Below are 144,179 nucleotides of genomic sequence, written 5' to 3' on the forward strand. Positions count from 1 at the left end.
CGGGGGGGAGGGGATAGGGGAAAGTCAAGGGTCCACACCGGGGGAGGGTCATAAGGCCCTGCACAGCTGCGCTGGGGCGGGATGGGGGACTTGGGGGCCAGGAGCAGGGCGGGGCGTGCCCTAGAGTGGGGGGTGGGCTGCTGGGGGTGTGCCAGGGACAGGCCTGAGTGTTGGGCACCCCGGAGCTGGGGCTGCGAGGGGGACGCGCCCAGGAGCTGGATGGGGCCTTCCTAGGGGGGGCACAGGGTGGAGGGCGGTGCAGGGGCGTGTCCTAAAGTGCGCAATGGACTGCAGGGGGCGGGGCAAGGGGCGTGTCCTAGAGGGGGATGTGCTGGGGGTGGAGCAAGGGGCGTGACTCAGTGTGAGCGGGCAACGCCTAGATGAGGCTGGGAGGGGACGCGCCCAGGAGGCCACCAGGGCCTGTCTAGGGGGAGACTAGGCCTTAAGGTGGGGTGGCGCATGGGGCGTGCCCTAGGATGGGGGGACTGGACATGCTGGGGGCGGGACAGGGGCGGGCCTTAGTGTTGGGCACCGCGGAGCTGCCCCAGGGTGGACACTTGGTCCCAGGAGCAAAGTGGGGAGTGACTTAGGAGGGGAAGGGGCGGCGCAGGGGTCCAGGGGCGGCCCTAGTGTTGGAGGCACCGTCAGTGCTGGGGGGAGGGGAGAGAGGCCCGGGAGCGGGACAGCAATGGCTTAGACTGTTCCTGGGGACTCCCCAGCAGCAGCAGGGAGGGGACATGGGGTTTGTAGTGGGGACTCAAGCCGAGCCCCAAGTCGGGACCAGGTGGTATTCGGGAAGTGATCGGGCCAGACGGCCACATGGGGAGGGGACCCGACAGGAGTCTCAGCCAAGGTCAAGACTGTGTTGGGGGAGGGACAGGATTGTGTCAGATTGTGTGACAGGCCATGGCTGGGGGTGGGGACCAGGACGGGACACAGAAGACTACGAATTTATTGGGGAGACACGGGCATCGGGCTGCGTGTCTTAAAAAATGTGTGTGTGGAGGGTGTCCCAGCCGAGTCAGGGTGGGGCAGGGGACATGCCTTATAGAGATGGTGGGACTTGGCCCTGGGGAGGGGTCCCGGCTCCGAATGGGAGGGGCAAGCGGGTCTTAGTGGGGGGACACTGCAGCGCATCTGTGCCGACCTGGTGTGGGGGACACAGGCCATGAGGGGGCAGGGAGCGGGTCTTGGAGGGGTTCGGAGGCCCGAGAGTCTCAGCGTGGAGAGGCGTGTCACCCCCCTTGACCCGAGAGTGGCCCCGCCTTAGTCGCGGGCGCAGTTTCCAGGGGCTCAACCCGGCCTCCCCCTCCTCCTGCTCGGCCTGCGCCCCCTCCTCCTGCTCGGCCCCCCACCTCCCTCTGCGCCCCACCCCAGCGCTGCTCTCTGGGCCGCGCAGAGAATGCGCCTGGGGCTGGGTTTTGGTGACTCGCCATTTCCGAGCACCTCCCTTCCTTCCCAGGGTCTCGCGCTCGTCCCCTCCCCAGGCCTGAGTGGCTCAGTCCCCGGGTCCCGCGCACCTGGCGGTGGCCGGTGGCCGAGGTGCATCCCCTGGGCCAGGGAGCGCACCTCTGCGTGGATCCCATGGCTGTGCGCTGGCACCGGGGAAGGACCTTGACCCCAGATCTGGGCGCGATCCTGCCTGGGCTGGCGACTCCGCCCACCGGGCTGCTGGGCGCGCTCCGGGACCCCGGTGGCTCACTTCCTGCGATTAACCTCCCAACTCTGGGCCTGGGGAGTGGCGCCTGGAAACAGGTTCTCCCGGGTCCCCACCTCCTGGTGAAGCTGGGGCTTCTGGAGCTGCTTATTCTGGATGGGGCACAAGCAGGGTGACTCCCCAGGCAGCCAGGGCAGCTTAGGGAACCCCCTCCCTTTTTTAATTCCTTCCAAGGGTCTTGGGACAGCCCCACCCTCCTCATAGAATTGGTGGGAATCCAGCTCCACCAGGCTCCGAATTGGGAACCTCTAGGGGGCTGGACTCTGCTCCTTTGTGCACGCACGGCCTGGGGAGAAGCCAGAATTAAACCAGTCAGTCTAGACAGGGAAAAGGGGCGAGGCCAATTTTGATGAGTCTGGCCAGTTGGAGACTGTTCCCTGAGGGATTGAAATGTCAATTCCTTCAGTGCCCTTCCTCCACCCTTATCCAGAACCTGCCCTTGAGCCAATCTGCTGTGAAGATAGCTTGTCCCCAGAATCGCCCCTTTCTACTGGGAGCTACAAGGTTTTTGATTAATGTGTCCTGGGCTGCTCCATCCTGTCCTTCCCCCTTCAGCTCTTCTGGTTCCCAACTTTTGACCAGCTCAGGAGCATCTGGTCCTTAGGAGCTTTTAATGCTTAAGTGCTTCCCGGCCTAGGCAGCTCCCAATCACCTGTTCAGTACAGGGCAGGCATGTTGGGTTCTGCTGAAGCTACTTCCCAGTTCTTCTTTTTTTTTTTAAATTAAATTTCTCTTTTTTTCCTGTGGTTTTTTCACAATCAGGAGTTGGTGAAGGGGTTCCTGTCATCCGCTGTCTGACAGGGTCACAGTGTGGAGGATGCTGTGGCAGGGCCACACCATCTGGAAACCCAAGCCATGGGGAATGTTAAGTGTTTGGTTTATGATCCTCCTGATATGGAGAACAGGGCCTCCGTCAATCAATAATAAAAGTACGTGTTCCCTGAGAATGCACGAAAATTCCCAGAATGAGACCAAGGACACAATTGAGCCAGGCCCCAAGGTGTGTTTCAATCACTCTCAGGATGCAAACAATAGTGTTATTCCCTAAGAAACTCACAGGGAAAAGATGACCAATCAAAGTTCCCGAGAAAAGCCTAATCCACAAGAAATGTTTATCCCAGGGTTAACAATGTCCACTAATGTCCCCTCCCTTCCAAAGTCACAACCTCTACAATAGACTAGTTACAGAAAAACAATCGCTGTGCCAACAAGGACCACCCTATGTAACTGGCTTAATTAAAGGAAGATTATAGTATTCCCCTGGAGGACAAGAGGCTAATAAAAATACATTCCCCCCATTAACACCCCCTCCTCTGCCTCACACAGGAATTCATGACGAAAGTGGAAAACACAGAGTTCATATTAATGGCAAATGGGTTGAGGTGCAGAACCTGCCCTTTAGTTCAAAGATTAAAAAGACACGAGATGTGGTGGGCTTTGACCAAGGATCAAGGGAACTTTAAGAAAAGAGTTAAATAGATCATATATTAAAAAAGGAAATTACTTTGGAAATGAAAAATAGAATAATGTAAAACCAATATAGATATATTTTAGAGTCACTTTGGAAGAATAGGCTTTTACTATTTTAAGTGTGTTTCAGTATTTGAAGTGTGTTTTACTGGGACTTTAGATTAAAAGTAAGAAAGCTTACAGTGTGCACCTAGTGATTAAGGTGAAAATGTAAAAGTTTAATCCGGATTGGCAAAGGTTACAGGAAAATATTCTAAACCATGTCCTCCATATATCTTAGACAATCAATATGTCAGAAAAGATTGTGACTCTTGAAAAGTATGGATTCCTTATAAAGGCTGCTCAGAACTTGCATCCTGCTGTCCTTCAGCACCACATAAAAATGAATCAAAATTAAATAAAGGTATTGTGGCCAACTACACGTAAAAAAATTTAAAAAATTTAAAAATAGGGACAGAGTAATAGACTGGGACAATCTCAGTGAGTATGTTTGTTTCTCTGTGCACCATGTCGCCCCTTGACATGTCTTGAAAACATTTCAATATCTTGCTGAACCTCACTCCTCAACCTGGGCCCAGGGCTGTTTTGTGTCACGGATGAGACCCCTTTGGTCCAGGTCCCAGAGACACCCTTCATGAATACAAGCAAATCATTGTCCTCAGCCCACAGGTGAAGGGAGACTGTCCCAAGTCTCCAGGGAGTTTCCTACAGTGTGAGGATGAAGAGGAGCAAGGAAGAGGCACATGTGCTTGAAAAAGAGTCAAGAAGTTTTAAAAAACCCAGAAAGTGACTTGTTCATGGGACACGGGTTAGCAAGGCAGTGAGAATTGAGGGTGGGGGTAATCAAACCTATTTAAGCCATTGAAATGTGTATATCATTCTTCATGTGGGAGGAGAAACGTTTTCTTCAGAAGTAGATCTGAAGTGGAATTTGAGGACAAGTGGTCAAATGTTTAGTCACAGCATTCAGCAGAAATCCTGGGGCAGGAAACACAGAAAATAGGAAGAGTCTGCAGCCCATTCACAAATGCACCCTGTGGCTGGGCGGAGAGACGCAGCGCTTTGACGGACAGCTGCACTCCCAGAGTCCAAGTCCACATTCAGGATGTGACTCCCATTTCCTCCTTGGATTCTGAATTCTTTTCTTTCTGTTATTATGGTTTTTCTACATTTAATTTGCTAGGAGTGATGATTGATTCAAGACTCCCATTCTAATCTTAACTGCTTTCTGCTTGCTCAGTGACCGTCTATGAATCTTCATGATTTCATTTAAATACTTGGGAATTATTTCCCAAGTACTCGATACTGTTTTTATACAAAAATGTACGATGAACTTTTGAAAAGATTTTTTTTTATTGATTCTAATTAGTTACACAGGACAGCAGAATGCATTTGGTCATCACATTCTACATAGGTGGATTATACCTCCTCATTTTTCTGGTTGCACAGGATATAGAGTTACCCTGGTCATGAAGTCATATATGTACAGAGGGTAATGACGTCTGATTTATTTTACTTTCAATCTACCTCCATAGCCCCTCCCCCTTTTTCACTTCCCTCTGTCTAATCCAAAGTTCCTCTATTCTTCCCAAGAACCTCACCCTTATTGTGAATTAGATCTGCATATCTCAGAAGACATCTGGCCTCTGATTTCTTGGGACTGGCTTATTTCCCTTAGCATAATATTCTCCATTTCCATCTATTTGCTGGTAAATGACATCATTTCGTTCTTTTTTTGGGCTGCATAGTATTCCATTCTGTATATATTCCAAAATTTCTTTATCCATTCATCTGTTGAAGGGCACAGAGATCAGAGATCCCCCAACCTTTGTTACAAAAATGCCATTGAGTCTGAAACACCAGCCTCTACCTCAGAGCAAAGCCTGTCCAAGGAAGGGGCATGACCCTTGTCCTTGAAAAGACCCACAGAGCACTCCTAGGCACATTCCCACCCTGCTAAGTTGTTTATCTACAAATAACAGGAGAGATATGCTGTGCCAGGTGTCCCTGACTCAGTCAGGCTAGGTGGGGATCCATAGCAACCCCCTAGCAGCCACCAATCAGCATGAGACAGGGAAAATACCTGGGAGGCCAGATGACCCTCCCTATAGTTTATGGTGGTTGATAACATGTTGGAAAACCATGTAGTTCAGCACATACTCCCCTCGTGGCCTAAACCAACCAATTTAAATGAATCCCCCTCTTGTACTAACCAATCACCCCTACCCAACTTGTTCCCACCAGTGAATGTGCTAATCATGTTTTAGAGTTGTTTTATGATTTTCCCGCGGTGCGTGATGATTTGCCAAGAGACGCTATGACGTATGTGGGGATCCCTGCCTTCCCCAAAGAGTGTATAAAACTGCTGCAAACCCTGGGCTCGGGGCCTCTCAGCATCCCCAGTTGCTGGATGCACATGGAGGACGGAGCTAGCTCCCAATAAACACCTCTTTGCTGCTTACAAGGAGCTTGGTCTCTGGTGGTCTTTTGGGGGTCCCGGATTCGAGCCTAAGTCTAGGAAGGATTATTGTAATAAACTTCAATTGGGCTTGAATTTTGTTAAATCTTTGTGAATTCTATAATTGTTTTGTAAAAGTCAAATACATTTTTATAAATATATTTTTAAAATTTCCCCGAAAGTAAAAGAAAACAGTACACCCCAAATTGACATAAGGATTCAGTGCATTCTCCACACTTGGAGAGAAATTGACAAGTTCCCTAAAACCCACATCAACTTGGGAAGAAAACCAAAACTAAGACCCACTCTTTCAAATACATGACAAAACTCTGTGGTTCAGCACAGTGACATCAATTCTTACTGAAAAACTACAGTGAACAAACCACAAAGTTCTAGCCTGAGATTGGATTCTTATAAACCTCTGGGAGTATTTGGAGATGGAATGATGCATACAACGGTGAACGATTCATTATAGTAAATGGACCAAGAACTTCAATGAGGATAGAAGTGTTGCTAAAATGATTCTAGAAAATTCAAAAGTTGTCCTGCAAAATGATGAAGCTGCAGGCCCAGCACCAGTCACACACTAAACATACAGTCATCCATGCTTAACAAATATATGAAAAGAAAAAGTTCAATATCTCTAGCAATTAGAGAAATGCAAGTAGGAGGGCCATTCTGAGGGATACAATGTCATTAAATATTGGCGAGTAGGTGGGGAAAAGGTTCACCCACCCATTGTTGGTGGGACTGCAGATTGGTGCAACCACTCTGGAAAGCAGTATGGAGATTCCTTAGAAAACTTGAAATGGAACCACCATTTGACCCAGCTTTGCCACTTCTCGATTTATATCCAAAGGACTTAAAATATCAGCACACTACAGCGACTCAGCCACAAAAATGTTTCTAGCAACTCAATTCACAATAGCTCAACTATGCAATCAGCCTAGTTGCCCTTCAACAGATGAATGGAAAAAGAAAATGTCACACACACACACACACACACACACACACACACACACACACACTCGAAGGTTGAGGAGGGAAAAAATAAGTCTATTGGATTAGATAAGGGGAAATTATGGGAAGTGAGGGGGATGGTATAGGAAAGAGTAAACTGAATGGGACACATTTTTTATGTTCATATATAACTACAGACCAGGGTAACTCCACATCGTGCACAACTAAAAGACTGGGATCCTAATCAGAATAAGTTACACTCCATGTATGTATAATGTGTCCAAATATACTCTAGTGTCATGGAACACACAGAAATGCAAATACTGAGATTACTCGAATTATCAGGGCGAAAAACAAGAGGGAATTTTGGGGATCTTGAGAGAGGAAAGATGTCTTAGAATCATACTGAAGGTACACTCAGAAACCACTTTTAAAATTTTTTTTATTTTTTATTTGATTTTCTTGGTATGGAGGATTGAACCTATGGGCACTTAACCCCTGATCCACATGCCCAGCTCTTCTTTATATTTTATTTAGAGACAGGGTCTCACACTGAGTTGCTTCAGGCCTCACTAAGTTGCCAAGGCTGGTTTGAAACTCCCCGTCCTCCTGTGCCAGCCTCCTGAGCTGCTGGGATGACAGGCATGAACCACCACACCAGCAAGAACAGAAAATCTGATAAAGAGCACCTCATCAAATTGATAAGAATTTTCTCTTCAAACACCATAAAGAATGTGAAAACAGTCTCTAGACTGAAGCATTCCAAAATCTATGCATACATCAATATAACGTTATTTTACTAATGAATGTTTTCCAAAGGTTATTGATATGCAAATACCCCCATCGCTGAAATCTGGGGGATCTTAGAGTGTGTCTCCACTTGCTGCTCAGGTGACACAATCTGAGGCTAACAGGGACCCTAAGGACTCTGCAGCCGTGTGTTCCTGCAAGAGCCCGGCAGGGGGCGCCCTTCCCTCACACTCCACCCTTCTCCTGCAGGATTTTTTTCATTGGAGGAGGAAGGATGGGAATATGATTTTTTACACAATAGCTCCCCCTTGGCCTTGGGCAATATGGTTAGGTAGAATGAACTTGCACCAGTGAGCAGGATGTGAAAGACTTCACAAAGCCCAACTTAAGAGTAGAGAAAAAAATTGCACTTAATTTCCAAGAGGGGGATAGACATGACAGGCAGTGTTGGCCCCCAGTGGCAATTTTTTATGGTTTTTATGCAGGGTTAATGGGACTCAGCTGAGCAGGGTTTTGGTTTCTTTCTGGTTGGACTATCGGTTCAAACCCAGGATGCTGAGAGTGCTGGGTCAGCTCCTGGGGGTATATTCTTCCTAGTGCTTGTGGCTTTTCTTGAAAACCTTGACATGGAAAGAATACACTGGAGGGGGACTTTCTCCTGACAAAGTGAGGTCAGTCTTCGCAATAGAGTGACATGCGTCCAGGGGGCAAGTGAGTGTGAGCTCACAGAGAAGTTATAAGACCACAGATGCCTGAAGCTTAAATCCTACAGATAATACTAAATCCTAGATGCAATCTCCCCTCTCCATACATGCCTATGATTACCCTTTCTACAAAATCTCAAAGTCCTTGTCAGCATCTGAAGACAGGGTGAGGACAGGGTTTCCTTGTCTTCCTGGTGTAGCTGCACTGGTCTAAGTTTCTTTCCTGCTTTGCATCATAACCTTATCTGTTTGGTTGTGGGTGAACACCTGACCAGACCTGTGGGGTCACCAGAGTCACATCTCTGCAGGAGACTTGCTAACATTCGAAGTAGAACATCGACACTAAGCACAAAGCACCCATTTTATTTCCACAGCACATTGCTGCCCCAGAGGATCGCCCTCCTTCCTCCCTCACCCTTTCTGCTGGGGATGGAACCTTGAGCATCAGAGCAAACCCCAATTGCTTCCTTTCATAGATCAGGAGCCTCCTCAAAGAAACAGAGGCCAGGAGGTGAGGAGAATTACTAAATAGTTTTCAAATTGTTTTCATTTTTAGATATTATATATGGGTCATATATATGATATCTTTAAAAAGTGTTTCAAAAATTTGGAGACCGTGTCTTTCTAAGTCACTTGAGGTCGCATCAGCTGGGGGAAAAATATATATATATTTTATATATATATTATATATATAATATATTATAGATAATATTCTGATTAGATGTACTGGGTGTGAGAAATATATATATAATATATATTTTATACATAAAAATATATATTTTATATATAAAAAATATATATATATTATATAAAATATCCATTTTATATATAGAATATATAAAATACATATTTTATATATAAAATACATATAATATATAGAGAATATATTATATAAAATACATATTTTACATATAAAAATATATAATATATTCTATATGTTTTATAAAAATATATGATATATACTTTATATATACAAAAAACATATAAAATATATATTATATATGTAATGTATAATATAATATCGTTCTTTCTTTTTTAAGGTACTGGGGAATAAACCCAAAGGGGCTTGACCCCGTCCTCTGAGCTCCATCCCCACCTTTTCATTTTATTTGTAGACAGGGTCTCACTGTTTGCAGATGCTGACCTGACCTTAGGCTCCTCCAGCCTCATCCTCCTGGAGAAGCTGTGCTTTGCTTTTGTGTGGAGGTTAAACCCAGGGCCTCGCCATGCTCGCAAAGCACTCTATGGCTGAAGCCCAGCTCAGCGCCAGGTGCCACCTCTGTCCCAGAGGCTAAGCCAAGGCTTCCCACCTGGATTAGCTCCCAGCACAGGCGGGAAGCTCCTCCTGCAAAGGGCTGGGGCCAAGGATCTGTCACTCTACCCAATTTCAGCCAGTGATTGGATGCTGTTAGCTGTCAGTCACAATCCAGAGGCGTGCCTGGAGGCCATCCATCCGGGTCGCTGGGGGGAACTGTCCAATCAGTGCGCAGAGGGAGGGGAAGGGCGGGCTTCCGCAAGCTCGCGGGCTTTTCTTCCTCACCGACTGGGCTACTCCTGCTCCAGGCCCCGTGTTCTCTGCTCCAGGGACCCAGTGACTGCGCTGCCGTGTTCTCGGGGATCTCGGGTGCGCGGAGGTTCCTCCAGAGGACGCCAGGTCACCAGAGAAGCAGAAAATGGTGAGTTCGCTGAAGGTAGGCGGTCAGCACCTGCCTTGGGGCCCGGCGGGCGGGCGAGCTGCCGAGTGGCGCGGAGTCGCCGCTGTCGGGTGGCCCTGGGCCCCGTCCCCTGGTTCCCTGGGTTTGGAAGGGAGGCTCAGGTCCCAGGTGTCCCCTTTGCTCCCTACCTGTGGCCCGCACTCACTTTTCCCAACGTGTAGGAAGCAGGGCCACAAATGCAGCTTCCTTCTCCCAGTGGAGCTCCACCCAGTGGACGTCCTCCAAATTGCAGGCGCCTCCTGCCTTCTAAAAGGCCACCTCCCTCCACCTCACAGCTCGGCCAGACATTCTTCTTCCCACTCGTTTCAAATAGACACCGTCTGCTAATTGTCATTATCGCTTAGTGAAATAGTGGAAAGAATCAATCAATCTTCCTTCCCCTCCTCCCCCTCCCTTCCCCCCTCCCTTCCTCCCTTCCCCTTGTGTTGGAAGTCTGGGCTGGCCTCCAATTTGTGATCCTCCTGCTTCAGCCTCCCGCTTAACTGGGGTTACAGGCCTGTGCCAATGTCCCTGGCAAGAAGAACACTTTTGAAAGCATTTGTTTTCTATTTGTGAATATTATCCTTGAGGGGAAAGAATGAGCACTTAACACTGCCTTGTGTTTGGTCAGAATAACTGCTTTAAAGGGAATAAGGGGGTTGTTTGTAGATCCCAGGGATATGGAATTCTGGGCTACATCAATAGAGTATAAGTGCTCCTTTTTCTGATCCTCCATGATGTAGAGTCACACCAGTCCTGTAGTTAGGTAAGCACACGGGGTAATAACGATGTAGGGACAAAGGAGGCAAGGCACTGAAGGTAGCTGGAAACAGTTTTATCTGTCTGCAGCCAGTCTCAGAGGGCACTGTTTTTGCTGTAATCAATCCATCCATCCCCTGAACCCCGAGTTCAGGTGGTTTCAGAATTTTATACCCAGCATGTAAGGGGAGGGGTTCAGAAGTTCACATTGTAATAGCGGGACCCCCAAATAACTCTCAGACCACACAGTCTCATTCCAGTTAAGCCTTTATTGCTGGCCAGTGGCAGACACTGTGCTCTCGAAAGAATGAGATGGTCAGAGTGGTGCCCCTGCCTTCAGTTGGCTCCATATTTAAGCACAAAAACTACAAAAGGGAAGTTTGGGGGTTCAGTCAACGTAAGCAAGCCTGAACGTTGTGGTCAGTTAGTCTCCAGTAGGCCCCATAGATCACTCTGTGTTCTTGGGGGAATTTTCATGAACAAAAGAATCCAAACGGCCCCAGTCATGAGCTTTTTGAGTGTCATGGCTGAGTTCACAAAGTGGAGTCACCATAGTCAAGTTGTCACATCACACACATAAAAGTAGGTTTTTCTTTCTCTATTCTGACCAAGTTAACCCTTCAAGGACAGCACCTGAGGAGGGAAGAGCTTCTTCTCCCCTTTCTTTCCTCCCCCACCAGCTGTTACCATGGAGCCCAGTTGGTGACTTGTCTGTGAAGCCCAGCTCAAGGCCAGAGGCCTTGTTTGCACATTTCTACAAACTACTGTACTGGATACAAGTGTGTAAAAAACTAGTAACGGGGAGTCCAGCACCTGGAGTGCTGATTTCTTTCTTTTTTTTTTTTTTTTTTAAATTTTTGGTTTAGAGAGAGAATTTTTTTAATATTTACTATTTAATTCTCGGCAGAATTTATATTAAATATAAATATACAACATCTTTGTTTGTATGTGGTGCTGAGGATCGAACCCGGGCTGCACGCATGCCAGGCGAGCTACCGCTTGAGCCACATCCCCAGCCCAGGAGTGCTGATTTCTTCCAGACTAGCAGCCCACTAAAATAGGGCAACACAAAATAGGAAGTTTATCTACACTGAACTTTTTTGTGGATACTCTTTTGTTGATAGTCCTCAAATTAGCCATGGTGAAGATTTCTGGAGAAACCCAGTTAATTTTTTTTTTTTTGTGAAAAAATTGGATGCCACTACAATAATGTCTGATTCCTTGACTGTCCTTCATCCCCAGCTCTTTTCAGTATGATTTTCAGAAAGGATCTGGCTATGGTGCCCAGCCCTGGCTGAAAGTTGTGATCCTCCTGCCTCAGCTTCCCAATCTGTTGGGATTAAAGGCATCGACAACCCCAGCTACAGAAAATAGTTCATTTTAACCCAAATATTAATTATCATACTAAGGAACATGGATTCAAGTTACCATGAATGATGTGTGTGTCCTTTCTGGAAGATATTACATCACTTCTCTCTCTCTTTCTTTCTTCTTTATTTTCTTTCTTTCTTTCATTTTTTTTCTTTCTTTTTTTCCCCTTTTTAATATACCAGGGATTGAACCCAGGGGCACTTAAACACTGAGCCACATTCCAAGCCCTTTTTATATTGTATTTTCTGACATGATCTCACTAAGTTCCTGATGGTCTCACTAAGTTGCTGAGTCTGGCTTTGAATTTAGCAATCCTCTTATCTTAGCCTCTCAAGCTGTTGAGATTACAGTTGTGTGCCACTTTGCCTGGCCTCCATGAACTTTTATAAAAGAAACTGTGTATCACTGCATTAACCAATTGCATTGGTAGGAACATCAGATTGGTGGGGTACAGAAAAAAAGTAAAGAAAATTTCTTCTGTATGTCTGTTATTGCATTCTGAGCTTTGATAGATTTTAGAGACGTCTGGTCAGGTTAGTGAATATATTTTGAGAAGTTTTGAGATTGTGGTCTGATACAGAAATTAAGATGATTGGCTATTAAAGGGCTTAAGATAGCCCGAGATAATGTTACTCTCCATACAGAACCCTGCCTTTCCACCCTCATGGTGGTCTAGTTAGCTAAAGTCAAGTACTCTGAAGGTTTTTTGATGTAGATGCAACTGTATAGAGAACTTGAGTTCACAGCTGTAAAAATCTTGTGGTTTGGGGCTGGGGATGTGGCTCAAGCGGTAGCGCGCTCACTCGCCTGGCATGCGTGCGGCCCGGGTTCGATCCTCAGCACCACATACCAACAAAGATGTTGTGTCCGCCGAGAACTAAAAAATAAATATTAAAAATTCTCTCTCTCTCTCTCTCCTCTCTCACTCTCTCTTTAAAAAAAAAAAAAATATCTTGTGCTTTTTCTTTTATCTTCCTTAGGTGTAGGCACCATGTCAGATTTCTTGGGCAGAGGTTCCCTTTGGACACCTCCCAGAGTCCCATGTCCTCAGCCACTGTTCTCTCCTGGAGCTGTCACAGAGTGCCCACAGCTGCCCTGTGCCTTGCAGGGTGAACAGAATTTCAGGCCCTGGGTCAGCTGCTCCCAGAGGGCAGCCTGAGGTGTGGGGTGCAGCCTCTCAGGGAAGCTGCTGGGGGCCCTGGGCTGAGGAATCTCCTGGAAAAGGCCTCATCTAAACAGCTAATTCCTTGGGACCTTGTTTTCCCCAAACTCTGTTCCCATTCCCTGGAGACAGGCGAACACTCAGCCTGTTGATGCTGGTGCTGAGGGGCCAGGTGAGCAGTGACTCCTGCCCTTTTAGTCTCTCATGGTGTGAAGGAGCAAAACCTGTCCTTTAGCATAAGGACCACCCACCCCAGTGCAGAGCTGTGCAGACCTGAAAAGCCTCATAGACTGGAGTCATGGTCCAGGTGCCTGGGAGGGTGATCCTGGATGCTTTCCATGAGCAAGACCAGGAGGAAGCAGGTCCCCGCTGTCAGGGACCTTCCCTGCCCCTTGAGCCTGACACATCTGTGCTCCCTCAGCACCAAAGCTTTCTGTGTATCACTTTGAAATGATGCACTCACTTATCTGAGGCCCAGGTTTATGTATTCAGAGCCAAATGGGATGGACTATTATTAAAGAGGCAAGAGAGAGGCGGATTAAAATCCACCTTTTTTTTTTGTTGTTGTTAAAAATCCCAGCTTACAGCCAGATACAGTGGTGCACACCTGTGATCCTTCCTGCTCCAGAGGCTGAGACAGGAGTGTTGCAAATTTGAGGACAGCCTTAGCAACTTAGCAAGGCCTTATGCAACCTGGTGAGACGGCGTCTCAAAATAAAATATAAAAATGACTGGGGATGTGGCTCAGTAGTAAAATATCTCTGGGTTTAATCTCGGGGGCATCAAACAAGAAAGAAAAAAAGAAAAAGAAAACATCTAATTGCCTAATTTACCTTTTGCTACCCCTGAGTATGTGTAGAAAGTTTGTAAGATTCAGATTTGTCTTTTCAGTGGTTTCAAATTGAAATCCAACCCTGGATTCCTAAATACCACGTAAGATACAGAGAAACTCTGTCTTGCATTATTGCTGCAGAATTTGAGTCCAATTCTACAAAAATAGTGGTGGACAAAGTTATGAATGTGATTTCATGAAAACTAGTATTTGTTCTTCACAAGGTGATGAATTTGACGAAGGACGACAGTTTTTCACCGTTGTTGTCTGACCTTGGCAGGTTCATGTTAACTGTGTGGTTTTTTGTTATCAGAAATGGAACCCAGAGGTGCTTAACCACCAGCCCCTTTTAGATTCTTTGTTTTGAGACAGAGTCTTGCTACATCATCTAGGGCCGCTGGGGTTACAGGTGTGCACCATCACACCCGTCTTCATTGTAATTTTTAAGGACAATTTTGGCAATGCCTTGAATACCCAACTGTAATCATTTAATCACTGAGTATCAGTGAAAGAGTAAATGACACCTGTTTTCTGCAAAGGAGAGACCCATGTGTCTAAATAAGGGTGTTGATCCCCTCATCATGTCACCTAATTCCTGTTTCCTTCCAAATGCCTCCTCATAGGGCCACCCCTTTGGGAGCTGGCCTTTTAGCTTATGAAACTTGGGAGTAACATAAATGCTCTCTCTATTCTCTCTGTCCTGTACAACATTTTCCTTGGTCTTAGACACAGTTTACTGTTTCCAATTTTTTGAAAAGTGTTTTTTGTTGTTGCTTTAGTTGGACACAATACCTATTTATTTATTTTTATGTGGTGCTGAGGATCAAACCTAGGGCCTCTCATGTGCTAGGCAAGCACTCTACTGCTGAGCCAGAATCCCAACCCTCCTATTTCCATTTTTAGATGTAGTTTTTCTTAAGTTTACCTCCAAACTACAGTAGACCGTGCCCTAAATTTCACAGAATTTACTGAAACACTCAGTGTTTTTTCAGAGAGTTTAGATCATGGGAACGTTCAGTCTTCTTTGTGAGAAAGTGTGGTGTCTTTCCACTGATTTTGTTGTGTTTTTATGCCTCTAATTGTGTACCTTTTGTATTATAATCATTTTTATCTCTCACTACATGTAGTTTACCAAGCTACTCTCCCGCTCAAGAGAATTCGTATTGTAGACTGTTGTTTATTTATTTGCTTCCTCGTTGAGTGCTGGGAATTGATGCCATGGACTTGCTCATGCTTAGTGATCTCCCAGAAATGAATTTCAATTTCTGAGCAGCGTTCTGGAGGTGGGCAGGTGTTTTGCTGGAGAAAAAACCTACAGGCACTCGTCCACTGAGCACATCCTCAGCCCTTATTTCTTTCTTTTTTATTTTTTTATATTTTGTATAGTTGTAGATGGATAGAATACCTTTATTTTATTTATTTTTCTGTGGTGCTGAGGATCATACCCAGTGCCTCACACATGTTAGCAAGTGGTCTGCCACTCAGCTACAGTCCCAGACCCCGTTTTTATTTTTGATAAAGACCAGTCTCACTAAATTTCTGAGTGTCTTGCTCTGTTGCTGAGACAGGCCTCAAACTTTTGCCATTTCCCTGCCTTGACCTCCCTAGTGGCTGATATTACAGGTGCACACCACTACACCAGTAGTTGGAGTGAGTTTTGAAGACTTATCATCCAATTTCTTTCCAGATGCAAATAGTATTGAAAATCAGTTTTCTTGCTTTTGTTCATACTTTTGAAATTTGTAACTATGACTCTTCCTCTTTGCTTTATTTTTGCATTATCATGAAAAAGGTATTTAGCATATAATATTGTTTCTTATGTATACATTTTTAAAACTTCATGGCTTGATAGTTTATTTACTTCTTTATTAGATAAACTTTGTTTTCATGAGCAATTTTAGGCTTACATAGTTTTAGTCAGTGTTCTCTAGAGGAAAAGTATCAAGAGGAAGTGTGATTATCAAAGGGGAGTCATTAGATTGGCCTACTTGACCCGAAGGTGGATGTCCACATTGGCCATCTGCAGGCTGGAGAGCTTGAGAAGTACTAGCTGCAGAGTCCCAGAGGCCGAAGCCTCAGAACAAGGGGGATCAATGGTGCTGCCCTAGACCAGACCAGAGATTCTGGAAACTCACTAGAGAATCACTGGCAGAGTCCACTTTGGGAGAGTGAAGAATTTTGTTCCACCCAAGACACCGTCCTATTGGATGGTCCTGCCTAGCTTAAGGACGTTCTCCAGTTTGGCTCACTTTCCCATATACACACCCTCATGGACACACCCAGAAACTCATTAATTATTGGCATCCTTTAACCCAATCAATGTAACAATTAAATGTGCCATTACACATAGTATCAAATACCCCTTCTCTCCAGCTGATAGTCTCCACTGTTTTCAACATATTGCATTGGTGTAGGGTGTTTGTTAGTTACTAAACCAGTGTTGAACATTGGATAAAGAGAATGGATGAAGCAACATCTTATGATAAGCCAAAGTTCATCCTTTACCTTAGGGCTCCTCGTGTGTGTGATGTGATTGTGTGTTTCACGTCTTATACAAGGTAATGTCATACAGAAGAGTTTCACTGCTCTGGGAATCCAGTGTTCCACCCATTCATCACTCCTCCTCATTCCTTCCTCCCTCTCTGCCCCCTAAGTCCCTGTCACCCATCAGTTCTGCTAGTGCATCTATAATGTTGTCTTTTTCAGAATGTTCTTGACTTGGGATCTTACTGCACTTGGCCATTTCAAACTGGCTTCTCTCACTTACCAGTCTGCCTTTAAGGGTGCTGTATCTTTTCAGGCTGCAGAGCTCATTTTCTGGGTGATGCTCTTCAGCTTGTCCATTCAGTATTGAATGGTGCATCTTCCTTGCATGTAGCTTTGGGCAGTTGTGGATATGGCTGCTGTAGTCACTGCAGTGAGGGTTCCTGTGCCCATAATTTTCACATCATTTGCATAGACACCTGGAGTGTGATGACTTAATTGTACATTTTTTTTGCATTTATGATTAAATTTTGCATTTATGATTATGAGCATCATTCATTGTTTTCTATTTAATACTTTTCATCATCTATTTAATTTGGATAATATGGTAACTTATGCCTCAGGAAGACTTAGGAGGTGTTAACTCAGCTTTTATTTTCTGGAAAAAAAGTAGAAAACTGGTGGTAGATCTTATGTGTCTCATGGAAGCCTGTTTAAGATGTCAGAGCCTTGCCTTGCCTTTTTGGGAAGTAATTATTTATTGAGTCTGTTTTTCTCAGCAGCCATGGGCTCATCTGTTTTATGTATTTCCCCTTGTGTGTAAGTTGTAGGAGATTGTCTCTCTCAAAGAAATGGTCCAGTTTCTGTAAGTTGTCTAATTTGTGTCAAGCACATTTATGATAATCTGAAGTCCCAATGAATTGTTGATGATGACACTTTTAAATGTGTTAGAAGGTTTTCAGTCCTTGTTGTTTTTTTCTTTAATATTATTGTATATTTTACACTTTTTCTTTCTTTCTATTTATGTGGCAGTGAGGATTGAACCCAGTTTCTCCCAAGCACTAGGCAAGCACTCTTCCACTGAGCCACAACCCCAGTCCCTGTCCTGTGTATTCTTAGCCTTTTGTTAGTTAATCAGTGATGCTGATGTTCATGAAGAACTTGATTTTGCAGACTGCGAATTTCCTGATTGTGGTTTCATCAACACTTTCTCTGTTACCTACTGTTGAGAGCCACAGTCGAAGGGGCCCCAGCAAACTTCCAGCTGCCGGCTGATGATTGGCTCACAGCGGCCCCAGCAACTTCTAGCTGATTGGCTCCTCTGCGGTGATGCTCATTGGGCTGTTTCCCCGTGCTTTCAGACCACGGAGCTGCTCATTGCGGGACTTTTTTGGCTCCACCCATGTGACCCAGCCAATCGCCCTAAGAGCAGGAGGAGTGGGGGAGGTTGAGAGGCTTGTGGAAGCCGGTGGTGGCAGTTGGGCTCTGAAGGTTTTTCCTGAAGAGCTTTTTTGTTTGGCGTGTGTGGTTCTAAAAATAAAGTTTGTTTCTTTTGACAAGTGGCTCCTGAATTGTGCCCAGCCAGACTGTGGCATTTTGTGGGCTGCACGGGGAACGACTGAGGGTAAGTGATAAGGTAAATTGCTTGCCCCTGTGGGCAGGGTGAGAGGATGGGTAGCCATTTTAAGATTCTTCTTTTGTTTTGCTTCACTTTTGTTTGAAGTTGCCTGTCCTTGGAGATGAGTGAGACGGATGAAAAACCGCTCACATGTGAGGAAAAACTATTTACGTCTGAGGAACAGATAGGGAGAAAGGACAGATGCACATTTCAGGAGGATAGAAAGGCTATAATGATTTTTTGTTGTTCTATTTTTATTTCATTCTATCTCGGTTTTGTTTGGCGTTATCTTGTTGGGTTGTAGTATAGTAGAAATATGGGATCAGAAACTAGTAAAAAACAAACCGAAAGAGTGTTAAGTAAATTGTTAGAGGAAGGAGGCATCCCAGTAAAATGAAGAGCAGTCAGGGCATACGTTGATACAATACAAAAATGTAGCCCATGGCTTTTTAAGGAGGAGTTGTTGAATATATCACAATGGAACCATCATGGTGAAGATTTAAAAAGAATAGAAAAGAAAAGCCCAGGGACTCGGCCAGTTGGCATATTGCCATTGTGGATGTTTGTAGGTGGTTTGCTTAGTCCAAAGGCCTCTTAAGCTAGTCAGAGAAAGAAAGTGTAAAGCAGAAAAAGCCGTCAGGGGGAAAGTTACAACAGGAGACTGCTACTAACACTTTTCTATCACCAGAGGACGTAAGTGTCTAACCAACAAGGCCACCTCCATATGCTGGGAGGCCCCCAACCTCCGCAGTAGATAGTTGGGATCCTGAGACAGATTCTCAAATATGCTCTGTATTTGTGGCAGGAGGGCAGCGAATTCACCATGTTTTAAATTTCAAAAAAGTGAAGCAGTTAAAAGAGGCTGTAACAACCTATGGTCCTCAAGCACCCTTCACTGTAAGCTTGGTCGAATCCATTACCAACTTGAACATGACGCCAGCAGATTGGGCTAATATCTGTGAAGCTGTGCTAAATAGAGGACAATACTTGTTACGGAAGGTTGCCAATGAGGAATTTGGCAAGGAGACGGCTAGGCGAAATGCAGCAGCTGGTTATCCTCAGAGAAATCTAGATATGTTGTTAGGAAAGGGACCTTATAAGGATCAGCAGCAACAAATTGCATATGATCCTGGTGTATATGCACAAATTGCTGCAGATGCGGTTAGGGCATGGAAGACATTACAAGGGCATGGAGGTTTACAAGGTCAATTATCTAAAGTAATACAAGGAGCTAATGAATCTTATGCTGAATTTGTAGATAGGCTTATTCAAACAGCTACCAGAGTTTTTGGGAATACAGAACAATTCATTTTATTGATGAATAAAACAACTGGCTTATGAGCAAGCGAATCATTGGTGCAGAGAAGTCATTAGACCATGGAAACATGAAGATTTAAACACATATATTAAATTATGTAGAGACATTAATGAACAAGGGCAAGTCATGGCAGCTGCAGTGAAACAGGCTTTAGATGCCAGGCCAAGAACATGCTACAATTGTGAACAAACAGGACATTTTAAAAGGAATTGCCCCATAGGAGGAGGGTTTAACAAAACTAGGTATCAAAGGAGTAGAATACCGGGTATTTGCCCATGATGCCGTAGAGGGAAACATTGGGCTAACGAATGCCGTTCTCAAACCACCATAGAGGGTACTCGATTATCAAAAAAGAACAAGGACCAGGTGTTTATCCACGATATCATGGAGAAAGGCATTGGGCTCCATTGCCAAAAAATGGACAGGGGGGCCCAATGCTCCGGGGCCCAAGACCACAAATATACGGAGCACTGGAGGAACCCAGCAACCCCATCAGGGTAGTGCCCAAGACACATTGTCCATCAGATCCCTCATCAGACAAACCAGAGGGAGCGCAGGGTTGGACATCTGCGCCTCCGCCAGATCAGTACTAACAGGGGTGAAAGGACCTCTTCCCCAAGGAACAGTAGGCTTATTATTGGGACACAGCTCTTCTACTCTAAAAGGATTTATGGTAAGTCTTGGGGTAATTGATCCCGATTATGAAGGTGAAATAAAAATTATAGCTAGTTCTCCAAAGGGTATATCAGTAATTTCACCAGGAGATAGAATAGCACAGTTACTAATAATACCCAGCCTACATGATAAATTTTCCAGTCATGTTGTAGAAAGAGGTTTCAAGGGATTAGGCTCCACAGGTGTAGATTGGGCTATGCTGTCTTTAAATTTAGATTCTCGCCCAATGCTAAAACTAAATATTCAAGGACATGAATTTAATGGGCTACTGGATACAGGTGCAGACCTTAGCATTATCTCTCATCAAGAATGGCCAAAACATTGGCCATTACAACAAGCCACTGAAACGCTTCGAGGCCTGGGAGTGGCGACTAATCCCCATAGAAGTGCAATGGTATTAGATTGGAAGGATCCTGAAGGATGTGAAGGAACTTTACAGCCATATGTATTGGATCATCTTCCCGTAAATTTATGGGGACGAGATGTCCTAGATCAATTAGGTTTGACATTAGCAAATAACATCAACCAAAATGCACCCACTATTATGACTACACAAGGTTTTAGGAAAGGAAAAAGATTAGAAAAACAAGAACAAGGTATAGCAGCACCAATACAAAAAGATCAAGGAACGGACAGACATGGGTTGGATTTTCAGAAAGGGCCACTGAGACAATAAAAATTACTTGGAAATCAGAAAGACCATTATGGGTTCCTCAGAGGCCCCTGACTAAAGAAAAGATACAAGCAGCCCATGATCTGGTCAAACAACAATTAGCGGAAGGACATGTACCAACTTCTGTATCTCCCCATAATACTTCCATTTTTGTCAATAAAAAGAAATCTGGTAAATGGAGATTATTGCAAGATTTAAGAGCCATGAATAATGAGACGGTTATTATGGAACCTGCTCAATCGGGGATTCCTCAAATGTCTGCTTTGCCAAAAACTTGGTATGTTTTAGTTATAGATATTAAAGATTGTTTTTTTTTCAATTTCAATTCATCCTGAGGATAGTCCACGTTTTGCATTTACTATCCCTGCACTGAATCATGAAGGTCCTGATCAGAGATATGAATGAAAAGTACTCCCTCAAGGGATGGCTAACAGCCCAACTATGTGTCAAATTTATGTTAACAAAGTAATCCAGCCACTTAGAAATCAAAATCCTGAACTACAAATATTTCACTATATGGATGATGTATTAATAGCACACAAAGCTAAAAACACATTGCTAGAATGTTATGCCACACTCACAAACTTATTAAAATATTATAATCTAGAGATAGCAATAGATAAAGTACAATTAAATTTTCAAATTAATTATTTAGGAGTTCTGTTATCCTCAACCATGGTCCGTCCACCAAAAATTCAAATACGAGTAGATCAACTCAAATCACTTAATGACTTTCAAAAGTTATTAAGAGACATAAATTAGATAAGGACTTATCTAGGTATTCCAACAGGAGAGTTGGGACCTTTATTTGATATCCTAAAAGGTCCACCAGATCCAAATTCACTCCAAATGTTAACGCCTGAAGCAAGAAAGGCATTAAAAATCATTGAAACATATATGGAAAATATGCATTTGGATAGAATTGATATGTTTGCCTTTATTATTTATTGTACTACCAACAAAAAATATTCCTACAGGAGTATTTTGGCAAGAAGGTCCATTATTATGGATACATTTATCTTATTCTCCTAACACTATTCTTACTAGGTATCCTGAGGCTGTAGGACAATTAATACTCAAGGGAATAAAAGCAGCAAAGGGAGTGTTTGGAATTTCTTCCAATAAAATTATTACTCCATATACTATGAATCAAATTGATGAGTTAGCTAATGAGCTAAATACTTGGGCAATAATCATGTGCAAATCTAATGTTTCATTTGATAACCACTTACCATCTAATCTTTTATTGTCTTTTTGGTCATCGCATCCTGTAATTTTTCGAAAAATGACAAGAAAAACACCTATCATGAATGCTCCAAATATATTCACTGATGGGTCAAATAATGGTACAGCAGCAATAGTTACACCTGATCAAACTTTTCATTTTTAGTTCCCAAACAATCAGCTGAAAAGGTAGAGCTTAATGCAGTATTACAAGCTTTTGTGATGTTTAAAGGTTCTGTATTTAATTTATTTTCCGATAGTCAGTATATAGTTAATGCTATAGTATCCCTTGAAGACGCTGGTAGGATTTCCCCTTCCTCTACTGTTTTCTCGTTGCTTTCCAGTATACAAAGTCTAATCTGGGACAGAAAAGATCCATTCTTTATAGGACATATCAGGGCACATACAGGATTGCCTGGAGCCCTTAGTTTGGGCAATGATTTAGCAGATAAAACTACACATGACATACATATTTTCCCTACACTAGAAGAAGCTACAAATTTTCATAAAAAGTTCCATGTCAATGCTAATATTTTACAAAAGCGTTTTAAAATAACTAAGGAATAAGCTAGACAAATAATAAAACAGTGTCAAAATGGTGTGACCTTTTCACCACAAGTTAATCTTGGAGTCAATCCTAGAGGACTGATACCTAACCATATTTGGCAGATGGATGTCACACACTTGCCAGAATTTGGAAAATTAAAATATTTGCATGTTACAGTTGATACTTCTTCCGGATTTTTGATGGGCTCCCTTCATGCCGGAGAAAAAACTAAAGATGTTATAGCTCATTGCTTACAAAATATTACCACTGTGGGTGTTCCTAAACAGTTAAAAACAGATAATGCCCCTGGTTATACTTCTACCCCTTTTAAACAATTTTGCTCATCATTTGGCATTACTCATATAACAGGAATCCCATATAATCCACAGGGACAAGGCATAGTTGAAAGAGCTCATCAAACTATTAAAATGTACTTATTAAAGCAAAAAGAAGGAATTGGGAAGGGGTATATATTCCCCAAAGTTAAACTTAAAATAACCCTTTTTACTCTAAACTTTTAAAATTTGGATTCATTAGGGCTTAGTGCTGCAGAAAGACATATGTGTCCAAAAAAATGTACATAAGCCCAAGGGACCTTGGAAGGATATTCTAACAGGACAATGGAAAGGTCCTGACCCAGTAATTGTCTGGAGTCCGGGGGTCTGTTTATGTGTTTCCACAGGGAGAACAGCAGACGATTTGGATTCCAGAGAGATTAACTAAAGTGATTTCTTTTTTTTTTTAGAGAGAGAGTGAGAGAGAATTTTTTAATATTTATTTTTTAGTTCTCGGCGGACATAACATCTTTCGTTTTTGTATGTGGTGCTGAGGATCGAACCCGGGCTGCACACATGCCAGGCGAGCGCGCTACCACTTGAGCCACATCCCCAGCCCTAAGTAAAGCGATTTCTAAAGACCAAAAAGAAGATGATTTGGCTCAAATTCATAACAGCTGATATCCAGAACTCCAATTTGGCTACCCTTACATCTTTGACAGAACCAGGATGCTTTTTTCAATATCTATTTTATTATTGCCCTCCCTCATCATGAAGTTCTATTTTGTTTTTTGAGCTCATACAGACCTAGGTTAATGTTTTGCTGATCAGTTCTATTTTTTGACTATAGAGTTTTTAAACATTGCAATGGAGATTTCACCTGTAAAAAGTTATAAGGCCTTTACTTGTTATGTGTTGTGTGCACACTTGTGTTTTATGTTGTATGTTTGTATGTACGTATGTCCATATATCATATATGATGAGCGCTCCTGAAAAAATGGATCCAAATATTTTTTTTTCACGTGATTTAAATGGTTTATTTTAAATTGGGTAAACAACTGTTGAGGATTGTTTTAATATGTGAACAAAAAAGGAGCTTAACAGATTTGTTTGTTTACTTTCACCTTTTTTTTTCCATGATATTTAATAATTCTCTTCAAGATAATGTAAATTGTTAAGAAAATTGTTTTCTTTTAGTGCCTTCTGGAAAGTTACATAATGTTTTCTTTAGCCATTATTGCCAGAATTCCTATCTTCATCCCAGTGCCGGTGAAGACAAAGATAAAACCAATCTACAGCTTCTGCAATAGCCATCACTGAACTGCTTGCAGAACTTGCCTGGACTATGTATCACTTGTATGCATTGTGAACTCACCTGTATGGATTGTGAACTATCTGTTGGTGCAGGGACTTGTGGTAGCATTGGGGTATTTTTGCTGATGATGTCATTGGTGGTACAATTTTTCCAAAAGGAGCCGTCAATTGGCTTGGTGTATCTTCCTCCCTTCTGCTTGTCATGATCATTCAGCTAAAATTTGGGGGCCAACAAAGGTGAGGCAAAGAACCTCACCCCCCCCCACTGGTACAAAGACCTATCCACAGGTGTGGCTGTATATTGGACCAGTAGTCAGTGACGTGTAAGATCCAATTGCAATGGTACCAACCTAAGATAACGGGTAAGGACCATATGTCCTATTGGACAACCTAAGGCAGGCACGGTCCCTAAGCCACATGCTTGTTGTTTAAACAGAGGGGGGGGGATGTTGAGAGCCACAGCCGAAGGGGCCCCAGCAAACTTCCAGCTGCCAGCTGATGATTGGCTCACAGCAGCCCCAGCAACTTCTAGCTGATTGGCTCCTCTGCGGTGATGCTCATTGGGCTGTTTCCCTGCCCTTTCAGACTATGGAGCTGCTCATTGGGGAACTTTTTTGGCTCCACCCACGTGACCCAGCCAATTGGCCTCAAGAGCAGGAGGAGTGGGGGAGGTGGAGAGGCTTGTGGGAAGGTGGTGGTGGCAGTTGGGCTCTGAAGGTTTTTCCTGAGGAGCTTTTTTGTTTGGCCTGTGTGGTTCTAAAAATGAAGTTTGTTTCCTTTGACAAGTGGCTCCTGAATTGTGCCCAGCCAGACTGCAGCAACCTACCTGTGGTCAATTTAGGTTTACCTTGCTCTTCTTTCTCTGGTTTTCTGAAGCGGCAGTTTCATTGGTTGCTTTTAGCTGTTCTTTTCTGAAATGTGTGTTGGATGACTTAGACACCACTACATGGCCACCTCTGGTGTTCTCTATGAATTTCCTATGATGGACTTTTACATTTTTTTCTTTCAAAATGGTCACCTTTTCTCTTGAGTCACCTCTTTGTCCTGTGTCTGTTCAGAGCCCTGTGTTTCATGTCCCCTTCCCTGGAGGCTTTTCAGCTTCTTCTCATCTGATTTCTGCTTTAGCTCTCATGTTCTTTGAGCATGCATGGGATTTCACTGGAGGTGCACTTGTAGGGGTGTGGTTTGTGTCCTGTGGAGTGTTGCTGTGACCCTGAAACCTCAGTGTGCTTCCCGTTTGGTTGAAGGTCCATGAAGCCCTCCTGTCTGCATCATTGTCCTGACAGAGTTGGGCTGATGTCTCTGAGGGTAATTGTGGGTTCTTCATTGTTTGGGGTGGTTCTGTATGGTTTCAGTTCTTGAGTATGCTTCTGTGTAAGTGGCAGGGACATTTTCTTTTTGTCTGTTCCTTCACTGTGCAGACATCATAGCATGCTTACAGATGTGAATGGTGGCCTCTTTCACACAGAGACAGTGTGGGATAGTTCAGAATTCTGGGCTACAAACTTGTTGTTTACCACACTGTGGAAGAGCTTCTGCCTTAGGTTTGTTTGCACCACCATTGCTACAGGCACGATGAATCTCTTTCACAAGAGACAACCCTTGCAAATGTGGCCCACCCTTGATCAAAATGTCCTTGAGCAGAACATTGGTATGTGTCTCATGAATGTATATTATGGTAGTGAATTGGCTGCTGTTAAGAAGAGTTTGACAATCATTGGATATTCATTGTTGCTGTGAGACTTAGAAAAGTAGTGCCTGCTGTTTATTAAGATGATTGTTTTGAGAGTTATAAAACTTTGTAAGGCTGTTGTTTGGACAAGGTGACTTTTTTTTTTTTTTTTAAAGAGAGAGAGAGAAGAGAATTTTTTAAATATTTATTTTTCAGTATTTGGCAGACACAAAATCTTTGTTTGTATGTGGTGCTGAGGATCGAACAGGGGCCACATGCCTGCCAGGTGAGCGCCCCACCGCTTGAGCCACATCTCCAGGCCATGGTGACATTTTTATGTCATTGAGTTCTTTCTTTGTTTTTTTTTCTCATTTTTTTTATTGGTTGTTCAAAACATTACAAAACTCTTGACATACGTATTATATAAATTAGATTCAAGTGGGTTATGAACTCCCATTTTTATCCCAATTACAGACTGCAGAATCACATCGGTTACACATCCACGTTTTAACTTGATGCCATATTAGTGACTGCTGTATTCTGCTACCTTTCCTATCCTCTTCTATCCCCCCTCCCATCCCCTCCCGTCTTCTCTCTCTACCCCATCTACTACAATTCATTTCTCTCCTTGTTTTTTTTCCCATTCCCCTCACAACCTCTTATATGTAATTTTGTATAACAATGAGGGTCTCCTTCCATTTCCATGCAATTTCCCTTTTCTCTCCCTTCCCTCCCACCTCATGTCTCTGTTTAATGTTAGTCTTTTCCTCCTGCTCTTCCTCCCTGCTCTGTTCTTAGTTGCTCTCTTTATAGCTCTTTATATCAAAGAATACATTTGGCATTTGTTTTTTAGGGATTGGCTAGCTTCACTTAGCATAATCTGCTCTAATGCCATCCATTTCCCCTCAAATTCCATGATTTTGTCATTTTTTAGTGCTGTGAAATACTCCATTTTGTATAAATGCCCCATTTTTTAAAAAATCCATTCATCTATTGAAGGGCAACTGGGTTGGTTCCAAAGTCTAGCCATTGTGAATTGTGCTGCTATGAACATCGATGTGGTAGTATCCCTGTAGTATGCACTTTTAAGGTCTTCAGGGAATAGTCCGAGAAGGGCAATAGCTGGGTCAAATGGTGGTTCCATTTCCAGCTTTCCCGGAATCTTCATACAGCTTTCCAAATTGGCTGCACCAATTTGCAGTCCCACCAGCAATGTACAAGTGTACCCTTTCCCCACATCCTCACCAGCACTTGTTGTTGCTTGACTTCATAATGGCTGCCAATCTTACTGGAGTGAGATGGTATCTTAGGGTGGTTTTCATTTGCATTTCTCTGACTGCTAGAGATGGTGAGCAGTTTTTCATGTACTTGTTGATTGATTGTATGTCCTCCTCTGAGAAGTGTCTGTTCAGGTCTTTGGCCCATTTGTTGATTGGGTTATTTTTTGTTGTTGTTGTTGTGTTTTTTTTTTTTTTTTTGAGAGAGAGAGAGAGAGAGAGAGAGAGAGAGAGAAAGAGAGAGAGGATTTTTAATATGTATTTATTTTAGTTCTCGGCGGACACAACATTTTTGTTTTGTATGTGGTGCTGAGGGTGGAATCCGGGCCGCATGCACTCCAGGCCAGCGCAATACCACTTGAGCCACATCCCCAGCCCTTATTTGTTTTCTTATTGTTAATTTTTTTGAGTTTCCCAGCACCATTTGTTGAAGATGCTATCCTTCCTCCATTGCATGCTTTTAGCCCCTTTATCAAATATAAGATAGTTGTAATTTTGTGGATTGGTCTCTGTGTCCTCTGTTCTGTACCATTCGTCCACCCGCCTGTTTTGGTACTAGTACCATGCTGTTTTTGTTACTATTGCTCTGTAGTATAGTTCGATCTCTGGTATCGCTATACCGCCTGACTCACACTTCCTGCTTAGAATTGCTTTTGCTATTCTGGGTCTTTTGTTTTTCCATATGAATTTCATAATTGCTTTATCTATTTCTACAAGAAATGCCCTTGGGATTTTGATTGGCATTGCATTGAACCTATAGAGAACTTTGGGTAATATTTCCATTTTGATGATGTTAGTTCTTCATATCCATGAACAGGGTATATTTTTCCATCTTCTAAGGTCTTCTTTGATTTCTGTCTTTAGGGTTCTGTAGTTTTCATTGTATAAATCTTTCACCTCTTTTGTTAGGTTGATTCCCAAGTGTTTTTTTTTTTAAGGATATTGTGAATGGGGTGGTTGTCTGCATTTCCATTTCAGAAGATTTGGCGCTGATATACAGGAATGCCTTTGATTTATGCGTGTTGATTTTATATTTGCTGAATTCATTTATTAACTCTAGTAGTTTCTTTGTAGACCCTGTTGGGTCTGTTAGATATATTATCATATCATCCACAAATAGTGATAATTTAAGTTCTTCTTTTCCTATTTTTATGCCTTTAATTTCTTTCGTCTGTCTAATTGCTTTGGCCAGTGTTTTGAGAACTATATTGAATAGAAGTGGTGAGAGAGGGCATCCCTTTCTTGTTCCAGATTTTAGAGGGAATGCCTTCAGGTTTTCTCCATTCAGAATAATACTAGCCTGAGGTTTAGCATATATAGCTTTTACGATGTTGAGGTAAGATCCTGTTATCCCTAGTTTTTCTAGTATTTTGAACATAAAGGGATGTTGTACTTTGTCGAATGCTTTTTCTGCATCTATCGAGATGATCATGTGGTTCTTTAAGTCTATTGATGTGGTGAATAACATTTATTGATTTCCGTATATTGAACCAGCCTTGCATCCCAGGGATGAATCCTACTTGATCATGGTGCACAATTTTTTTGATATGCTTTTGTATTCGATTTGCCAGGATTTTATTGAGGATTTTTGCATCTAGGTTCATTAGAGATATAGGTCTGTAGTTTTCTTTCTTTGAAGTATCTTTGTCTGATTTCAGTATCAGGGTGATGTTGGTCTCATACAATGAATTTGGAAGATCTTCTTTTTCTGTTTCTTGAAATAACTTGAAAAGTATTGGTATTAATTCTTCTTTGAAGGTTTTGTAAAACTCCGCTGTATATCCATCTGTTCCAGGGCTTTTCTTGGTTGGTAGTCTTTTGATGGCTTCTTCTATTTCCTCCTTTGTCATTGGTCTGTTTCAATTGTGTGTATCTTCCTGACTCTATCTGGGCAAGTCATATGACTTAAGAAATTTATCGATATCTTCACTATCTTCTATTTTATTGGAATATAGGTTTTCAAAATAATTTCTAATTATCTTCTATATTTCTGTAGTATCTGTTTTGATATTGCCTTTTTCATCCCATATGTTGGTAATTTGAGTTCTCTCTCTTCTTCTCTTCGTTAGCATGGCAAATGGTCTGTCGATCTTATTTATTTTTTCAAAGAACCAACTTTTAGTTTTATCAATTTTTTCAATGTTTTTTTTGTTTCAATTTCGTTGATTTCCTTTCTGATTTTAATTATTTCTTGCCTTGTGCTATATTTGCTGTATGTTTTGCTCTTCCTTTTCTAGGGTTTTGAGATGAATTGTGAGTTCATTTATTTGTTGGTTTTTTCTTTTTTTTAGGAATGAACTCCAGGCAATGAATTTCCCCCTTAGAACTACTTTCATTGTGTCCGATAGATTCCGATATGTTGTGTCTGTATTTTCATTTATTTCTAAGAATTTTTTGATTTCCTCCTTTACGTCTTCTGTAACCCATTGATCATTCAGTAACATATTGTTCATTTTCCATGTGATGCAGGATTTTTCCTTCCTTCTTTTATCATTGATTTCCAGTTTCATTTCATTATGATCAGATAAGATGCATGGTATTATCTCCAGCCCTTTATATTTACTAAGAGTTGCCCTATGGCATAATATATGGTCTATCTTTGAGAAGGATCCATGTGCCGCTGAGAAGAACGTGTATCCACTTGATGATGGTTGATATATTCTATATATTTCGGTTAAGTCTAGGTTATTAATTGTGTTATTGAGTTCTACAGTTTCTTTATTCAGCTTTTGTCTGGTGGATCTGATTAAAGGAGAGAGTGGTGTGTCGAAGTCACTGATAATTATTGTGTTGTGGTCCATTTGACTCTTGAACTCGAGGAGAGTTTGTTTTACGAACGTTGCTGCACCATTGTTTGGTGCATACATATTGATAATTGTTATGTCTTGTTGGTGGATGGTTTCTTTTAACAGTATATAGTGGCCTTCTTTATCTCTTTTGATTAACTTAGGTTTGAAGTTGATTTTATTCGATATGAGTATGGCCACTCCTGCTTGCTTCCGAGGACCATGTGAGTGGTATGATTTTTCCCAACCTTTCGCCCTCAGCCTGTGTATGTCTTTTCCTATCATATGAGTCTCCTGAAGGCAGCATATTGTTGGATTCTTTTTTTTAATCCAGGTTACTAGCCTTTGTCTCTTGATTTGTGAATTTAAGCCGTTAACGTTTAAGGTTACTATTGATATATTGTTTGTACTTCCAGACATGCTTATTTATGTATTTATTTTAATATGGCTCGTTTTTCGTTTTTGGTTTTATTTTTTGTTCTTCTTTTTACTGGGTTACCTCCCAATGTTAGTTTTGGGTGTTGTTTTCAATTTCTCTTCTTGTAGTGTTTTGCTCAGAATGCCTTGCAGTGCTTGTTTTCTGGCTGCGAATTCTTTTAACTTTTGTTTATCATGAAATATTTTAATTTCATTGTCAAATCTGAAGCTTAAATTTGTTGGATACAGTATTTTTAGTTGAAATCCATTATTTTTCAGCATTTGAAATACATTGTTTCATGATCTTGTTGCTTTCAACGTCTGTGATGAGAAATCAGCTGTTAACCTAATTGATTTACCCCTGAATGTAATCTACCTTCTTTCTCTCGTAGCTTTTAATATTCTCTCCTTGTTCTGTGTTGGCTATCTTCATAATTATGTGTCTTGGAGTTGATCTATTAGGGTTTTGTATGCTTGGGGTCCTGTAGGCTTCCAGGATTTGGCAATCCATTCCATCTTTCATATCTGGGAAGTTTTCTAGGATTCTTTCATTTAATAAGTTGTTCATTCCTTTGGTTTGAATCTGAATACCTTCTTCTATCCCGATGACTCTCAAGTTTGTTTCTTTTTTATAACATCCCATATTTCTTGGATAGATTGCTGGTGATTTTTTAGCATCCTTTCTGTGTTGACTATATTCTTCTGAAGTTGATACACTTTGTCTTCAGTGTCTGATGTTCTGACTTCTATTTGCTCTAGTCTATTTGTAATATTCTCGTTTGAGTTTTTAATTTGGTTTATGGTTTCCTGCATTTCTAGGATTACTGTTTGATTTTTAAAAAAAATCTCTATCTCCTAGTATAGGTCATTCTTTGCCATTTGAATTTGCCTATTTAATTCATTTTCAAAGTATACTTTCATTGTTTGGACTTGCTGTCTAAAGTCTTCTCTAAGATTCTGTTCCATCTGAGTTAGGTATGCCTTGAGTTCTTTCTCTGTCCATTTTTCTGAAGCCTCTAGGTTCTCCTGTGAATTTAAACTTTCCTGCATTGTTTGTAGTCCTTTTTTCCCTTATTTTTTCATGGTGCTCACGTTGCTTTCCAACTCTGTTTGACTGCTGTGTTTCTGTTTTCTTCTTTAAATTTGTTTTGGTTTTCATAGTTCCAATATCTCTCCTTTGTGTTGGGAGACAATGTTCAGAGATGTTGGGTTTAATTGTGCTTAAGGTAAATTCATTAGTTTCATTAGAGGACTACAGAATTTGATGGCATGTATAGAATTGAGGTTTGAACGTAGGACTTTATGATGAGGTCGGGTGCTTTGATGGTATGGAGGTTAGTATATGTTAGCTTCTTTGGGGGGTTGCTCAAATGCAGGCGGATATTAACAAGAGAATAGACAGGAGTACATGGGGGTAGTTAAGGGCTTAGTCAGACTATGGACTGTTTCGTAGGATTCATCTATTTTCATTTAGTAAGTTGTACATAATCTGCGTGGTCATGCTTATGAGGAAAGATGGGGAAAAAGTAAGGAAGCAAACCAAGAAAGACAGAGGGAAAGAGGAAAGAAAGAGAAAAGAATAGAAAAGAAAAGGATATGATAATAAAAAATAATAAAATGCAGTAAAATAGAAATTACATTTAAAAAAATAATAGTATAATTGTAGAAAAGAAAAAAAAGAAAATTAAAAAAAAATTTAAAAAAATTAAAAGAAAAAGTGACACTGTTAGGCTTCTATTTTCTTCACTTCTAATAGGTGGTGCTGTGCTTTTGGGGCCAAGATTTTGTCCTCTGGCTATAGGAAACAGTCTGTGTGAGACCTCTCCCTCCTCCCCCCACTGGTGTCTCTCAAAACCTGTTAGCTTAGGTTAATTCCTGGTTTCTAGTCACCTGGCTTCTCCTGTCAGCCAGGTCTATCCCCGTGTGGTACCTCTCGGCAGTGCAAACTACACTCTGTGCCTGCAGTTTCCTGGACATGGAGTGCGGCTGTTGGGAACCGGCACCTTATTGTTTTGATTTCCTCCAATAGCCCCTCCTCCTAGAGCTGGCGAAACAGGTTTTGTTTTCGCCGCTGGTGGGAGGGAGAAGTTGGAGGTCAGGTGCCTTTGCCTTTCCCCCACACGCTACTCAGATTCACTCTGTTAATCACGCCCCCAGAAAGCCGGGGAGAGATTTTATGTGATTTCTCTGCTGTATGAAATATGGAAAATGGTTTTAATGTCACAGACCTGTTCTATCACAAAATGAGATGCGATCAGTCGAAAATTGGCAATGGTGACGTCAGCTCTCCAAGATGGTGGCCGCTGGCTTCCTCGGTGGTCTGACCAGTGTGGAGGACAGGACTGGACTGCTTCCTTCCCCTGTCTCAAACCCAGAATTCAGCACTGAGCACAGTGAGGGCACTGAGCACAGTGAGGGCACAGCCAGAAGAAGCCCGCAGAATCAGCAGCGCCTTATCTCTGTGCGTTGCTAGCTCGCTGTTTCCCGGTGAGCGCCGCAGTCTCTAGCAGCGCTGCAAGTCGCTGAATAAGCAGCTTGAGTCTCTGTGTGAACAAATTGCCTGCGGTTGAGCCCCAGTAACCGATCCTCGGGCGATGGAAATCCTTCCTCTAGGTTTTGGTGCACCCCAATTTTGCTGGAAATTCCTAACAAGATAGCTTTTGGCCGTTCTAACTCGTCATTCACCCGCACAGTGTCGCGGTACACGGGGGTGATGCACTCCATCCGTTGCCATCTTCCAAGTCCTCATTGAGTTATTTCTAAGACACGTGCCATCTTTCCACTTACCCCATTCTGCTTTGACACTAACCACAAGAAACTATCAAATTGTTGTGTTTATTAATAAATAAATTAAATTAGTCAGATAGAGAACTCATGTTTGTGTTGGTCATTTAATAGTAACCTAGTTGACTAAATTTGTTTTGGAGTAAAGCACCTGCAAACTTCTAGTTGTTCTTAGTGTAATCACACAGAATGAGCTCAATCTCCAGTTAACACATTGTGACCACCTGTGTGAAATGTTGTGTAAATGTTGTTTATGAAGGAATCTCCTTAGTGACCCCATGCCCAGAGGGTGGGAGTGGGCGCTGGTTCTAGGCATTTCTTTAAGTATGGAACAATAGACTTTCAGAGGAAACAAGACATCAGTAAATACCATGTTTCCTATATAAACCATGTAGGTACAGGGAGCCACTGTCGTTGACAGGATCTCTCTCAAATGCTTAGTTTCATGATTCCTGCATTTTTCTACTCATCACCTTTCTTTTCTAAAGATAAGTACTATCAGAAGTGCTTATATTAGCTCTGTACCACACAGGACGTTTCTAGGACATGTAATAGAGGTGCAACCATTAAAGAAGTTAGGAGTGATCTGGGAGCCTGTCTTAGTTCCTGTGAACTCCCCAAAGGAAGGGTATAAATCACTATGATGTTTGCCTTCTGAGTAGCCAATTTCTAGTGTTGGAATGGGTGTAAGAAATTGAGTGCAGTAAAGATTTGATGGACCAAATCATGGAATTAATCAGGAGGCCAGGGAATCATGTGAACATCATGCATGTTGAGTGCAGATTTCTCATGCTGTCAATCTTTCCTGGCCTGCACTATGCATTTGTGGGATATTTCAGATCTCAGTGACCTTTGAGGATGTGGCTGTGAACTTCACCAAGGAGGAGTGGGCTTTTCTGGATGCTTCCCAGAAGAACCTTTACAGAGATGTGATGCTGGAAGTCCTCAGAAACCTGGCTTCTATAGGTAATAATGATGGTTTTAGAATTAATCAAATTGAGAACTCATGTTTATTTTGGTCATTTATGTAGAAGTTGAAAAGGAAATCAGTTGGTGAATTATTGAAGCATAAATGGCACCTACAATTTGGCAAAGCATTTCTAACTCCTAAATATTCATAAAGATTGTTATGTTGTCTCATTTTAGGAAACAAGTGGGAAGACAAGACCACTGAAGATCAGATTGAAAACTGTGGAAGCAACCTAAGGTAACTGTACTCACAAGAGGAATTCGTGAGGGAATCTGAGAACTCTCATAGAATTTTTAAAGCAAACCACCCGAAGAAGTATGCATAATTTGAAATGTATTTATTCTTATAATATTTTTACCAGAAATATGTACTTATTTGTAACAGGTATTCAGTCTTTTCAAAGTATTTGACATGCAAAAAGTAGTATGAAATTGCACATGTGAATATGACTATGTGAATAATAGCCATAGAGAAGCTGTGTTGCAAAGGATTGTTTCCTTTCAATCTCTTTTATTTTCAGGCAACTTTAACAAGTCAGAAAATCTAGCCTTTACGTGATGTTGGTAGAAATGTAAAGACCTATAAATAAATAGAAAACTGTGAATGAGTTAGGTATCAATTATGTGCTGGTCACTTCTTCTTCAAAGAAGTCCTATGGTAAACTTCAAACTTTCCCCACAGAATAGTGTGGGGAAACCTTCCAATCGATTCCAATTCTTAATCAAACAAAGAAAAGTTTTAATAGAGTAAATCCATGTGACTTCATTATGTGTGCAAAAGATTTCATATGTCCTTCTTTCCTTCATAGGCACATCACATCTCACTCTCGACACAAATACTATAAGCGTGAAGAATATGAAGAGAAGCCATGTGAATTTAAACAATATAGGAAATCTCTGGTTTCTCTCGAAAGTGTTGACACACAAATGTTGTTACAAACTGGAAACAGACCACATGAAAGTACAGTATGTGGGAAAGTCATCAGTTATTCCAGTGACATTCAAAGACATGAAGAAACTCATACTGGGGGACAACCCTATGAATGCCAACAATGTGGTGAAGCCTCTTCTTCTCTCCCAGGTGTTCAAGGACACATGATAATACACAGTGGAGATAAACCTTTTCAATGTGAGGTATGTGGGAAAGGCTTTCATTTCTCCTCTTTATTTAGAAGATATGAAAGAACTGATTCTGGAGAGAAACTCTATGAATGTAAACAAGATGGTCGAACCTTTATTTCACAGACAAGTCTTCAAAAGCACAGGATCACACACACAGGGAATGCACATTTCAAATGTAAGGTATGTGGGAAAGACTTTGCTTATCCCAGATTACTTAGAATACATCAGAAAACACATACTGGAGAGAAGCCCTATGAATGTAAGCAGTGTGGCAACGCCTTTGCCAGATCTGGTGACCTTCACATACATGAAAGAACTCACACTGGAGAGAAGCCCTATGTATGTACGCAGTGTGGCAAAGCCTTTGCTACATCCCGTCAGCTTTATAAACATGGAAGAATGCATACCGGAGAAAAGCCCTATGAATGTGAACAATGTGGGAAAGCCTTTACTTGGTCCTCTCACCTTCACTCACATGGAAGAACACATACTGGAGAAAAGCCCTATGAATGCAAACAATGTGGAAAAGCCTTTGCTACATCCTCTGAGCTTAAAAGACATGGAAGAACACACACTGGAGAGAAGCCCTATGAATGTAAGCAGTGTGGCAAAGCCTTTGCCAGATCTGGTGACCTTCACATACATAAAAGAACTCATAGTGGAGAGAAGCCCTATGTATGTACGCAGTGTGGCAAAGCCTTTGCTACATCCCGTCAGCTTCATAAACATGGAAGAATGCATACCGGAGAAAAGCCCTATGAATGTGAACAATGTGGGAAAGCCTTTACTTGGTCCTCTCACCTTCACTCACATGGAAGAACACATACTGGAGAAAAGCCCTATGAATGCAAACAATGTGGAAAAGCCTTTGCTACATCCTCTGAGCTTAAAAGACATGGAAGAACTCATACTGGAGAGAAGCCCTATGAATGCAAACAATATGGAAAAGCATTTGCTGCATCCCATATGCTTCATGCACATGGAAGAACACACACTGGAGAGAAGCCCTATGAATGTCAGCAGTGTGGAAAAGCCTTTGCTAGTTCTAGTCACCTTCAGATTCATGGAAGAACACATACTAGAAAGAAACCCTTTGGATGTCAACAATGTGGAAAAACATTTGCTTCATCCCTTTATCTTCGCATACATGGAAGAATGCATACCGGAGAAAAGCCCTATGAATGTGAACAATGTGGGAAAGCCTTTACTCAGTCCTCTCACCTTCACTCACATGAACGAACTCATACTGGAGAGAAGCCCTATGAATGTAAGCGGTGTGGGAAAGCCTTTTCTAGATCCAGTGAACTTCAAATACATGGAAGAGTGCATACTGGAGAGAAGCCCTATGAATGTAAGCAGTGTGGCAAAGCCTTTGCCAGATCTGGTGACCTTCACATACATAAAAGAATTCATACTGGAGAGAAGCCCTATGTATGTAAGCAGTGTGGCAAAGCCTTTACTACATCCCCTCAGCTTCATAAACATGGAAGAACACATACTGGAGAGAAGCCCTATGAATGCAAACAATGTGGAAAAGCCTTTGCTACATCCTATCAGCTTAACAGACATGGAAGAACACACACTGGAGAGAAGCCCTATGAATGTCAACAATGTGGAAAAGCCTACACTACTGCCTCTTACCTTCGGATGCATAAACACACTCATACTGGAGAGAAGCCCTAAGAATGTAGGCAGTGTGACAAAGCCTTTGCTACATCCCGTCAGCTTCATAAACATGGAAGAACACACACTGGAGAGAAGCCCTCTGAATGTCAAGAATGTGGAAAAGCCTACACTACTGCCTCTTACCTTCGGATGCATAAACACACTCATACTGGAGAGAAGCCCTATGAATGTAAGCGGTGTGGGAAAGCCTTTGCTAGATCCAGTGACCTTCATAGACATGGAAGAATGTATACTGGAGAGAAGCCCAATGAATGTCAACAACGTGGAGAAGCCTTTGCCACATCTTGTCGGCTTCACACATGTGAAAGAACACATGCTGCATAGAAATCGTATGCATGAAAACAATTGGTAAACTCTTCTGTTATTACTGTTTCACTCATATACATGTAGGAAGTTTACTGGAGAGAAATCCTTTGAATGTGAAATATGGTAAATCAATATTTCATGTCATCCTCAAAGACAAGAGAGGCTCACACTGCTGAAAATGTGTGTGTGTGTGTGTGTGTGTGTGTGTGTGTGTGTGTGTGTGTGTGAGATAGAGAGAGATCAATCAATCCATCCACTGGGGATTTAGTCTGGGGGTGCTCTACCACTGAGCTACATTCCAGTTCCTTTTTACTTTTTATTTTGAGACAGGGACTTGCTGAGTTTCTTAGGGTCTTCCTAAGGTGCCGAGCCTAGCCTCCAACATTGATTCTTCAGAATCAGCCTCTCGAGTCTCATGAATTAAAGGCATACACCACCACATCCAACTGAATAACTCCTTAAATGTGAAAAATATCACAAAATCATTCCATTTTCCCTGTTGCCTTCAAAGCCATTTCACTCACATTGAAAAACAAACCCTCTGAATTTGGGGGATATGCTACATTCTGTCAGCTTCATTTCCTTTCTTATATATGAAAACACTCATGCAGAGAAGCCCTGTGAATGTGAGAAATGTGGGAAATCTTCTAGTTTTCTCATTTTTTCCCTAAGGTCTGGGAATATTGTTTTGGAATAAAAAGAATAAATCCTATGCAAGTAAGAAATATAAAGGGTTCAGCTGTTCTAGTTTTGTTCAGTTGTATGAAAGGAGTCATACTGTAGAAAATGCTGAGGTTAAGCCATGTGGGGCAGTGTTCAGCTTTGAGAGTTTTCTCCAAAGGCATAAAAGAATTCACATCTGTGAAAATCCTTTTTCTATCTTGAAAAATTACAGTAACACTTTCAACTGTCCTGGTCCCTTTGAACAGCATTTAAGAAATCACACTGGAGAAAAGCCCTGTATGTAGAAATGTGGTGAGAACTTTGCTTGTTTCAGACCCCTTTGAATTTGTTCAGACTTGAGGAAAATTTTATTTCATTTATTTATTTATTTGGAGATAACCACTGTAGCTGTGTGAAAATGGTGTGTGCCTTCATTTCGTTTCTTTTTTTCTTTTTTTTTTTTTAATGTATTCAGAGGTAACAAAACTGCACCCTGGGTTGGAGGGGAGCATTGCACGAGTATGAAAATTTGAACGCAACATGTTTTTCTGGGTTAAGTCTCTCTTATTGTTAGATTCCATTTTCCTATATTTTAAGTCTTTTGTGTCTAATATTTCATTACATATTGTGTATGTTAGTTTAGGCCTCTCCACTCCAGCCTTTGGTACAGATTGGTGAAATGGCTCTTCTGAACTTCTTTCCTCTCTTTCTTGTTCATATTTCACCCAGGAGTGCTCTACCACTGAGTTTCTCCACAGTCCTTTTAATTGTTATTTTTTGAGATGGGAAGAGGCTGGCTGCTGGGACCATAGGGATGTGTCTGTGTACCCTGCAGCTGGCCTCTTCCTTTTCCTTGATTGCTTATTGATCTGTTGATGACTCTGGGACCACCACTCTTGTCACTTGTGCTTGTTCTAAGGCTCATGTAATGTGCTGTATGTAGGCACATTAAAGAGAATTATAAAACAATGTCATTTGTGTATATTGTTTAGAGAGGCACTTTCTCAAAATATATTTTGCTCTATTCTTGAGTTGCTTTCTCTTTTCTTTTCCAAGTTCTGGGGACCGAATCCTGCCTTGTGCATGCTAGTCTGGCATTCTAGCACTGAACGCTTTGTAGCTCAGGTGGTGAGTTTGCTGCAGCTGTGAGTGTGGACCCCACAAATAACCACATCAGCAGATGTAGCTCTGCAGGTGTTTCCTCCACAATTGCAGCTGATCTCTTCCTTTTTAAAGGTCTTTTATACCAGTGAATTATTTTTTAAAAAACTACATCCAATTTAGGTTTTCTCCCCATGAATAATACTTAGGTGGAATATGCCAGAAAACCGAGGCTTGATTTCTCTCTGTGTTTTAGAGTACCTCAGTAGCCCTGGAAAAAATTGTGTGATGGTTTTCTTAACACACACTACATGACCAAAGGCTTGGTAAGGAGCATCCCATTCTGATGTCCTAATATAGCGGCTCTCCCTTCTCCACCAAATAATCTTAAATAAACTTCTCAAGAGACCTTCACCATAATTTTCTTTCAACAGAATGTCAAGAAAAGATTTTGCAAAGATCTCAATGTGGGTTGTAACACAGACTTCTGCTTTTGTGGCAAAGCTTGGAAGACCTCTGACCAATCTCACAATTGGTACACAAAGCACTTTCTGTGAACTAATCAAAACAACAACAACAACAAAACCTTTATGTATACCCCTACAAAAAATATAAACCTCCATCCGTGTCCCAATGGATGTAAGTAAGATGAATGAAATTCCAAGCAGTGAACCAAAAAATATTAAGTGATACCCCTCAGAACCTAATCAATGTGCTCCTGGAACATTCCTTGGGTGTCTAGCCTCATGTGCCCTACATCACTAATAAAGCTACAGCCTCCAATCAGGTGATATTGTGCAGTACTTGCTGTGGAGTGGGCTGTTTCTGCTCAGGCTAAAGGATTCAGTTACTTGACCCAAGGATTCAAAGCCTCCTGAGCAAAACCTCACCCACAACCTATTCAGGTGTCATGGATCATGTGTGATCATTGGTAAGAGTTCCTTACATACTTGTGTCCAAATGTTGAAGTTTGCCAACATGCCAAAGATGGGTTGATTGTCACTGCTATCTCTGTTCCAGCCTTTTGCTGTGTCTCAATGCTCATTTGGAAAGGAAGGCCAAAAGAGTGTGCTGTGGCCCTTCTGTTTTTGATAAATACGGCCTAAGCCATCCTGTAAAACTTCTTCTTTAAAAGATAGTTTTGAACACTTCCCAGGATTTCCAAAAACTTTCTTTGCAGCTAATGAGTCAGTGTGGCAATTTCCTAGTTTTACAACTTTGATTTAGAAGAAATATTGCATAGAGGTGTGTGAGCACTTGACGCAGTCTGGACTTCTTTGTAATAAATCCATTTGCCAAAGGCAGTAGTTGCAGGCTTGCTCCTGGGCAGTGTGAGGGACTGGAGTGAAGCAGCTGTCCTGGGGTGTGGGCATTTTTTGTAGGAGTTCAGTCTTGGTGAGTACCTCAGTGTAGGAATCAGACTCCTAGGAGGGCTACAGAATCTCCTGACAGGACCTGCCTGTCCCTTTTGGACAGTAGTGGTGTCATGTGAGCTGGCAGGTGGATGGCTACCTTCTGGTGGATTTGGGTTTGTAGCTGAGCAAATAGTGAGAATGTACAATGATTAAATGAGAATTAAAATATTCTTTGTCATACCAAAGACATAATTTGGGGGCCAAACATAATAACAAGTAACCTCTTGGACCTTGAATCACATATTTTCCTTCATGTATGCATTTTCTCACAAACTTTTGTAGTGTGATGCTTATGTGGAACAAACTGCGATAAACATGGAGAGGTTTATTTAATGGTACAGTGTACTAGAAGTTTTAAAGATTTGCAGCAGGCTTAGATTCCACTATTGTTCAAATTTTATGAAACACTCTGAAATTCTCAAAATTCTTGAGAATCCCCAGGTGCTGTGGCATACACCTGAAATACCAGTGCCTAAGATTCTGAGGCAGGAGGATTGTGATTTTTTTTTTTAACTTTTTTAAAGAGAGAAAGAATTTTTTAATATTCATTTTTTAGTTTTCAGTGGACACAACATCTTTATTTTATTTTTATGTGGTGCTGAGGATTGAACCTAGCACCCCACGCATGCCAGGTGAGCACGCTAACATTTGAGCCACATCCCCAGCCCATCTTTTCATTTTTCTTAAAAAGTTATATATATCAATTTTTTTTCTTAAGAATCAAACCCAGTGCCTCCCACATGGTAGGCACATTGTCAACCTCTGAGCCACAACCTTAGCCCAAGGGTTGTGATTTGTAAGGTGGCCTCCCTGGATAACAAGGAGTAAAGAACTCAGTGAGACCCTGTCTCTAAGAAGGAACTCAAATAATAAATAAAAAAGAAGGCTGGGAGGTGGCTGAGTGGTTGAGTGCCACTGAGTTTGATTCACAGTACTCCAAAGAAAAATGCATTAGGAACCAAGTTTTAATAAACCGTATGATGGGTGGACGGGCTTGTCCATTATATTGTTTTCTTCTTTGGATTCTTAGGCATGGTTTACTACTTCAGGAACTCTGTAAAATTCACCAATTCAATATAAAGCAAGTGTATGGTTTTAAAAAATAATAATATAGCGAGGTCCATGAGGGGCAGCTTGCTGCTCTGGGAACCTCAGTAATTGGTAGTCATCACAAGTGGCCATAATGTCCTTATCATACAGAGTTTGTGAAAGCTTCTATTGTGCAGGAGTCTCTGAAGGTGCTAAAAGTGCCTGTCTTTTCAGAGCCTTTTGGTGGAGGAATTCCACATGGAGGTTTCTGATTTATAGATGATGTCATTGGGGAGCTCAAGTGAAACTGATAAGTGAAGAACACATTGCCACATGGTGTAGAGCAGCCTAAAAGGTGTCAGATTTTCTTGTCTTCAAGGAGTGTGTCAAGCAACCTTGGAGGAGGATGTCAGCAATTTACGATGTGCTCCTGCAAAAACGTCTCTGCTCAGGTCATTTGTTAAAAGCTGATGAGTAGTCTGAAAATTTATTTGGTCCTGTTAGTGATAAGGACAATTTGCATTAGAATGCTATTGAAACAGAGAAAACAGAAAATGTTAGCCATTTCTGAGGCCAAAATATATACCAGTTGTTGATTAGATAGGATTAGTAATTTTCATTATATTTGGTATTGGGTATGGATACTTACAGACGGGACCAGATCATCAAAGTAGCAGTAATCTACCCAAGGCTAATGTTGAGATAGAGAATATCTGTATTTCTGTAGTTGGTATTTTATTTTTTCCTCTGTAATTATCAGTGACTGTGTTTAAACATTTCAGGATGCCCAGATAGAACTCTAATTTTTCCATATTTAATGAATTAGAAAATGTTAGACTATTAAATATTCTGAGAAGTACATCAGATTTTATAGGAATTTTTAGTTTGCATATACCTTATTTTAACATATCAAAAAACATATGAAGTGATTTAATTAGAGATTGATGGTTTTTATTTATTTATTTTTTGCTACTGGGGATTGCTGCGGCAAGTGTGGCCAAACTAGCAGGTTCTGCCAAGGTTTGATGGGACAGTGGAAGAAATAAAGAGTCACACACGCAGAAGATGCAACATCTGGGATCGGGTGGAGCACTGCTCTATGATGGAGCAGCAGGTCTAAAGAATTATACCAGGGGGACTGGGGATGTGGCTCAAGTGGTAGTGCGTTCACCTGGCATGTGTGGGGCACTAGGTTTGATCCTTAGCACTACATATAAATGAAATACAAGATGTTGTGTCCACCAAAAACTAAAAATATAAATGAACAAATATTAAAAATTATCTCTCTTTAAAAAAAAAAAAGAATTACACCAGCAATCTTTATTGTATATCTTTCACTGATCATATGAAAGACTGTGCAAGCATTATTCTTTGTATTTATGAAAGTTACACAGTTAGCAACAGTATGCAGCTATTTCCTCCGTTACATTCTATAGTTGGAATGTGCAATGTTAAGAGCACCCTGCAGCTCTCAAGAAAGTCCATCCTTTAAAGTTACTTTAAAGCATCCTTTAAATCAGCGGAACTGGTGTAACATTGTGGTGGACTTAGCAAGGAACTTTGTGCCTGAGAATAAGGTCAAAGCTGAAAAGTCTCCCACAACAGAGTCTTCCCCATGGAGAGCATTGCCATAGCAACCAGGCATCCAATAATTTTGCATAGAAACTTTTCCAGTCACCAAGCATGCCACTGCCATTACGTCATTAGAGACCTCCATCTCAGACACTTGTCTCCCAATCACTGTCTTGGTCTCCACAGGGGATTGAACCCAAGGCTGCTTTACCACTGAGCTACACCCTCACCAAGGCTCCCCCTCTTTTTTTTTCTTTCTTGAGATAGTGGTGGACTCTGTTGCCCAGGCTGACCTCACACTCATCGAAAACTAGAGCAATGTGGTCTCTGAACCTTCACCCTAATGGCAGTCACATTTGCTGGGAACTCAGCTGAAGTGGTTCAATTAAAGTAATGACTTTGGAATTCTATGGGATGTGACTACTGTTTCCAATCCATTCTACCAGGCCTGGTAAAAATTTGCAAGTCCATTTTTATGTCTCCAGATCATAAGAAAAAATATTTTTTTTCAAATTTTCACAGATGTACCAATATCAACAGACCCTAAGTACTTGGTAACGAGGGCAGGAGTTATGGGAAACTTGTTGGAATTGTGTGGATCCATCCTGCCTTCTGATTTGTCTTCCTATTTTCTCTCTCACTCCTTTTAGTACAAGGGGTTCTTAACCACTAAGCCACATCCCCAGACCCTCTTTCATCCCCATGACAGTAGAATGCACATATATATATATATATATATATATACACACACACACACACACACACACACACACACTTTGGTATATCATACTTGGATGGGATATCATTTCTCATCTTTCTGAGTGTACATGTTGCAGAATCATATTAGTCATGTAGTCAAATATATATATACATCCAGTAATAATGTCTGTTTCAATCTACTACTATCTTTCCTATTCCCATATCCCTCTCCCCTCCCTCCCATCACTTCCCTCAACCTAATGTGAGATAAAGCGATTCTGCCCCAATGCCCCCTCCCTCCTGAATTAGCATCAGCATAATAGAGAAAACATTTGTCTTTGATTTTGCGAGACTGGCTTATTTCACTTAGCATGATATTCTCCAACTCCAACCATTTACTAGAAAATGCCATAATTTTAGCCTACTTTCAACCTGACTAATATTCCATTGATTATATATACCACATTTTCTTTATCCATTCATCTTTCGAGAACCACCTAGGCTGGTCCATAGTCTAGCTATTGCAAGTTGAACTGCTATAAACATTCATGTGGCTGCTGAGGAGGTCATACATGTGAAAATATTTTTTAAACCAAGTTGCTGAGAAAATATTTTACTTTACATATTTAATTATTTCATAGTATTCAGACTATAAAAGGAACTCTAGTGACTCCTTAATAAAATGATCAACAAATTAAAAAATGAATTCCGAGTTCTGAACCCCTCAGATATTTCTGCTACTCTTTATGGTGTTTTCTGAGAATGATCCTTCAAAATGCTGATTGTTACTTTTTGCTTCCAGTCATCTGGAAGTTTCTAGAGAAATTTTCTAGTCATCTGCACTAGGCCTAAGTTCCAGTGGTTTTGCTAACTTCTGTTGCTGGAAGAATTGCTTCTCTCTCAACTCAATTATAGGTACCAAAGGGGAAAATTAAACAAACTACCGATAGACTCAATAATATTTGAGCACTTTCTGAGCCCTGACCTACCCTTGTTCATCCCAGTAATAATTCCAGGCCTTCCAGTTGTTTTCAGAAGTAGTTTCTTCATGTACTCAGCATCTAAAATTAGTGACTTCTCTTCCAGGGAGTATATCCTAAACATCCAATTTCTATAAGCAACAGAGACTGAGTATGTGCAAATATTCATACATTACAAATAGTTGGATTTGCATTGTTTGTAATTACTTCCAAAAACTAAAATTTGCAGCAGTAGTGTTAAAAATGTGTTAGCAATCATAGATTCCTGTTTCACCACAGAGAATACAGTACACTCTTCTTCTAGCTACTTGACAGCCTGGAATATAACACACTTGCCTCAGAAATTTAATGCATCAGTCAAATGAAAACTTTCCTTCACCCTAAGCAGTCTTGTCAGAATGTGTATGATAAAAATCTGAAAGGTAGGGGCTGGGGTTCTGGCTCAGTTATAGAGTGCTTCCCTAGCACATGGGAGGCACTGTGTTCAAGCATCAGAACCACATAAAAACAAATAAATAAAATAAAAGTTATTTGTCTATATGACTAGTAAATAAATAAGTAAAATATTTAGAAGTAAAAAACTAAAATCTGAAAGTTAGTAGGTAATCCAGAGCGTATGAGCATGGATATAAAGATTCACTTGTAGAAATGCTGGTGAGAATGTAAATTGAGTAAAGCTATTTTTGAAAATTGTATTAAGGTTCTTCAATAAGTTAAAATAAAAATGTCATATGATTCAGTAGTAGTAATTCTGGGTATGTATCTAAAAAAAAATGGAGTCATTAGATCATAGAAAACACTATATTTTCATTGTAGTATTTTTCAGAGCCTGGTAAAAGAACTGAAGTACCTTTAAGGTAAATGGTAGGTTGGGCATGGTGCCACATACCCGTATTCCCAGCAGCTTGGGAGGGTGAGACAGGAGAATCATGAATTTAGAGCCAGTCTCAGCAACGTATCAGCCAGGCACTAAGCAAATCAATGAGATCTTGTCTGTAAATAAAATATAAAAAAGGAGCTGGTGATGTAGCTCAGTGGTCGACTAGCTCTGGTTTCAACACACAAAACAATAAATAAATAGGCTCAACACATTGACCCTATGCTTTATCTTCCAAGAAGCAATTTACTTGCACCCTTTCTGGATTAACTGGACACGATGTGTTACATTCTTTAACAAACTATTTATTACCTGCAGGAGAAATACAGTTTCAAAATAATGTTTGTAAGAGGAACGCAAGTTACACTAAAGGGGAGACTTTTGTGATCTTGTTAAAGACCAGATTCTGGAACTCAGGGAAATAAAGATAAGAATTCCTACTAACCATCAAATCTGCAAGAGTTTATGATTAAGAATTCAATTATAAATCATGAACCTAAGGCTAATTAACCCAAAATTTTCATGGCAGTGGATACTTGAGAGTTTGATATTAACCTGCTGTGTAAAGTCAAGAAGTGTACCTGGGCAGGATTCTTTAGAATCTTTTTTTAGATCTCTAATAAAAATAGAGAGAAAGAGAGACATGCTCTTTACAGAGTGGACACATTCTCTCTCTTTAAAGTGTCACATTTTTCTTCCTTCACATCACTTCTAATAAACTCATTGTGTCTGCTTTTTTCTCATGTGAAATGCTCACAAAGAGAAAGCAAAATCTATAAACTGTCATCCAGTTCTTGGAGGAAAAATTAGAAATACTGCATCCTTTGAAATATAGCATAAAATAGTTGATAAGGCAAAGAGGGAATGCTGGCATTAAAATTGTGAACAGAGCTGAGTGCAATGGTGCACTCCTGTAATCCCAGGGTCCTGGAAGACTGAAGCAGAAGTATCATGAGTTTCAAGCCAGCTTCAGCAAGGGAGAAGTGCTAAGCAAATCAGTGAAACCTCTTTCTTTAAAGGAAATACAAAATACTGCTGGGGATTTGGCTCAGGGGTTGAGTGAGCTAATAAGTTCTAGAATGACTTGTTATCCAGTGACAATTAATTGACCCACTATAGGCTGGAACTCAAGATTCAATCACAAGTTCCACAGAAGTCATACGGAAAAGAGCTGGTGTATTATAGATAATGTAGTTAAGTTGTTCCTGCACCCTCTGTCTGATAGGGTCACAGCATGGGGGATGCTGTGGCAGAGCTACACCATCTGGAAACTGAAACTATGGGGAAGGTTAAATGTATTGTTTATGATACTCATGATATGGATAATAGGGTTTACATCAACCAATAATAAAAGTACATGTTGATGGAAATGGCAGGAAAATTCCCAAAATGAGACTAAAGATACACTTAAGACATGCCTGGAGATGTGTTTTGATATCTCTCAGGATACAAACAATAGTGTTATTCCTCAAAAATGTATGAGGAAAATATTACAAATCTCAAGGTTCTTGAGAAAAACTTAACAATTTGCACTAAGCCCCACATTCTAAATCTACAATCTGTGCAACATACATTTCCAACCACTAACAGGCCCTCCTTTGCCTTACACAGGAATTCATGATGAAAATGGGAAACACATTGTTAATATTAATGGTAAATGGGCTGTGTTGAAGAGCCTGCTTTTTTGTTAAAGATTACAAAAACATAAGAATAGTTGTATTTTGGAAAAGTATCAAAGAAACTCTTAAAGCAGTTAAATAGGTCATATGAAAAAGTAAATTACCTTTGGAATTAAAAATAGAATAATATAAAATTAATATACATTTTAGAAGCACTTCAGAAAAGTGCTTTTAAGTAATAGGCTTTAACTACTTTAAGTGTTTTATTGGTACTTTAGAAGTAAGAAAGCTTACCAATAATCATAGGTATGCTTTAAAGTTAAAGGTTAATGATATATTTATACGTATGCTTTAAAGTTAAAAGTTAATAATAGTTCAAGATACATGTCGTCGAGTTGTGTGGTCTAGCACCTATTGATTGAGGTGAAAATGTCAAAGCTTAATCGTGATTGGCAAAGGTTACAGGAAAATATTTTAAACAATGTACTCAATATCTTAGGTAATTAATATATTCTGAAAATAGTGTAACTCTTAAAAATTATGTAAATCAAAGAAATTTTGAGCTTTGAAGCTATCCATTAACTACATGAAAAAACACTTGTAAAAAATGTATAAAAATAAAGGCCCCTCTAGGGGCAGCAGGTACTTCTGAAGGCTGCTCATAACTTGCAACTATAGTCCTGTCTCCTCTTCTTCCACCTAAGCCACTCATCCTTCAGGATCTCTGGATCTCTGGTAGCTAGGGCTTGACCCCAGCAATAGAGATTTAATTGTTTTTCTTTTAAATTTAATGTTGACTTTGTTGATGGGCTGTATTGAAATATATATAAAATCTGTGATTTGTGCTTATATTCTCATAGTACCCTATACCAATGAGGGAGGGGGGTAGACATCATAATCCTACCACTATGCTCAAGGTAAAATTGCAAATAAGTCTGTTTTTAATTGCTTATACTCCAGAGTCTAGAGATGTGGCACCCTCCATCTCTTTTTCATTTTTATCGTTAATAATAGAAACTTTAAATTTTATTTGTACTTTTCAAGTACAGCATAAGGTGTGTAGAAGTGGTGGGTATATTTTGGACTGGTCTCCTAAAATTGACAAAAGGAAGTTATGCAAGGGTAATGCCATGAATCCTGGAGGATTTGTTAGTAGCATCCTGACCTTCAGGGAAGGTGGCATTGAGAAAGATGTTTGGCACTTAATTGCTGCCTCAGAATTCTCGCATTTTACTGACAAAGCTTTACCAGACTTTGTAGGCAAGAACTGTAACAGGAAGGTTCTTGCTACAGCTTATGGGCCTGTGTTCAATCTCCTTATGTTTTAATTACAGGAAATGTAAAAGTTAAAAGGGAAGATGATAGGTATCTTGTAACATATAGTAAATGTAATTTAACTAATTGTATCACCAGAAATAATAGAGGAAAAGGAACGATGATGCTCCATCAGCCCTCCTTGTCTTAGTACCAGGAAATATTTCAGAGCCATGGTAGGCTGATGCTGCTTTTCAAGTCTTACAACAAATACACGCCCAGCTCGCGAGACCTAAGTGTGCTATTGGACTCATAATAGTGGGAGTTGTTCCCTTGGTTTCTTTTATTGCTTCCATGGTGACAGCTTTGGTGGCCATATCTCAAATATTCAACATGCACATTTTCTTAATTATTTGCCTCAGAATACTTCCAAGGCTCTTCACAATCAAATAAATGTTGATGAAAGGATTGAGACCAAGCTAAATGCCTTAGAGACTGCTGTCATGAATATAGATAATACACTTTCCACTTTGAAATTCAAGGAAAGACCTAAATGTCCTGCTAGCTATAAGTATGTGTGTGTCACTGCTGCCAAGTGCAATGCTTCTTAGTGGTATTGGAAGAAGGTTCAAAACCATTTGTTGGATATTTGGCAGAAGAATGCTTGGATATTTTGGAGCTGCATCATCAGATTCAAGATACAAAAATGTAAGATTGATTTTTCAGATCCTAATTTTTAGTTGATCAAATACTTAGAGTTAAACAGCTTTAACCCTGGAAACATTCTTAAACACTCTGCATGGTCTATCCTTCTATTGTTCTCATTGCTACTTATTCTCTCTTGTGTTGTAATTGTAGGATGTTGTGCCCCTAGAAGAAGAATTCAGGGACTCAAAATAATGACCCATCACCTGCTTTTTCAAAGAAAGAAGAACAGATATGTGGAGTGACTCATGCCTTCCAGTCCCGAAGCAGGAGGCTCTGACCAGTCACTACATTTGTGGTGACTTGGGCATTGTCCCAGCTCAGATAGAGAGGCGGGTCTTCAGATGTGGGCATTACCCATGAGGGTTGACTCACCCTCATGGTCCTTGTAACCCTGCTCCTCTGGCCTTTTTTGAATAGAACTTTCTAAGAACAAGAGTCTTCCAATGAAAGCTCTCTTCTGAATGTGGTCACTTTCTCACCAGCCTCTCGTGACTTTCTCTTGCCCTCCCTTTTGGGGATCCTGAGGCCAAGAGCAGAGAAGAAGTCCTGAAGCTTGTGTGAAGGTAAAGTGTGTCTGTGTTTTATTTGGTGTCCCTGGAAATTCACACGAGTGCCCTTAAGTTCAGCTGACTTTGCAGGTCGGGGGTGGAAATTTGTAACTGCGTGGGCAGCAATTTGCCTGACCTGCATGGGCAGCAATTTGTAACGGTGTTCAGAGGGATTACACACACACACACACACACACACACACACACACACACACACAGCTTATATTTTTTCAAGAGTAAAAGCTAAAGCAAAAATGCCCCTGAGATGACTAGATATCCACAAGAAGAAAAATGTATTTGGATACGTCCCTCACATCATGTACAAAAATAAAATTAAAAAAGCATCAAAGTTCTTTGTGTCATAGCTAGAAGCATAAAAGTCATAAAAACAGTTGAGAAAATTTTCATTACTTTGGATGTGTTTATGGCTATATAATATTTGTATTTATTTTAATCACGCCACTCAGAATAATCCCCATTTAAAAGTGGTATGATTTCATGTCAAAATAAACATTATTATTATGTGTAACTGAAATTCAAAAATAAAAAATAAAATTTAAAAATGTAGCTCAGAGGTAAAGCACCCCAGAGTTCAATTTCCAGTACCAACAAATAATTATTAAAGGAACAAAGACATTTCTCAATGTAATAGGCTTCATCTTGACTCTGTTGACACTTCTGTGAGTTCGGTGAAAATGAGAACCTTTTTCATGATAATTCATAATTTGTTAAAAAATATGCCCACAAAATTATAAGATTTCTCTTTTTTGTTGACTCAACAATACATTCATGACTACATGAAGAAGCGACAAGTATACAGATGTTATTTGGGGTCAGAAGGTAATTAGTTAATATTATTTCTTTTACAGCCCTTCAGCTAATATGATTCCACACAATGCTAGGGATCATTTGGCTCCAGAGGAATAATCTGTACTCTTGAGAAATTTCAATTTTATTTAAGTCTATAGGTTAAGAAAAATGGATGTCCAGGTTTGACTTCTACAAGGTAAATGTGGTTGGAGTTTTTCAGATAGAAGTCCCCACTGGGGACAGTGAAATTTCAAATAGTACATATGGAAGCCTAGATGAAGTCTATAGTTAAAAAAACATATTGGCTAAATTATAAATATATTTTTCTTTACCCTTCACAAAATTTATTATGCCACATCATAAACCTCATATCTAAAATCCTGTAGATACTTTCTAAATATATGGCATTATAAGAAGTATCTTTTGGCACCTGCCTCTAATCCCAGCAGTTTGGGAGGCTGAGGCAGGAGGATCACATGTTCCAAGCCAGACTTAGCAATTGGGCTCTAAGTAAAATTTTTAAAAGGGCTGGGAATGTTGCTCAGTAGTTAAGCTCCCCTGGGTTCAATCCCTGTTACCAAAAAGAAACAAAGAAAATTTGTCTTTTCTAAGAATCCATTGTTCAATGCAGGATCATGAGATTTTTTACATGTTTTCTGCCAAGAATCTTGTAGTCCCAATTCTCATATTTACACTTCCATTTAAAATTAATTGTGTAAAGTGTGAGATAGTGTTTGAGATCATGTTCCAAGTTTTATATCGGTAGTTGTTCCAGATGATTTGAAAGCATTTTTCCTATAATGTCTTGGAATTCTCCTTGAAAGATAATCGACCATAAATATAAGGATCTATTTCTAAATTATATTCCATTTACTTATTTCTTTTTGCAGTAATGAATTTGAATCTAGAAACACTCTACCACTGAGATTTATCCCCAGTTCATTATTTCTTTGGTTTTGAGACAATATCTTGCTATGTTCCCAAGGGTGACCTCAAATTGTCAATTCTCCTTCCTCAGTCACCTGAGTTGCAGGTACTATAGGCATCCACAACCATGCCTGGCAATATTATTCCATTGAATCATTTTGTGTGTGTGTCTCAGTACTGATTACAGTAACATTTTCAAAATAGCTTTGATGAAAATGTACTATATATACACAATAAAGGGTCTCTGCATGGTATTTTAACACATACGCCACATCCACTGATGAAATCCCTTTCTCATTTCCCACTTCCACTCTTTAACCTTTAAAAATCACCAACCTAAATTCAGGCTTAGCCTCCCCCACATGAGGGACAGCATGCAGTGTTTGTATTTCTGTGTCTGGTTTTGTTTCATTTTGCCACTCTACCCTCCAATTTCACCCAATTGGTTGCAGGTGGCAGGATTTGATTTTTATGGATGTATGCATACATATATGCCATATTTTCTTTATCCATCTGCCCCAGAATTCCTAGGTGATTTTACATCTTTTCAATTGGGATATGCCTCAATAAACATGGGCATCCAGGTATCAGATGAAGGTTTCATTCTTGTTCATTACATACTCCCAAGTGGGATACCTGAATCACAAGGTAATTCTATTTTAGTATTATTTAGTTGAGATACAAAAGACTTAACCAAAGCCTCATGTGCTTGGCAAACATTTGACCATTAGACTACATCACAGTGCCTTATTTATTATTATTATTATTATTATTATTATTATTATTATTAATTTATTTTGAGAGAGTATTACATTAAGTTTCTTTAACCTCACAGCAGATTCAGGAACCTCCTACTGTAGTCTCCCAAGTTGCCTACTTTACAGGCATTTATCACCATTTCTGGCTTCCAGCATATTTCTTTTTTATTGGAATCAGGATTTTGCCCTCTTTGACCTTGAACTTGCACAAGTTGGCACTTGCACTTGTAACCCTCTCCTTTAGCTTCTTAAATATATGGGATTAGTCGTGTGCCATGATCCAAGCTATTGTTAGTTTTTTGAGTAATATGTACAGTTTTTCATATCAGCTACCCAATTTACTTGCACACACCCATGCCTAAGTTTTGATTTTTTTCTACATCCACATCGTGTTTGTCACTTTTCTAATTTATCCAATCTTACTGGGATGTGATGATACCTCATGTATTTTTCTTTCTTGTGGTGCTGGGGACTGAACCCAGGGCCTTGCACATGCAAGGCAAGCACTCTACCTACTGAGTTATTTCCCCAGTCTTCCTCATTGTATTTTTTATTTGCATTTTCCTGAAGGCTACTTATATTGAATATTTTTCTTCATGTTTGCTGGAACTTTTTGTTTCTTTTGAAAAACTGTCTACTTCGTTTGCCCACTTGAATGGCATTATTTAGTTTTTGATTGGTTGTTTGGTGTTATGATTATTTTTTTTTCTTTACATATTCTAAATATGAAGATTGTATCAAACACATACTGGGCAAAGATTTTCTCCCATTTTATAAGGATTCCCTCCCCCCTTTTTTTCTTTGCTGCTCGTCAACTTTTTAGTTTAATGGAATTTTTAATTTTTACTTTTTTTGTGATTTCAAAGTTCTGTCCAAAACATTTGTTGTCCTTACAAGAGTCTTAAATTGCTTTCCCTTGTTTATTTTGTAGTTTCACAGTCAGGTCTTTTACCACTTTTGAATTGATTTTGAACAGGGTGAGGAATAGGGATCCAGTTTCTTTGAGTACTGAAAATTTATAATGAGCTTTAAAATTGGGATGTATGAGTCTCCCAATTTTGTTCTTTATATTTTTATTGAAAACAAACAAACAAACAAACTAACTGTATTTGGTATTTGAGGTTGACTGAACTTCCATATTAACTTTAGGCTTATTATTACATCTTTTTCAAAATTGGATGTGGGAATTTTGGTAAGGTTTACATTGATATGTAAATCTATTTGCATTTTACCATTTCAGCAACATTGATCTTATCAATAAATAGTCAATGCCTATTTATTCTTTTAAACATTTTCTATAGTATTTTCTGCTTACAAGACATATTTGTTTGTTATTTTTTTGCTATGTATTTAATAGTTGATACTACCATAAATGGAATTTTTTAAAGTAATTTTGCTTTTAATATTTATTGTTCAGCTACAAAAATTGTATTAATTGGTGCTATGTCCTGCACAAATGCTGAACTTTTTTATTTAAATCATTCTTTTGTGAGACCTTAGGATTTAATTCACACAAAGCTATCTATCTGTTTTTAGAGTTAGATATAGTTTGATAGTTTCACTTCACATTTCTAATATGGAATTTTGTTGTTGTTGGGTACCAGGGATTGAAATCCAGGGCCCTTGACTCCCAAGCCACATCCCCAGCCCTATTTTGTATTTTATTTTGAGACAGGATCTCACTGAGTTGCTCAGCACCTTGCTTTTGCTGAGGCTGGCTTTGATCTTCCTGCCTCAGCCTCCCAAGTCACTGGGATACAGGTGTACACCAACCATGTTCAGCTCTGATATGGATGTTACTATTGTGTTTTTTTACTGATTCATTCTCTTATTAAGTCTTTTGAGATTTTCTATGTCTAAGTCAGTTTTGATGGATGTTATGTAAAAATTTGTTCACATTCAGTTTTCATATTTTGCCCTTAAATTTTTCTCATTTTTTTTGTGGAGTCTGTTTTTATGGTCTCACTTTTTTTTATATTTATTAACTTGAGTACTCTCTCTCTCTCTCTCTTTGCTTGGTTAATTGAACAATCAATTTTGTAAATCTTTTGAACAATCAAGTTTGTTTTCTTAATTCTTTTGTCTATTTGTTTTATGCTTGCTCTGTTCTTTATTAAAATTTATCCTCTGTGAAATTTGATTACAGCTTGCTTCTCTTTGTCTAGTACTGTGTAAATTTAGGTTTTTGTTTGGGCAGTTTTTCTTTTATAATGTAGCCTTTGTGGTTATGAATTTTCTTCTGAGGGCTACTTTAGCTGCACCTCATCAGTTTTGGCATGGTTGCTTTCATTTTCATGTTTGATTTTCATTTTTATCTATTTAAACTAGTTTCTATTTTTTTCTTTTTCTTCTTCCTAAAGAGTTCACTGTCTAATTGCTACATGTTTGTAAATTTTTAAATTTTCTGTTTTATTAACTTTAGTTCATTGTAGTTACAAAAGATACTTGTCCTAATTTCAGTGCTTTTAAATTTATTGACATTTTTATGGATTTAAAATGGGAAGTCCTGCACAATGTTTCCTACACACTGGAGTAAAATGTGTACTCTATTCTTTCAGGCAGAATATTCTATGTAGTCCTGGAGATTTAGATTTAAACTTGGGAAGTATTGCAGCTCCCCAAGGTGCATTAAATTGCCCAAGGCACATGACCTCTAAAAGTCACTAGGTGATATTCATTGGATGTGACCTAGTTTAAAACTAGCCACTGCAGATTTGTGTTCTTTGTTTCAGATTGCACAGGGAGATCCTTCTCTACCTTCTCACCAACTTTGGCAGAAGAAAGGATTGCCATAACAAAAGTTGAATCTGCAAGGATTACTGCACATCTTACTAGATTTAATCCACAAGAGCCTATATATTGATTAACATTTCCCACTGTTCATACTCCTACAGGAGCAATATGGCAATAATTGGGAATTATTGAGTGGCCTTGCCTACCTTATTCTCCTCAAAAGTCATCGACTCCATGCCATGGCTTTATTGCTCAGGTAGTTACTAAAGGAAGAACACGAGTTTTGCAGAGAGTTGGGTCATAGCCTAATATTAAATGTTGGCCCTTTTTCTACTCAAGAGCATGATTGGCTTTGGCAATCTTCTAGTACTTGGCAGATAGCTTTTGCTAATTTCCCTGGCCAAATGGAAAGCCATTACCTTCATGAGAAAATTATTCAGTTTACTCTTGTGACTACATTTATTTTCCCCAAAATTGTATGTGCTTAACCAATAGTTGGAGCACTAACAGTATTTGCTGATGGATTGAGTTCAGGAAAAGCAGGTTTCTATAGCCATGTTTATACAGAGATAATACAGACAGCATATACTTCTGCAGAATGAGCAGAAATTTAAGCTCTCATTTGGGCTTTAATTCGTTTTGCAAATTAGTCAATCCATATTTATTCTGATAGTTTATATTGCAGTTGGAGTCACAAAAAATACTGAAACATCAACTACTGGGAACACACCATTGCAAGAGTGTTTCAGACCTTATAAAAGACAATTCAAATGTGTCACCATCCATGTTTCATTAGCCATAGAAGGGCACATTCTAATATTCCAGGTCCTTTAGAATCAGGTAATAATAAGATTGATAAACTTATTGCCATTTGTGAATAAATGTCTTTATATGATTGTGCAAAAGCCTCACATTCTTTACATCATCAGAATGCTTCTAGTTTACATGAAAAATTAATATTCCTGGGGAAAAACTTGTCAAATTCTACATCAAATCTCACAATATTTTATACATATTTTATCTTCACCAACTAGGGTTAATCCCATGGTTTATGACCAAATCAGTTGTAGCAAATGGATGTAACTCACATCCCTCAATTTGGCAAACAGTAAGTTCATGTTATTGTTGATACTTACTCTAGATTTATTTTTGCCACTGCCTGTGAAAGAGAAAATACTCAGCATGTTATTTCTCACTGTCCAGCTACTTTTGCAGCATTAGGATGTCCTTTACAGATTGAAATTGATAATACTCCAGCTTATACTAATTTTTCTTTTCAGCAGTTTTGCCATCAATTTTGTATTGATCATAAAACAGGTATTCCCCATAAGCCTCAGGGTCCAGCCATTGTAGAATGAGCTCATTTATCTATTAAGCTACAATTACAAGGCCCCACAAAATAACCTTAATCATGCTTTGTTCTATTTTTTTTTAATTGTGACCCTGAAAGTCACACTGCAGCCAAAGGACTCATTTCTTCCACTGCAGCTGGTCCCTTGAGCCAAGGTTTGTGGAAAGATTTACAAACATAATAACAGAAAATATCAGATCTAGTGATAATGTGGGGCAGAGGTCATGCTTGTGTTTTCCCAGAAGGTGCCTCTCATCCTATTGTGGTACCTGAATGTGCAATCGAATATGGAGGACCTAGAACCGAGGTTCAGATACTGAAGATTGATCCAGAGATGTCAGCCCTGACCCCCAGCAGGAAGTGAGAGCTACAAAGGAGGAAGAGGATGAAGAAGGCCCTGAGAGACCGAATGTTGAAACTACCATCATGGAGGCAACTGTAGAATCTAACAATGTTTGTGGCCATGTTAGCTCTGTTGAGTGTCCAGTAAATGGGGTCCAGGGAGAAACCAATTGGACATATTTCCAGACCCACCTTTGGTACACCCAGTGGTGTGAACTGGAGAATCCATCCCAGAATTTACCAGTGATCCTCATGGACTGTGTGGTTTACAGATACTCGGATCACACCCAACACTGTGAGTGGATTTAGTTATCCTGGTTACAGTGGACAACTACGGATATATTGGTCCCATGGTAAGCAGCTGGCTATCTAGGGGTATCTTCTGAAAAAACACAGCATATCTGGGGTCTAGGCAAGCCAATCGTACTGGACCCTGGGACTGTAAGCAATATGTCTAAACAGTTATTAAAATGGGACTTTCTCATAAAAAGCTAATCATTGCCACAGAATGTCTGCCAATACCTTCTGTCCTAATCATTCTGCAATAGAATTTGGCACCTTTCCTAAATGGATAGACTGTGCAGATGTCTTGCCAGTGCAACAAAAAGGTTCTAGAAAGAGTGGATATATTTTAGGCTGGTCTCCAAGAATTGACAAAATCAAGCACATAAGGATGCATGATCCCTGGAGGTTTTGTTGGTAATATCCTAACCTTCAGTGAAGTCGGTATCCAAAAAGATGTTTGGTGCTTAATTGCAGCCTCAGATTTCCTATATCACACTGACAGCCCTGTGCCTGACTTTGTAGGCAGGGGGTGTAAAGAGGGTTCCTGGTATGGCCTGCCGGCTGTGTTCAATCTCCTTATGTTTTAATTACTGGAAATGTGAGAGTTAAGAGAAAGGATGATAAATATCTTGTAGCCTGTAAAACTGCAATTTACCTAATTGCATCTCTAGATATAACAGAGGGAAAGGAACATTAATCCTTCACCAGTCTTCCTTCGTCTTACTACCAGCCCACATTTCAGAGCCACAGCATGCTGATGCTGGTGTTGAGGTTTCACAACAGACACATGCTCAGGGGACCAGACTTAAGCGAGCTCTTGGACTCATAATTCTTGGTTATATTTTTTATAATTTCATTTAATTTAATTCATCATTTCTATGGTTACAGCCTCAGTGGCTAGATCTCAGAACATTCAACATGCAAATTTTCTTAATAATTTGGCTCCAAATACTTCCAAAATACTACCTATGTGTCTTTGGTTCAAAAAGCCCTCAATAATCATAAATATGATGAAAATATAGAAACTAAATTGAATGCCTTAGAAACTACTGTCATAAATATTGGTAATGAGCTTTCTGCTCTCAACTTTAAGGAAAGGCTTAAATTCCATCTGACTATGAAGATCTGTGTTACTGCAGCCAAATATAAGCCTTCCTAATGGGATTAGGAAAAGTTTAAATCATCTAATGGGTATTTGGCATAGCAAATAATAATAGCCTGGATCTTATGGAGTTACAACACAACATCCAGGATATTCAAAAAAGCAAAATTGAGCTTATGGATCCTACCTCTCAAACTGGAAATACTTCAAGAATGAAATGGCTTTTACCCTGGAAACACACTGAAACACTCTGCATGGTATATTCTTGGAATGAGGTGTTTGCTCCTAGTTCTTTTTTGTATTGTGATAGTAGGTTGTCACACTATCAGAACAAAAATCCAGGAACTTGAAATAACAGCTCATCATTTTCTTTTGCAAAGTAAAAAGGGGGAATATGCAGGGTGCCACCTATGAATTACTTGAGGGTCTTCTCTGGGTATGGAGCCATGAAGAATTAGGTCTTACCTTGGGAACTATCCACATCCCCCCAGAGTGCACTAGATTGCCCAAAGCACATGACCCTCTTGTAGCTCCGGAGTTGGGCATAACACATTGGGAACTGCAAAGCTCACCTTCTACCTTACTTGGCAAAGAACATTCTATGGAAAACCTTTGATATTCCCTGATATAAATAAAGGAAACATGGGCTCCATTTTGCTCTTTTGAGTGTGGAAGCTTCATCGCTAAGATCAGCTAGCTCACCCCATCCCCGCTTTTAAAATTACTTTCTGTATCCTGTGGGGTATTCCCCCTGCTTTACCTTTCTTAGCTTTTATTTTGCAGCCAGACCATTCCACCAAGAGGAACTCTATTTATACCACCTGCAGTTTTGAATTCATGATCCTCTTGCCTCAGCCTCCCGAGTCACTGAACTACTACGGTGGGCTCTTGATTGCTATTTTTATATTTGTTTATATTTATTTTTATTCTCATCCTGTCTCTGTCTTGGAATCTAAAGTGAATCTGATGTAGACAGCAGAATAATTTTATTTGGTTCCAGGTCTTATGCCCAAGGGTGTGGCTACATCCCCAGCCATTTTTTAATATTATTATATTTTATTTTCAGAAACTGTTACACTAAGTTGCTGAAGCCAGCATCTAACTTGTGATACCCTAGCCTCAGTCTCACAAGTAGGTTAGCGACAGCATTGCACCACTGTGCCCAGATGATGATGAGTTAGACAGGCTCTCCATAAGTCATCAAATTTGCCCTCAAACTTGCAGTCCTCTTACCTCAGCCTCCTGAGTTTCTAGAGTCCCAGATGTGTGCTGCATGCCCAACTTGATCAATATGTTTTCTAAAATTGGAACAAATTGGATCTATATGCAGTAATAGTAATGAAAAAAGCAATAGTAATGAACCAAATGCTTCTTCTATGTTGCCACTTGTTTTCTACCTATATGTTTTTGGTTCATCAATTTTCCCATTATTGCCTATTAATGATTCATTTTTCTTCTGTACCATTTTTATTTTATTTTCTTCTTTTGGCACATGGTTTAGTTTTTCCTTAGTGATTGTGCTGGGAGCTCTAACATCTTAAATTTATGACAATCAGTTTTTATGCATGACAAATTAGTTTCAATAGTATAGGAAATTTTTGCTGATCTTACAGATTTGTCCCTCAGAATTGGTTTCTATCTTTGTCATAGACTATGACTTCACGCATCGTGTGTCTTCTATGGCTTGGATAGCATTTGTCCACAAACAAGCTTAGGTTTTGGATACTTGGTCCTCCTTATGGTAGCACTGAGGCAGGGGAACCTTACAAATGTGCTGTCTACTGGGTGTTAATTCAGTCACTGGGGACACCACCCTCAGGAGGAATGGACACTCGTCTCTTGGAATGAGTTTTTGAGAAAACGAGTTGTTATGAAAACTCAAGGCTGCCCCTCTCTGCTCTGTGGCTCCTATTGGTACATATGATCTTTCCTCTTTCACTTGTCCCCACTCTGATGACAGCCATCATGCTGGAATAGAGCAAAGAGGGTACTCCCCAGAAGCCAAGTGGATGGCATGCCTTTATCTTGGACTCTAAAATTCTGACCTAAATGACTTTTTATTCGCAAACTACTTATCCTTAAGTATTTCCTGATAGCAATGAAAAATGGAGTCTTGTAATCATTCAGCATCAATGTTTGTTTGGTTCTAAGTTATTTTAGCACTCATTTATTTTTTTAAATTTTTAAATTTTATTTTTTTAAAATATACAACAGTGGAATGCATTGCAATTCTTATTACACATATAGAGTACAATTTTTTACACTTATGGTTTGAAAACACATAGAAAAGACTTAGAAACTAAATACTCCATGGCACTGGCTATATTTAGCTGCCATATTGAGCTACTGAGCTACATCCACCACTATTTCTCATTATTCTATGTGGGCTCAAGGTTCTGTCTTTTTTCATTTCCTTTATTCTTGATGGCTCTATTGGCATTTTTGGAAGAGTTGTTTACTCACCGCAAACTTTTCCTTGTACAAATCTCCCCTTATCTTTTGAAGCACAGTTTAGCAAGGTATAAAATTATTGATGGTTAAACAACAAGTTCCATCATGTCCTCCCCCTGCCTTCCAGCTTCTTGGATTCTCCAGGGAAACCCACTAATGCTGTCTTGTACCTGAACAACTGTTTCTTTCTGACCACTCACGAGATTGCCTCTTGGTATTTGTTTTACAGAAATTGGACTATCATAGTTCCGCTTACCCGTGGTTTCCCTTTCTGTAAGCTATAGACCATTCCAGAATGAGCAGCTCATGAGTTTTAAATTGCAGAGTGTCCGAGCAGCATGATGCAATCTCCCCCACCCCACCCCAGCCCTCCAGGGGCAGGAGCCTCTGCCTTCCCCAGCAGTTTCCCAGTTGATCTACTGTTTCTGGAAACCTTCCTGTTAGTGTCCAGTTGCCATCTTGGTTGAGAGACTGACTGTCGTGATGGTGCTCCACTTGTGCAGAAGAGAACGTCTCTCCAATTACTCACGCACCCCATTCTGTCTGTGCCCATGTTGTAGGTTGGCACTTGGAGCCTAAGAATGGAAGACACACCTTGACCCTCTCCTAATGGAAAACATGATTTCCCATGAGACTCTGACCTCTTTCACAAATGACCTCAAGAGAAAGTGCCAGTGACTAGGAAGTCAACTCTACTTCATTTAAATGCCAAAATGTCCACCAGGAAGGAAGTGGAACCTCGTTTCCGTAGTGTGTGGTTGTATGCCAAAGTGTCCTTTAACAATGGCTCCTGTGTCACCAAGGCAGTCTGGTGTATGCTTAGCGCCCAGGATGGAACCTGATTTCATCTGACAACACAAGGTCACCCCCCCTCCACACACACACTGCCACCACGATCTGAGGGATGAGGTATCAGTCCCTGGGCATAAGGAGGAGCCAGTGGAGGTCCTTGATCTCTCCAAAAGGAAAATGCTGTAGTCGTCATCCATGGGAGGATTTAAGCCTCCTTCTCACACCATGTAGTGCATGCAGAAGCACATATTTCTCGTGATCCTGGGCTGACATTTCGCAACCTCCACTGAATACCAGGCTGTGAGAGCTTGAAAGTTTCTTAGAAGGAATTTCAGTGGTCACTTCTGCTCATTATTTATTTAATTATTTTTGGCACCAGGGATTGAACCCAGGGCTGCTTAACCACTGAGCCCCAGCCCCAGCCCCCCCCTTTTAAAAATATATACTTTATTTAGAGACAGGGTCTCCCTGGGTTGCTTAGTCCTGATTAAGTTCTGAGGCTGACTTTGAACGATCCTCCTGCCTCAGCCTCCCAAGTTGCTGGGATCACGGGCATGCAACGTTCTGCCTGGCTCAGTGAATTTTCCTTGATGATAAAAATAATGATTGTTTCCATGATTAGGGTTGAAGTCAAGAAGTGAGAGAGAAGTTGTTTTTGATTTGTTTTTAGCACCCACCAGTTTAAGCAAGAGCCAGTAAGGGTCCGTGCCAGTACTGGATGAGAGGGAGTCGCAGAAACACTCCCATGTGAATGATTGCAAGTAATAGAACAGATCGCTGACCAAGGACAAGGAGTCAAAGCCACTTCAAAGTTCTTGGTGACAAAATGTGAGAACCCAGATTAAAAAAAAAGTTTGTGGGAGGAGAAAAGTGAAGACTGATTTCAGCAGTGGAGATGTCTTGCAGTTTGCATTAATCATAGGTGGGTGACTGGTTCCAGGCCAGCAATCCCCAAAGCATTGCCAAGTGCATCTATTATGTACACAGTTTGCAGACAGCTGCTCACCTCCTCCTATAATTTACATGATCTCTGGGTCACTAGTACAATTTGCTACAGGCCTGGAGCTGGGGATCAGGGGCAGAGTGCTCACCTAGCACTTGTGAGGCACTGGGTTTGATCCTCAGCAACACCTGGAAATAAATAAATAGGAAAAAGTTATTCTGTCCATCTACAACTAAAAATATTTTTTAAAAAAACTGGTACAAAGTAACCACTATGTAATTAGCCGTTATGCCATTGTCGTTACTTGGGAGAAGATCTGTACATTTACTTGGTACACGAGCAATTCATTTTCAAATCCTTCCCATCCACCAGGGTTTGAGACCTTGGGTGCAGAATCCAGGCATATGGCCACAGGTATGGATGGGCGATTGTCTAAAAAAGGCTTAGAAATATGTTGTAACAATTCCAATAACATCTGGACCAGAGAGAGAGGCAAGTGGAGGGTCAGAGATGTCACCTGGGAAAGCAGGGGGTGACAGGTGGAGCCGTGAGTGGTGGGTGGCAAAGAGGACAGGCAGAACCTCTGGGGACACAGGGCCATGGACAGATGTTGAGACCTGGAAACACGGATTGCTTGGGGAGGCAGACGGAGAAAAAAGATGTCACTGTTAATAAAATAAAAAATGGGGACAGAATAGATTTAGAAGCTCAGAAAGTTTTGACCTTCCAACTCCTCCTCCATTCCAGAAGATTCCATTCCCCCTTTCTGAGCAGAATGCCCACTGGGGTTATTTGTTTTGTTTTTGTTTTGTGTTTGTTTTAGAAAACTGATAGAATGTTCTCTGGTTTTGAAAGATGATTTATGGCCCGGGAATAAAAGTTTTCTTGAGTTTCTGGTCACACAATATTGGTCTCTACTTTTTTTCCATTTTTTGATGAATATCTAACACCTGGCCTACCCGTGGATACTAAATTTATATGCCCATGATTGTATTTTTAAAATGCAAAATTATTAGGGAACTCTATGGGGTGATACATAATTGGTTCTCAAAGATGCAGCTCATGCCTGCCTTGATCTATCTATCTATCTATCTATCTATCTATCTATCTATCTATCTATCTATCTATCTATCTATCTATCTATCTATCTATCTATCTATCTTTTCAGTGCTCGTGGTAGCTCTACCACTCAGCTGCATACTGATAGAGACAGGTAGCATGCAGACGTGGTTGATGGGATCATGCAGATCAGGGAGTCATTTGATAAACCCGCCCTCTGTGCAGACCCCCACTTTTCTTTTAGAAATGTAATTTACCTAGAGCCCTGCCTGGGTCACGTCGATGTGCTAGATTCTATTCCTCAGCCAACAACCTGTGATTTATGTGAGCAATACAGGTATCTCTACCAGGGAGAACACAAATTACGCTGGTGGGGACAAGTTCTGGGACACTTTTACAGACTAGATTCCAGAACTCAAGGAGATAGGATGATTGCACCTGACCATCAAATATGTAAGAACCATTCCAGACCAGCGTGGGCCAAAGTGACCTAGAGTTGTCCTGGATCTTTGGCATGTCAACTTCCTGTTCCTGTCACTAGTGTGCACCTGATAACTACTATTTCAGACACATCCCTCACTCTATCTGGTATTAGCTTATTTAAAGACATAGAAAAGGGAAGGAAGGACACTCTCAAGCTGGAGTGTCCTCTCTGATAGTATGTTGTGCCCTATTTTCCTACGGGTCCCAGAAAAGGTCAAATTAGGACTGGTCAGTGCAGAGCAAGGTGACTTGAGAGTTGCATTTATATATTTAGAATACCATCTTAAACTTTTCATACTAAGTTTTTTCTATTGATTTTTAAAAACTAAACGACAGCAGCATGCATTACAATTTTTATTACACACATACAGCACAATTATTCATACCTCTGTTTGTATATAAAGTATGTTGACACCAATTCGTGTCTTCATACATGTACTTTGGATAATGATGTCCATCACATTCCACCATCCTTGCTAATCCCCTGCCTCCTCCCTTTCCCTCCCACCCCTCTGCTCTATCTAGAATTCATCTATTCCTCCCATGTTCCTCTCCATACCTCACTATAGTCAGCCTCCTTATATCAGAGAAAACATTTGGAATTTGTTGTTTTGGGATTGGCTAACTTCACTTAGTATTATCTTCTCCAATGCCATCCATTTACCTGCAAATGCCATGATTTTATTCTCTTTTGTTGCTGAGTAAAATTCCACTGTATATATATATATATATAATGCATATTTTTTATCCATGCATCCACTAAAAGGCATCTAGGTTGGCTCCACAGTTTAGCTATTATGAATTGTGCTGCTATAAACATCGATGTGGCTGTGTCCCTATAGTGTGCTGATTTTAAGTCCTTTGGGGTCAAATGGTGGTTTCATTCTCAGATTTCCAAGGAATCTCCATACTGCTTTCCATATTGGCTGCACCAATTTGCAGTCCCACCAGAAATGTATGAGTGTACCTTTTCCCCACATCCTCGACAACACTTATTGTGTTTGTCTTCATAATAGCTGCCATAATAAAGTTTTATTACAGGAAATTCACACACACACACACACACACACACACACACACACACACTGTTTCCTTTCGTGTCTCTGGACAAGATCATGTGGAGTAGGAACCTACAAATACGATGTCATCCTACTTCCAGTTAAGAAGTCAGACTTGGTCCATGGGCAGCCCTCTGGTATCACCCACAGCATCTCCCATAACCTTGAGGAGCCAATCGGGTGTGAGGCCTAGAGATATCAGAGAAGCCTCACTGTTTCCTCCCTCCCTCCTGCTAGTGATTTCTGGGCCAATAAACTTTGCTCTACTTTGATTATATTTTATGTATTATCTGAAATCATCTCTGGCTTTTTAAAAAAATTTTTATTTTTAAATCTGATCTTTATTTTTAAAAATAGTTTTTAGTTGGACAGGATGCCTTTATTTTATATATTTCTCTTTAATGTGGTGCTGAGGATTGAACCCAGTGCCTCACAGGTGCTAGGCACGTGCTCTGTCACTGAGCCACAACCCCAGTCCCTTGTTTTTAATTTCAAAATTTGTGGGCATTCCTACATTCTGGTGATTTATGAACCTTCTTCTTTGAGGTTCAGTGTAACTTTCTTCTTGGTATCCAGCATTTCTGCCCCAACCAGACATGTTCCTCGGTTCTTTATGACCTCAAGTGTTGCTAGAGGAATTATTAAAAGCAAATAGGGTAGTGTTTTCAGGAAGGAAGTCTTAAGAGAATGCTCGTTATTCGATTTCTATTTTTACTTATGTATTTAGCCATGGACTCATATGGTTTTTGTTGTTATCCTCAAATGTGGTCCACAAACCAGCAGATTGCAGAAACTTTTCATGTTGACAACTGTTTTCAAATGGTGGCATTCTGATTGAGGCACATTTGACTGAGGGTAAACATTAAGATGCTTCTAAAGTGCTCATGAATTTTCCTTGCTAGAATGTTGCAGAGGGTTTTGCCAGTTTTCTCGCCACTCTGCTTATCTCATTGGTGTTGAAAAACCTCTCAGATGCAAGGAATGCACCCCAGAGGACAGCTCCTGCAGGTGGCCACCCATTCAATTCTCCATCCCCCTTTAATTGGGTGTTGGGTGCTGTTGGATTGTTAATTACTGGGTAAAACCCAGGGTTTTGTCCCCAAGTAGCCCAAGGTCTAGCTTGTTGGTTTTGTCTTTTTTTCATAACAAGACAAAAATCACTGGGTTGGTTATTCACTTTTCCTTGCCTCTCAAGACAAATCTGAGCTCCATCCAGGGACCTATATCTATTGGCACTGGTAGCTTAGGAAAATTTCTAATTTTCTTTAAGAAAACTAACAGCAAGAATAATTTCCCTCATGGGGGAAGAAGGGGTTCTGGTCCCAAGGTGTCCCCAGCTCTTTCCTTCTTCTCTCCCACATAATCTTCTCCTCATCCTGGGCAAGACAACTGTGTACTGCTCATCCCTGGAATCCTGGGCATGTGGCTTTACCTTCTCAGTCTTCCTTCTAGAGAAATGTTCCCGTTTCACAAATGCAGCAAAACTGGTCCCCCAAATACCTGGGCTGCTGGTACTGAGAAACAAAAGAAAAAAATACTGAAGATAGGGATTGGGGCTGGCGCTCAGCTGTCGAGCACTTGCCTAGCACATGCAGGCCCTGGGTTCCATCCTCAGCACCACAGAAAAATCAATGGATAGAATAAAGGTATTGGGTCTGACTCCAACTAGAAAAAATATTTTTAAAAAATACTGAAAAGGGAATGGATCTAGCACGTTGGGAAATGCAAATTAAAACTGCATTGAGCTTCTGTTTCACTCCAGTCAGAATGGCAATTATCAAGAATAAAGTAACAATAAATTTGTGAGGATGTGGGGGACAGGGAATGCTCACACCTTGTTGGAGAAACTGCACATTGGTGCAACCCTTCTGGAAAGCAGGATGGAGATTCCTCAAGAAACTAGGATTGGAAACACCTTCTGACTCAGTTATCCCACTCTTCAGCATAAAGAGGATAAAATCAGCATACCACAAGGACACAGCCACATCAATGTTTATGAGAGAACAACTCACAATAGCTAAGCTATGGAGCCAGCCTAAATGCCCACCAACAGATGAATAGATAAAGAAATTGTGGTATGTATACATGGTGGAATATTACTCTGCTTTAAAAAAGGATGACTTCATAACTTTGGCCAGTAAGTGAATGGATCTGGAGATTATCATGCTAAAGTAAAATAAGGCAATCCCCCAAAAGCAAAGGTCACATGTTTTCCATGACATGCATTATCTATATCACAAGGAAGGTGGGGGGCAAGAAGAGAAGTTCTGTAGATGAGACAAAGGGGAGCAACGGGAAGGGAGGGGAGATAAGAACAGGAAAGACAGTAGCATGAAGTGACCATAATGTTTCTATTTAATTATATGAAAATACCTAAGTGAATCTACCCATCATGCCCACTCACAATAATGGGGTCCTAAGGAGAATAAGGTATATTTTATGTTTGGATAAGTTTACCACAATGGACTCTATGGCCATGAATAATTAAACAATAAAATAGAAAAAGATTTAAAAGTACTGAAAAGGACCATGGGACCAAATTGAGATCATCCTAGCCGGATGAGGAAATGTCTTTAGGTACATTCCAGAATGTTCTAAACTGCTCCCCCACTGGGTGCTGCCAAAGGTGTTGGAGCCTGTGGGAAGGTGGAGGTTCAGGGCACTGCAGGGAGAAGATAGGACCCCCCCCCCCGCATTCATCTGCAGGTGCAGGGGTCCCAGGGGGCAGGTAACCTCGAGGCCTCCACGGTTAACTAAGGCAGAGAGGAGCAGGGTGCATTGGAGTCTATGGAGTTATTTACCAAATTAGGAAAACCTGGAATTGGCTTTCCTGGACTCCCAATCAAACCCAAATTGTTTTTCCTTAAAGAGAGAGACCCTTGAGCCCCTCTTAAGGAGAAGTCTTCTCTGTATTATGTGACTTTCTGCACCACTGAATTGGGGGGACAAGACCAGAGCTCTCTTTGGAAACACATTGGCTTTGTTTGCATCAAGACAAGCAGGAAGGGTCTGTCTTTTTTGTTCTTTTTTCTTGTCAAGTGCAGAGTATTCAGCTGATATAAGGATGCACACCTGGGCAGGGGGTCTCTGGTTTTTGGAGGAGGCAGGATCCCATTGCCTGGGATCCAGGGGACTGTCAGGAACCAGGGAGAGCACCCAGGGTGGCCTTGGTCTGTGCAAGGCTGTTATCCTGTGGCCACCGCAGGCATTTCTTTCAAAAAGAAAGAAGAAAAAAAGTGTCACACGCCTGTCATTCCAGTGGCTGGGGAGGCTGAGGCAGGAGGATGGCGAATTGAAAGCCAGCTTCAGCAAAAGCAAGGTGCTAAGCAACTCAGTGAGACCCTGTCTCTAAACTTCAAGCTAGGGCTGGGGAAGGGGCTCAGAGGTCGAGGCCTCTGAATACAACCCCCAGTGGCCAGAGGGAGAGGGAGCCCTGGTGCAGCTGGGGTTGACCCAGGTCTGCTCTCTGGGGGTCTCTTCTGTGCTGATCTCCTTACTCTGCCTCCAGCCTCAACGTGGGCTCCAGACACAGATTCAACTCAGCTGAAGGAACATCAGCTCTAATGCTGCCAACCTGGTTGGAGCCTGCCAGGCCCAGTGGAGAGCCTCCACCACTGGGCACTTCCCAAGGGAAGAAAGGGCAGTTCTGCTTGGAGAATTTTGCACAGATGAACGGAGGACAAGTCAGCCTCCCAGGACGCTCTGGGTGGTCTTATTATAGGAGGAGGCCCAGGTGGTGAAACTGTCAAGAAATGACTTCAATTTCCTAACATCAAAACCCAACGGAACTTAGAATTCTGTTCACCCTGACCCTAACCCAATGCCCAGACCCCAAAAGGAAAAGAAAAAAAGCTGCACCCAAACCCTGCCATTCTGGCCTCCTTCTTGCCACTGTCACTCAAAAAGAAGGTTTGCTGGGCTCAGGCTGGGGAGAGCGCAGACTGACGGACGCCCTGTCCAATCAGAAGCCCCCGTGCTGAGCGCTGTCCAATCCTGAGCGCAGCCAGCGAACAGGGGGCGGGCCTCCGCGCTCGGGATGGGATTTATTTCTCCGGGGTCTGTGCAGTTGGCCTCCAGGCTTCGCTGGGTGTTCGGGATCCTGGTTGGCCCTGCCATGCAGGGGCTGAAGCTCCCCAGGGCAGGCTTGTCTGCTGGGCACCAGGAAATGGTGAGTGTGCAGTGGCACCTGGTGCCTGGACAGGGAGGCTCGGGAGGGAGGCCGGGAAGGGAGGCCATCAGGTGGGACCCACTGTGGCGGAACCTGAGTTGGCCGACCCCGACTCCGGGGGCTCTCCGCGTCCACAGGCCTGAGCCCATTGGGGACAGCGCCCCTCAGTCCCCATGGCCAGCCGGGTGGAGAGCGTGACCGTGGCGGAGACCCCTCCAGCCTCCCCATCCCCTGGGGCAGCCTCAGCCCCTGCTCCAGTCCTAAGTGGCAGGTGAGCTTGGCTGCCCAGCGTCTTCCTGGGCAGTGGTGATTGACAGGTGGGACCAGAGAATAATCAACTGCAAGCCAGGGGATGGCGCCACCTGTCATCCCAGTGGCTGGGGATAGGGGGCTGATGCAGAAGGATTGCGAGGTCAAGGCCAGCCTAGGCAAGTGGGTGAGGCACTTAGAGACTCAGGGAGACGCTGCCTCTAAATAAAATTCAAAATAGGGCTGGGGATGGGGCTGAGTGGTTGAGGGCCTCTGAGTTCAATGCCCAGTACCAAAAAAAAAAAAAAAAAAAAATTCCAATCTCCAAACACCCTTTTCCTGCAGGAGGGGAGCTGCAGTGAACAGGGACCTCGCTTATTCCTGAGCTAGTTTTGTGGGGTTTGTTTTTTTGTTTTGTAGTTAACAGAAGGGTGCCTTACCACTCAGCCATGTCCCTGGTAGTTTTTAGTTTTTATTCTGCCCGCGGGTCTAGCTAAGTTGCTGAGATTGGCCTGGTTAGGGTTGCATTGATAATGACTTTTCCGTTGCAATTAAGTATAGGATTTTCACATCCACGTGGGTTCATGGGGGGACTTTATTGACGTCGTGATTCCTAGATGATAATTGTAACAGTACAGCTCCACAGTGTACATGTTAGGTAACAACTCTTTTTCTCTTATGATTCAAAAGTTTCTTGGTTAAGTTTACACATATTTAACTTTGTGGATGAATTTTAGGACTGGGTGCTTCCATTAAGAGTAAAGCATGCTGGATTGTTTATTAGTGCATCAGAGTTACACATAACACCACCGGCATATGGCACCCGTGTAAAACTGACCCATGGTATTTTATACTATTTTTAAGCTGAATGTACCATGACTATTAATGTATCATCCTGGTCCTATGAACTGATTGCAGCAAGTCCCTGGGTGGGGGTCTATCATGTGTCTTTATTAGCAAAACAGTTTCTACAAATAGTTAAGAAGCACTTAAACTCTTTCAGTTTATTAGAATTCCTTTGTTTCCTATCATCATTGATACTATTTAATTTTGTCCCTGATAGGATTTTATTTTACATTTCTTGGGTTTCTAAAGATGTTGAATTCTTTTATTCTTATTATTAAACACATGGGTATGTCCTGTACAAATTGCTTCTCCCTGAATTTCTTCTGTGGTGGATTTCAGAGTGTTGGGACCGTGGGCCCTTTTCCTTCCAAAATGGGCTGGGATCTGCAGGGGTCTCAGGTTTTTCTCACCCCTGAGGTTTTCATTCTTTTTGGGGGCATGGGGAGCATAGTGGATTGAATGCAGAGGTCCTTTCCCACAGAGCTACATCCCTCGTACTTTCTATCACTTATCTCCTGACAGATGCTGAGAGGCTGAGTCTGACCTTGCAATTATACCTCAGCTTCCTGAGTGGCTGGGATTACAGGTGTGGCCCTCCTGCCTGGGCCCCCTGAATGTTCTAAATGTAAGAGAAGCAAAGTGTCAGATGCACAACCCCGTCTCCCAGACGAAACCTGTACACTTGTATCAGTGAATTCCTCAAATTCCAGTCCCCTGTCCCCACTGTAATAAAATAAGAAGCAAAGGTTTTGTTTTCTGTTTATGAGCATTTCACATGAGAGAAAAGTACACCCCAAACCACTTGACATTTGAAAAAATGTGTGAGTTTGTGTGTGTGAGTTTGTGTGTGTGTGTGCATGTGTATTCTCCCCTCCTCTCCCAGGCTAGACCCCTGTTCAGAATGTCTTTGGGCTGAGGGTCCCCCCTGTGGACTGCTTGTCCCTGGGGTCTCATGACCTCTGTGATATTTTCCTGGTCCTGGTTTGGCTCTGCCTGACACAGGGATCCCACACCTGGCTCATCTGAGGTCTCCTGAGCCTCTGGTGCATATCAGCCACCTGTGGACCATGAGCAGGTGCATTGGGGGGAAGTAGTTTCTCAGGGGAGTAGGAGATGGTCCTGAAGCTGGGAGGAGTCTCCTTATCCAGAGCCACTTCAGAAGTTCCCTCGTCCTGGCTCCTGTGGATCCTGGAACAGCAATGGGCATGCAGCCATTTATGAACACACTGGTTCAAGTTCCTTTGGAAACATGTCCAGAGTGGTCGTTACTCTGTTAGCTTTTAAAGAACTCCATGCTGTTTTTGAAAATGGCTGCACTGAGCTTATATTCTAGCCCCAGGTGAGCAGGTCTCTTTCTCCATATCCATGTCATTGGAGGACTGGTTCCTTTGACTGTTTGATAGGAGCCTTTCCCCCAGCTGCACTCAGACTGAAACCTGTCCTACTTGGCTGGGGGCTGAATTCCTGATGCAGTTGGTTGGAACCCAGGCTGCCTGTGCTCACTGCAAGAAGGTGGTGGGAGCCTGTTCTAGAAAGAAACAGGGAGCTGTGCTTTTGACAGCTTTTGCTTCCCTCCTGGGAGGGGGGATCATAGTCCAGGGAAGCGCTTGCACACTAATGTGAAGCCCCTCCTTTCTGAGATTTGCACATGCGCAGTTGCCACTGCTCCCAGAGCTTGGTGGGTGAGGAGGGAGTCCATGAGATGGGAAAAATGTTGGGACCCTGAGTGCCTGAAAATCCTTCTTCCAGAAAGAACTGGTCAGGCCTGGAGTTATTACTGAGGTGGGGGGAGAGGGCTCAGGCTGGCTGCTGGGTGGACTGCATTGGTCCTGTCTACCCTTGGGGACTGGCTGGGGAGGAGCTCAGCTGTTAGCAACCACAGTTTGCAGATCATGCTGCAAATCCCTTCTAGGGATAAACTGGGACCCATGACCTCACTCCCCTTCTGCCATTGTCCCATGGATAAAGCTCATGAACCTCCACAGCCATTGAAAATCACCCCCTTTCTCTCGTCCTGATACTTGTGTATATCCAGCTCTTTCTTCTATGAGCACCAGACAAATTGCGTTTCCAGCTACAAGTCATTTAGTGTCCCATGTGCTCCATTTGTGACGCCAATCAATTTTCCTCTACTCTGGGTGACACTGGAGGGGGGTGTTCTGTCCCAATTATGTGGCAGATGGCTCAAGGCAGGACTAATGCCCACGTGTCCCCCAACTTTGCCTGCCCTTTGGATGGTAGAGATTTTCTGAGTGGTCCAATGCATAGGTCTCTCAGTCCATTACAACTTTATTTAAGAGGGACTCAGAACAGAAGTAGGTGTTTATTGGGTGTATCCATGTGTGAAGGGAATCCAGGAGCCTCCTATTCTGGTATAATTTTGAAACATAATCCTACTCAATATGTGCTTCTTTGGGGTGCTGGAGTGTAATCCAGTACCACGCATGTCCTGCCACCGATTTCTACCAGTGCTCTGCGCCTCCAGTTCCCACTCCTCCCTTCACGTTGGGTTGTCTGTTCATTCACATGAAACCCTCTTCCAGAGATGGTTGCATTTATCTAGGCCTTTTCAATGCACTTCATAATAAAAATGACATTTACATACATATGGAGTCATCTATGAAACTTCTGCATTGTGATTTTTTTTGGTCCTGAAATCACTGCAATATGATAATTTTATAGCATGCATTGGTGCCTGGTAATGATAGCTCCTGCTTTTGCTCTTAGAGTTCAGAATTCTTGGCTAATTTCATATCAATTCAACCTTCCAGGAGAATTTTCAAACTGTTTGCTTTGGTCCCTTCTTCAATTACAAGGAAATCATGGTGAAATTTTGATGGGGTGTTGTCATAGATGAACCTGAGGGAAGCCGTCCTCTTTATAATGAGGAGTCCTATCATCTATACCCAGGGTGTGTAATTCAGTCTGTTATGTGCTGATCTGTATTTGTATTTTTCAAATTCTGCAGATGTACTATTTAAGTATACTTATATGTGAAATGTGACATTGATGTGACAGCTATATAAAACTGACATGGTGTTCTAGTATGTGTCAAACTGTATTCAATATGGCAAACAACATGTGGCTGATTGCCAGAAATGGTTATTTTCCATAGTTTATTATTTATCTATTACCAAATGCACATCCTCTGTCACCAGGCCCTGGGTCTCGACTCTGGAGGAGCATGCTGTGTCCCCATATGAACAGGTGCTGTAGTGTCCACATCTGTTTCTGTGGACCTTCATGATAACCCACGTGTTCTTCAACACTGTCTCAATTTGTGTTCATTGTGACTTTATGGTGCAGTCCCTCCTTTCTTAAGACGTTGATTGCTTTGTGATTAAGGGGCATTTAGATACCTGCTATTTGAAGGGGCTGTTCACGGCTCTTGCCTGCGTTTCTCTTGTAGTCTCTGTTCTCCTTTCTTAGAAGAGTTTGGTTAAAGGTGAGGCAATTGGTTTCTTTCATCTGTCACTTCTCCTTGTTCTCTTTAATGGAGTCATTTGAGGAATAGAATTTTAGTTTTCATATATACAATTTATAAGATTAAAAATATTTTTTCTGTAACTTTGAAAAGAACTATTTTTCATTCGTTTTTTCCTTTTGTGAAACTGGGGATTGGAACCAGGGTGCCCTGTTACTGAACACTATCCTCAGTCCTTTTAAAATTTTTGTTTAAAAAAATTTAGTTTTTTTCTTAATTTTTTAAAATTGCTACTGCCTATTTATTTTTAAATTTAGACAGGGTTTCACTCAGTTGCTAGGGTAAGCTTCACAATTGTGATCCCCCTGCCTCAGTCTCCAGACCACTGGATATATCAGGTGTGTAGCACCAAATGCATCCTGTCTCAGTTAGTTAGTTTCTTTCTTTCTTTCTTTCTTTCTTTCTTTCTTTCTTTCTTTCTTTCTTTCTTTTTCCTCTTTCTTTTTTCTAGATGTTTTTTAGATCATGATTTTTATGGTTTTTATTATTTTTTGAATACATGACAACAGTGGAATGCATTACAATCCTTATTTCACATAGAGCACAATTTTTCATATTTGAAATTTTCATGAACTTTGTATAAAGATGTCCATCACATTCCATCATCCTTGCTAATCCCCTGTGCCTTCCCTTTCCCTTCCACCCCTCTGCCCTATTTAGAATTCATCTAATCCTCCCATGCTCCCCCTCCCTAACCCACTATGATTCAGCCTCCTTATATCAGAGAAAGCGTTTGGCAATTTTTTGGGGGAGACTGGCTGACTTCACTTAGCATTATCTTCTCCAACTCCATCCATTTACATGCAAGTGCCATGATTTTGTTCTTTTTTAATGATGAGTAATATTCCATTGTGTATATAAGCCACATTTTATTTTATTCATTCATCCACTGAAGGGCATCTAGGTTGACTCCATAGTTTAGCTATTGTGAATTGTCCTGCTATAAACATTGACCTGGCTGTGTCCTTGTAGTGTGCTCTTTTTGTTTCTTGGTATAGTCCGAGAAGAGAAATAGTTGGGTCAAATGGTGGTTCCATTCCCAGATTTCCAAGGAATCTCCATACTGATTTCCAAATTGGCTGCACCAGTTTGCAGTCCCACCAGCAATGTATGAGTGTACCTTTCCCCCACATCCTCGCCAACACCTATTGTTGTTTGTCTTCATAATATCTGCCCTTCTGACTGGAGTGAGATGGTATCTTAGGGTGGTTTTAATTTGAATTTCTCTGATTGCTAGAGATGATGAACATTTTTTTTATATAATTGTTGATTGATTGTATATCCTCTTCTCAGAAGTGTTTTTTCAGGTTCTTGGCCCATTTATTGATTGGATTATTTTTTGGTGTTAAGACGTTTGAGTTCTTTATATACCCTAGATATTAGTGCTCTATCTGATGTATGAGGGGTAAAAAATTGCTCCCAGAAAGTAGGCTCTCTATTCTATTGGTTTTTTTATAGTCATATAATAAATTTTTATATTTTATTGTTGGTTGTTCAAAACATTACATAGTTCTTGATATATCTATTTCACACTTTGATTCAAGTGGGTTATGAACTCCCATTTTTACCCTGTATACAGCTTGCAGCATCACATCAGTTACACTTCCATTGATTTACATATTGACATACTCATGTCTGTTGTATTCTGCTGCCTTTCCTATCCTCTACTATCCCCCCTCCCCTCCTCTCCCCTCTTCTCTCTCTACCCCGTCTACTGTAATTAATTCCTCCCCCTTGAATTATTTTTCCTTTTCCCCTCACTTCCTCTTGTATGTAATTTTGTATAACCCTGAGGGTCTCCTTCCATTTCCATGCAATTTCCCTTCTCTCTCCCTTTCCCTCCCACCTCTCCTCCTTGTTTAATGTTAGTCTTCTTCTCGTGCTCTTCTTCCCTAGTCTGTTCTTAATTACTCTCCTTATATCAAAGAAGACATTTGGCATTTGTTTTTTAGGGATTGGCTAGCTTCACTTAGCATAATCTGCTCTAATGCCATCCATTTCCCTCCAAATTCTATGATTTTGTCATTTGTTAATGCAGAGTAATACTCCATTGTGTATAAATGCCACATTTTTTTTTTATCCATTCGTCTATTGAAGGGCATCTAGGTTGGTTCCACAGTCTTGCTATTGTGAATTGTGCTGCTATGAACATTGATGCAACAGTGTCCCTGTAGCATGCCCTTTTTAGGTCTTTAGGGAATAGACCGAGAAGGGGAATAGCTGGGTCAAATGGTGGTTCCATTCCCAGCTTTCCAAGAAATCTCCATACTGCTTTCCAAATTGGCTGCACCAGTTTGCAGTCCCACCAACAATGAACAAGAGTACCCTTTTCCCCACATCCTCGCCAGCACTTGTTGTTGTTGGACTTCATAATGGCTGCCAATCTTACTGGAGTGAGATGGTATCTTAGGGTGGTTTTGATTTGCATTTCTCTGACTTCTAGCGATGGTGAGCATTTTTTCATGTACTTGTTGATTGATTGTATGTCCTCCTCTGAGAAGTGTCTGTTCAGGTCCTTGGCCCATTTGTTGATGGGATTATTTGTTATCTTATTGTCTAATTTTTTGAGTTCTTTATATACTCTGGATATTAGGGCTCTATCTGAAGTGTGAGGAGTAAAGATTTGTTCCCATGATGTAGGCTCCCTATTTACCTCTCTTATTGTTTCTCTTGCTGAGAAAAAACTTTTTAGTTTGAGTCCCATTTGTTGATTCTAGATGTTAAGTCTTGTGCTATGGGTGTCCTATTGAGGAATTTGGAGCCCGACCCCACAGTATGTAGGTCATAGCCAACTTTTTCTTCTATCAGATGCCATGTCTCTGATTTGATATCAAGCACCTTGATCCATTTTGAGTTAACTTTTGTGCATGGCGAGAGGAAGGGACTTCAGTTTCATTTTGTTGCATATGGATTTCCAGTTTACCCAGCACCATTTGTTGAAGATGCTATCCTTCCTCCATTGCATGCTTTTAGCCCCTTTATCAAATATAAGAAAGTTGTAGTTTTGTGGGTTGGTTTCTGTGTCCTCTATTCTGTACCATTGGTCCACCTGCCTGTTTTGGTACCAGTACCATGGTGTTTTTGTTACTATTGCTCTGTAGTATAGTTTGAAGTCTGGTATCGCTATACCACCCGATTCACACTTCCTGCTTAGCATTGTTTTTGCTATTCTGGGTCTTTTATTCTTCCATATGAATTTCATGATTGCTTTATCTATTTCTACAAGAAATGCCGTTGGGATTTTGATTGGCATTGCATTAAACCTATAGAGAACTTTTGGTAATATCGCCATTTTGATGATGTTAGTTCTGCCTATCCATGAACAGGGTATATTTTTCCATCTTCTAAGATCTTCCTCAATTTCTCTCTTTAGGGTTCTGTAGTTTTCATTGTATAAGTCTTTCACCTCTTTTGTTAGGTTGATTCCCAAGTATTCTATTATTTTTGAGGATATTGTGAATGGAGTGGTTGTCCTCATTTCCATTTCAGAGGATTTGTCGCTGATATACAGGGATGCCTTTAATTTATGCGTGTTGATTTTATATCCTGCCACTTTGCTGAATTCATTTATTAGCTCTAATAGTTTCTTTGTAGACCCTTTTGGGTCTGCTAGGTATAGAATCATATCATCTGCAAATAGTGATAATTTAAGTTCTTCTTTTCCTATTTTTATGCCTTTAATTTCTTTCATCTGTGTAATTGCTCTGGCCAGTGTTTCAAGAACTATGTTGAACAGAAGTGGTGAGAGAGGGCATCCCTGTCTTGTTCCAGATTTTAGAGGGAATGCCTTCAATTTTTCTCCATTCAGAATGATGCTAGCCTGAGGCTTAGCATAGATTGATTTTACAATGTTGAGGTATGTTCCTGTTATCCCTAGTTTTTTGAGAGTTTTGAACATAAAGGGATGCTGTACTTTGTCGAATGCTTTTTCCGCATCTATCGAGATGGCCATATGGTTCTTATTTTTAAGTCTATTGATGTGGTGAATAACATTTATTGATTTCCGTATATTGAACCAGCCTTGCATCCCAGGGATGAATCCTACTTGATCATGGTGCACAATTTTTTTGATATGTTTTTGTATCCTATTCGCCAGAATTTTATGGAGGATTTTTGCATCTAGGTTCATTAGAGATATTGGTCTGTAGTTTTCTTTCTTTGAAGTGTCTCTGGTTTCGGAATCAGGGTGATGTTGGCCTCGTAGAATGAATTTGGAAGTTCTCCCTCTTTTTCTATTTCCTGAAATAGCTTGAAAAGTATTGATATTAGTTCCTCTTTAAAGGTTTTGTAAAACTCTGCTGTATACCCATCCGGTCGTGGTATTTTCTTTGATGGTAATCTTTTGATGGTTTCTTCTATTTCCTCAGTTGATATTGGTCTGTTTAGGTTGTCTATATCCTCCTGACTCAATCTGGGCAGATTATATGACTTAAGAAATTTATCGATGCCTTCACTATCTTCTATTTTATTGGAGTATAAGGATTCAAAATAATTTCTGATTATCTTCCGAGAAGAGGAATAGCTGGGTGAAATAGTTTTTTCATTCCCAGATTTCCAAGGAATCTGTATACAGTTTTCCATGTTGTTTACACCAATTTACAGTCCCACCAGCAGTGTATGAGTGTGCCTTTCCCCCCACAACCTTGCCAACACTTGTTGTTTGTCTTTATGATAGCTGCCATTCTGACTGGAGTGAGATGATATCTTAGAGTGGTTTTGATTTGCATTTCTCAAATTGCAAGAGATGATGAACATTTTTTTAAATATTTGTTGATTGATTCTACATCCTTTCTGAGAAGTGTCTGTTCAGATCCTTGGCTAATTTGTTGATTGGATTATTGGGTTTTTTGGTGCTTAGCATTTTGTGTTCTATATATACTAGATATTAGTTCTCTATCTGGTGTGTGAGGGGTAAAAATCTACTCCCAGGATGTAGGCTCTCTGTTCACCTCAGATTTTTTTCTGAGAAGAAACTTTTAATTTGAATCCATCCCATTTGTTGATTCTTGGTTTCAATTCTTGTGCTATAGGCATTTTATTAAGAAAGTTGGGGTGGCCTAGCCCCATGTGATGAAGATTATGGCCTACTTTTTTGTCTATTAGATGCAGAGTCTCTGGTTTAAATTGTAGGTCCTTGATCCCCTTTGAGTTGAGTTTTGTGCATGGTGAGAGATGGGGTTTTAATTTCAGTTTTTTGAAAATGAATTTCCAGTTTTCGCAGCACCGTTTGTTGAAGAGGCTATCTTTTCTCCAATGCATGTTCTTGGCACCTTTGTCTAATATAAGATAATTGTAATTTTGTGAGTTAGTCTATGTGTCCTCTATTCTGTACCATTGGTCTACTGGCCTGTTTTAGTGCCAATACCATGCTGTTTTTGATACTATTGCTCTGTAGTATAGTTTAAGGTCTGGTATAGTCATACCACCTGCTTTGCTCTTCCTGATTTTAATTGCTTTAGCTATTCTGGGCTTCTTATTTTTCCAGATGAATTTCATGATTGCTTTTTCTATTTCTATGAGAAATGTCATTGGGATTTTGTTCATAATTGCATTCAATCCGTATAGTGCTTTTGGTTGTATGGTCGTTTTGATAATATTTATTCTGCCTATGCAAGAGTAAGGTAGATCTTTCCATCTTCTAAGGTCTTCTTTGATATCTTTCTTAAGGGTTCTGTAGGTTTCTGTAGGTTTCCTTGTATAGATCTTTCACCTCTTTCTTAAGTTGATTCCCAAGTACCTAATGTTTTCTTTTTTTAAAGTTACTCTAAATGGGGTAGGTTTTCTTATTTCTTCCTTGAGGCTTTGTCACTGATATACAGAAATGCCTTTTTTTAATGTGTGTTAATTTTATATCCTCCTGCTTTGCTGAATTCATTTTTAGTTCTAGAAGTTTCTGGTGGTGCTTTTGGGGTCTTCTAGGTATAGAATCGTATTGTCAGCAAATAGTGCTAATTTAAGTTCTTTTCCTGTAGTTATTCCTTTAATTTCTTTCATCTGTCTAATTGCTCTGGCCAGTGTTTCAAGAAATATGTTGAGTAGAAATGGTGAGAGAGAGCACCCCTGTCTTGTTCCAGTTTTTAGAGGGAATGCCTTTAGTTTTTCTCCCTTTAGAATGATGTTGGCCTTAGGCTTAATGTAAAGAGCCAGTATGATGTTGAGGTATGTTCCTGTTATGTCAAGTTTTTCTAATTTTTTGAACATGAAAGGGTGCTATATTTTGTCAAATGGCTTTTCTGTGTCTCTTGAGATGATCATATGATTCTTATTTTTAAGTCTATTGATGTGATGAATTACCTTTATTGATTTCTATATGTTGAACGAACCCTATATTCCTGGACAAAACCCACTTGATCTTGGTGCACGCGCTTTTTAATATGTTTTTGTATTTAATTTGGCAGAATTTTATTCAGAATTTTTGCATCTATGTTCATTCGAGATATTGGCCTGAAGTTTTCTTTCTTTCATTTGTCCCTGCCTGGTTTGGGGATCAGGGTGACATTGGCCTCATTGAATGAGTTTGGAAGTGCTGCTTCTTTCTCTATTTCCTGAAATAAATTGAAGAATATTGGTATTTTGAATTTCTTCTTTAAAGGTCTTGTTTAACTCGGCAGTGTATCCATCTGGGCCTGGGCTTTTCTTGGTTGATAAGCTTCTGATGGCTCTTGTATTTCATCATTTAATATTGGTCTCTTTAAATTGTGTATGTTTTCCTGATTCAATCTGGGCACATCAAATGACTTAAGAAATTTGTTGATGCCTTCAATGTCTTCTCTTTTATTGGGGTATACATTTTCAAGATAATTTCTAAATATCCTCTTTATTTCTGAGGTGTCTGTTGGGATACTGCCTTTTTTATTATATATGCTGTTAATTTGAATTTTCTCTCTCCTTCTCTTCATTAGCCTAGCTAGGGGTCTGTCAGAGAACGAACTTTTTGTCAAGGTTTAATTGTTTCTTTTAATTCAACTTCAGTTCCAATTTTAATTATTCCTTGCCTTCTACTGCTTGTGCTGTTGATTTGTTCTTCTAGGGCTTTGAGATGAAGTATGAGATTAATGATTGCCTTTTTCTTCTTTTAAGGAATGAACTCCATGCAACGAAGTTTTCTCCAAGCACTGCTTTCATGGTGTCCAAGAGATTTTGATATGTTGTGTCTGTGTTCTTGTTTACCCCTTAGAATTTTCTAATCTCCTCCTTGAAGTCTTCTGTGACCCATTGTTCATTCTATTGTACCAAATTGATTCATTCATTGAACTGCTTATAGAACTTGAAATATTTCAAGTTTGTCTTTTCACGAGGTGGAAGTGTCACTTTACCTGTCTCCAAACATTAATATTTTATGAATATTTTACACATTGGGAATGTTTCATGGATGATACTTGAAACTAGTTGTATTGGGGATCTCAATCTATCTCATGGATAGAAAGCAGAGAGAATAGGAACCAGATTGTTTTCAAAAGCTTTTTTACCAGTCTTTTTGTCTCCCTTGTACACAATCACCTTATGAGAATATCTGACAAGTCTGATTTGCATCTGGAATTTCTGCCAAATTTCACATTCACTGATGACACAAGAGTTAGAAGTTGGGCTTTTATTCAGTGCTTGGATTATGGTATAGATCCTTCACTTCACTCTGATATGGAATATATATACTGTTTTTAGACTTATGTATTTTCCTCTGAATTAGATAATGCACAGTATCTTATTCCATAATTAAATTCACTCTCCTACATGACAGTCAGTTCTACTAACTCTTAATTTATATTAAAAACTGAATAATGGTTTGGTCCATGTTCTATTGATCTAATAATTTTTATTTCAGGAGCCATTGACATTCAGGGATGTGGCTATTGATTTCTCTAAGGAGGAATGGGAATGTCTGGATCCTACTCAGCAGAATTTATATAGAGAAGTGATGTTGGAGAACTACAGCAACCTAGTCTTTGTGGGTGAGCATAACTTTCCTTCAAAATTCCTAATTATCATTATTTAATTTTCTTCCCTTGAAGTAAATCTTTTGGGAACTTCTCCACAAGAATGTGTTGCAGATTTATGCTTTCAATAAAGAAGATGGGGTAGTTCTTGGTGCTGACAAGAAAATGTTAATGATGTTTATTTTCACCATTAATGTTTTCTCTTGGTGGCAAGATATATATCTTTCACTTGAAATATGGTTGACTTAGAGGAATGCAGTGATGTCAAATCCTGTGGCCCGCATATAGGAGAGGACATAGTTGAGGTAGGGGAGGAAGCCTACAATCAAAAATGTTCATTGAGACATTATCCAGCAGAAAATATTTTTGAGAAGCTTTGAATTCTTTCTCTTGTTATCAGAAAAACCTGTCCTGTGTTTTGTGCTTTAAAATTATGTAGTATCCTGCTTTTCCTCCATACATTCAAATTAACAACAAAACACTCCCCTTGGCTTGTGAGTGTCAATATTATCTGACAGCTCTTCCATAATTTAAAAAATATTTTTTGTTGTTAATGAATTTCCTATTTATCCATATATGGTGCTGAGAATTGAACCCAGGGTCTCACACATGCTAGGCAAGCTGTCTAACACTACTCTACAACTCCAGCCCTTCTTCCATTATTTGCAGGAAAGTTTTGCACATTTCTGGAGACTTCTAGGTCCACCCATTGCAATACATTACTATCATAAGTCAGTTTCTCTAATCTTATTTGTACATTTTTTCACTAAAATTTCCTTATCAGTGTTTTTTCCAATGTGTGTAATGGATTTTCATGTGAAATTATCTGCCATGGAATTAATGTCAAGTTAAACAAAGACTGCTGTTTCGAGAGATGGTGTAAGTTTTATTTGAGTTAGAGGATTTGTAAAATAATACATTGGTAGATATTTACAAATTGCTTGTTTTTTTCTGTTTTTTAATTGTATACAGTAGGTTCCCTGTTAAGGATTGGGTTTCCTCATATTAGTTAAATGCTTCACAAACTAAGATGTGTATGATTCATGTTTTTATTGCCAATAATATTATATGTGCTTTTGCTTGTATAAATATTAAGCCTCTTTTGTCCATGACTTTTGTATTTTATCTTGATTGGCTTTTGATTCTGCCCATGTATGTAGAAATTGAAGTTTTCTATGCATAAGTGTAATGGGGATTGATGGCAGTGATACTCTCATGCTGAACTACACCCCAAGCTCCTTTTACCTCATATTTGGAGAGAGGTTCTCACTGAGTTATTGAGGATGTCTTGAATTTGCAATTCACTTGCCTCAGACTTCCTAGTAGCTGAGATTACATGCATGCCCACCATTTGTATATGGATGAGCTTGTTCTTATTTATAGGATAAAGACCACATTATTTGAAATGTAGCTTTGAGAAATGTTGCAATTCTCTTTATCTTTTAATTTTCATTGTAATCAAAACCACAAAATACAACTTACTGTCTCCAAAATTTCAAATATACATTTCAGTAACATTAATTCAAATTTTTATTAATAGATCTCTACAAAGTTTACATCTCAAAAAAAAAAGGAATGCCAAGAAAGCAAGGGCTCATTTCTGTCATCTCATCACAAAACTATTCTCTTTTGTTCAGAAAACTGCTTCTTTAGTTTACAGATGTTTTCACGTTCTAGAATTCTGCAGTATTCTCTCTGTGACATATCAGTTAACCTAGTATACATACATTTTGTAAAATATATAATTAGAATAAATTCTTTGACTTCAAAGTTCTATAGTTTCTATATTCCAATATGGCTCATCATTCTTCTCAAGGGATATTTGGTTTTTGTCCCTTATGATGCCTCTGTTGAAAAACAATCTAACAACACTGGTGTGCAATGTTTTTAGTTTGCTATTGATGTGAGGGCTTATTGCCACACTCACTAAGAACTCCGTTTACCTGACTCCATGTTTGCATTTACAATTGAATGCTGTAAATTTTAGTATATATTTTTTTAGCAGGGAAATAGTCTTATTTCTATTTTGGGGGATATTTATACAATTTAAAGGGTAGATTTCTCTGCAAAATTTTTTTTTAAAAATAGGAGGTTGACGAATACTACATGGAGCCTCTAGTTAACTTTAAGTCGTATAAACATCTTTAAATTTAATCTTTCAATTTTGAACAACAGCATGCCCAAGAGTGTTCAATCAACTGACACATATTTAGGGATATTTGAAAATCCCTACCACTTTTGATTCCAAATATTTATTCCATGTTGGTTACAAAATAACTATGACTTAAATATTTATTAACCTTTGTTTTAATATATAAAATTGATCTAACCAGCATAATATCCCACTTGTGATGAAGAACAGGGATTCTGTAAGTCTATAGTAGTTTCAAAATATTTTCAAAGTCTTATGCTTTGTGATTACCATTTTGCTTCACTGTATTTCCCTTTTCAGTAAGTGGGGATTGATGTCTCTTAGTATGACAGTGATTCTTTTTTTTCATTCAACCCTCTCGCTGTTTTCTTTGTGTGTTTGGGAAGTATGAAGTACGTAGCAAATGTATTTACTCTTAATTCAGAACCTAGGAATAGGGTCCTTTTCTCTCTTTGCCTCTTTTCAAAGTTATTTTTAATTTAAAATGTCTTCTATGTCCTATAACTGTCTTAAACTATGTTTTGTGTAATATAATTTAGACAGCCCAGGTTTTGTTTGATCACTTTTGTATGTGTCATTATTATTTCCCTTTGCTTTCATTATGTGTGTGTTCTTAGATTTAGAGTATCCTGTAGACTATGTACAATTGCAATATTTAGAGTTAATTCAGATATCCAAGTTTTGTTTTAATCAGAATTTTGTAATCTTACATTTGTCAACAAAAAACTCTAAAAATGAAGAATCTCGTACTCATACTTTGTATGAGTATCAACTCGACTTCACTGTATTAAAAAACTGAACATATTTATGTGTCCTTTTAAAATCATATTTTTGTTACAGGTATATATGCCTATTAACAGTATTGCTGGTATGCTTTTTTCTTTCAAATTCTATTGCAAAATTATATGTTTGGAGACCTGTCATTACAATAAAATAGAATTATTTTTGCCAAGAAATGTTTAAAATTTCATATGACTTATGATGGTGTGCACTTATATTTTATTATGAAGGATTACCGTTAGTACTTTTGGAGAACAGATCCAGTGTTGATGAATAGTGTGTATATTTTTATATGTTTAAAGTCTTCATTTTCCTTCTCTTTTGAAAGGTAGTAGCTGTGAATATAATGTCTTGGTTGATAATTTTATTCTTTCATCCCTTGAATATAGATAGACTTGAATTCCTTCCTCTGTTGTGAAGATTCGACTAAGGATTTCGCAATTATATGGTTACACATTTCTAGGTGACCCGTCTTTTTCTCTTGGATGCTCTCAGTATCCTGAGTTTTTAAACTTAGATTAAAATTTACTTTGAGTCTTTACAACTTGGAGAAAACTGAGCTGCTTGGATGTTTCATATTTTCTATTTTCTGAGGTGTGTTTATTAGTACTGGAAAGAGAAATAAAGGGCACTTTGCATTTTTTACTTTGGCCTTCAAATTTTGATCCTCTAGCTCAACCTCCTATGTTGCTATGTACAACCACCCCTGACTCTTTCAGACGTTTTCTAAAGAAAGTCTTTCAACATACATTTTCTGATTATTACTATTAACAATTCTTGACTAATTTTTATTCTGTTTTTTTGTGTGTTGGTTTAGTTCAGTAAACTTCTTTTAAATGATAATTGACTATTCCCTTTGAGTGATTCATAACTTTGCTTACAGTCGATTTAGCCATGTTTTTTTTCTGTTGGTAAGCAGGAACCCCTATTTGAACAGTCACCAAATATTCACATATTTTATGTTTTTATATTTAAATGAAATGGAAGAAAGTTGGTAGATTTTTAAAATATATTCTAAAGGAGGAAAATCTTTGTGTAACACAATGTATTTTTCTCTACTATATTACTCTCCATAATAATGTACTCATCTTGGATACTGTGAACACAAAGATGATTAGGACAATCTTCAAAATAATTTTCTGTGTGTATTTTGATTTGATTTATATATTTCTACAGTAATGATGGACTTGGATTTAGTAATCCACTCCCCTGCTTATGTTATTTTTTGCTGTAATTTCTTAGGTTTTCAAAATATACTCAGCCCAGTACAGTAAGTAAACATGTTTGTTATTTTTATTTATTACAGCCATGACTTCTCATCATCCTCGACAAATTTTACCAGAGCAGGGAATAAAAGAGAGAGAGGGAAGATATGGAAAGTGTGACTTTGACTATATACAACCAAGAAAACAATGGGAAAATATAGGTGAGAGTAAAGTTCAAAAATTGTATTATAATAGACAAAATCAATCAGTAGTCCCTATTTATGATAAAAATTTTATGGTCAAAAGACACCAGAGACAATTAATTTCTGAAACAAAAATTCAATGTATTCCAATGATTTTGAGGAGATTTATATGTCTTTAAGAATAAATCCACAGCCATTTTTGAACTGAAAGGGAAAGTGGAAAATTTGAAATCTAGTCCATGCATCAGTTTTTAACTTGGCCAATTATAAAAGTAGCACTGATTTAAAATTCCACTCAAACATTTGCACAGAAAAGTTGTTTCTAAAAGTGATCCTTTTGGGAGTTTCTTTATAAAATGTCCATTTTTCTGAAACAAAAGTTGAATTTCTCCTTGTGCCCAAATGGATAATATTAAGAATTGTAGAAATGTTTCTACTTCCCCACTATTGCTCAATGACAATTCTGATACAGATTTGTGGAAAGTGCACTATATAGATAATGCTATAAGTAACACAAAGAGCCATGTTTCTACCCTGAGTAATGACCAGTATATTTATATTGGTGATAAAAATTATGAATGTAGAGAAATCCTATTCCTTGTCTAAAGGAAATTTACCAAGATGAAAAATGTAGGAAAGTCTTGCTTTAGTGATCAAAAACTAGTATTCATTAAAATATTCATAGCCAAGAGAAAACCTGCAAGTGTAAGATATGTGAAAGGGCTCTTAACCACAGTGCAGAGCTTGCTTAATACAAGAGAATTTATAGAGAAAGAGAGCCCTATAAGTATAGAAGATATTGAGAGAGCAAATTCTTTGATATATTTTTTAAACACAGCAGATACTATGACAGTGATAAATTCTACAAATTTAAAGAATGTGAAAAAACTTTTAGTGCAAAGTTACAACTTGTTAAGTATCAGAGGATTTAGACTGAAGGAGAGACCTGTAAATGTAAAAAGTGTGGGAAAGCCTTAAAAAGTGTTTCAACACTTACTCAACACCAAAAAATTTATTCTGCAGAGAAAACCTACCAATGTGAAGAATGCAATGCACTCAAGAACTTTACTCAACATCACAGAGTTAATACAGGAGATATGCCATGCAAATGCAAAGAATGTGACAAAACTTCTAGTAAAAGCTCAAATCTTATTTGTCACCAGTGGACAAACCCTGGAATGATGCCCCACTTATGTAAACTATTTTGCCAAGGTTTCAGTCAAAACCCAAGCCTTAAAAATTACCAGAGAATTCATACCGGAGAGAAGCCCTACAAATGTAAAGTGTGTGGCATGAGCTTTAATAGAAACTCAAATCTTGATCGCCACAACAGGATTCATACTGGAGAGAAACCCTACAAATGTAAAGTGTGTGGCAAGAGTTTTAATACAAACTCAAATCTTGATTGCCACAACAGGATTCATACTGGAGAGAAGCCCTACAAATGTAATGTGTGTGGCAAGAGTTTTAGTGAAAAATCGTCACTTACTCAGCACCAGCGAATCCACACTGGAGAGAAGCCCTACAAATGTAAAGTGTGTGGCAAGAGTTTTAATACAAACTCAAATCTTGATTGCCACAACAGGATTCATACTGGAGAGAAGCCCTACAAATGTAAAGAATGTGGCAAAAGTTTTAATCAAAAAATAGATCTTATTCGGCACCTGAGAATGCACACTGGAGAGAAGCCCTACATGTGTACAGTGTGTGGCAAAATTTTCCGTCACAAATCATCACTTACTCAGCACCAGCGAATCCACACTGGAGAAAAGCCCTACAAATGTAAAGAATGTGGCAAAGGTTTTAATACCATCTCACGGCTTAATTGTCACAAAAGGATTCATACTGGAGAGAAGCCCTACAAATGTGAAGAATGTGGCAAAACTTTTAGGGAAAGATGGTCACTTACTCAGCACCAGAGAATCCACACTGGAGAGAAGCCCTACAAATGTAAAGAATGTGTAAAAGCTTTTAATAGCATCTCACATCTTGATCGTCACAAAAGGATTCATACTGGAGAGAAGCCCTACATATGTAAATTGTGTGGCAAGAGTTTCAATCAAAAATCATCATTTACTCAGCACCAGCAAATCCACACTGGAGAGAAGCCCTACAAATGTAGAGAATCTGGCAAAGATTTTAATCAACAATCATCACTTACTCGACATCAGAGAACCCATATTAGAGAGAAGTCCTATAAATGTGAAGAATGGCAAAGCTTTTAATATTGAAGATTACATCTTACTAAACATTATAGATTTTATACTGGAGAGAAGTTTTACAATGAAAACATTGCATCAATGTCTCTAAGGATGAATCAACCCTATTTCACAGTAGTCAACACTATTTCACACCAGAGATATGATAGCACAGAAATCATATAAATATATAATAGGTGACACAGTCTCCAATAGTTGTTCACATCCTACTCAGCACATCAGAATTCATACTAGAGAGAGGATGTACGGAAAAATTTTTGCAAAGCTTTTGGCCATTGATCCATCATTTTTAAAACACTGGAGGATTTATAGCATATGGAAACCCAAAGAATGTGTCCAAGACTGTATTCAAATTTCCGACATTTTTTAATTACTGACCTCATATCTGTAGCAAATGTGGAGTAGCATCTGTTCAAAGTGTGTACCTTAGATAACAGCAAAATATTTACAAAAACACCTTGACAAATATAAAGATGGTAGTAAGTTTCATATCTATAGCCCATCCCTTGAAGTATTTGGGACCTAGGAGAGAGAAAAACATTTAAATATAGAAAATGGGTAATCACTTTGGACATTTGCTGAAATTTTTCTTAACATCTTTAGGTGATATGATAGAAATAAGAAAATACAAGTATAGAATTGTGCATCCCTAAAAGGATATAATTTTAGTATAAATCAACAATTACTAAAGAGTCTCATTTTTCACAACTGGAGTTGATTATTTCAGAGTCTCTTAAGATTTATATGAAATTTAAAATTTAAAATTTTCAGAGCTCCTTAAAGTTAGGGGCACTTAATTAGTAAACTACATTCTCAGATTTTTTTCTTTTTTATTTAGAGATAGGGTTTGCTAAGTTGCATAGGTCCTCACTAAGTTATGGAGCCTGACTTTGAACTTGCAAAGCTTCTCACATCCCTAGGGTCAAAGCATGGTCCACCATGCCAGTTTTACAGAGCGTTTTTACTTATATTTCATAACAGATGTAATTTGTTGCTAAATAAAGTGTGAATTTCTTAATGTTAACCTTGTCATACATTTAATGATGTTATTAAGTCACACATCTCCCACTATTCACTTTGCTAATGGATCGATGCAATAGTAAAACATTCTGTTGGGTAAATAATACTATAACATCTCCATTAATTATTTCATATGTTTAATCAAGTATTATTTGGATAATATTATTTATGTAAATTATATACTCTCTTGTTTGTAATTATGGGAAAATTAAGACAGTTATAGGAAGGACCTAGGGATACTAAAATAATGCCCAGATATCCCTAGTTTGAATTATGAATTTAACATTTCACCTTATAGATTAGCAGTACTTCCTAAGGGATCTACAACTCCGGAGAGTTATACAAGCTCCCAGTCAGGGAGAGGAGAAAGACCCAAGAGACTAGGAGCCAAGGTGCGTATTCAGGCAATAAAGGAGGGTTGCTGAAGGGGGAAATAGTCTTAATGTCCTGGGGAATCCACATGGTCCATAAGCCCATCCTGACTCTTGGACTGAAGAAACCATGCAGTTCCTCATGAATTCTATGACGTTCATCACTGAGGTGACTATACACGCCTCTAGTGTAGGAAAAACATCACAATTTGGTACCACCTCTTTAGTTTTGCATACCCAGTAAAAAAGTGTAGCTAGAAACATGTAAAATGATGATTGTAAAAAGAAAAAGACATACTGTAGGAGCTTTTATGTCCCCACATTTTTTTATTTCATTATATATTTTGATTTTGTAGACCCTTTGGTTCTACTTAATAATTCAAAATATAATGTTTGTTATACTTATTGAATTATATGGTAGATAGCATGTGTCATGGTCTCCCAGAACCCTCTGCAACCCAGTAATTATAAGATACTATAAACTAACCATGTCCCTCCTCAGATCTTATAGCTCCAAGAGCCCATGACACCACAGAGAGAGAAACACAATTTTGATTGAAATAAACCTTAGACTCTCATCTACAAGTCCTGTTCAAAATGTAAAAACACAATATTCTCTGCATATGTGAGCCTTTTGGGTCAACAAAACACCACCCACCAACATTTCATTTAACTTTATTGGGGAAAATAAATATTGAAATATAATGGTAAGTTCTAGGAGAATAATATTCACACCATTTGTTATTCCAAAGGGTAAATCTCTAGGTTTCATGCTTATGTCCACATTATTTTATGCAGAAAACTGGCTTCATTTTACATATGAGAGTTTAAACTCTTTATAAGGCCAGGAGGGAAGATTCAGTCCTAGAGGTCTAAGGAAAATACTAAAGATCTTCCCTTTTCTTGTTTGAATAATGTCTGAAGTCCTTGATGAAAGAGATAAAGAATGCTGGTTTCTCAATGCACCTGGCTGGGTGGCTCACTCATTGGAATCCTAATTTATTTAGTCATCTCAAGGCTATCACTCGCTCCTCTAGGATCTGACCTGCTCTTGGGAGGAGTTGGTGTTCTTCAGGGGATCACCAGGTCATGCAAGATGATGGAATGAAATTTTCTTTGTTCTAACTTGTGTTTATTTGACCTCACTTTCAATACAAGTTAGAACAAGACTTCAGACTCTCACCTGTGGAGAAGATGCTCTGCCCAGCACTTCCCAGTCAGGACCCTGAAAAGCTCTTTGAGACTCCCCAGTGCATAGGTTCAGTGTTGGGGTTTTCCTAGTCTGGCAATACAGTTGCCTGTGTCGGTTACTTTTGCTTTCTCTCTTGCTTTCATAGTATTACTCAAGGAAACACTGTCTTGTGTGAAGAGAGTGTCTTCTTTATCTATTGAATCTGACCTGCCAAGTTGAGCAGCTGCCCACATACTGAATGTCACAAACACATGTATGTGTTATCTAATCAGTAACTAGTGTGTCTTTCAACTGCATGACTTTTTATTGCACGGGGGAGGAAATTGAGAATGCTTTCTTTGAGTGCACACAACACTATTCATAGTATTCATAACACTGCTGTGTAATGCTTCCTCTCTGCTCAACTTGTAAGTATTGTTCTTGTGCTGGTTTGTAAAACAAATAGAAAAGAGTTGTAAACCAAAAATTTTGGGGTAATTGATAGTTGGGCAGACTGACTTGGGCAACTCTATTTACCATTGTTGTTTTGTATGGGCTCAAGGTACTCTTGTATACTTTTATTTAACCTTAATGAAATTACGATTCATTGAAGTGTTTTTAACTGACAAACTTTCTCGGTATACAAATTTTCCCTTGTCATTTTTAAAATTTCTTACTCTTTTTAGGTATACATGATAGTAGAGCAAATTTTGACATATTATTCATGGAGTCAAACTCATTTTAGTTAGCATTCCATTCTTGAGGTGTACATGGTGTGGACCTTCCCTGGTGGTGTATTTATATATAAACATTGAAAAGTTGTGTCTGATTCATTCTACTGTCATTTGTACTCCTATTTCCCTTTTCTTCCCTTCAATCCAAGTTTGTCTAATCCACTGAATTTCTATTCTTCCCCCCCCACTTGTTCAGAGTTTTAGCATCTATATATATTATGTATTATATGTAATGTCTGTTTCATTCTACTATCATTTCTATTTCCTTATTCCCTCTCCTCCCTGCAATCATCTCTACTTAATCTAAATAACTATTTTCCCCACCCCCATTGTGATTTAGCATACACTTATTGGAGAGAACATTTGGCCTTTGTGTTTCTGTGTGTGTGGGGGGGTTGGGGCTTATTTCACTTAGCATGATTTTCTTCAACTCTATCCTTTTACCACCAAATGGCATAGTTTTATTCATCTTTAAAGCTAAGTAATATTCCATTGGTGGGGAAAATTATATATATAATCACATTTTACTTATCCATTCATCTGTTGAAGGAAACATAGGTTGGTTCTATGGTTTAACTATTGTGAATTGTGCTGCTGTAAACCTTGGTGGAGCTGTTTCCCCTCTAGTATGCTGCTTTTAAGTCCTTTGGGTATAGTCCAAAGAGAGGGATAGCTAAGTCAAATGATGTTTCCATTCTGATTTTTCAAGGCATCTCCATACTGCTTTCCATGGTGGTTGCACCAATTTGGAGTCAATCTCAAGAGCAATGTGTGAGTGTTCCTTTTTACCCACAACATCACCAACGATTATTGTTGCCTGTATTATTAATGATTGCCATTCTGACTGAAGTGAGATAAAATCTTAAAGTAATTTTGATTTACATTTTCCTACTTGCTACATAGGTGGGATGTTTTTTCATATATTTGCTAATGGCTTATATTTCTTCTGTGAAGTTGTCTGTTCAGTTACTGAGTCCATTTGTTAATTGGTTATTGTTGTTGTTGTTTGTGTTAATTTTGAGTTCTTTATATACCCTAGACATTAGTGCTTTTTCTGAATTACATGTGGTAAAGATTTGTATAAAATCTGTGGGTTCTTTCTTCACATTATTGTTTCTTTTGCTGAGAAGCAGCTTTTTTCTTTGAATCTATCCCCTTTATTTATTCTTGATTTCTAATTTTTGTGCTGTACAGGTTTTGTTATGGAAGTCAGATTGTGGACCAACATTCACCTCAGATTTTTAAATGGCATCCCAAGTTCATGAATGTTTCAGTTTTATTGTTTCTTATAGATCTACATGTTCTAAAGACTCATGAAATGATCTAGCTTCACATACATGATTTTCTGATGACTATTATTTTTTAATATGTAGCTTCAGCTTATTTAAAATATATATCTACTCTTTCAGACTTTAAATAAAGCACATTCATGCCTTGTGCAGGAAATATTCCATCAGTAGATCAACATCAAATTGATATATATATAAAAGCATGGATTCAAATGCATGCACATGCAACCCAGAGCTTGGATCATAACACTTAGCCTATACTAGTTCTACACTTTAGAACCTCCATGAAAGCTGTTATAAATCCAACGCCTGAGACTCACTCCTCAGACATTCTTCTTTTTTGGGGGGTATGATGACGAAGAGTGAACTCAGGGGCACTCAACCCCTGAACCACATCCTGATCCCTATTTTATGTAGAGACAGGATCTCACTGATCTGCTTAGTAAATTTTTTTTCACTGAGGGTGGCTCTGAACTCATGACCCTCCTTCCTCAGCCTTCCAAGCTGCTGAGATTACAGGCAAATACCACCATGCCCAGCTCCACAGAGAGCCTTCTTGAACTGGTTGGAACCCACTTGTTCAGTATGTTTTGGCCTAATCCTCACAATTAGAGATGAATTATTTTCCTCTGTATGAAAACTCATGGCTACAAAGAGATTGGACTCAACAACACCTAATTACACAGCATGTCCACATTACAACAAAGGTGTGGTCTGCAATTCTCCACCTCTCCAAACAGCTCTCCTTGGCTCCAAAAAGTTGAGAGTACTGGCCAACCCTCTGCCATGGCTCATTCAGAAGCCTCCAAGGAAGTCAGTGTGTATGAGGGACAGAATTCCAGGTGGCACATTGGTGATTAATGGGCTATGCCAGGGAGTAAGGCAGAGCCCAATTCACCAAAGGCACAAAACTTTCATGTGGCTGGTCCAGCATGGGGGCTGCATGAGGGGATTCTTTTCCTCCACCCCTGATGTGTCTTTCCTAACTGTTCATATGCTGAAATACTTGTTCAATGACTTGCACCCTTTTCCTGTTTTATGTTTCCGTCTCATGTGGCTTTGGAGGTCTCATGCTTTGGCAATTGTTGTGACTTTCTTCTTCAGTTTTCCAACCTCCCTCATCCCATCCATGTGGAATTTCTGTCTGTGGATATAAGTTTTCATTTTATATATTTTCATTTAGTCCAAGTTTGCAATTACCTCTAGAAAAAACAAATGTCTCATTCATTATCATGCTTGTACTTACCCTTCACATGTTGATAATGGCAGTGTTCAAGAACTATCTTCTGATTTCTACAACTGGGACATAAGTGGGTCTGCTTGAAATGACTGTCCTTTCTTTTGACTTCAGATAATGGGGATTTTTTTTTAATGCTTTAATGCTTTTATGTATATTTTTATACAGTACCCAGGAGACTGAGCCTGCTTTTTACATGGTTTTCTCTCAGAGAAGGTGGAGTTGATCCTGTAGTTTTATTAGAGTGGACTCCAGCTTGGACTCTGCCTCAGCTCTGACTAGATTCCATCTGCCTGTGATTTCTATAACATGTGACCTATAGCTCTTCCTCTTTTCTTAATTTTATTATTTCACTTAGAGCTTGAGCCACGGACTGTCACTTTCTAAAGATGACTTACCAAACCATCACTACCCCCAAGAAGGTGTGCTCCATGTGCAAACTAGGAACAGAGAGGCCCATCACACACTTCAGGGCTTCAGGGAAATTATGGGGGTGCCAGGAGTCCCTCACATCAAAGTAGAGGCATTATAGGTTGTGGGACAGGGTTGGACTAATTTGATTTTAGGACTAGAATTAGAGTAATTTAAGTTTCCTTATCAACATGAGAAAATGATCTCAATCAAGATCCTTTTCCAGATGTGTCCAGGAAACTTTAAGAGTTGAAGCCTAGATTTCTTGGATTGCTGTTATCCATCAGAGAAGACAATAAAATTGAGAGAGATGACATGTCCCACTGAGGAAGCCACAGTTCTGTGTTCTCCTGTGGGAACTTCTTGCTTTTCTACAGACATTAAAATTACAAATCTGCAGAGACAGATCTGAAACACATCCTTTCCATAAAACTTACAAATGTTTGTGCTCTGCTAAGCTTATTCAGGTGACAAAGTACCTCTGTGTCGTCAGAAGCAGAGTTAGTGTGGCTTCTGAAAAGGGCATTGGAGGAGGAAATTCGGTCTACTAGTGAGCTTTCCCAGTAGCTTCTTTGCTTATTAAAGTAGTAAATATCTATAGAAGACAATATCCTCATTGCACCATACACAACATGGTCCTCTGACCTCATTAGAACTGTTGGAGCCCAGAGGACCATGTTCTGTATGGTGTAATGAGGATGTTGTCTTCTAAAGATGTTTGCTTCTTTGAGATCCTGCTAAAATGAGTCAATTTTTCTTATAGGGAATGTCAGTTTTACTTCTTCATTTTTCAATTTAATAACTTCATGGGACATAACTTACATATGGTATGTCATGTAGAGATTTTAAACAGTATTAATGTGTATAGTTATTATCAGGGAATTAATAAGTTTTAATATTTTGATTGATAATCTTGCTTTGGTCATCTTCATAACTCATAGAACCATTATGGTTTGAGTAATTGTACATTTTGAAATCTTTAGAGGGAAATGAGGTTCTATGTTCAAAACCTCATTTTATAGAATGGAATCTCACATGGTTAAGAACTTTCAGTTGGTAAATGTCAACAAGGGACCGTTATCAGAAGGAAGTACATTAAATATTTTAGAAAATCAAATAAATGTGCTGGTAAGTTCCAATTCATGGTGCCAAATTATAGGCTTGTGAATATGATTAACAAGAATATGGAAGAATATTTTTATGTATTAGTCCATTCTGTTTTTAATCACTAAAAACCTTTTGAAATATCTAATAATGGAAATGTGTAAATTCAATTTTGCTTAGATGAACATTCAGGACACTTGAAACCCATCCTGCCCTGGTCACTTTCAGATTTTTTTCCAAAATTCAATTTTTCATGTCATTAGCATGCACAGATAAATGTGACCCTAAGACACACAAAGCAAGATAAAGCTGAAAGATGAACTTGACTCTTCCATCGCAACATCAGTCAGGGGAAAAGACCCTCCTGCAGGATCATGTAGGTTTCCCAGAATGAGAGCTTGGGGTCTGCAGCTTGGGGTCCATCCCTGAGGAGGTCCACAGAACAGGGTAGAGGAGAGTGTGGCTGTGGGGTCTCTAATCAAGTCCTCCAGAGACCAAGCAGGAAGCAGGCCTGATTTTATTGTGCAGTTACCATGTATATGTACTCAGGCAGTGCCTAAGAAAATGTAGACAGCCACCAATGTAATGTCTGCTAACTGTCTTTGCAGTGAACAATCAAAGAGTGGGACTGCAACACATGGCCTCGTGCCCAGAGCTGTGCCGATGGGGTAAGCAATTTGCCACTCACGTGCCTAGCAACGGGGGTGGCCTGCCACTCAGACGCCCTGAACCTATGCCCTGTATGCAGTACTCCATGCACTTGTCCCCACAGAGAAGCACCTCTGAGGCCTCTTCTTTCTTGACTTTAAAGAACAATTTCTCTTCTAGTGGCTTTTCTCATGAGAAATTTCAAATAATAGTAATATAAATACTATAGATGTAACTGTGAAACCTGAGCTGTATTTTCAAACCCTGACAATTTACAAAAGCAACCCATGGTTCTCATTTCTACTTCTCACAAAGAGCTGCCATTCATTCAGTCAAGTCTAGCCCAGGGTTTGCTCGTCATGTTACTGGAGGGTGTGTTTTGCAGCAGAGGTGCTGGGTGATGGTGTCGCCCTCTCTCAGGTGTCAGTCATTTCTCCCTAGTGCTCTTCATAGATTCCCAGCACAGAAAGAGCCACATGTAAGAGGTTTCTGCATAGGCTGACATCAGTCCCAAGCCCACTTGCTTGAAGCAAAACCAGTCTCAATTCTCCATCTCCCTTTTGTCTGTTAGTGAATACAAGAGGACATGGGGAGGGTTGGCAGTAGTGGTGAAGCTGAGCTGGGTGATGAGGACAACCCCAAGCTGTAAGTGTGCACATGTGTTGTTAGGGGTGACAGATCCTATTTCCTCTCCCGTTATGAACAGGATGGTGCTCACACTGCATATGGGAGAAGAGATGTTTTTTCCTCTCACTTTCACCCTGGAATGCGCCCACCCAGAGGGTCCAAATAACCCTGACTTGCAGTGGGGTGTCCTTCTCCTGTAATTCTATCTACTTCTGTCCTGACCACCAGCTCGTGTCCACTGCCTGAGCAGTCCTCACTAGATGGTGGCAACACAGATGATGGTGCATGGATCACACAGCCTCCCCTGACTTTAGTGACAGCACCATATCTAACATGACTCCTTCCTGGATCCAGGTACTAGAGGGAGTCTTTACTATCAGCTCTAACAAACAAAACTTGTGATTTTTTTTTGAAAATTTCTTTTTCATGTGTGATCTGTTTTTTCTCATCTCCTCACTTGGCCTTTCCTTCTTCTTACCATATGTGAATTCTTCAAATGTAACCTATTTTAGAAATCTGTGTTAGATTCCCCGTGATTTACATATCCTTCCACACAGAATGCCCACTCTAGGGGGCAGCTTGATTTCTCCAGTGCATAAAGGACATGAGTGCCCAGTACAATAGGGCATCTGTGGACCAAGCTGGAAGTATCACTCCATAGACCCTTGTTTGAGGGGTGTTTCTCAGATTACCTCCTTGATGTCAGAGAGCTTGTGTTACGTCTCATGATCTCCTGGACTATGTTGTGCCAGGCATAATGTGCACAGCTGGGAAGGTACATAGCTCAGGATTTCAGTCATCTAAGAATCATTCCCATTCCCCAGGATGCTTCCTAACAACAATGGATCCTCAGCAGGCACATTACTATAGATATCTCTTCCCAACACTATCACGGTGCGTTTACACAATTTTAATCATATATACTTGATGCACATCATTTAGTGATGATTGTGGTTCAAAACTGGAGCTGGCAGAATGACCGGACTGTGCTTTCTCCTGGCCACTACCTGTATGAAGATTAGTTCTCATTATTGCATGAAATTCTGTCCCTTTCTTTGAAGCATAATATCAGGAAAGGGTCTAAGTTCTTCCCAATACTGATACAGAAATTTACCATCAGAAAACAATTTTCCAACAGTTTCAAGGCAATGAACAACCCATCCATGAGTTCTTGACTATTATTGCAAATTCATGGCACCTGCACATCCCAGTTTGTATGACTGCACATTCCTCAGCTACACTGACCTTAAATTCATCCAATGGCCTGGAGACACCCGTGACTAAAACATGTCATTTATTGAGTGTTAGAAAACTTAAATTGTGTAAGATTCAAATGTTTAAAATGAATTGAAGCAGATTCTGTGTGTCACAGAAAAGTGATAGAATTCCGGTTTTGGTTTTAAATTTCACATGTCTTTTTGTTGTTGAGACAAGGCAATTTTAAAACCCTCCTCCTTTTCTTTGTACCCCAGATTGAACCCAGGGCATTTAGTCATTAAACTATATCACCAGCCATTTTTTATATTGAGAGAAAATCTTGCTAAGTTACTGAGCTTTGGCCTTGTAATCCTCTGACTCCTGAGCCGATGGGATTGCAGGCATTCAGCCTCACCTAAAAGCATTTTTAAGTTATTTTTTTACATGCTAATATAGATCAATTTAAGCTTATAGTATAAAAATATTTATATTATATTTGACTTACATAAAAAAATTCATAAGAATTCGCATATGCCATATATATATATAGATCTCACCAAAAAATATCTAAGGCTTAGTTATTAAACGTGAACCCTAATATATTTTTTGGGGGGTTACCAGGGATTAAACTCATGGGCACTCAACCAGTGAGCCACATCCCTACTCCCATTTTGTATTTTATTTAGAGACAGCATCTCACCAAGTTGCTCAAGGTCTTGCTGTTGCTGGATTTGAACTCACCATTCTCCTTTCTTAGCCTCCCAAGGCACTGGGACTATAGTCTACAATTTTTAAATTTATATTATTTTTTCTGGATTTACCATGGGAGACTGTTCTTTTTCTAGTGATTTTTCATATTTCACAAATTTTGTGTTTGCACTCATATGTTGAAGCTGAAAAAGTTGATCACAAAGAACCACAAACGAGAAAAGCTTTTTATATCTGTTTTAAGAGACAGATGGCAAGAAGCGCCAAAAAGCAGTAAAGGGGGAAAAGTAACTCTTAGGCTTTATAGCCCATAGTTTGAATCAGACAAGTAATTATTAGACTGTGGACATTCTAAAAAGAGTTCACAGGTTTCAAACATCAAAATGATATTTTAGAAGGTAGAAATTGCACAGATTTGGTCACTATACATGTTCGATTAAAACACTGCATCCTATATGTAGATACCAATTAAAAATTGAACAATAATTAACACTTCAAGTTAAATAGAAAAAAATAAACAAGGATGGCTGGAAATACAAACCATGCCTCAATAGTAACCTTAAATGTTAGTGGCTTAACACACCAATCAAAAGACATAGTTTAGTAGTCTGGATTTTTAAAAAAATCCAACCATATTCTGCCTCCAGGAGACTCGGGAAAAGATAGACTGAAGGTGAAAGATTGAGAAAACACATACCCCTCACATGAACCTTGAAAGCAAGCAGGGGTCTCCATACTTATATTAAATAAAGTAGACTTCAAGCCAAAGTTAATCAAAATAGATAAAGAAGGACATCTCATACTGCTCAAGGGAACCATACACCAACAAGACATAACAATCATAAATATATATGCCCCAAACAATGGGGCACCTATGTTCAAACAAACTCTTCTCAAGTTCAAGTGTCAAATTGACCACAACGTGATCTGGGGTGACTTTAAGACACCTCTCTCACCACTGGATAGATCTTCCAAACAAAAGTTGAATAAAGAAACTATAGAGCTCAATAACTCAATTAATAACTTAACTGATATATATAGAATACATATCAGATTAGAGGAGGAAGCCTGGCCCCACCCCACGCGCTAATCTGGAGGAAGCCTATCAACCCTTAAAACCCAAAATCAGACTTTTAATTATTGAATATTAACAGTTTTCCCATTTTTTCCATGATCTTTTTTTGCATTTTACTTTCACCTTAATTTTTTACTTTGCAGTGAACAGTTATTTTGATAATACTTTCATTTAGATTATTTCCTCTATATTTGTGAATGGATTGTGCCTCGATTTTAACACTGCTCATTGCTACTGTATATAATTTAAATGATTTAATGTTGACCATTTAACCCATGACATTATTGAACTAATTCTTATGTTTCATTAGTTCATGGATATTGCTTAGAAACATTATAAAAATAATAGTATCATCTGCATATGCTATTTGATTTTTGATGTATAAAATCCAGTTTAATATTCTCAAACAATATTTAGAAGTTAGAAAAGCATACATTTTTTCCTAAAAATAAATTGATAAACACTTCAGTTCACACCATTAAGTATGAAAACAGATCATAGCTGCTTTAAAGTGGATTGAAAAAGAATTTTCCTCTGGTCATAATTGGTCATAAGTTTTACAGTAATTTGGTAAGTGATTTGCCAAAAGCTTCGCTCTATCAAAATGATTTTTGGAAACTTACCATATGACAATGTCCCTCTTGGTCATGAAGTCCGATAATACTTTTTGTTGTTGTTCTTAGTTTGCTGGGGGTTTTGAATATCTGCATCAACATCTATAGGAAGATGGTCTGCAATGTCTATTCTTATGCTGTGTTATTTGGTATTTCTGGTCTAACAGAATTAGTCAGTTTTCTTCGTCTACATTTAGACGTGATCATGAATTATTGTTAGTAATTCCTTATTACATGTTTCATAGAAATCACCTGTGAAGGCACCTTTTAAAAATGTTATTACTGTTTGGTTTTTTTAGTGGGTCAATTTTTAGAGCTGGGTTTTTGCCAAGTTGGCCTCAAATTCCTTACCTAAATCCTCCTCCTGCTGTGGCCTCGAGGTAGTGAAGACTAGTGTCATGTGCTCCCATATCAGCATTACTACAAGTATTTTTTGTAAAGTTAAATGTTGATTTGTAGGTCTATATTATATTTTGTCACATCTGGGTCTACTAATGTATTTATTGATTTCTGAAGTAATTTTCAAAGTTGATTATTATCTAGCAATTTATCTATATTTTTTTGTTTTCCAGGCTCGAGATTTTCTTGGCAATTAAGATGGAATAATGAGGAAGCATAATGTGGGAAACTGAGAACCTGGCATTTTGCTAATTGATCTCAAGATGCCCCGTGAAGGATGGAGAGTGTGCACCATAATCCTGTGAGACAAATAAAGCAGAAAAGCTAAATTATCATTTTATGTAGCCTAATACGTGATCTTGAGTAACTTTCATAGGTCTTTACACTCTTGTTTAATTTTCAGGCAGAATCTAAGTAGTTTACCACATTTAAATTAGGTTATGAGGAGTTTATATTAAATTTTGGTGAGTTGTGTAAGTTTCTTATATTTTGGATGTTGAGCTTTTTCAGACATGGAGCTAGAATTGGTTTTCTTTAACCAAGTGTATTTACATTTCATTGATTGATTCCTTTGCTGTTTAGAAGCATTTTTAGCTTTATATACTCTCAGTTGTTTTTCCTTGCCCAGTCTCTGCATATTCTATCTTAAACCATTGCCAACGCAAATGGCAAAAAAAAATTCTAATTTCCTTCTGGAATTTTTATGCTTTCAGGTTGTATCACAATGAGATATAACCACATGCTTGTGGGCTCAATCCTGATAATGTTGGTAGGTAGCACATACTTCAGAGGATATGCAGAAAAGAAAACACTTGGACATCCTTGCCAGGAACATAAATTTGAATAGACATTTAAAAAGTATAAGGGTTTTTTCAAAAAATTATAACTAGAGATGCCATATGACCCAGACATTGAGAATATGCCTGTATTTTTAGGATCCTTTGGGAAAATAGAATACATAAAAATGTACATGTGTATACAGAAGGGAGCTTATTATGTTTACTCACATAATCATGGGAGTAATAGTCACCACATTTTTGCCTGCAGGATGGCAACACTGGGAAACTGGTAACAGCTCAGTCCAAGAAGCTGGAAGCTTCACAATATGAGGAAGCAAATGAAGCATCTGTGGTCGAGGACAGAGGACTTAAATGATCCTGGTAGATAAAAAAAACTAATATCCTGATCAACAAGTGGGCTAAGGACTGAACAGATACTTCTAAGGAGAGGATATATAATCAATAAATATATGAAAAAAATACTCATCATCTCTAGGAATCAGAGAAATGCAAATCAAAACTATTCTAAGATATCACCTCACTCCAGTCAGAATGGCAGCAATTGTGAAGACAAAAAACAATAAGTGTTGGTGAGGATGTGGGGGAAAGGTACACTCATACAGTGCTGGTGGGACTGCAAATTGATGCAGCCAATTTAAGAAGTAGTATGGAGATTCTTTGGAAATATGGGAATCGAACCTCCATTTGACCCACCTATCCCTCTCCTCAGTCTAAGCACAAAGGTTTAAAAACATCATACTACAGGGACGCAGCCACATCAATGTTTATGACACCAGAATTCACAATAGATAAACTATGAAGCCAACATAGATGCCCTTCAGTGGATGAATGGATAAAAAATTGTGGCATATATACACAATGGAATTTTCCTCAGCAAGAAAAGAATAAAATCATGGCATTTGCATGTAAATGGGTGGAGTTAGAGAAGATAATGATAAGAGAAGTTACCAATGACCGCCCTCTAAAAAGAAATGCTGAATATTTCCCTGACATAAGGGGGCTGACTTACAGTGGAGTATGCAGGGGGAGCATAGGAGGAATAGATGAAATCTAGATAGGGCAGAGGGGTGGGAGGAAAACAGAGGGAGACGGGGATTAGCAAGGTTGGTAGAATGTATCATACATCTAAAATACATGTATGAAGACTTGAACTGGGTGTCAACATACTTTGCATAAAAAAGATACAAAAATTGTGGTATATATGTGTGTTAAAAATTGTAATGCAAAAGAAAAAAAAGAATCGCATTAACTTACATTAGGTAGAGCAAAGTGAAAGGAAGAGAAGGCAGGGGATATGGGGATAAGAAAGAGAAAGAAACAGACATGATTGCTTTATGTATGTATATGACTGTATGACCCATGTGATTCTACAATACGTGTACTCAGAAAAATGAGAAATTATACCCATCTATGTATGATATATCAAAGTATATAAATGCATTCTACTGTCATGGATAACTAATTAAAACAAATAAAAAATTTTTAAAAAGACCCAGGTAGAGCCAATGGTGCAAGTCCCCAAAGGGGACTTCAAGAAGCTTGGAGCATAAGTGAGTGACTGCTTCTCTTGCTTTTTTCCAAATCAAACCTATTGAACACCAATATGTATGTTCATTACAGGGATTTCCCAGGCTTTCTGACTCAGACTTCTGGAAGCACACTCACAGACACCTGCAGAGATCATCCACACCAATTCTCTGGGTATCTCAATCCACTCAAATGGACAGCTGCCATTAACCACTCCAACAACTGAAGGAAATGGAATCATCTTTAGGAATATCTACCCTCCCATGTTAACCACCATACTATCCACAACCTAAATTTCCAAAGAGTAACTCGGGAAGAAGAACCTATGGTATATTACAGATAATAGAGAAAGAGAGATTTATCACTGTGTTTACACACAAATGTATCAACATACATATATAACCTTTTCAGTTTTTTAAAAATTATTTTGAGACAAGGTCTTTTAAGGTGCAGTGGGTGTCACCAAGATGCGAGGCTGCCTCCAAGATCGTGATTCTCCTCCGTCAGCCTATCGAGTCCCTAGCATGACAAAAGAAATATGCCTCCACACCTCACTTATTACTCAACTTTAAAATAAGGTAGATGTATATGGCAGTGTTGCCAAAATGTGAAGGCCAGCCTTAGTAGTTTGGTAACATTCTATCTTAAAACTGAAAAAGAAAATGATGGTGGATCTCTGTCACAGGTAAGGCAACCCTGGGTCCAAACCCCAGAAAGAAAAGAATATTCTGCAATAACACAGACAAGCTGGAGGACTTTAGGCTAAGTGAGATGATTCAGATGCAGAAATACATTGTATACTCTATGTTCAGAGCCTGGAAGAAAATAGAATGGATGTGCAGTGAGAGCTTGGTTGTTATCAGGGAGCATCATCAATAATATCACATCATATACTAGAAATTCCAAAAGACAGTAGGATTGTGTTCTTAGTGTAGAATTTGATAATTATGAGAGATGATGGGTTTTATCATCACATAGCAATTGCACATACTAATGGGATTCAGTGTGATGTTTATATATATGCAGATACATGTATTCATAATATCCAAACACCCTCTTCTGCCCTTGATGCCCCCCACACACTCCTCAGCCATACCAATCACTATTGTACTTGCACATGATATTATATTAGTTAACATATGAGATGTGACACTATTGTGTATGTCTTCACTTAGCATGACATCATGCAATTCCATCTATTTTGCTGACCATTAGAGGAGTTTGTATTGATGGCCGAGTAATACACCCTGGTGAATATATAATCTACTTTCTGGTGGATATGTTCAATTGCTTACCTACATCACTGGCTTTTCTCTATATCTGTATTGTTAAACATACTGTTATTCATCTTGAATTTATGTAACAAAAGAAAGCAACAACTACAAAAGAATGAAGAAACTGGGAGTGGGGGCACATACCTGCAATCCCAATGGCTTGGGAGGCTGAGGCAGGAAATTCACGAGTTCAAAGACAGACTCAGAAAATATATAGGGACCTATACAACTCGGTGAGACCTTGTTTCTAAAAAAAATTAAACATGACTGGGGAAGTGGCTTTGTGGTTGAGTGATACTGGGACCTATCCCTAGTATACCCCCCCAAAAAAAGAATAAAGAAACTAGAAAACTATGTCCTAACCTGATTTTACCAAGTGAAAAGAAGCCAAAGCATAAGAAAAATCACATTCTTTAAGTTTGTTAATATAAAGTTAATAAGCTATCTCTGAATCTTTCACAAAGTGCAATATTTTGAGAGCATTCAGTAGGTTATATTACATGAAAAACTGCTCTTGTGCATATAATGAAATAAAACCTTAGCAAGGTTTGGTGGTGCATGACTGTAATCCCAGTGTCTCTGAAGGCTGATACAAAGCCAGCCTCAACAACTTAGGAAAGGGCTAAGCCATTCAGTGAAACCCTGTCTCTAAGTTACAAAAAAAGATCAGGAATATTGCTGAGAGGTTGAGTGGCCCTGGGCTCAATCCACAGCATTAAAAACAAAAACAAAGATAAAAAATAAATAAGACATTAGGCTGGTGAACATTTATATTTTCAGTGTTCCAAATATTTGGCCCAATACTCCCAAGTTCACTTCATCCATCAATTTATAATTGAAATCTCTAGTTATTTGTTTGTGAGAGAAAGGAGACAGAGATGTTCCTGAACTCTGCCATTCCTTTGCTAGTTTCTGCCATAAGCATGGCAAAGATGTGCCCATTGAGATCCCCAGGGTACTGTGGCTCAGTCCTTTCTCTTCATGCAAGGATGCACCTTGAGGAGTGGATGTTGACTTGACTGCTAAAGTGGGGAAGAGGTAAAAGGGAAGTAATGTGTGTGGGCGTGGGGGTGGAGTGTGATAATGATGACTTCTGACCAAGTCCTACCCATGATCATCTTCTTAAAATGTACCCAGTAAATGGTTTATTTTCTTCTATATCTTCTGGGATCCTACAGTTAAATGTGAGGGACCCTATTCTCCATACCCAGCTACCTTAGCATTGCATTTCTCAGTCTGATGCCTCACAATTTGAAATACCTAGTCCCCCTTCCTCAGAGCCTTGACCTCATGTCTCTTTTGCTTATATTTTTAATATCTGGGCAATCCTCAAATACTAAGTTGCAGGTGAATCCACAGTTGATGTTCCTCTTCCAAGGATAAGGATAGACATTTTCTTTCTTTGTGGCCTCTACCTTCTACTCACAAAATGGGGACATTATTCTCGTTTGCAAACCTAGATATTATCCTGAGCCAACCTGTAATATTAAAGTCAGGAATGTAACCCCTGGGGGAGGGATCTCAGAGGGAGAGCACCTGCCTAGCACATGTGAGGCACTGGGTTCCATCCTGAGCACCACATAAAAATAAATATATAAAATAAGTTACTGTGTCCACTACAACTAAAGAAAACAAAAAAGACTAATCCCTACCAGGGTTGTGATGGCACATGCATGTAACCCCAGCTGTCCTGGAAGTCGAGCCTTGAGGGTCACAACTTTGAGTCTAGCCTCACTAACTTGGCAAGACCATATCTCAAAGAAAAATAAGAATGGGATGATGATAGAGCTCACTGGTAGACCATACCTAAGTCCTGTCCTCAGGATCACAGGGGAAACTTTTAATTCCCATCTTTTTTCTGAGTTAAGGTCACCACAAAAAAGAAGGTGGCTTAGGGATAATGGTATATTTTCTAAAAACAAGCCATGTTAAATGTTCAAGTGTTCACATTTCTTGAAAAATTCCCAAGTATTTTGCTTTTGATATTATGGTCATTAGAACTGTCTTTAATTTTATGTTTGCTACGTATTTTCTTATGCACATAAATAACTGATGATACTAAATTTTATTACTGTTCTGAGCTCATCTGTTGCTTCTAATAGTAATTAGTGAACTCCTACATTAAAAATATCCACTTAAAATCCACTTCTACCTCTTACCTCATATTGGAAAACCACAAAAGTTAGACAGCAAGAAACACAAGTAAGTTGCCATACCCCTTTGACAAAGGCAAAGATACTGGTGAGAATCTCAGAAAAACTCTATTCCCTAAAAGTCAGAAACCAAAAGTCAGAAACGAAGAGAACAAGAATATAATCTCCCACACACACATGATTTTATTCTTTTATTGCTGAATAACATTCCATTGTGTATAAATAAGGCATATTTTTTTAACCATTCATCCACTGAAGGGTCTCTAGGTTGGCTCCACAGGATAGCTGTGTAAAATGGTGGTTCCATTCTCAGATTTCCAAGATCTCCATACTGCTTTCCATATTGGCTGCACCAATTTGCAGTCCCACCAGCAGGGTATTAGTGTACCATTTTCCCCACATCCTCGCCAACACTTGTTGTTGTTTGTCTTCATAATATCTGCCATAATAAAATTTTTATTATAGTGAAATTCACAAAGAAACACACACACACACACACACACACACACACACTCGGGTTTTGCTTTGGTGTCTCTGGACAAGACCATGTGGAGTAGGAACCTACAAACACGATGTCATCCTACTGTTAGTTAAGAGTAGGAATCGGTCCATGGGCAGGCCTCTGAAGTCACCCACAGCATCTCCCATAAACCGGAGAATCAAAGGGGTGTGAGGCCTAGAGATGTCAGAGAAGACTCACTGTTTTTCTCCCCCCTTCTTGATAGTGATTTCTGGGCCAATAAACTTTGCTCTACTTTGTTTACATTTTATGTATTATCTAAAATTCACTTTTGCAAGAACACAAGATCCAAGAAACACAACCTAACCTTTGTATCCCTGGGATCCCGACCAGCAACAATGTCAGATCTTTTATTGCTTTACTTATTTTCTCACTTCATTTGATCTATTTATTAATACAGGTGGACACCAGCAACAGCTCTAGGTCCTGTTGGAAGGTAACAGTCACACACCTACACACAGCATCCTAAGGGGAGACTGTGGAAACAGGAATTCTGACCCTTCATTGTTCATAAAGACTCCCCAGTGTCAGAACTTTGAATATTTTATTTTGAGGCAGGGTCTTGCTAAGAGGCCAACTGTGCCCTCGGACTTGAGATCCTCCTGAAGCAGCCTCCCAAATGCCTGGCCTTAATGACATGTGCTGCCAAACCTTGTCCTTTGCTTATTAAAAAAAAGTGCATGGCTGCTGGTTACCTCCCTCCAGTGATATATGTGATATCAGACCCCAAACAATAAAAAACGCCACACAATTCCAAAGCTCAAGTCTGACTTTGATGTGTGAGGTTGTGTAATGGGAAGGGATTCCAGGGAGAGAGAGAGACATCAGCTCAGAAAAAGTAGGTTCCTTGGTTTTCATGGCAGAATAGAACTTGATTTGTCAGGCGCATGGATACACCTACTTAGAAAAGCAAATACACATTCAGAAAAGAACGTGAGGAGCCGGGGATGAGGTCAGTAGTGAGGTCAGTAGTGTGCTTGCCCTGCATGCACAAGGTCCCAGGTTCAATCCCCAGCACCACAAGAAGAAAGAAAGGAAAAAATGTGAGAAAGCCCTAAAGAGAGAGACAGTAAATACGTGGTCTGAGGTGTTGCTATTTGGAGAGGGACATTTAAGTGAGGCTGGACTAGAGATGGGGCCAGAGCAGAGTTCTGCAATTTCTCACCCATTTTTCTAACTTTGCTCACATCATGCTAGTATTTGGGGGTAGAGGAAGCTGGTCTAGGAGAAATGCTGCATTGCATGGAGTTGCTTTTTTATAAATCTGATCTTTATTTTTAAAAATAGTTTTTAGGGCTGGGGATGTGGCTCAAGTGGTAGTGCGCTCGCCTGGCATGCGTGCGGCCCGGGTTCGATCCTCAGCACCACATACAAACAAAGATGTTGTGTCCGCCAAATACTGAAAAATAAATATTAAAGTTCTCTCTCTCTCTCTCCCTCTTTCTCACTCTCTCTCACTCTTTCTTTAAAAAAAATAGTTTTTATTTGGACAGAATACCTTTATTTTACATATTTCTATTTAATGTGGTGCTGAGGATTGAACCCAGTGCCTCACAGGTGCTAGGCAGGTGCTCTGTCACTGAGCCCCAACCCCAGTCCCTTGTTTTTAATTTCAAATATTTTGTGGGCATTCCTGCATTCTGGTGATTTATGAATCTTTTCCTTTGAGGTTCAGAGTAACTTTCATTTTGGTATCTCAACATTTCTGCCCCAACCAGACGTTTTCCACATTTCTTTATGGACCTCAAGTGTTGCTAGAGGAATGATTAAATGGTGATTTACTTATCAAAGCACATAGGGCAATGTTTTCAGGAGAGAAGTTTTAAGAAAATGCTCATTATTAGATTTCTATTTTTACTTATGTATTTAGCCATGGACTCATATGGATTTGCAGTGATCCCAAAACCAGCAGATTTCAGAAACTTTTCATGTTGACAACTCTTTTCAAATGGTTTAATTCGGATTGAAGCACATTTGACTGAGGGTAAACATTAAGATGCTTTTAAAGTGCTCATGAATTTTCCTGGCTAGAATATTGCAGAGGGTTTTGCTTGTGTTCTCACCACTTTGTTTATCTCATTGGTGTTGAAAAACCTCCCAGATGCAAGGAATGCACCCAGAGGCAAGCTCCTGCAGCTGGCCACCCACAGACCCCCACACCCACTGATCCAATTCTCCGTCCCCCATTAATTGGGTGTCGGGTGCTGTTGGATTGTTAATTATTAGGTAAAACCCAGTGTTTTGTCCCCAAGGAGCCCAAGGTCTAGCTTGTTGGTTATTGGAACCACTGGGTGGGTTATTCACTTTTCCTTGCCTCTCAAGACAAATCTGAGCTCCATCCAGGGACCTAAATTTAGTGGAACTGGTAGTTTAGGGAAATTTCACATTTTGGTGGAGAAAAGTAACAGCAAGAATAATTAACAATTTCCCTCATGGGGGAAGGGGGGTTCTGGCCCCAGGGGGTCCCCGGCTCTTTCCCTCTTCTCAGCCACATGATCTTCTCCTCATCCTGGGCAAGACAACTGGGTACTGCTCATCCCTGGAATCATGGGCATGTGCCTTGACCTTCCCAGTCTTCCTTCAAGAGAAATGTTCCCATTTCACAAAAGCAGCAAAACTGGTCCCCCAAATCCCTGGGCTGCTGTTACTGACAAGTAAATGTAAAAAATACTGAAAATGAGGGCTGGGGCTGGGGCTCAGCTATAGAGTGCTCACCTAGCATGTGCAGGCAGTGGGTTCCATCCTCAGCACCACAGAAAAATAAACGGATAGAATAAATGTATTGTGTCTGACTCCAATAGAAAAGATTTTTTAAAAATACTGAAAAGGCATCATATTCTAGCAATTAGAGAAATGCAAATTAAAACTACACTGAGATTCTGTTTCACTCCAGTCAGAATGGCAATTATCAAGAATACAGTAACAATAAATTGGTGAGGATGTGGGGGACAGAAAATGCTCACACCTTGTTGGAGGCACTGCACATTGGTGCAACCCCTCTGGAAAGCAGGATGGAGATTCCTCAAGAAACTAGGACTGGAACCACCCTCTGACTCAGTTATACCTCTCCACAGAATATGTCCAGAGGATTTAAAATCAGCATACTACAGGGACACAGCCACATTAATGTTCATGGTAGCAGAACTCACACTAGCTAAGCTATGGAGCCAGCCTAAATGCCCACCAACAGATGAATAGATAGAGAAATTGTGGTGTGTATACACGGTGGAATATTACTCAGCTTTAAAAAAGGATGACTTCATAACACTGGCCAGTAAATGAATGGATCTGGAGATTAACATGCTAAAGTAAAATAAGGCAATCCCCCAAAACCAAACGGCACAAGTTTTCCCTGATATGTGTTATCTACATCACAAGGAATGGGGGTTCAGAAGAGAAGTTCACTAGATGTGAGAAAGGGGGAGCAACAGGAAGGGAGGGGACATAAGAACAGGAAAGAGAGTAGCATGAAGTGACCATAATGTTTCTATTTAATTGTATGAAAATACCTAAGTGAATCCACCCATCCTGCCACCCACACGAATGGGGTCCTAAGGAGAATAAGGTATATTTTTATGTTTGGAGAAGTTTACCACAATGGACTCTATGGTCATGTATATCTAAGATGAACCAATAAAACAGAAGAAGATAAACAGTACTGAAAAGGACCATGGGACCAAATTGATAGCATCATAGCCGGATGAGGAAATGTCTTTAGGTACATTCCAGAATTTTCTAAACCGCTCCCCCATTGGATGCTGTCAAAGGTGTTGGAGCCTGTGGGAAGGTGGAGGTTCAGGGCGCTGCATGGAGAAGATAGGACCCCCACTTCATCTGCAGGTGTCCCAGGGGGCAGGTAACCTCGAGGCCTCCATGATTAATTAAGGCAGAGGGGAGCAGGTTGCATTGAGTCTATAGAGTTATTTTCCAAATTAGGAAAATCTGGAGTTGTCTTTCCTGGACTCCCGATCAAATGCAAATTGTTTTTCGTTAAGAGAGAGACCCTTGCGACCCTCTTAAGGAGAAGTCTTCTCTGTATTATGTGACTTTTTGCACCACTGAACTGGGGGGACAAGACCAGAGCTCTCTTTGGAAACACATCAGCTTTGTTTGCATCAAGACAAGCAGGTAGGGTCTCTCTCTCTTTTTTTTTCTTGATAAGTGCAGCATATTCAGCTGATACTAAGGATGCACACCTGGACAGGGTGTCTCTGGTTTTTGGAGGAGGCAGGATCCCATTGCCTGGGAACCAGGGAGAGCACCCAGGATGGCCTTGATCTGTGCAAGGCTGTTATCCTGTGGCCACTGCAGGTATTTCTCTCAAAAAGAAAGAAAAAAAAAGTGGCATACGCCTGTCATTGCAGCGGCTGGGGAGGCTGAGGCAGGAGGATGGGGAATTCAAAGGCAGCCTCAGCAAAAGCAAGGTGCTAAGCAACTCAGTGAGACCCTGTCTCTCTAAACAATATTCAAACTAGGGCTGGGGACGGGGCTCAGAGGTCAAGTCCTCTGAATTCAACGCCCAGTGTCCAGAGAGTGCGGGAGCCCCCGTGCAGCTGGGGTTTACCCAGGTCTGCGCTCTCGGGGTCTCTTCTGTGCTGATCTCCTTACTCTGCCTCCAGGCTCAACGTGGGCTCCAGATAGATTCAACTCAGCTGGAGGAACATCAGCGCTCATGCTGCCAACCTGGTCGGAGCCTCCTCCAGGGCCCCTGCCAGGCCCAGTCCAGAGCCTCCACCACTGGGCAGTTCCCAAGGGGCGAAAGGCCAGTTCTGCTTGGAGAATTTTACACAGATGAACAGAGGACAAGTCAGCACCCAAAGACGCTCTGGGTGGTCTTATTATAGGAGGAGGCCCAGGTGGTGAAACTTTCAAGAAATGACTTCAATTTCCTAACATCAAAACCCAACAGAACTTAGAATTCTGGTCATCCTGACCCTAACCCAATGCCCAGACCTCAAAAGGAAAAGAAAAAAGTTGCACCCAAACCCGGCCATTCTTGTTTCCTCTGCCTGGAGCAGATATCACCCCCCTGTCACTCAAAAAGAAGGCTCTCTGGGCTCAGGCTGTGGAGAGCGGAGACTGACTGGTGCCCTGTCCAATCAGAAGCCCCTGTGCTGAGCGCTGTCCAATCCTGAGCGCAGCCAGCAGCAGGGGGCGGGCCTCCGCGCTTGGAATGGGATTTATTTCTCCGCGGTCCTGGGTTCCACTCAGATTCCTGCAGTTGGACTCAGGCTTCGCTCGTGCCCAGGATCCCGGGTGGCTCTGCCATGCAGGAGCCGAAACTACCCAGGGCAGGCTTGGGGGCTGGGCACCAGGGGATGGTGAGTGTGCAGTGGCACCTGGTGCCTGGACAGGGAGGCTCAGGAAGGAGGCGGGGCAGCGAGTCCATCTGGCGGGACCCGCTGTGTGGGGAACCCGAGTTGGCTGACCCTGACTCCGGGGGCTCTCTGCAACCTCAGGCCTGAGCCCATTGGGGACAGTGCCCCTCTGTCCCCCTGGCCAGCCGGGTGGAGAGCGTGACAGTGGCGGAGACTCCTGGCAGCCTCCCATCCCCTGGGGCAGCCTCAGCCCCTGCTCAAGTCCTATCTCTCTGGCAGGTGAGGGAGGCAGCCTGGCATCTTCCTGGGCTGCGGTGATTGACAGGTGGGACCAGTAGAAGAATCCAATCTCCAAGCCAGGCAATGGCGCACACCTGTCATTCCCAGTGGCTGGGGGTGGGGGCTGATGCAGGAGGATTGCGAGGTCAAGGCCAGCCTCCACAAGTGGGTGAGGCACTTAGAGACTCAGGGAGACCCTGCCTCGAAAAAAATAGGGCTGGGGATGGGGCTCAGTGGTGGAGTGCCCCTGAGTTCAATGCCCAGCACCCCCCTCCCCCCCAAAAAATCGATTTTTCAAACACCATTTTCCTGCAGGAGGGAAGCTGCGGTGAACAGGGACCTTGCCTATTCCTAAACTAGTTTTGTGGAGTTTATTTATTTATTATTATTATTTCTTTTGGTGGTTGTTGTGTTTTGGTAGTTAACAGAAGGGTGCTTTACCACTGAGCTCTCTCCCTGGTAGTTTTTAGTGTTTATTCTGCCCGCTGGTCTAGCTAAGTTGCTGAGATTGGCCTGGTTAGGGTTGCATTGATAATGACTTTTCCGTTGCAATTAAGTGCATGATTTTTACAACCACGTGGTTTCGTGGGTGGACTCTGTTGACGTCGTGATTCCTTGATGACAATTGTAACAGAACAGCTTCACAATGCACGCCTTAGGTAATAACTTCCTCTTATTATTTTTTTCTCTTATAATTTTTTGCTCTTATACTTCAAAAGTTTCTTGGTTAAGTTTACATATATTTAACTTTGTGGATGAATTTTAGGATTGGGTGCTTCCATTAAGAGTAAAGCATGCTGGATTGTTTATTAGTGCATCAGAGTTACACATAACACCACCTGCATATGGCACCCTGTAAAACTGACCCATGGTATTTAACACTATTTTTAATCTGAATGTCCCATGACTATTAATCCTTGTCCTATGAACTAATTTCAGCAAGTCCCTGTGGCGAGGGCTATCGTGTCTTTAATGGCAAAACACTTTCCACAAATAATTAAGAAGCACTTAAATTCTTTGAGTTTATTAGAATTCTTTTGTTTCCTATCTTCATTGATACTGTTTAATTTTCTCTCTGATAGGCGTTCATTTCACATTTCTCAGGTTTTAAAGATGTTGGATTCTTTTTATTCTCATTATTGAACACATGGGTATCTCCTGTACAAATTGGCAGCTCAAGTCTCCTCCCTGAATTCCTTCTGTGGTGGATTTCAGAGTGTTGGGACCCTGAGAACCACAACTCTGTGGGCTCGTTCCTACCCAAGGGGCTGGGTTCTGAAGGGGTCTCAGGTTTTTCTTCCCCCTGAGCTTTTCTCTCTTTTGGGGGGGGGCATGGGGCATAGTGTATTGAACGCAGAGCCCCTTTCCACTGAGCTACATCCCTCGTACTTTTTATCATTTATCTTGAGACAGAGGCTGAGACTGGCCTTGAACTTGGGCCTCCGCCTCCTGACTGGCTGGGATTACAGGTGTGGCCCTCCTGCCTGGGTCCCCCTATATGTTCTAAATATAATGGAAGCAAAATGTCAGATCCAGAAGCCCATCTCCCAGATGAAACCTGTACACATGTATCAATGAATCCCTCAAATTCAAGTCCCCTGTCCCCATTTCCAGTACAAATATGTGAGTGCATATGTGTGTGTGTGTGCATGTGTGTGTGCATGTGTGTGTGCATGTGAATTCTCCCCTCCTCTCTCAGGCCAGACACCTTGTCAAAATGTCTTTGGGCTGAGTGTCCCCTCTGTGGACTGCATGTCCCAGGGGTCTCGTGCCCTCTGTGATATTTTCCTGGTCCTGGTTTGGCTCTGCCTGACACAGGGATCCCACACCTGGCTCATCTGAGGTCTCCTGAGCGTCTGGTGCATATCAGCCACCTGTTGACCTATGAGCAGGTGCATTTAGGGGAAGTAGTTTCTCAGGGGAGTAGGAGATGTCCGTGTGACTGGGAGGAGTCTCCTTATCCAGAAGCCACTTCAGAAGTTCCCTGTCCTGACTCCTGTGGATACTTGAACATCATTGGGCATGCAGCCATTTATGAACACACTGGTTCAAGTTCCTTTGGAAATGCATCCAGAGTGGTTGTTAGCTTTTAAAGTACCCCATGCTATTTTTTAAAATGGCTGCACCAAACTGATATTCTAGCCCCATGTGAGCAGGTCTCTTTCTCCATACCCACGGCGTTGGAGGACTAGTTCCTTCGCCTATTTGATAGGAGCCTTTCCCTCAGCTGGAGTCGGGCTGCAGAAGCTCTCCTACTTGGCTGGTGACTGAATTTCTGATGCAATTTGTTAGAACCCAGGCTTCCTGTGCTAACTGGAGGAAGGTAGTGGGAGCCTATTCTAGAAAGAAACAGGGTTTTGACCCTTTTTCTGCACTCCTGGTGTGGATTGTAGCACAGGGAAATACTCAGACACCAATGTGAAGCCCCTTCTTTGTGATCCAGGGAGATATTCACATGCACAGTTGCCACTGCTCCCAGAGCTTGGTGGGTTAGGACAGAGTCCATGAGATGGGAAAAATGTTGGGACCCTGAGTGCCTGGACATAGTCCTTCCAGAAAGAACTGGCTAGACCTGGAGTTATTACTGAGGTGGGGGGAGAGGACTCAGGCAGGGCTGCTGGGTGGACTGCATTGGTCCTGTCTACCCTTGGGGCCTGGCTGGGGAGGAGCTCAGCTATTAGCAGCCACAGTTTGCAGATCATGCTGCAGATCCCTTCTAGGGATAAACTGGGACTTGACCTCACTCCCCTTCTGCCATTGTCCCATGGATAAAGCTCATGACCCTCCACAGCCATTGAAAATCACCCCCTTTCTCTCATCCTGATACTTGTGTATATCCAGCTCTTTCTTCTATGAGCACCAGACAAATTCTGTTTCCAGCTACAAGTCATTTAGTGTCCCATGTGCTCCATTTGTGGCCCCAATCAGTTTTCCTCTACTCTGGGTGCCACTGGAGGGGGGTATTGTGTCCCAATTGTGTGGCACATTGCTCAAGGCAGGAGTAATGCCCACGTGTCCCCCAACTTTGCCTGCCCTTTGGATGGTAGAGATTTTCTGAGTGGTCCAATGCATAGGTCTCTCCGTCCATGTATAACTTTATTTAAGAGGGACTCAAAACAGAAGTAGGTGTTTATTTGGTGTATCCATGTGTGAAGGGAATCCAGGAGCCTCCTATTCTGGTATAATTTTGAAACATAATCCTCTTCAATATGTGCTTCTTCAGGATGCTGGAGTGTAATCCAGTACAACACACGTCCTGCCCCCAAGCCCTACCAGTGCTCTGCGCCTCCAGTTCCCACACCTCCCTTCACGTTGGGTTGTCCTGTTCATTCACATCAAATCCTCTGCTGGAGATGGTTGCATTTAGGTAGGCCTTTTCATTGCAGTTCACAATAAAATTGACATTTACATACATATGGAGTCATCTATGAAGTTTCTGCATTGTGATTTTTTTTGGTCCTCAAATTACTGTAATATGATAATTTTATAACATGCATTAGTGCCTGGTAATGATAGCTCCTGCTTTTGCTCTTAGAGTTCAGAATTCCTGGCTAATTTCATATGGATTTAACCTTCCAGGAGAATTTTCATACTGTTTGCTTTGGTCCCTTCTTCAATGGTAAGGAAACCATGCTGAAATTTTGATGGGGTGTTGTCATAGATGAACCTGAGGGAAGCCATCCTCTTTATAATGAGGAGTCCTATCATCTATTCCCAGGATGTTCAATTCAGTCTTTTGCTTATCTGAATTTGTTTTTTTTTCAAATTCTGCAGATGTACTATTTAAGTATGCTTATATGTGAAATGTGACATTTATGTGACAGCTATATAAAACTGACATGGTGTTTCATAGTATTGGTCAAACTGTATGCAATATGGCAAACAAAATGTGGCTAACTTCCATAAATGGTTATTTTCAATGGTTTATTATTTTTCTATTACCAAATGGACATCCTCTGTCACCAGGCTCTGGAGGAGCGTGCTGTGTCCCCCTATGGACTGGTGCTGTAGGGTCCACATCTGTTTCTGTGGACCTTCATGATAACCCCACATGTTGTTCAACACTGTCTCCATTTGTGTGTTCAATGTGACTTTATGGTGCAGTCCCTCCTTTCTTAAGACGTTGATTGCTTTGTGATGAAGGGACATTTAGATACCTGCCATTTGAAGGGGCTGTTCATGGCTCTTGCCTGCGTTTCTCTTGTAGTCTCTGTTCTCCTTTCTTAGGAGAGTTTGGTTAAAGGTGAGGCAATTGGTTTCTTTCATCTGTCACTTCTCCTTGTTCTCTTTAATGGAGTCATTTGATGAATAGAATTTTTGTTTTGATATATACAATGTATAAATTTAAAAATATTTTTTTCTGTAACTTTGAAAAGGACTTTTTTTTCATTCTTTTTTTCCTTTTGTGAAACAGGGGATTGGAACCAGGGTGCCCTGTTACTGAACACTATCCTCAGTCCTTTTAAAATTTTTATTGAAAAAATTTAATTTTTTCTTAATTTTTATAAATTATTACTTTTATAAATTATTATTATTTTATAAATTAAATTTTATAAATTATTATTAATTTTATAAATAATTAAAAATTATTTATTTTTAAATTTAGGCAGGGTTTCACTCAGTTGCTAGGGTAAGCTTCACAATTGTGATCCCCCTGCCTCAGCCTCCAGACCCCTGGATATATCAGGTATGTAGCACCAAATGCATCCTATCTCAGTTAGTTAGTTAGTTAGTTTGTTTGTTTCTTTCTTTCTTTCTTTTTCTTTTTTTCCTCTTTCTTTCTTTTTTCTAGATGTTTTTTAGATCATGATTTTTTATGGTTTTTATTATTTTTTAAATACATGACAACAGTGGAATGCATCACAATCCTTATTTCACATAGAGCACAATTTTTCATAGGTCAAATTTTCATGAACTTTGTGTAAAGATGTCCATCACATTCCATCATCCTTGCTAATCCCCTGTGCCCTCCCTTTCCCTTCCACCCCTCTGCCCTATTTAGAATTCATCTCTTCCTCCCATGCTCCCCCTCCCTAACCCACTATGATTCAGCCTCCTTATATCAGAGAAAACGTTCAGCATTTTTTTGGGGGGGATAGGCTGACTTCACTTAGCATTATCTTCTCCAACTCCATCCATTTACATGTAAGTGCCATGATTTTGTTCTTTTTTAGTGATGAGTAATATTCCATTGTGTATATAAGCCACATTTTATTTTATCCAGTCATCCACTGAAGGGAATTTATGTTGATTTCATAGTTTAGCTATTGTGAATTGTGCTGCTATAAACATTGACCTGGCTGTGTCCCTGTAGTGTGCTCTTTTTGTTTCTTGGTATAGTCCGAGAAGAGAAATAGTTGTGTCAAATGGTGGTTCCATTCCCAGATTTCCAAGGAATCTCCATACTGATTTCCAAATTGGCTGCACCAATTTGCAGTCCCATCAGCAGTGTATGAGTTTACCTTTCCCCCACATCCTCACCAACACCTATTGTTGTTTGTCTTCATAATATCTGCATTTGTGAATTGTGCTGCTGTCACATACCATCTCACTTCTGACTGGAGTGAGATGGTATGTGACAGTGGTTTTAATTTGAATTTTCTGATTGCTAGAGATGATGAACATTTTTATATAATTGTTGATTGATTGTATATCCTCTTCTCAGAAGTGTTTTTTCAGGTTCTTGGCCCATTTATTGATTGGATTATTTTTTGTTGTTAAGACGTTTGAGTTCTTTATATACCCTAGATATTAGTGCTCTATCTGATGTATGAGGGGTAAAAAATTGCTCCCAGAAAGTAGGCTCTCTATTCTATTGGGTTTTTTTATAGTCATATAATAAATTTTTTTATTTTATTGTTGGTTGTTCAAAACATTACATAGTTCTTGATATATTATATTTCACATTTTGATTCAAGTGGGTTATGAACTCCCATTTTACCTGTATACAGCTTGCAGAATCACATCAGTTACACTTCCATTGATTTACATATTGATATACTCATGTCTGTTGTATTCTGCTGCCTTTCCTATCCTCTACTATCCCCCCTCCCCTCCCCTCCCCTCCCCTCTTCTCTCTCTACCCCCTCTACTGTAATTAATTCCTCCCCCTTGTATTATTTTTCCTTTTCCCCTCACTTCCTCTTGTATGTAATTTTGTATAACCCTGAGGGTCTCCTTCCATTTCCATGCAATTTCCCTTCTCTCTCCCTTTCCCTCCCACCTCTCCTCCTTGTTTAATGTTAGTCTTCTTCTCGTGCTCTTCTTCCCTAGTCTGTTCTTAATTACTCTCCTTATATCAAAGAAGACATTTGGCATTTGTTTTTTAGGGCTTGGCTAGCTTTGCTTAGCATAATCTGCTCTAATGCCATCCATTTCCCTCCAAATTCTATGATTTTGTCATTTCTTAATGCAGAGTAATACTCCATTGTGTATAAATGCCACATTTTTTTTTATCCATTCGTCTATTGAAGGGCATCTAGGTTGGTTCCACAGTCTTGCTATTGTGAATTGTGCTGCTATGAACATCGATGTAGCAGTGTCCCTGTAGCATGCTCTTTTTAGGTCTTTAGGGAATAGACCGAGAAGGGGGATAGCTGGGTCAAATGGTGGTTCTATTCCCAGCTTTCCAAGAAATCTCCATACTGCTTTCCAAATTGGCTGCACCAATTTGCAGTCCCACCAGCAATGAACAAGTGTGCCCTTTTCCCCACATCTTCACCAGCACTTGTTGTTATTTGACTTTGAGTCCATATGAGTGGTGTCTTAGGGTGGTTTTGATTTGCATTTCTCTGACTGCTAGAGATGGTGAGCATTTTTTCATGTACTTGTTGATTGATTGTATGTCCTCCTCTGAGAAGTGTCTGTTCAGGTCCTTGGCCCATTTGTTGATTGGGTTATTTGTTATCTTATTGTCTAATTTTCTGAGTTCTTTATATACTCTGGATATTAGGGCTCTATCTGAAGTGTGAGGAGTAAAGATTTGTTCTCATGATGTAGGCTCCCTATTTATCTCTCTTATTGTTTCTTTTGCTGAGAAAAAACTTTTTAGTTTGAGTAAGTCCCATTTGTTGATTCTAGATGTTAACTCTTGTGCTATGGGTGTCCTATTGAGGAATTTGGAGCCCGACCCCACAGTATGTAGATCGTAGCCAACTTTCTCTTCTATCAGATGCCGTGTCTCTGATTTGATATCAAGCTCCTTGATCCATTTTGAGTTAACTTTTGTGCATGGCGAGAGAACGGATTCAGTTTCATTTTGTTGCATATGGATTTCCAGCTTTCCTAGCACCATTTGTTGAAGATGCTATCCTTTCTCCATTGCATGCTTTTAGCCCCTTTATCAAATATAAGAAAATTGTAGGTTCGTGGGTTGGTTTCTGTGTCCTCTATTCTATACCATTGGTCCACCCACCTGTTTTGGTACCAGTACCATGCTGTTTTTCTTACTATTGCTCTGTAGTACAGTTTGAAATCTGGAATCGCTATATCGCCTGATTCACACTTCCTGCTTAGAATTGCTTTTGCTATTCTGGGTCTTTTATTCTCCCATATGAATTTCATGATTGCTTTCTCTATTTTTACAAGAAATGCCGTTGGGATTTTGATTGGCATTGCATTAAACCTATAGAGAACTTTTGGTAATATCGCCATTTTGATGATGTTAGTTCTGCCTATCCATGAACAGGGTATATTTTTCCATCTTCTAAGGTCTTCTTCAATTTCTCTCTTTAGGGTTCTGTAGTTTTCATTGTATAAGTCTTTCACCTCTTTTGTTAGGTTGAATCCCAAGTATTTTATTCTTTTTGAAGATATTGTGAACAGAGTGGTTGTCCTCGTTTCCATTTCAGAGGATTTGTCACTGATATACAGGAATGCCTTTGATTTATGCGTGTTGATTTTATAACCTGCCACTTTGCTGAATTCATTTATTAGCTCTAATAGTTTCTTTGTAGACCCTTTTGGGTCTGCTAGGTATAGGATCATATCATCTGCAAATAGTGATAATTTAAGTTCTTCTTTTCCTATTTTTATGCCTTTAATTTCTTTCGTCTGTCTAATTGCTCTGGCCAGTGTTTCAAGAACTATGTTGAACAGAAGTGGTGAGAGAGGGCATCCCTGTCTTGTTCCAGATTTTAGAGGGAATGCCTTCAATTTTTCTCCATTCAGAATGATGCTAGCCTGAGGCTTAGCATAGATTGCTTTTACAATGTTGAGGTATGTTCCTGTTATCCCTAGTTTTGAACATAAAGGGATGCTGTACTTTGTCGAATGCTTTTTCTGCATCTATCGAGATGATCATATGGTTCTTATTGTTAAGTCTATTGATGTAGTGAATAACATTTATTGATTTCCGTATATTGAACCAGCCTTGCATCCCAGGGATGAATCCTACTTGATCATGGTGCACAATTTTTTTGATATGTTTTTGTATTCGATTTTCCAGAATTTTATTGAGGATTTTTGCATCTAGGTTCATTAGAGATATTGGTCTGTAGTTTTCTTTCTTTGAAGTGTCTTTGTCTGGTTTCGGAATCAGGGTGATGTTGGCCTCGTAGAATGAATTTGGAAGTTCTCCCTCTTTTTCTATTTCCTGAAATAGCTTGAAAAGTATTGGTATTAGTTCCTCTTTAAAGGTTTTGTAAAACTCTGCTGTATACCCATCCAGTCCTGGGCTTTTCTTAGATGGTAATCTTTTGATGGTTTCTTCTATTTCCTCAATTGATATTGGTCTGTTTAGGTTGTCTATATCCTCCTGACTCAATCTGGGCAGATTATATGTCTTAAGAAATTTATCGATGCCTTCACTATCTTCTATTTTATTGGAGTATAAGGATTCAAAATAATTTCTGATTATCTTCTGTATTTCTGAAGTGTCTGTCGTGATCTTGCCTTTTTCATCCTGTATGCTAGTAATTTGAGTTCTCTCTCATTCTCTTCGTTAGCATGGCTAAGGGTCTGTCAATTTTATTTATCTTTTCAAAGAACCAACTTTTCATTTTGTCAATTTTTTCAATTGTTTCTTTTGTTTCGATTTCATTAATTTCAGCTCTGATTTTAATTATTTCTTGCCTTCTACTTCTTTTGCTGTTGTTTTGCTCTTCTTTTTCTAGGATTTTGAGATGAAGTATGAGATCATTTACTTGTTGGTTTTTTCTTTTTTTAAGGAATGAACTCCAAGCAATGAATTTTTCTCTTAGAACTGCTTTCAATGTGTCCCATAGATTCCGATATGTTGTGTCTGTGTTTTCATTAAACTCTAAGAATTTTTTAATTTCCTCCCTGATATCTTCTAAAACCCATTGATCATTCAGTAACCTATTGTTCATTCTCCAAGTGATGCATGATTTTTCCTTCCTTCTTTTATCGTTGACTTTTAGTTTCATTCCATTATGATCAGATAAGATGCATGGTATTATCTCTGCTCCTTTATATTGTCTAAGAGTTGCCCTGTGACATAATATATGATCTATTTTTGAGAAGGATCAATGTGCTGCTGACAAAAAAGTGTAGCTGCTTGATGTTGGGTGGTATATTCTATATATGTCAATTAAGTCTAGGTTGTTAATTGTGTTATTGAGTTCTATAGTTTCCTTATTCAACTTTTGTTTGGAAGATCTGTCCAGTGGTGAGAGAGGTGTGTTGAAGTCTCCCATGATTATTGTATGGTGGTCTATTAGACTCTTGAACTTGAGAAGAGTTTGCTTGATGAACACAGCAGCACCGTTGTTTGGGGCATATATATTTATGATTGTTATGTTTTGTTGGTGTATGGTTCCCTTGAGCAGTATGTAGTGTCCCTCTTTATCCCTTTTGATTAACTTTGGCTTGAAATCTATTTTATTTGATATGAGTATGGACACTCCTGCTTGTTTCCGCAGTCCATATGAGTGATATGATTTTTCCCAACCTTTCACCTTCAGTCTATGTATATCTTTTCCTATCACATGCGTCTCCTGTAGGCAGCATATTGTTGGGTCTTGTTTTGTGATCCATTCAACTAGCCTGTGTCTCTTAATTGGTGAGTTTAAGCCATTAACATTTAGTTATTATTGAGATATGGTTTGTTCTTCCAGCCATATTTGTTTATTAATGCTGCTAAACCTGATTTGTTTTCCTCTTTGATTATTTTCCCCCCTTTACTGTCCTACCTACCACTGTTGGTTTTCATTGTTGTTTTCCATTTCCTCTTCCTGTTGTGTTTTGCCAAGGATTTTTTGAAGAGATGGTTTTCTAGCTGCAAATTCTCTTAACTTTTGTTTATCATGGAATGTTTTAATTTCATCTTCCATCCTGAAGCTTAATTTCGCTGGATACATGATTCTTGGTTGGAACCCATTTTCTTTTAGCGTTTGAAATATGTTATTTCAGGATCTTCTAGCTTTTAGAGTCTGTGTTGAGAGATCAGCTGTTATCCTGATTGGTTTACCCCTAAATGTAAACTGCTTCCTTTCTCTTGAAGCTTTTAAAATTCTCTCCTTATTCTGTATGTTGGGCATCTTCATTATAATGTGTCTAGGTGTGGATCTCTTATGATTTTGCACATTCGGCGTCCTGTAGGCTTCTAGGATTTGGGGTTCTGTCTCATTCTTCAAGTCTGGGAAGTTTTGTCGTATTATTTCACTGAATAGATTGTTTATTCCTTTGGTTTGGAGCTCTGTGCCTTCCTGTATCCCAATGACTCTTAAGTTTGGTCTTTTGATATTATCCCATATTCCTTGGATGTTCTGCTCATGGTTTCTTAGCAGACTTGCTGAGCTGTCTATGTTCTTTTCAAGTTGAAATACTCTGTCTTCATTGTCTGATGTTCTATCTTCTAAGTGATCCACTCTGGTGGTAGTATTCTCAATTGAGTTTTTAAGTTGGTTTATTGCTTCCTGCATTTCTAGGATTTCTATTTGTTTGTTTTTTATTTCCTCTATCTCCCTGTGAAATTGATCTTTTACTTCCTGGATTTGTTTATGTAGTTTCTTGTCAATGTGATCTTTCATTGTCTGATTTTTTTTTTTGATAAAAATCTTTAGTTTCAATCCATCCCATGTGTCGATTCTTGGTTTTAATTCCTGTGCTATAGGAGTGTTATTAAGGAAGCTGTAGCCTAATCCCACATGATGGGCATAAGGCCTATTTTATCTTCTTTGGAGAGTCTCTGGTTTAATTCCTAGACCCTTGATCCATGTTGAGATAACTTTCATGCATGGTGAGAGAGAGGGATTCAATTTTATTTTGCTGCATATTGATTTCCAGTTTTTCCAGCACCATTTGTTGAAGTTGCTCTATTTTTTCCAGTGCATATTTTTAGCACCTTTGTCTAATATAAGATAATTATGGTTTTGTGGGTTGGTCTGTGTGTCCTCTACTCTGGGCTATTGGTCTACCAGCCTGTTTTGATGCCAGAACCATGCTGTTTTTGTTACTGTGGCTCTGTACTATAGTTTAAGGTCTGGTATAGCAATGCTACCTGCCTCCCTATTCCTGCTAAGGATTGCTTTAGCTCTTCTGAGTCTCTTATTTTTCCAGATGAATTTCATGATTGCTTTTCTATTTCTATGAGGAATGCCATTGGGATTTTGATCAGAATTTCATTAAATCTGTAGAGTGCTTTTGGTAGTATGGCCATTTTGAGAATATTAATTCTGCTTATTCAAGATCAAGTTAAATCTTTCCATCTTCTAAGGTCTTTGATTTCTCTTTAGTGTTTCATAGTTTTCATTGTATAGATCCTTCACCTCTTTTTGATTCCCAAGTATCCTTTTTTATTGAGGATTTTGTGAATGGGGTAGTTTTCCTCATTTCTCTCTCAGAGGATTTGTCACTGATATACAGAAATGCCTTTGATTTACGGGTGTTGATTTTATATCCTGCTACTTTGCTGAATTCTAGTTCTAGAAGTTTTCTAGTGGAGTTTTTTTTAGTCTTCTAGGTACAGAATCAGCAAATACTGCTAGGTTTGGTTCATCTATTCCTATACTTATTTTTAAATTTCTTTCATCTGTCTAATTGCTCTGGCCAGTGTTTCAAGAACTATATTGAATAGAAGTGTGAGAGAGGGAATCCCTGTTTTGTTTCTGATGTTAGAGGGAATGCCTTCAGTTTTTCTCCATTTAGAATGATGTAGGCCTGAGGTGTGGCATAAATAGCCTTTAAAATGTTGAGATATGTTCCTGTTATCCCTAGTTTATGTAGTGTTTTGAACATGAAGGGGTGCTGTATTTTGTCAAATGCTTTTTCTGCATTTGTTGAGATGATCATAAGGTTCTTATCTTTAAATCTACTGATGTGATGAATTACATTTTTTGATATCTGTATGTTGAACCAACCTTGCATCCCTGGGATGAATCCCACTTCATCATGATGAATCATCTTTTTGATATGTTTTTGTATTTGATTTGCCAGAATTTTACTCAGAATTTTGCTTCTGCTTTTTAGAGGTATTGGTCTGAAGTACACTTTCTTTTCTGTGTTTGTCTGATTTTAGAGTGAAGGAGATATTGGCCTTATAGAGTGAGTTTGGAAGTGCTCCCTCTTTTTATATTTCATAGAATAATTTGAGAAGTGTTGGTGTTAGTTCTTCTTTGAAGTCTTGTATCCATTGAGTCCTGGAATTTATTTATTTATTTTTTTGGTTGGTAGGCTTTTGATGGTGTCTTCTATTTCATTGCTTGAAAATGATCTGTTTAACTTATTCAGTTTGGGTAAGTCATATGATTCTAGACATTTGTTGATGACTTCAATATATTGTGTTTTATTGCCGTACAAATTTTCAAAATAATTTCTAATTATCTTTTGTATTTCTCTAATGTTCATGGTGATATTTCCTTTTTCATCATGGATTTTTAGTAATTGGAGTATTTCTTTCCTTCTCTGCAGTAGCATGGATAAGGTTTTATCAAATGTATTTGTTTTTCAAAGAGCCAACTTTTCATTTTGAAAATTAAAAAAAAATTTAAAATATATGGCAGCACAATATATTACAATTCTTATTACACATATACAGCACAATTTTTCATATCTCTGTATATAAAGTAGGTTGACATCAATTCATGTGTTCATACGTGTTCTTTGGATAAGGATGTCTATTATATTCCACCATCCTTACTAATCCCTTTCTCCTCCCTATTTCTCCCACCACTCTGCCCAAAATAGAATTCATCTATTCCTCCCATGCCCCCCCTCCCTACCCCACTATGAGTCAGCCTCCTTATATCAGAGAAAACATTCAGCATTTGTTATTTTGGGTTTTGCTTACTTAGCATTATCTTCCCCAATGTCACCCATTTACCTACAAATGCCATGATTTTATTTTCTTTTATTGCTGAGTAATATTCCATTGTGTACAACTGCCATGTTTTCTTATTCATTCATCCACTGAAGGACATCTATGTTGGCTCCACAGTTTAACTCTTGTGAATTGTGCTGCTAAAAACATTGTGACTGTGTCCCTGTAGTATGCTGTTTTTACGTCCTTTAGGTATAGACCAGGGAGTGGGATAGCTGGGTCAAATGGTGGTACCATTACCAGTCACTTTGTCAATTTTTATTTGCTTCTTCTGTTCCAATTTCATTGATCTCAGTTCTGATTTTAATTCTTTTCTGTCCTTTACTGCTTTTGGTGTTGATTAATTGTTTTTCCTAGGGCTTTGAGATGTAATCTTAGGTCATTTATTTGACTTTTACTTTTTTTAAGGAATGAACTCCATGCAATGAACTTTCCTCTTAGTAATGCCTTCATAGTGTCCCAGAGATTTTGATATGTTGTATCTGTGTCCTCATTCACTTCTAAGAATTTTTAAATCTCCTCTTTGATGTTTTCTGAAACCCATTGTTCATTCACTAGAATATTAGTCTCCAGGTGTTGAAATAGCTTCTATTTTTATCATTGATTTCTAATTTCATTCCATTAGGATCTGATAGAATGCAGGGTAGTATCTTTACTTTTCTGTATTGCTTAGAGTTTCTTTTTGGCATGACATATGGTCTATTTTAGAGAAAGATCCATTTGCTGCTGAGTAGAAAGTGTCTTCGCCTGTTGAAGGATGAAATAGTCTATGTATGTCAGTTAAATCTAAGTTATTGATTGTATTATTGAGTTCCATAGTTTCTGTCTGGATATTGTTTGGAAGATCAGTCCAGTGGTAAAAGAGGTGTGTTAAAGTCACCCAGAATTATTGTCTGTGGTCTACTTGGCCCTTAAACTTGAGAAGAGTCTGTTTGGACATAGATGTTCCATTGTTTTGGGGGTGTGTATGTTTACAATTGTTCTGTCTTGTTGGTGTATGGTTCCTTTAAGCAGTATGTAGTGTTCTTCTTTATTCCTTTTGATTAACTTTCACTTGAAGTCCAAATTATTTGATATAAGAATGGAAACCCCTTTTTGCCTCCACAGTATATGTGAGTGGTAGGTTTTTTAATATTTATTTTTTTGTATATTGACACAATACCTTTATTATTTAGTTTTATGTGGTGCTGAGGATCAAATACAGGGCCTCACATGTGCTAGGCTAGTGCTCTACCACTGAGCCCCAGCCCCAGCCCCAGCCTGAGCGATATATTTTTTTCCAACCTGTCACGTTTAGTCTCTGGGTGTCTTTTCCTATGAGATGAGTCTCTTGGAGGCAGCATATTGTTGGTCTTTTTAATCCAATCTGCCTGTCTTTTGATTGCTAAGTTGGAACTAAACTTTCAGGGTTATTATTGAGACAACATTTGTATTCCCAGTTATTTTTGTGTATTTTTGGTATTTAACTAAGTCAGTTTCTCTTTGATAGGTTTTTCCTTTAGAGTGATACTACCCTTTTCTGATTTTTTATTGTTGTTCATTTCCTCCTCATGGAATATTTTGCCAAGCATGTTCTGTAGTGCAGGTTTCTGGTTGTAAATTCTTTTAAATTTGTGTATGATGGAAGGTTTTTATTTTGTCATAAAATAACATCTTAATCAAAATCTAATTGCTAATCAAAATTTAATTTTGCTGGGTATGATTCTTGGTTGGCATCCATTTCTTTCAGAGCTTGGTTTATATTGTTGCAGGATCTTGTAGATTTCAGCGTCTCAGTTCAGAAACCAGAGATCATGATTGGTTTTTCTCCATATGTAATTTGATTCCTTTCTCTTGTGGATTTTGAAATGCTCTGCTTCTCCTGTATGCTAGGTTTTTTCATTATGATTTGTGTGGGTGTAGACCTGTAGTGATCTTGTTCATTTGGTGTCCTATATGATCCTTATATTTGATTTCCCAATTCACTCTACGTGTTTGGAAATTTTTCTGGTATTATTTCATTGAATAGATTGTCCATTTCTGTAGTTTAGACCTCTATGCCTTCATTTATACCAATAATTGTTAAATTTGGTCTTTTCATATTATCTCACAATTCTTGAATCTTGTGCTCATGGTTTCTTACCATCTTCACTGGGGTCAACTTTATTTTTTCAAGATTATATATTTTGCCTTCAATGTCAGAGGTTCTGTCTTCCAAGTGATCTATTCTGTTGGAGATGCTTTCTATTGAGTTCTTAATTTGGTTTACTGTTTCCTTCATTTCAAGGATCTCTGATTTGTGGTGTTTTTTTTTTTTCAAAATCTCTATCTCCTTATTGAAGGAATCTTTTTCTTTCTACATTTGCTTATGTATCTCTTTATCAAAGTGATCCTTTGCTGCCTGTTTTCCCTCATATCATCCTTTAATTCACAGAAAATTATGTACCTTCTCCCATTTATCCTGCTATTCTGACTATGGATTTTAATAATGTAGCATCTTTGTTTGAGGCACATTCTTTCTTGGTTTCTCAGGTTGTTCATGCATCTTCCCTTCCATCCCTGTGTTTTAAAAATATATAGCCATGTAGGCTTATACTGTCCCCAATGGGTTTCAATACCTTTCTTTTTAAAAATTTATTTATTAAATACACAACAATAGTGGAATGCATTGCAATTCTTATTACATACATAGAGCACAATTTTTCATATCTCTGTACAGAAAGTATATTCATGCCAATTTATGCCATTATATATGTACTCATTTCTTTCTGCAATACAAATCTTAATACCCATATATATCACAATTTTTCATATCTCTGGTTGTATATAAGGTATGTTGGCACCAATTTGTGTCTTCATACATGTACTTTAGATAATGATGTCATCACATTCCACAATCACTGCTAATCCCCTGCCTCTTCCCCTCCCCTGCAACCCCTCTGCCCTATGTAGAATTCATCTATTCCTCCCATGCTCCCCCTCCCTATCCCACTATAGTCAGCCTCGTTATATCAGAGAAACCATTCAACATTTATTTTTTGGGTTTGCCTCACTTCACTTCTCCAATACCATCCATTTCCCTGCAATTGCCATGATTTTATTATTGCTGAGTAAAATTGCATTGTGTATATATGCCCCATATTTTGATCCAATCATCCACTGAAGGGCATCTGGGTTTGCTCCACAATTTGCTATTCTGCATTGTGCTGCTATAAACATTGAATGGCTGTGACCCTTTAGTATGCTGTTTTCAAGTCCTTTGAGAATAGTCTGAGAAGAGGAATAGTGGGGTCAAATGATGTTTTCAATCCCAAATTTCAAAGGAATCTCTATACAGTTTTCCATGTTGTTTGCACCAATTTGCAGTCCCACTAGCAGTGTATGAGTGTGCTTTTCCCCCACATCCTTGCCAACACTTGTTGTTTGTCTTTATGACTGGAGTGAGATGATATCTTAGAGTGGTTTTGATTTGCATTTCTCTAATTGCAAGAGATGATGAACTTTTTAAAAAATATTTGTTGATTGATTCTACATCCTTTTCTGAGAAGTGTCTGTTCAGGTCCTTGGCCAATTTGTTTTTTGGATTATTGGGTTTTTACTTGCTTAGCATTTTTAGTTCTTTATATACTAGATATTAGTTCTCTATTTGATGTGTGAGGGGTAAAAATCGACTCCCAGGATGTAGGCTCTCTGTTCACCTCAGATTTTATTTTCTGAGAAGAAAATTTTTAGTTTGAATCCATCCCATTTGTTGATTCTTGGTTTTAATTCTTGTGCTATAGGCATCTTTTTAAGAAAGTTGGGGTGGCCTAGCCCCATGTGATGAAGATTATGGCCTACTTTTTCTTCTATTAGATGCAGAGTCTATGGTTTAAATCCTAGGTCCTTGATCCAATTTGAGTTGAGTTTTGTGCATGGTGAGAGATAGAGTTTTAATTTCATTTTTTTGAAAATGGATTTCCAGTTTTCCCAGCACCGTTTGTTGAAGAGGCAATCTTTTCTCCAATGCATGTTCTTGGCAACATTGTTTAATGTAAGATAATTTTAATTTTGTGAGTTAGTCTGTGTGTCCTCTATTCTGTACCATTGGTCTAGCAGCTTGTTTTACTGCCAATACCATGCTGTTTTTGTTACTATTGCTCTGTAGTATAGTTTAAGGTCTGGTATAGTGATACCACCTGCTTTGCTTTTCCTGCTTATAAATGCTTTAGCTATTCTGGGCTTCTAATTTTTCCAGATGAATTTCATGATTGCTTTTTATATTTCTATGAAAAATTTTATTGGGATTTTGTTCAAAATTGCATTCAATCCGTATAGTGCTTTTGGTTGTATGGTCGTTTTGATAATATTTATTCTGCCTATGCAAGAGTAAGGTAGATCTTTCCATCTTCAAAGGTCTTCTTTGATTTCTTTCTTTAGGGTTCTGTAGGTTTCATTGTATAGATCTTTCACCTCTTTCATTAAGTTGATTCCCAAGTATCTTATGTTTTCTTTTTTTGAAGTTACTGTAAATGGGATAGATTTTCTTATTTCCTTCTTGAGGCTTTGACACTGATATACAGAAAGGCCTTTTTTAAAATATGTGTTAATTTTATATTTTGTTGCTTTGCTGAATTCATTTTTAGTTCTATAAGTTTTCTTGTGGTGCTTTTAGGGTCTTCTAGTTATAGAATCATGTTTTCAGCAAAAGTGCTAATTTAAGTTCTTTTCCTGTAGTTATTCCTTTAATTTATTTCATCTGTCTAATTGCTCTGGCCAGTGTTTCAAGAAATATGTTGAATAGAAATGGCGAGAGAGAGCACCCCTGTCTTGTTCCAGTTTTTAGAGGGAATGCCTTTAGTTTTTCTCCCTTTAGAATGATGTTGGCCTTAGGCTTAATGTAGAGAGCCAGTATGATGTTGAGGTATGTTCCTGTTATCTCTAGTTTTTCTAATTTTTTGAACATGAAAGGGTGCTGTGTTTTGTCAAATGGTTTTTCTGTGTCTCTTGAGATGATCATATGATTCTTATTTTTAAGTCTATTGATGTGATGAATTACCTTTAATGATTTCTATATGTTGAACCAACCCTGTATTCCTGGACGAACCCCACTTGATCTTGGTGCACGCCCTTTTTAATATGTTTTTGTGTTTAATTTGGCAGAATTTTATTCAGAATTTTTGCATCTATGTTCATTCGAGATATTGGCCTGAAGTTTTCTTTCTTTCATTTGTCCCTGCCTGGTTTTGGGATCAGGGTGATATTGGCCTCATTGAACGAGTTTGGAAGTGCTGCTTCTTTCTGTATTTTCTGAAATAAATAGAAGAATATTGGTATTTTGAATTTCTTCTTTAAAGGTCTTGTTTAACTTGGCAGTGTATCCATCTGGGCCTGGGCTTTTCTTGGTTGATAAGCTTCTGATGGCATCTTCTATTTCATCATTTAATATTGGTCTGTTTAAATTTTGTATGTCTTCCTGATTTAATCTGGGCATATCATATGACTTAAGAAATTTGTTGATGCCTTGAATGACTTCTATTTTATTGGGGTATACATTTTTAAGATAATGTCTAAATATCCTCTCTATTTCTGTAGTGTCTGTTGGGATATTGCCTTTTTCATCATGTATGCTGGTAATTTGAATTTTCTCTCTCTTTGTGTTCATTAGCATAGGGTCTGTCAGAGAACAAACTTTTTGTCAAGGTTTAATTGTTTCTTTTAATTCAATTTCAGTTCTAATTTCGATTATTTCTTGCCTTCTACTGCTTTTGCTGTTGATTTGTTTTTCTAGGGCATTGAGATAAAGTATGAGATTAATTATTGACTTTTTCTTCTTTAAAGAATGAACTTCATGCAATGAAGTTTCCTCCTAGTACTGCTTTCATAGTGTCCAAGAGATTTTGATATGTTGTGTCTATGTTCTTGTTTACCCCTTAGAATTTTTTAATCTCCTCCTTGAAGTCTTCTGTGACCCATTGTTCATTCTATTGTACCAAATTGATTCATTCGTTGAACTGCTTATAGAACTTGAAATATTTCAAGTTTGTCTTTTCACGAGGTGGAAGTGTCACTTTACCTGTCTCCAAACATTAATATTTTATGAATAATTTGCACATTGGGAATTTTTCATGGATGATACTTGAAACTAATTGTATTGGGGATCTCAATCTATCTCATGGATAGAAAGCAGAGAGAATAGGAACAAGACTGTTTTCCAAAGCTATTTAACCAGTCTTTTTTCTCCCTTGTACACAATCACCTTATGAGAATATGTTTGAGAAGTCTGATTTGCATCTGGAGTGTCTGCCAAATTTCACATTCACTGATGACACAAAAGTTAGAAGTTGGGCTTTTATTCAGTGCTTGGGTTATGGTATATATCCTTCACATCACTCTGATATGGTATAAATATACTGTATTTGGACTCATGTATTTTCCTCTGAATTAGATAATGGAAAGTATCTTATTACATAATTAAAGTCACTCTCCTACATGACAGTCAGTGCTACAAACTCTTAATTCAAATTAAAAACTGAATAGTGGTTTGGTCCATGTTCTATTGATCTAACAATTTTTATTTCAGGAGCCATTGACATTCGGGGATGTCGCTATTGATTTCTCTAAGGAGGAATGGGAATGCCTGGATCCTGCCCAGCAGAATTTATATAGAGAAGTGATGTTGGAGAACTACAGCAACCTAGTCTTTGTGGGTGAGCATAACTTTCCTTCAAAATTCCTAATTATCATTATTTAATTTTCTTCCCTTGAAGTAGATCTTTTGGGAACTTCTCCACAAGAATGTGTTGCAGATTTATGCTTTCAATAAAGAAGATGGAGTAGTTCTTGGTGCTGACAAGAAAATGTTAATGATGTTTATTTTCACCATTAATGTTTTCTTTTGGTGGCAAGATATATATATATCTTTCTCTTGAAGTATGGTTGACTTAGAGGAATGCAGTGATGTCAAATCCTGTAGCCCGCATATAGCAGAGGACATAGTTGAGGTAGGGGAGGAAGCCTATAATCAAAAATGTTCATTGAGACATTATCCAGCAGAAAATATTTTTGAGAAGCTTTGAATTCTTTCTCTTGTTATCAGAAAAACCTGTCCTGTGTTTTGTGCTTTAAAATTATTTAGTATCCTGCTTTTCCTCCAGTAATGTCTCCATACATTCAAATTAACAACAAAACATTCCCCTTGCCTTGTGAGTGTCAATATTATCTGACAGCTCTTCAGATTCTTTTAAAAATATTTTTAGTTGTTAATGAATTTCCTATTTATCCATATATGGTGCTGAGAATTGAACCCAGGGCCTCACACGTGCTAGGCAAGCTCTCTAACACTACTCTACAACTCCAGCCCTTCTTCCATTATTTGCAGGAAAGTTTTGCACACTTCTGGAGACCTCTAGGTCCACCCATTGTAATACATTACTATCAGAAGTCAGTGTCTCTAATCTTATTTGTACATTTTTTTTTCACTAAAATTTCCTTATCAGTGTTTTTTCTGATGTGTGTAATGGATTTTCTGTGAAATTATCTGCCATGGAATTAATGTCAAGTTGGACAAAGACTGCTGTTTTGAGAGATGGTGTAAGTTTTATTTGAGTTAGAGGATTTGTAAAATAATACATTGGTAGATATTTACAAATTGCTTGTTTTTTTTTTCTTTTTTTAATTGTATACAGTAGGCTCCCTGTTAAGGACTGGGTTTCCTCATATCAGTTAATTGCTTCACAAACTAAGATGTATGATTCATGTTTGTATGGCCAATAATATTATATGTGCTTTTGCTTGTATAAATATTAAGCCTCTTTTGTCCATGACTTTTGTATTTTATCTTGATTGGCTTTTGATTCTGCCCATGTACGTAGAAATTGAAGTTTTCTATGCATAAGTGTAATGGGGATTGATGGCAGTGATACTCTCATGCTGAACTACACCCCAAGCTCCTTTTCACTCATATTTGGAGAGAGGTTCTCACTGAGTTATTGAGGATGTCTTGAATTTGCAATTCACTTGCCTCAGACTTCCTAGTAGCTGAGATTACATGCATGCCCATCATTTGTATATGGATGAGCTTGTTCTTATTTATAGGATAAAGACCACATTATTTGAAATGTAGCTTTGAGAAATGTTGCAATTCTCTTTATCTTTTAATTTTCATTGTAACGAAAACCACAAAATAAAACTTACTGTCTCCAACATTTTAAATATACATTTCAGTAAAATTAATTTAAATTTTTATTAATAGATCTCTACAAAGTTTACATCTCAAAAAAAAAAAAAGAAAGAAAGAATGCCTAGAAAGCAAGGGCTCATTTCTGTCATCTCATCACAAAACTATTCTCTTTTGTTCAGAATGCTGCTGCTTTAGTTTACAGATGTTTTCACGTTCTAGAATTCTGCAGTATTCTCTCTGTGACATATCAGTTAACCTAGTATACATACATTTTGTAAAATTTATAATTAGAATAAATTCTTTGACTTCAAAGTTCTATAGTTTCTATATTCCAATATTGCTCATCATTCTTCTCAAGGGATATTTGGTTTGTGTCCCCCATGATGGCTCTGTTGAATAACAATCTAACAACACTAGTGTGCGATGTTTTTAATTTGCTATTGATGTGAGGGCTTATTGCCACACTCATTAAGAACTCCGTTTACCTGACTCTGTGTTTGCATTTACAATTGAATGCTGTAACTTTTAGTATATTTTTTTAGCAGGGAAATAGTCTTATTTGTATTTTGGGGGATATTTATACAATTTAAAGAATAGATTTCTCTGCAAAAATTTTTTTTAAGAATAGGAGGTTGACGAATACTACATGGAGCCTCTAGTTAACTTTAAGTCATATAAACATCTTTAAATTTAATTTTTCAATTTTGAACAACAGCATGCCCAAGAGTGTTCAATCAACTGACACATATTTAGGGATTTTTGAAAATCCCTACCACTTTTGATTCCAAATATTTATTCCATGTTGGTTACAAAATAACTATCACTTAAATATTTATTAACCTTTGTTTTAATATATAAAATTGATCTAAGCAGCATAATATCCCACTTGTGATTATGAACACAGATTCTATAAGTCTATAGTAGTTTCAAAATATTTTCAAAGTCTTATGCTTTGTGATTACCATTTTGCTTCACTGTATTTCCCTTTTCAGTAAGTGGGGATTGATGTCTCTTAGTATGTCAGTGATTCTTTGTTTTCACTCAACCCTCTCGGTGTTTTCTTTGTGTGTTTGGGAAGTATGAAGTACGTAGCAAATGTATTTACTCTTAATTCAGAACCTAGGGAAAGGGTCCTTTTCTCTCTTTTGCTTCTTTTCAAAGTTATTTTTAATTTAAAATGTCTTCTATGTCCTATAACTGTCTTAAACTATGTTTTGTGTACTATAATTTAGACAGCCCAGGTTTTGTTTGATCACTTTTGTATGTGTTATTATTATATCCCTTTGTTTTCATTATGTGTGTGTTCTTAGATTTAGAGTATCCTGTAGACTATGTACAGTTGCAATATTTAGAGTTAATTCAGATATCCAAGTTTTGTTTTAATCAGAATTTTGTAATCTTGCGTTTGCCAACAAAAAACTCTAAAAATGAAGAATTTCGTACTCATACTTTGTATGAGTAACAACTTGACTTCACTTTATTAAAAAACTGAACATATTTATGTCCTTTTAAAATCATATTTTTGTTACAGGTATATATGCCTATTAACAGTATTGTTGGTATGCTTTTTTCTTTCAAATTCTATTGCAAAATTACATGTTTGGAGACCTGTCATTACAATAAAATAGAATTATTTTTGCCAAGAAATGTTTAAAATTTTATATGACTTATGATGGTGTGCACTTACATTTTATTATGAAGGATTACCGTTAGTACTTTTTGGAGAACAGATCCAGTGTTGATGAATAGTGTGTATATTTTTATATGTTTAAAGTCTTCATTTTCCTTCTCTTTTGAAAGGTAGTAGCTGTGAATATAATGTCTTGGTTGATAATTTTATTCTTTCATCCCTTGAATATTGATAGACTTGAATTCCTTCCTGTGTTGTGAAGATTCGACTAAGGATTTCACAATTATATGGTTACACATTTCTAGGTGACCCATCTTCTTCTCTTGGATGCTCTCAGTATCCTGAGTTTTTAAACTTGGATTAAAACCTACTTTGAGTCTTTACAACTTGGAGAAAACTGAGCTGCTTGGATGTTTCATATTTTCTATTTTCTGAGATGTGTTTATTAGTACTGGAAAGAGAAATAAAGGGCGATTTAGCACTTTGCATTTTTTACTTTGGCCTTCAAATTTTGATGCTCTAGCTCAACCTCCTATGTTTCTATGTACAACCACCCCTGACTCTTTCAGACGTTTTCTAAAGAAAGTCTTTCAACCTACATTTTCTGATTATTACTATTAACAATTCTTGACTAATTTTATTCTGTTTTTTTGTGTGTTGGTTTAGTTCAGTAAACTTATTTTAAATGATAATTGACTATTCCCTTTGAGTGATTCATAACTTTGCTTACAGTTGATTTAGCCATGTTTTTTTTCTGTTGGTAAGCGGGAACCCCTTTTTGAATAGTCCCCAAATATTCACATATTTTATGTTTTTATATTTAAATGAAATGGAAGAAAGTTGATAGATTTTTAAAATATATTCTAAAGGAGGAAAATCTTTGTGTAACACAATGTATTTTTCTCTACTATATTACACTCCATAATAATGTACTCATCTTGGATACTGTGAACACAAAGATGATTAGGAAAATCTTCAAAATAATTTTCTGTTTGTATTTTTATTTGATTTGTATATTTCTACAATAATGATGGAGTTGGATTTAATAATCGACTCCCCTGCTGATGGTATTTTTTGCTGTAATTTCTTAGGTTTTCAAAATATACTCAGCCCAGTACAGTAAGTAAACATGTTTGTTATTTTTATTTATTACAGCCATGACTTCTCATCATCCTCGACAAATTTTACCAGAGCAGGGAATAAAAGAGAGAGAGGGAAGATATGGAAAGTGTGACTTTGACAATATACAACCAAGAAAACAATGGGAAAATATAGGTGAGAGTAAAGTTCAAAAATTGTATTATAATAGACAAAATCAATCAGTAGTCCCTATTTATGATAAAAATTTTATGGTCAAAAGGCACCAGAGACAATTAATATCTGAAACAAAAATTCAATGTATTCCAATTATTTTGAGGAGATTTATATGTCTTTAAGAATAAATCCACAGCCATTTTTGAACTGAAAGGGAAAGTGGAAAATTTGAAATCTAGTCCATGCATTAGTTTTCAACTTGGGCAATTATAAAAGTAGCACTGATTTAAAATTCCACTCAAACATTTGCACAGAAAAGTTGTTTCTAAAAGTGATCCTTTTGGGAGTTTCTTTATAGAATGTCCATTTTTCTGAAACAAAAGTTGAATTTCTCCTTGTGCCCAAATGGATAATATTAAGAATTGTAGAAAAGTTTCTACTTCCCCACTACTGCTCAATGACAATTCTGATACAGATTTGTGGAAAGTGCACTATATAGATAATGCTATAAGTAACACAAAAAGCCATGTCTCTACCCTTAGTAATGACCAGTATATTTATATTGGTGATAAAAATTATGAATGTAGAGAAATCCTAGTCCTTGTCGAAAGGAAATTTACCAAGATGAAAAATGTAGGAAAGTCTTGCTTTAGTGATCAAAAACTATTATTCATGAAAATATTCATAGCCAAGTCAAAACCTGCAAGTGTAAGATATGTGAAAGGGCTCTTAACCACAGTGCAGAGCTTGCTTAATACAAGAAAATTTATAGAGAAAGAGAGCCCTATAAGTATAGAAGATATTGAGAGAGCAAATTCTTTGATATATTTTTTAAACACAGCAGATAGTATGACAGTGATAAATTCTACAAATTTAAAGAATGTGAAAAAACTTTTAGTGAAAAGTTACAACTTGTTAAGTGACAGAGGATTTTGACTGAAGGAGAGACCTGTAAATGTAAAAAGTGTGGGAAAGCCTTAAAAAGTTTTTCAGCCCTTACTCAACACCAAAAAATTTATTCTGCAGAGAAAACCTACCAATGTGAAGAATGCAATGCACTCAAGAACTTTACTCAACATCACAGTGTTCATACAGAAGATATGCCATGCAAATCCAAAGAATGTGACAAAACTTCTAATAAAAGCTCAAATCTTATTTGTCACCAGTGGACAAACCCTGGAATGATGCCCCACATATGTAAACTATTTTGCCAAGGTTTCAGTCAACACCCAAGCCTTAAAAATTACCAGAGAATTCATACCGGAGAGAAGCCCTACAAATGTAAAGTGTGTGGCATGAGCTTTAATAGAAACTCAAATCTTGATCGCCACAACAGGATTCATACTGGAGAGAAACCCTACAAATGTAATGTGTGTGGCAAGAGTTTTAGTGAAAAATCATCATTTACTCAGCACCAGCGAATCCACACTGGAGAGAAGCCCTACAAATGTAAAGAGTGTGGCAAAGCTTTTAATAGCATCTCACAGCGTAATTGTCACAAAAGGATTCATACTGGAGAGAAGCCCTACAAATGTAAAGTGTGTGGCAAGAGTTTTAGTGAAAAATCATCACTTACTAAGCACCAGCGAATCCACACTGGAGAGAAGCCCTACAAATGTAAAGAATGTGGCAAAAGTTTTAATCAATAAATAGATCTTATTCGGCACCTGAGAATGCACACTGGAGAGAAGCCCTACATGTGTACAGTGTGTGGCAAAATTTTCCGTCACAAATCATCACTTACTCGGCACCAGCGAATCCACACTGGAGAGAAGCCCTACAAATGTAAAGAGTGTGGCAAAGCTTTTAATACCATCTCACAGCTTAATTGTCACAAAAGGATTCATACTGGAGAGAAGCCCTACAAATGTAAAGTGTGTGGCATGAGCTTTAATAGAAACTCAAATCTTGATCGCCACAACAGGATTCATACTGGAGAGAAGCCCTATAAATGTAAAGTGTGTGGCAAGAGTTTTAATACAAACTCAAATCTTGATTGCCACAACAGTATTCATACTGGAGAGAAACCCTACGAATGTACTGTGTGTGGCAAGAGTTTTAGTGAAAAATCATCACTTACTCAGCACAAGCGAATCCACACTGGAGAGAAGCCCTTCAAATGTAAAGAGTGTTGCAAAGCTTTTAATAGCATCTCACAGCGTAATTGTCACAAAAGTATTCATACTGGAGAGAAGCCCTACAAATGTAAAGTGTGTGGCAAGAGTTTTAATAAAAACTCAAATCTTGATTGCCACAACAGGATTCATACTGGAGAGAAACCCTACAAATGTAATGTATGTGGCAAGAGTTTTAGTGAAAAATCATCACTTACTAAGCACCAGCGAATCCACACTGGAGAGAAGCCCTACAAATGTAAAGAATGTGGCAAAAGTTTTAATCAAAAAATAGATCTTATTCGGCACCTGAGAATGCACACAGGAGAGAAGCCCTACATGTGTACAGTGTGTGGCAAAATTTTTCGTCACAAATCATCACTTACTCAGCACCAGCGAATCCACACTGGAGAGAAGCCCTACAAATGTAAAGAATGTGGCAAAGCTTTTAATACCATCTCACAGCTTAATTGTCACAAAAGGATTCATACTGGAGAGAAGCCCTACAAATGTAAATTGTGTGGCAAGAGTTTCAATCAAAAATCATCACTTACTAAGCACCAGCAAATCCACACTGGAGAGAAGCCCTACAGATGTAAAGAATGTGGCAATAGTTTTAATCAAAAAATAGTACTTACTCGGCACCTGAGAATCCACAGTGGAGAGAAGCCCTACAAATGTAGAGAATGTGGCAAAGATTTTAATCAACAATCATCACTTACTCGACATCAGAGAACCCATATTAGAGACAAGTCCTATAAATGTGAAGAATGGCAAAGCTTTTAATATTGAAGATCACATCTTACTAAACATTATAGATTTTATACTGGAGAGAAGTTTTACAATGAAAACATTGCATCAATGTCTTTAAGGATGAATCAACCCTATTTCACAGTAGTCAACACTATTTCACACCAGAGATATGATAGCACAGAAATCATATAAATACAAAATAGGTGACACAGTCTCCAATAGTTGTTCACACCCTACTCAGCACCTCAGAATTCATATGAGTGAGAAGATGTACGGAAAAATTTTTGCAAAGCTTTTGGCCATTGATCCATCATTTTTAAAACACTGGAGGATTTATAGCATATAGAAACCCAAAGAATGTGTCCAAGACTGTATTCAAATTTCCGACATTTTTTAATTACTGACCTCATATCTGTAGCAAATGTGGAGTAGCATCTGTTCAAAGTGTGTACCTTAGATAACAGCAAAATATTTACAAAAACACCTTGACAAATATAAAGATGGTAGTAAGTTTCATATCTATAGCCCATCCCTTGAAGTATTTGGGATTTAGGAGGGAAAAAATCATTTAAATGTAGAAAATGGGTAATCGCTTTGGACATTTGCTGAAATTTTTCTTAACATCTTTAGGTGATATGATAGAAATAAGGAAATACAAGTATAGAATTGTGCATCCCTAAAAGGATATAATTTTAGTATAAATCAACAATTACTAAAGAGTCTCTTTTTTCACAACTGGAGAAATAATAATACTCAGAGTTGATTATTTCAGAAGTCTGTTAAGATTTATATGAAATTTAAAATTTAAAATTTTCAGAGCTCCTTAAAGTTAGGGGCACTTAATCAGTAAACCACATCCTCAGATTTTTTTCTTTTTTATTTAGAGATAGGGTTTGCTAAGTTGCATAGGTCCTCACTAAGTTACGGAGCCTGACTTTGAACTTGCAAAGCTTCTCACATCCCTAAGGTCAAAGCATGGTCCACCATGCAAGTTTTACAGAGCGTTTTTACTTATATTTTATAACAAATGTAATTTGTTGCTAAATAAAGTGTGAATTTCTTAATGTTAACCTTGTCATGCATTTAATGATGTTATTATGTCACACATCTCCCACTATTCACTTTGCTAATGGATCGATGCAATAGTAAAACATTCTGTTGGGTAAATAATGCTATAACCTCTCCATTAATTATTTCATATGTTTAATCAAGTATCATTTGGATAATATTATTTATGTAAATTATATACTCTCTTGTTTGTAATTATGGGAAAATTAAGACACTTATAGGAAGGACCTAGGGATACTAAAATAATGCCCAGATATCCCTAGTTTGAATCATGAGTTTAACATTTCACCTTATAGAGTAGCAGTACACCCTAAGGGATCTACAACTCCGGAGAGGTATACAAGCTCCCAATCAGGGAGAGGAGAAAGATCCAAGAGAGTAGGAGCCAACATGCGTATTCAGGCAATAAAGCAGTTGCTTTTCTCAGGAGAAATTTAAAATAATAGTAATATAAATATCATAGCTGTAAGTGTTAACCCTGCGCTGTATTTTCAAACCCTGACAATTTACAAAAGCAACCTGTGGTTCTCATATCTACTTCTCACAAAGAACTGCCATTCTTTCAGTCAAGTCTTGCCCAGGGTTTGCTCGTCGTGTTACTGGAGGGTGTGTTGTGCAGCAGAGGGGCTGGGTGATGGTGTCGCCCTCTCTGAGGTGTCAGTCATTTCTCCCTAGTGCTCTTCATAGATTCCCAGCACACAAAGAGCCACATATAAGAGGTTTCTGCATAGGCTGACATCAGTCCCAAGCCCACTTGCTTGAAGCAAGACCAGTCTCAATTCTCCATCTCCCTTTTATCTGTTAGTGAATACCAAGAGGACATGGGGGGGGTTGGCAGTAGTGGTGATACTCTCATGCTGAACTATACCCCAAGCTCCTTTTCACTCATATTTGGTAGAGGTTCTCACTAAGTTATTGAGGATGTCTTGAATTTGCAATTCTCCTGCCTAAGACTTCCTAGTAGCTGAGATTACATGCATGCCCATCATTTGTATACTGATGAGTTTGTTATTATTTATAAAATAAAGACCACATTTTTTTAAATGTAGCTTTGAGAGGTGTTGCAATTCTCTTTCTTTTAATTTTTATTGTAATCAAAACCACAAAATAAAACTTACTGTCTCTAAAATTTTAAATATACAGTTCAGTAACAGTAATTCAAATTGTTATGCAATATATTTCTACAAAGTTTACATCTCAAAAAAATGCCTAGAAAGCAAGGGCTCATATCTGTCTCCTCATCACAAAACTATTCTCTTTTGTTCAGAAAGCTTCTTTTTTAGTTTAGAGATGTCATGTTCGTAGAATTCTGCAGTATTCTTTCAGTGACATTTCAGTTAACCTCTTGTACATACATTTTGTAAAATATATAATTAGAATAAATTCTTTCACTTCACAGTTCTATAGTTTCTATATTCCAATATGGCTCATAGTTCTTTTCAAGAAATATTTGGTTTGCGTCCCCCATGATGGCTCTGTTGAATAACAATGTAACAACACTGGTGTGCAATGTTTTTAATTTGCTATTGATGTGAGGGCTGATTGCCACACTCACTATGAACTCCATCTACCTGACTCCATGTTTGCATTTACAATTGAATGCTGTAAATTTTAGTATATATTTTTTTAGCAGGGAAATAGTCTTATTTGTATTTTGGGGTATATTCATACAATTTAAAGGATAGATTTCTCTGCAAAAATATTGTTTAACAATAGGAGGTTGATGAATACTACATGGAGCCTCTAGTTAAATTTAAGTAGTATAAACATCTTTAAATTTAATTTTTCAATTTTGAACAACAGCATGCCCAAGAGTGTTCAATCAACTGACACATATTTAGGGATTTTTGAAAATCCCTACCACTTTTGATTCCAAATATTTATTCCATGTTGGTTACAAAATAACTATCACGTAAATATTTATTAACCTTTGTTTTAATATATAAAATTGATCTAACCAGCATTATGTCCCACTTGTGATTAAGAACAGGGATTCTATAAGTCTATAGTACTTTCAAAATATTTTCAAAGTCTTATGCTTTGTGATTACCATTTTGCATCCCTGTATTTCCCTTTTCAGTAAGTGGGGATTGATGTCTCTTAGTATGACAGTGATTCTTTGTTTTCATTCAACCCTCTCAGTGTTTTCTTTGTGTGTTTGGGAAGTATGAAGTATGTAGCGAATGTATTTACTCTTAATTCAGAAGCTAAGGGAAAGGGTACTTTTCACTCTTTTGCCTCTTTTCAAAGTTTTTTTTTTTAATTTAAAATGCTTTCTATGTCCTATAACTGTCTTAAACTATGTTTTGTGTACTATAATTTAGACAGCCCAGGTTTTGTTCTATCACTTTTGTATGTGTCATTATTATATCCTTTTGCTTTCAGTATGTGTGTGTGCTTAGATTTAGAGTATCCTGTAGACTACCAACAGTTGCAATATTTAGAGTTAATTCAGATATCCAAGTTTTGTTTAGATCAGAATTTTGTAATCTTGCATTTGCCAACAAAAAGTCTAAAACTGAAGAGTCTCCTATTCATACTTTGTATGAGTATCAACTTGACTTCACTTTATTAAAAAACTGAATATATTTATGTGTCCTTTTAAAATTATATTATTGTTACAGGTATATATGCCTATAAACAGTATTGTTGTTATGATTTTTTCTTTCAAATTCTATTGCAAAATTACATGTTTTATGACCCATCATTACAATAAAATAGAATTGTTTTCCCAAGAAATGTTTAAAATTTCATATGACTTATGATTCTGTGCACTTACTTTTTATTATGAAAGATTACCTTTAGTACTTTTGGAGAACAGATCCAGTGTTGATGAATAGTGTGTGTATTTTTATATGTTTAAAGTCTTCATTTTCCTTCTCTTTTGAAAGATAGTAGCTGTGAATATAATGTCTTTGTTGATAATTTTATTCTTTCATCCCTTGAATATAGATAGACTCGAATTTCTTCCTGTGTTGTGAAGATTTGATTTCACAATTATATAGTTACACATTTCTAGGTGACCCATCTTTTTCTCTTGGATGCTCTCAGTATTCTGAGTTTTAAAACTTGGATTAAAACCTACTTTAAGTCTTTACAACATAGAGAAAACTGAGCTGTTTGGATGTTCATTTTTTCTATTTTTCGAGATGTGTTTATTAGTACTTGAAAGAGAACTAAAGGGTAATTTAGCACTTTGCATTTTTTACTTTGTCTGGCCTTCAAATTTTGATGCTCTAGCTCAACCTCCTATGTTGCTATGTACAACCACCCCTGACTCTTTCCGACGTTTTCTAAAGAAAGTCTTTAAACATACATTTTCTGCTTATTACTATTAACAATTTTTGACTAATTTTTATTCTGTTTTTTGTGTGTTGGTTTAGTTCAGTAAACTTCTTTTAAATGATAATTGACTATTCCCTTTGAGTGATTCATAACTTTGCTTACAGTTGATTTAGCCATGTTTTTTTCTGTTGGTAAGCAGGAACCCCTTTTTGAACAGTCCCCAAATATTCATATGTTTCATATTTTTATTTTTAATGAAACAGAAGAAAGTTGGTAGATTTTGAAAATATATTCTGAAGGAGGAAAATCTTTGTGTAACACAATGTATTTTTCTCTACTATATTACTCTCCATAGTA

The 144,179-nt window shown here is 39.0% G+C and overlaps 3 protein-coding genes and 1 long non-coding RNA gene across 4 annotated transcripts; all 4 read left to right on the forward strand.

Moving 5' to 3' along the window:
- Positions 1-9,556: 9,556 nt before the first annotated feature.
- LOC144371544 (uncharacterized) lies at positions 9,557-39,571 on the forward strand. Its single transcript, XM_078033921.1, has 4 exons — positions 9,557-9,735; positions 33,781-33,907; positions 34,088-34,148; positions 34,720-39,571. The coding sequence occupies exons 1-4, from the start codon at positions 9,733-9,735 to the stop codon at positions 36,713-36,715; spliced, it is 2,187 nt and encodes a 728-aa protein (XP_077890047.1). The 5' UTR covers positions 9,557-9,732; the 3' UTR covers positions 36,716-39,571.
- Positions 39,572-45,173: 5,602 nt separating this feature from the next.
- Positions 45,174-55,622, forward strand: LOC144371545 (uncharacterized). Its single transcript, XR_013431500.1, has 2 exons — positions 45,174-49,504; positions 50,359-55,622. It is a non-coding gene; the product is annotated as an uncharacterized LOC144371545 (long non-coding RNA).
- Positions 55,623-60,961: 5,339 nt separating this feature from the next.
- Positions 60,962-87,829, forward strand: LOC144371303 (uncharacterized). Its single transcript, XM_078033692.1, has 3 exons — positions 60,962-61,054; positions 86,537-86,654; positions 86,811-87,829. Exons 1-3 carry the CDS (start codon positions 60,962-60,964, stop codon positions 87,827-87,829), a joined length of 1,230 nt encoding a protein of 409 aa, XP_077889818.1.
- A 49,957-nt stretch (positions 87,830-137,786) lies between these two features.
- Positions 137,787-139,502, forward strand: LOC144371304 (uncharacterized). The gene is given in 1 exon segment (XM_078033693.1): positions 137,787-139,502. A coding segment is annotated over 1 exon segment (1,716 nt).
- Positions 139,503-144,179: the final 4,677 nt, after the last annotated feature.

The sequence above is a fragment of the Ictidomys tridecemlineatus genome, chromosome 16, assembly GCF_052094955.1.
Source record: "Ictidomys tridecemlineatus isolate mIctTri1 chromosome 16, mIctTri1.hap1, whole genome shotgun sequence".
Classification (NCBI taxonomy): Eukaryota; Metazoa; Chordata; class Mammalia; order Rodentia; family Sciuridae; genus Ictidomys; species Ictidomys tridecemlineatus.

Bases quoted from the DNA above. Each gene is read 5' to 3' on its own strand.
- LOC144371544 (XM_078033921.1), top strand. The intron at 33,908-34,087 runs GTAATAATGATG...GTCTCATTTTAG, and splicing joins CAGAAACCTGGCTTCTATAG to GAAACAAGTGGGAAGACAAG. The intron at 34,149-34,719 runs GTAACTGTACTC...TTTCCTTCATAG, and splicing joins AACTGTGGAAGCAACCTAAG to GCACATCACATCTCACTCTC.
- LOC144371303 (XM_078033692.1), top strand. From the start codon at position 60,962: ATGTCCACCAGGAAGGAAGTGGAACCTCGTTTCCGTAGTGTGTGGTTG. The intron at 61,055-86,536 runs GTCTGGTGTATG...CAGAGGATTTAG, and splicing joins GCTCCTGTGTCACCAAGGCA to ACTGAAGGAGAGACCTGTAA. The intron at 86,655-86,810 runs ATGCACTCAAGA...GTAAACTATTTT, and splicing joins CTACCAATGTGAAGAATGCA to GCCAAGGTTTCAGTCAAAAC.